Below are 123,506 nucleotides of genomic sequence, written 5' to 3'. Positions count from 1 at the left end.
GGAGACAAAACAAAGCACAAGCCAGGACCACCATTTTTGAGATCATCGCCTACCACTCCACCATTTATCCAACCACTTCCCACCCTACCAGGTTATCTGCCCCAGAGCCTCCAGGCCATGCCATGAGAAGATGCCGAGATTAGTCATTTCCTCTTAATCAGGCTAAAACAGCTCTGTTAAACTGCCGACTGCAGGCAGTTCCCGTTAGAGCAGAGCAGCTGGAAAGGGGCTTAGCCCTTTAATGCCAGCAGCTGTATCTCCACAGTGTGGCTGCTCTGCTGAGGGGCTGGACTCTGTCCAGAAGCATCAAGCGTTTAGCCCCATATTAACCTAGGAGGGGAGAGCAGCCAGCTCCCTGGGAGGGGAGGTGGTTCATTTAAGAGCCTCCACCCCCAAGGCTTTGCTTTCCAATGAGAAAGAAAAATTCCAGCCCCTTCGTCTCCCTGGCTCTACTAAAATCTGGACAAGCTGCATCATCTCGAAGGCAGAAGGAGCTTTCTCTGTGGCAGGAACAATTCCATTTCAAAAACTCATCTAAGGACAGATTCACCTGTTACTTTTCACAACATAAAGACTTTAGGCCATTAACCATACTGGCTCATTCTCCTTTAAGCTGATTTTTCCCCTCTGAAGTCTTAAGTATTCTTTTGATCTCAGGCATGCACACATGTGGACACAACAGACTGATAACCTCTTCTTGGAGAGCACTGGGCCCTCGGGCTGGTGAGGGAGGAAGCTGAACAGCCCTCAGAAAGCCCTGGCACAGAGCAGGCTGCTGAAGAGAGATGGCTCAAAGACTTCTCACTCAAAGCCAGATGGTGAACATGAGTCGGGGTGAGAGCTAATGCCACTCAGGGGAAAAGCCAATAAGCTAATCCGCTGACACGTTTCTAGAAGCAGGCTGATGGCTTTGGTTCAGAGACTTGCCTGTTCTTGGCTCTGAGCTTCAGAGCACACAAGATGCACATGCACTCCCACCAGGAGTAACCTCACAAACCCACACCAGTTCTTCCTCCTCCTTCCACACAGAATGCAGCCCTGGATCACCAAGCACAGGTCTTCCATTCTACCAGACAACAACCCTAACCATAAGACATTCCCAACCCAAATGCTTTCCCAGGGGTCTGGGCCTCCCTGCTCTTCCCGAGTCATCTGTTGAGAGTACATAAGCAGATCCACATACAGAACTGAGTGGGATCATTTATGTACCTAACTAGAGGCCTGGTGGCCGAAATTGTGCACAGGTGGGATCCCTCGGGGTGGCCTGCAGGAATTGGGCCAAAACTGGCAGTCTAACATCACCTGCCGCTCCTGCCTGCTTTTCCCGCTCATCCGAGCCCCACTGGGCCTGCTGCAGGCTCACGCCCAGTCAGTCCTAATCAGGAGAGGCTCACACTGCTGCAGCAGCCGCAGTGGCACTCACCAGCCATGGGCCCTGCATCAGGCGCCTGTCCCAATGGCGATTGAGGTGGGGAGCCAGGATGCGATCGGCCCTCCGGGAGGGCTGTGGGATGCCCTTGCTGGCCGGGATCCGGAGTCATCTCACTGACATTCGCTACGGTTGTCAGGAGCCACCTGGCGGCCACTTTTATATAATTTCTTCTTTGTGGAGTGTCTAGGGAGGGGAAGCGGGCCGCAGTGCCCAAGGCCGACTTCCAGGAGGGCGGCGCTAGCAGTGCCAGTCCGTCGGTGCCTGGCCTATTTTCCAGAGATTGGACCTGCAGGACTACTGAGGGAGGGAGTGGCTGCCGCCGGGCTTGTGGGCCACCGGGACGGGTTGGTCAGCTGAGTGGCACTCCCGCTGTGGGAGCACACACTGACCGCCAGCAGGCAGATCCTGCATTGAGCGTCTGCCCCCTGGTGGTCAGTGCATGTCATAGCGACCGGTCAGTTGGTCACTTAGACTTCTATATAGATAATGTATTAACAAGTCCATGATGTTGAAGAATCTGAAGTAGCAAGCACCACATTTGACCTCCAGAGTGGAGCTGCAATCCCCAGGGTCTAATCCTAGCCAAGCTATAGACTTGTGGGAATTTGAGCCATCACCTCTCTGAATTTGTCAATTAGGATGATATCACCAATCCTCCACCACACGTGGGTGTGAAGATCAAGTAGATGATAAATGAAAGCACTTTGCACACTGTAAACCATCACATTACTTTCCCTAGAGGCTCTGAGGGGAATCAGTTCCAAGTCCATCTTCACTGATAACCAGAGAAGGTATGAACTGGCAAATGCTTGATTAGAAGTCTTAACTCTGCATTTACATGTGTCTGAGCCTAGCACACAGATGGTATCCAACTGTGTGAGATGTGCGAGTAATGCTATATAAAAACATGCATTTAAGTGCAGCAGGCAAGACTTATAGAGAAGGTAGACAAAAGGGAAAATTCCTGCTTCCAACTCTGAGTCCCTAAAAAGTGGCCTCCTTTCCCAGCCCACATGACTGCAGAGGAGACGGCTCCCACACACTACAAGGTTATTCCTGGTGATGTCAAGCTGTCTTCCGCCTGACTTCGTGAATAGAAACCGTCAACAAATACAGACTCAGAACCCGAGTCTAATAAGTCATACAAGGACCTCCTGGACTAGGGCCTTCACTTATTTACAAAATATACCAGCTACAGGGAGATTTTTAAAAATTATTCTTAAGTGGCCATTCTCCAAACCCTGTTTATACTAGAAACATGATGACAAACATGCCCAAACCTGCTTGCTTAAAAAGCTTTTTGCATCAGTGGCTTCAGCTTCAGAGTCATGACCAAGACTATCATCGATGCGCATTGATCAAGAACCCACTGTGTGAGCTGTAGCCACTTGAACACTGAACTCTGCCACCCTCGCTTCTCAGATCTGGACTGCACAATGGCTCTCTCCCTGCTCATGATGAGAGTGAGAAAAGGTGATGCATGATTATGCAAACTGCTTGGTGTACCAGGCACAGCAGTGGGTCTCTCATATGCTTTTCCAATAGGAAATCATATACCATATGCATATGCATATGTACGTGCCTGTCTATCTGAAGCTTGAGGTGGGTAGGGAGGCCCTACTGTAACAAAATAAACACACAGCAAGCCTCGTAGCTGTGTTCCTTGCAATCACTCAGCACTACTTGTCACTTTGTGCTATCCAATAATTTAACCATGACTGTAAGAATTCAAGACCCCTTTCAATGCCACAGGGTCAGTTTATAGCCCCCAAAATGACTATATTTACCACAGTAAATCACCTGAACACCCTATAGCCCTCGAATCAAAACCAGATGCCTTCTTGCCTTCTATTTCTGCAAGCAATGAATTCACCTTCTTAAGGAAGTCATTAAACATCCAGTAAAAATGCCAATTGTTGCTGCTGAACCAAACTGTGTAATGCTTGCCCAGTTAAATAAATAGCAAACTCAGGAGACTTACACGGATTGATAATAGGAGAATAGATTTAAAGATTCTGGTTATTAGCAAGTGGGACAGTCAAGTTCAACTGCATTAAAGAAGGAGCAAGAGAGAGCAGCAGAAAGGGTTGGGAGCAGGAGATAGAGGTGACAGCCACTCCAAAGCACTGACCCCTTTCCACAGATCTCACACAGGAAGTATAATTTAATTAAGAAAGCCCTTGAAAGTGGAAAGTCAAGCTGTTCCACATGAAGTGCTGTTAAAAAAGTTGAAGGTGGGTACATATTTCCCTTTGCTAATAACAGAATTATTTTCATGGCCAAGGTCTCGTGGCCTAGCCCAAAACTGAGCAACTGGCTGCCAGCATCTGACACACAGGACCATTTTCTTTTTCGTTAATGGGCCATCAGTTCCTGCATAGGGAAGCCTTGCCTTACTAACGTTCTACAATCCATTTACTTCCTCTGCATTAGTGACTTAAAATGCACCTTGGGGAGATACTACAGAACAGCAAATATGGAGCCGGGCCAACACTAGGCTTGCAGAGACATAAGAAAAGGGATGGCACCTAGGACAAAGTTTAAAAAAACAAAACCTAACAGGCTTGTGTGTGCAAAGGCAAGGAAGGGGAGAAGGGACCCATCCTCTGTCAATTTGCTGAGGCAGATGGGCCCTGCTGTGAGAGCTGCCACCTCCTGGGAAAAAAGCCAGTAGGTTGCCTCCTCTCTCTGCAGTTACATATTAAGCCTGCAACTGTTTACGTTCAATCTCAGATACATTCTGTTCACCAGCTTCAGAGTTCCGAGTGCAGGTGCCCTCAGTTAATCATCCCAGCTCACTCCAGAGTCACTTCCAGCAGTGAATGATGTTCCTTCCAGGCAGCCAGCCAGCCAGCCAGCCAGCCAGCCAACGTCGTGGTTTTTAAAAATCTGCACCATTCTGGTCCCTAAAGACTTGTTTAAAGTTTGTTTGTTTTTTGTTTAAAGTAGTTTCTTCAAATTAGAGGGTAACAGTCTAAGGGACAAATCCAGGACTTCAATTTGGACAACAAAAGAGACAATGAGAAACAAAGAAACAAACTACTGCTGGTGGTAAAGTTTGTGTGGTAAAGGAACGGAGATGAACAGACTCAAAACACTTAGAGGAAAAAGTAGTATTTTCTTTAAAAAGATGTTAAAGGTTACCTTCTAAAACAAGACAACCAACCTCATGTTCACTTTGAAAAAAACTATTTACTTTTTTCCAAATATTATTTCAAATATGTATTGTACAGACAAGGGTCAATATGGGTCATAAACATTCTATAGAAAAACGCATTTTTATAGACATTGGAAATAAATTTAATAAAAGAAAACTCTCATATTTATCTAGATGTAGCTATGTTACACAGGAAGATTTCAGCATCCAAAGTGCAAAGACAAAATGTGGCTTTTCTTGCCACACAAAATATTGACAATCTCTCCTGTAGCCTACTCTGAATTGTTAGTGGGATGCCAAATAGACAGCATACTGACCTCTACGGCTTCAACAGACAGGTAGGGCTCAAGCATCAGAATGAATTCAATTTATAAACAAACTGGCCTTGACCCCCACCAAAGCCAAAGTCCAGCCAGAGGCCCATTAGAGATAAATACAAAAAGTGTCACTTTTACAAGGTTGTGCCACTTAACACTATTAAACCTAATCAATCCAAATTAAAGCTAAATATACACCCATCACTAGTTCTGTCCTCACCCTATCCCATTTTTATGAAGGCTCCATGTTATAGCTCCAGTTCATCATGGAGAAAGAGGGATGTCCAGTTCTCGGGAGCCATCCTAAATCCTCTGTCCAAACCTGTTTTTACCCTGTCCTCCCACCTCCCACTCTGAGACAAGTCAATTTTACTAAAAAGGTAGGGCTTCTGTGATCGCCTCGTAGAAATAAGTTCTAAGTAACACCACAGAAAGGTCATTCCATGAGCAGCATTTAGCTTTCAGGCAAAGGGACGAGGCCCTCCCCCCCCACAGCCCTTCCCAATCACAATGAATTTCATACTGCCCTCTACCCCTACAAAGAGCTCCCATCTAAAAGCTCCCAACGACAGCACAAGGTGTTGATGTTACATTACTTGGAGAGAAAGAGAGGAAGATATATATAGTTTTAATAAAACCCCCATGCACAATTACACTTGATTAAAAGCCTGGAGAATGCTAAAAGTAGTAACGAGTACAGGAGGCTGCGAGCAGAGAGTACAGGTGCGCCCTTCCTTTGCAGTCAGTAAATGCTGGAAGTAACAGGAGATGTGACTTCACTTGAGCATTGGAGAAGCAAAGAAGTTGCCTTGACGTCCTAGGTTTGTGGCAGACTTGCTTTTGCTCCCAAATCTGAAGAAAAAGAGAATAAACTGGAAAAAGTATTCTATAAAAAAACAGTAAATGAACAACTATAACATGATGATGTAATCAACTAAAAGTAGAAACTCCTCAAAAATACTCTGTAAGCTACTCAGTCATCTGAGATGAGGGGGGAAACTGTAAAGAGGGATCCTTACGGCTCCAGGTTTCCTTTTAAAGATCTAATTCAATCTTTCTTTCAATTAGCTTCAGTATGGTGGGAGAGAGATCTAAGCAGGCAATCCCCATACCTGGGCGTGTTCCTGGTGAGCGTGGAGCGGACTCGCTGCGACAGGGAGCTGGAGGAAGGCGTCTTGAGAAGCTGATGCTCAGGAGTGGTCACAGGCCCCAGAAAACTCACTTCAATCACAGTTAAGCATATTTTTTAAGGAGGGGAAGAAAAAAAGCACCCATGTAGGTGGCCAGTTTTAAGCTGAAATCCCTGTGAAGTACTTAAGAACTAAGGCTAGAGACCTAGCAAAGCCCCAGAGATCATGTCTGTCATCATGTAACACACCAGTGTATCTTTAGAACTATGAATTGCTGACATTCACTTCCTGATGCAGGCCATCCTCAAACTCCAAACTTCACAAATCTAACATTTCACCACTTGATTTTTACCTATATTACAAAAAATAATATGCTACCTTATAATGAAAGAACATGTGAGGTTGCCAGTGTCACTGAGGTTGGAATAAAACCAGCCTCCTACAAACTAGCAAAGCTTTTAAGAAATCAAATTGGTAAAACATATCAAGAAACATAAGGATAAATTATATATAAATTATTATTATATCTATATATTTTTTACTTTCCATATGGGTAAAGAAGAACATAAAAATGGTGGGGAAAATCAGGATAGTAGATCTGTATAAATTCTCCTTCAATGTTAGAATTCTCAAAATGATTTTAATTTTTTTTGGAGAATATGAATTTCAAATAACTCTAGCAAAGGCAGGGAGAGAGCCCATGACCAAATCTGGAGAGGTCTTTTTAAAAGCACAACTTGGGCCTTACCTTTAATATCTGGTGTCTGTGGTGTTGAAAAGGCATTTGAGTTTTCAATGACATGCATGGGGTCAATGTTCTCTTGTTCCACCATCATGAACTGACTCCAGTATTCCAGAGGCAGTGAGAGCAAGCGTTCTACCACCTAAAAGCCACCAAATACATTAGCAAGCTTCCAAATCTCAGGTCACATCTCTCACCAGTCTCTCATGTTATCATATCACACAAGTTCATATATAAATATGATTGCCCACCTTGGGTTGACGCTTGATGTCCTGTAACATTGTCACTGGATCTGGATTGGGCACAGCGTGGGCAACTATTGTAGGGCCAAAGACTTTAGCCAGATTGGCAACATCCATTTTAGTGTTTGGACTCTGAGCCACTCTAAGCAAAAGAACATTAAATTAGAAGACTTGCTCCTCCACTTAAACATAGACCAAAATACAAGTTCTGCAAGAAAACAATTCACCTGCCTGACACACAACCCACATTGTCTTCCCTTGGAAAATTCCCTAACTCCCAGAAACAACTTTCTGCTGTACTTACCTCTGCAAGTGAATCATGAGGAAAGCTAATGTGTCTCTGTTGGCCTGGGGCAGCTCACCAACAGCCTGGTACATGGCAGCTATGCTGTTGTCCTCATCTGTGATTTCTATAAATGAAAAGAAAGTACCAAGAGGCCTCAGACTGCTTTCCCTTGACAGCAGGCGTCCAAGTTATCGACCACAAAGTCTCATCTATACAGTAAGCTCCTGAAACTTCTGATTAGGTTCATGACTAGATCAGACTCTAGGTTCATTAACAAGCAGGATACTGGCCAACAGTTCAATATTAGAAATCAGAACTTTAAAAAAAACCAGCTCTTGCAGTTAGGGAAAGCATGTGCAGGAAGGCAGACATACAACTGCTATGACTACAATTATCAAGAAGGTATTTGTTCATAAAACATGTTTATGGGCCTACTATGTGCCAGGTACTATTGGAGGAGTTAATAAAAAAGCAAATATCTACTAGGTAGTAACACATGTAATAAAATAAGGCAGGCAAGAAGCTAGAAAGTAATGGAAGCTGTTATTTTAGAAAAGCTGGTAAGGAAAGGGGTTTCTGAGGACAAGATATTCAAAAAGAAACCTGAAAGAAATAAAGAAGCAAACCATGCAAATATTATTTCTGCAATCACTGTGAAGGCCAGGAGGGTTGGTATGTTCTAAGAATTGCAAGAACTCCATTGTAACTGGAGAGGAAAGAAAGAAGGGAAGGGAATAAAAGGAAATGATATTGGATACAAAACCAGGAGCCAAATCATGCAGGGTCTTTGGGCCATGCTAAGGACTGGATTTTATCCTGTGAATGAAGGGAAGCCATTGGAAGACACTGAGGACAGAAAGAACATCATGTAATTTAAAAGAACCACTCTAACTACTCTACCATAGAGGGTAGAAGTAGAAACAGGAAAAAACAGGAAGTTCTTACATCACTCCAGAATGAGAGATGTTCAGAGTGGTAGTAGGACCGTAAATTTTCAAATGTAGCCTATATTTTACAAGATCTTTGCAGATAAGATTTGCCAGCCAATGGATTAAATGTGAAATGTGAGGAAAAGGAATTAAAGACGGTTCTAAGTTCAAAAGGCCAACCTAAAACTTGACCAAACAACAACAAAAACCTATTAGAGCCCTACTGTTTAGACAGGAAGAGAACAGGCATGGGCAACATGACAGTTATTTATCCATCAAAGTATGTGACTATCGGCTATGTTTTAGGCACTTTACTAGATGGGGATAAAACTGTAAACAAAAAAAATTCAAACATTCCTGCCCCTTGTGGGACTCACACTCAAGTATTAAGATCTGCTCTTACCTGCTGCTCCCATAAAGGTCTTGTTCAGCCGAAAGGTCAGAAGGGGTTCTTTAAGGTTTCGAAGGAAGTCTTTCAGGAAGCTACAGATAGCATGGATGTCATCCACTTTGCTGAGGAGGGGTACAGTTTTCACTCTGAGAAATTTCTCTTTTAGTTCTTTTACTGTCCGGTCGCAGCCTGAGACCCGATATAGGCCTGTCTATTATCGAGATGACACTCTCAGTTAAGAAGCTCCTAAGTGTTTAACACAAGTAACAAACTCACCCTCTTCCAGGTTCATGCTTACCTCGGTCAGCCCCCTCTGTTCAATCTCATTTACGCAGTGGACAATAATGGAGGGGATCATTGGAGAAGTCTGGGATACATAATCTGCCAGTATTCCCTGAAATGGAACGTTGTAAGTTATCATTTTTACCACTTAGACCAGCAGATCTAGACCAGGGTGCAGAACCATCTCCCAGCTAATACTCAGGCTGGCACATCATGTCTCCTTTAAATTCCTATTCCCAACGCATATATTAGAACAGAGACACTCAATTATGTTTCCTACCTCCACACCAGGACTGATTTATGATCAAAGATACCACACTCTTCATGAACAAGTAATAAAACCACTAGCAACAACTGCGTCCTTGTTTTTCTTCTACACAAGGGCATCAGAAAACAAGCAATAATGAGATTACAGGTAAGGCCTTTAATATAAACTACTTTGTTGTTTTTAAAAAAGAAAACCTTTTAAATTATTCTTAGTAAGGAAAATAAATACAACTCAATTGCTTGAGATATAACCTTACCTTTAAGGGAGAACTCCATGGTACTGTATCAGAATACAGAAAATTTGTTAAAAAAAAATCTTTGCACAGATAAGAATTCTTAAGATTAGGGAAATAACATTTGATCTGCTGGGGGCTGTTAGTAGCTTAGTCATTTTGCTTTGATTCTTGCTAATGTTGCTTGTACAATAAATACTTTCTTAATGGATTGAATAGATTTTTAGAAATAAGCAACCTAATCTTAATAGCCTTGTATGGGGATATCTCTAACATAAGAGAAAAGATATTCACAGATTAACTTATATGTTGTCTAGGATTTGATTCAAAATAATTCACTGGACAGGGCCAAGAGGGAGAGATAGGAATATTGATAAAGCAAGACTGGACATGAATTAGTAATTGTGGAATTTGAGTGATAAAAACCAGGCATTAGTTATACTAATCTCTCTACTTTCGTATGTTTCAAATTTTACAAAATAGGATAGGACAGGGAAGGGAGGGAAGGGAAGAAGAAAGATGAGAAAAGAGAGGGGAGGAAGGAAAGGAGAGAATGGAAACAAGGAAGAGAAGGAGGAAGTGCGAGGAGGGAAAAAAGGGAAGGAGAAAGGGGAAGGGAGGGCGAGAGGGAGCAGGTAAAGGAAGAGGAGTTTTGGTCTAGAAAGGTTATAAAACAGACTAACCCCGTGTTTGGCAAACTGCGGCTCGAGAGCCACATGCGGCTCTTTGGCCCCTTGAGTGTGGCTCTTCCACAAAATACCACGGCCTGCGCAAGTCTATTTTGAAGAAGTGGCGTTAGAAGAAGTTTTAAAATTTGGCTCTCAAAAGAAATTTCAATCGTTGTACTGTTGATATTTGGCTCTGTTGACTAATGAGTTTGCCGACCACTGGACTAACCCATACAGCAGGACTCGACTGCACGTTAACATTTTATAATTCATTACTCGTGGAAAACATACTTGGCATCATTAATTTAGAACAAAACTGACATTCAGCTGTGGAAAAGCTAAGAAGCCCTAACACGATGCTTCCCATAGGCCGTACCTCTCCAATCTTAACAGGTGTTCCTATCAGGGTAGGAATGCAGGGAAGGGGACAGCGGTCCCGACATTCTGGATGAGAGACGACACGACAGTCTCGACACTTCAGAGACAGCTTGCCAAATTTTATCCGCTTTCCACATGGAACACAAGATTCGGGTTTAATAACCTGAGGATGAAATGGGGCAGAAGGAACAGAGTGGTATGAATTGGGAAATTATCAACATCATCAACCACTTTAAGCACTTAGCATGTGCTGAACAGCTTTCTTGTCCTTTTTTACACTTATCTGTTTGTGTAATTCTCACAATAATCCTATAAAGTAGGTTGTGTTTTTATTTAAGGAAACAGATGCAAAAAGAGGCTAAGTAACTTGCATAAAGTCATCCCACTGGAAGGGAACAGTGAGTGTACAACAGTGGAAAGAACTTGTTTACAAAGAGTCAGTAAACCTCCATGTTAACTATTCCACTTACTGTCATGTGGCTCAAACAAGTCAGTTAACTCCTCTGAGCCTGTCAGTTTGCTTGGGTTTTTATGAGGAAATCAAATGGGACAAAGTTAAAATGTGCTACTATTTAATAAGCATAAAACATAAATATATATCACTAAGAAGCACGAAATGCTTCTGAAAAGTTGCTTTCTTCGAATTTTAGTGCTCCTCCCAGAATGGAAAGCTACACACCTTTTGTAATTCAGTAGTGACCCCTGCAGAGTGGGATTGGAAGGAGGAAAAAAAAATTCGACATTTAACTCTATAATGTTATAGCAGCGGTCGCCAACCGGTGGTCTATGAGGTCCGAAAGGTTGGCGACTGCTATATTAAAGTGTTAAAATTTGTTCCTGGTACATATATTTTTTAAAAATATATTTTATTGATTTTTTTACAGAGAGGAAGGGAGAGGGATAGAGAGTTAGAAACATAGATGAGAGAGAAACATCGATCAGCTGCCTCTTGCACACCCCCTACTGGGGATGTGCCCGCAACCAAGGTACATGCCCTTGACCGGAATCGAATCTGGGACCCTTGAGGCCGCAGGCTGATGCTCTATCCACTGAGCCAAACCGGTTAGGGCTTCCTGGTACATATTACTCTCACAATTGAAAAATTATAGGTGCCCCCCAAAAGGAGGAGCAAACAGAGATTTACCGTCTTAGAGACAAAGTCATGAAGACGCATCCCCCCGGTACTCTGTGGAGTGTTGGAACCATCCGTCTCAGTTCTTGGCTCCAGCGGCCTGCTGCTCAAGGTAGAGTCACTATTCCAAGGCTGTAAAGTACCTAGAAAGCAAGCAGCTTTAACCTTAAGTATTTTGTTCCTTCTGAATTTTAACCCCAATTTCAATATAATCTATAATAATAAAAGGGTAATATGATAATTAGACTGGATATCTTCCAGATGTCCTTCCTGATAAAGCTAGGGCCAGAGGGAAGCCAGCCCAGGTCCAGGTGCCTGCGGGCCTGTGGGCGGCTGGAGGAGGGAAGCCAGCCTGGGTCCCGAGTGCCTACCGGCAGCCAGAGGTGGGAAACCCAGGTCCCGGAGGGAAGCAGGTGCCGGCAGCCGGGGGAAGGAAGGCCTACTCTGGCAAGAATTTTCATGCATCGGGCCACTAGTTGATAGATAACCAGTAATCTGTAACCATAATCAGAAGTGAATAGCCTTGTTCAGAGAAACCAAGATGGCAGCATAGGTAAGCACCTAAACTGCTGCCCCGCACAACAATTTCAAAACTACAACTAAAAGATAGAACGGACACCATCCAGAACCACAGGAAAGCTGGCTGAGTGGAAATTCTACAACTAGAAGAAAAGAGGAAATCTCACGGAGAAGGAGCGGCAAAGAGCTGAGATACGGCGACACGCGCGCGCAGAAAGGAAGGGCAGCGGAGTGCCTGGCTGGCTTTCTCTGGCGGGAGGGGGAAAGAAGCCCCCGACTGCACTGAACCCCAGTTCTGACTGCACTGAACCTCAGTTCCGGGCGAAACCCTGTGGACCCAGGCTCATATAGGGGGAGTTTGGACTGTCAGGTAGAGAGAAAGGCACACAGAGACTCGGAGACTCAGGGGAGCCGCGGCGGCAGGGGTCTGGAGGCGCGAGTGTGCACAAAGACTGACTGTGGAGGTTGCCGCAGGCTTTCCCTAGTGGAAGGGAGTGGGAAGCTCCTGATGGCACTGAACCCCAGTTCCGACTGCACTGAACCGCAGTTCCGGGCGAGCCCCTGGGGACCCATGCTCTTACGGGGGAAATCTGGACTGTAAGGCGGAAACTCGGGAACCGCGGAAGGCAGAGGTCTGGAGACTCGCGCGCAAGGGCAGGGTCGACGGGAAGCCAAGACTGTCTGCCCCGCCCTGAGACTCCACCCCTTCCAAGCTGAGCACAGAGGCTTTTGCAATCTGGCAAGGCTAATCCTATAAGGCTGTCTCCAGCACAGAAAATCTCCCAGTGCAGACACAGCTGATCCTCACAGCCAACTGGCCTGCAGGTCAATTCCTCCCAGTGATACCAACAACAATCAAGACTTAACTACAACAAGGCTGTACACACAGTCCACAAAGGGGTGCACCAAGAGTGTCCACCTCAGGTTAACTGGGGAGGCCGACCCACTGGGCCATATAGGAAACCTAGCACACAAAGCTACTCTACCAACTCAGGGAAGCAGTGAAAAATGGGGAGACGAAGAAACAGATCACAAACGAAAGAAATGGAGGAAAACAAACGACTGGATATAGAATTCAAAACCACGGTTATAAGGCTCTTCAAGAATATCCTAGAAAAGGCCGATAAATATAATGAGACCCTCGAAGATATGAAAAAGGACCAACTAGAAATTAAACATACACTGACTGAAATAAAAAATATTATATAGAGACCCAACAGCAGACTAGAGGAACGCAAGAATCAAGTCAAAGATTTGAAATACAAAGAAGCAAAAAACACTCAACCGGAAAAGCAAAAAAAAAGAAAAAAGAATCCAAAAAGTTGAAGATAGTGTAAGAAGCCTCTGGGACAACTTCAAGCGTACCAACATCAGAATTATGGGGGTCCCAGAAGAAGAGAGAGAGCAAGATACTGAAAACCTATTTGAAGAAATAATGACAGAAAACTTCCCCTACCTGGTAAAAGAAATAGACTTACAAGTCCAGGAAGCGCACAGAACCCCAAACAAAAGGAATCCAAAGAGGATCACACCAAGACACATCATAATTAAAATGCCAAGAGCAAAAGACAAAGAGAAAATATTAAAAGCAGCAAGATAAAAACAGTTAATTACCTAAAAGGGAGCACCCATATCACTGTCAGCTGATTTCTCAACAGAAACTATGCAGGCCAGATGGGAGTGGCAAGAAATATTCAAAGTGATGAATAGCAAGAACCTACAACCAAGACTACTCTACCCAGCAAAGCTATTATTCAGAATGGAAGGTCAGATAAAGAGCTTCACAGATAAGAAAAAGCTAAAGGAGTTCATCACCACCAAACCAGTATTATATGAAATGCTGAAAGGTATTCTTTAAGAAGAGGAAGAAGAAAAAAGTAAAGATAAAAATTATGAACAACAAATACATATCTATCAACAAGTGAACCTAAAAATCAAGTGAATTAAAAATCTGAGGAACAGAATAAACTGGTGAATATAATAGAATCAGGGGCATAGAAAGGGAGTGGACTGATAATTCTCAGGGGGAAATACAAAGAAGCAAAGGCTCTTCAAGGGGGTGCAGGAAGAGACTGGACAAAAATCGTACACCCATAGATGAGGACAGTGTGGGGTAGGTAAGGGCAAAGGGTGGGGTGGGAACCGGGTGGAGGGGAGCTATGGGGGGAAAAAGGAGAAACAATTGTAATAATCTGAACAATAAAGATTTATTAAATTTAAAAAAATTAAAAAAAGAAAGAAGTGAATAGCCTTTTATTTCATTGCTGGCTCGTGTGGCTTAACTGGTTGGAGCGACATCCCATACACCAAACGGCTGTGGGTTTGATTCCCAGTCAGGGGACATACCTAGGTTGCAGGTTCAATTCCCCAGTCAGGAGGCAACCAACTGATATTTCTCTCTCACATTGATGTTTCTTTCTCTTCGTCTCTCTCTTTCCCCAACTTCCTCTCTCTCTAAAAAAAATAAAAGAAAGAAAAAAAAAGTGAGCCCTGGCTGGTGTACTCAGTGGTGAGTGTTGGCCCGTGAACTAAAGTACCTGGGTTGCAGGTTCCCCCATCCAGTTGGGGCACTAGCAGGAGGCAACCAATTGATGTGTCTCTCACATCAATGTTTCTCTCTCTCTCCTCTTTCCCCCTTCCTGTCAGTCCCTTTCACACTTTCTAAAATCAATGGAAAAAATATCCTCCAGTGAGGATTAACACACAAAAAAAGAAGTGAATATAATGGCTACTCCTACACACACACACACACAGTATCAAGAATAACAAGTTATGCACTAATGGCATAGGCCAGCTAGCAATCTAAGGTAGAGCTTGATACAATGCTCTGGCCGTCAGCCACAACCCAGCAGACCTGTTTTCCTTCGACTTCTCGTCCAATATGGAACAGTTTCAATAGTGGATGTAGCTTCAATGGGCCCGCCATCACTGGGAACAGTCACTGTAGTTTTTGCAACAATGGATTCATTCCCCTGAAACAAAATTGTAATGAGGGAAGGACGAACATTTAAATCTAATTTCCCCTCCACTACAGGGTTTTGGAATGCTTGAAAAATTCCTGAGTCTTTGTCAGGACTTAAGGCCCAAATCACTATTAAGTCAAAATCTCATACTTTAGGACAGAAATATAGGCCACAGGGGTATACATACAAGCAACTAAGAATCAAGCATAAAACTGACAGCTGTTTAATCAGACTGATTTCATTCATATGGATGATAAGGACCCTATTACATATTCCTCATCAACATCTCTCTCAAAATAACACTTGCAATGTTGACTCAGAATTTTTAATGTTTTGGGCCACTAATCTTTGATGTGTTCAAGACCACAATTGTCTTGGCCTGACTAATCTTACCTGGTCTGCTGTAGAGCCAATGGAACGAGTTTTCTTTATAGGTCCCGGGGGGCCATCAATGAACTGTCGGCTATTGGAGCGCTAGAGAGGGGGCAAACACCATTAACTTTAGTGCCAAGCAGATCTGAAGCACAGAAGATAAACTTATTCCATTAGACAACTTGGATCCAAGTCCTAGGATCCAAGGCTATGGTAAATAACAAACAATGTGCTCTCTCTCACAGCCTATTTCCACATGAAGCTTAAGTTGTACCAACACAAAAATGTCTTCCCTTGAAGAAACAAGCAAGCTTTGGAAAAATTTAGATGACAGCACAGAGAAAGTAGAGCTGTAATCCTATCTAAGGACGTGAAGTCTTTGGAAACATATTAAGCACCCTAAGCAAGCACACGCAGACAATCTCTGCATATCCCATTATACACACATTTCTTCTGAAGCTTTTATTAGAGCACAAAAGTCTTGCATAAAAAGTCCTATGAAAACTCAAAACAAACTTAAGCATATCCTTTTCCATATGATGAATGAAGTGAGAGCAGTCCAGAATAGTAAAATGGGACAGGATTCTATCCTGAGTTACCACCCTCAGCAAGCATTAAAATATGTTTAACAATGGCTAGAGCAACATGTCAGAAATGCAGTATTGTGGTAGAATTTCCAAGGAAACTCTTTTATTGTTACTTTTATTTTTTTAAAAGAAAGAGATAAGGATCAAAAGAAACTGACAAACAAAACATATCCAGTGACATGGAAGCATGCAACAGACTGAGGACTCTCAGAGGGAAAGGGCTGGGGGGAGGGAAGAGATCAACCAAAGAATATATATATATATATATATACATATACACATATATACATATACATATACATATACATATACATATATATATATGCATAACCCACGGACACAGACAATAGTGGGGTGAAGGCCTGCGGAGGGGTCAATGGGAAAAAAAGGGGGAACATCTGTAATACTTTCAACAATAAAGATAAATTAAAAAAAAAAAAAGAAATAACATACCCTCTTTTCTCTCTTCTTCAGTTTGAAAGTCTTTATTACAGAAGAATCCCAATCCTGTTGACAATTACACTGTATTAATTTCTTTCTTTGGTTAGGCCTCCCCTAAACTCTGTGCAAATAAATTTACAGTGAACTTTAAAGTCTTAAGTCAGACTCCCTTAACTTACAATTTGAGAAAATTGGGGGGAGAACTCAAGTATTGTAGCTACAAAGCCATAGTAAGTTAACATGTTTTCTTTCCAAAATTGAAGCTATTATAATAGAATCAGGAATCAATACCACAGAGGCAAGAAAAGGTTAAAGAAACAACTTCTGTTGTGATTATCTCCAGTGCCTGGTTCTTTGTTTCTGATTATGTTTGTAATTGGTTTTAGTACTTAGAGAATGTTAGGCACTATACTGATCGTGTTAGATGTGATTCTTCCTCTTAACGGACTGCTACTGTCTATTCATATGTTCTGTACAATATAGCCACTTAAAAAGTTCTAGTTTAGGTTTTACTTCTCTCAATCACCTGGGCCCTAAACGACATTCGCCACTGAAGAATTATTTGCCTTTTACTGTGGTCTAGCTTCCCTTCGCTTATTTTAACCATATGCATTTTTAGTAGCTACCTGTGACTTCCTTACTCCTGATAATCCCTGAAAACACAAAATCCACAAACAGTTGTATGCAGCAAATTGTAGCTTAGCTACATAAATTTAATCTCTCCAATTCATGGTCAAATAATTTAGCTACTGCTTGTTTGATTTAGCTTCAGTTACAACAGATAACATAGCAGAGGTCTAGCTCCAAAGTCAGCAAATAGTATGTTTTAGTTTTTTATATATCCCAGACCTATTCTATATCATTCCTTATTCCAAAAAGGAGATACTAAATATTTATATCTATAAAATGGCAATTATTTCCCTAGTCAAACACTGAATTTGGACAGAAAAATCATAGCCCATGTGACAAGTAGTTGTCACTTGTTTGGCTATCATCAGAAAACAAATCTCTAATAACCTCCTGACTTATTGTTTGTTAGCTTTCAGTCAGTAAAACAGGTTCCGGTTTCCTGAACATCAAAGACTGAAATACGAGGAGATGACCTTTCATGCAGAAACACCATCAGAAGTTAAGAGAAGGGTGCTGCCCTATAAAAGCAGGGTAACAAAGAGTTTAGACATGCTAACCATTGTTGATCAAAGCATTATATAGTACCTGGAAACTCATCAGTCCTCTGGCTGAAGCTCCAGAGCACTGGTTTTCCTTCTAATTGTGAAGTAAAACTAAGTTTCCCTCTAGAACCAAACTAATTCAGAAATAAGGCACAAATCTGTTCTCCCTAAGAGCAACAAATAAGCCCTGACCAAATAGAGCTTTGCTAAAAAAATTTTTATTGCTAGCTGGGGCTTTAATAAGTCAAGATATAATCAATTAATACATGCAGCTCACAAATCCATTAAACAAATTTAATCTCATGCCAAATCCTGAATTCTATATCCCCACTTCCAGAAACTAAAAATATATATAAGCAAGTCTCTTATAGTTTGTGTGGATTTATATTTTTAATGCTACCTCAGTATCTATAACACATCAATTAATAACAGTAATAAAGGAATTCCAGAAGGACAGCAGAGATATTCCTGAGGGAGCAGAAATATAAATAATTCTCAGAGGTCAAATGTTCATTACCAGCGATTCATCAGTCTTGTCAAAGCTGATATCTGATAAAATGGAACCAGATTCATCAATGGTTGACAGTCTATTGAGTGAAACAATACAAAGTTAGACAAAGAAGATTATGAAAAGTAAAATCCACCAACACCCAGAACAAGTTACCTAGCAGGTCAGATAATGTCAGCAATTTCACAGCAATCCCTTCCCTTTAAAGGTAACTCCAAGCTTAGACCCTAGCTGTGGTGGGTTGCTTTTTATGGTTTCATGAGGAGTGTGTGAATGCAATACAGTTGCTTTTTCAGCAAAAGCCTTATAACTATAGCTGAAAATTACAGTTAGGGGTATGGGTTCTATTCCCTACTGAGTCTGTATCACAGGCTACTAAAAATTTACAAGGCAGAGAGTGAAGTTTAATTTGATCCCAATTGTGGTTGCTTTCTACAAGAGAGTATTACCCAGCATTAGCTTTTTAAGAAATTAAGCCCGTACATCTTCTTAGTTATCAAGATTCCCCATAAAAAAATCAGGCAACAAAATAAATGCCTCTAAGAGTGCTGACCTCTCCCTACATACCGTATTGGGGGTGTTAAATTCAAAGCCTAGTTGAGACTTTTTTAAAGAGAGGTGCAGTGGAACCAAAATTATTGTCTGGTCTTGGCTCACAGAAGACCTTTCTAAACCAGAGGAGCTACAAGAGCTCTCTGGAGAGTAAACACTGAAAGTATTGCTGAACTGCCACTTTCACCTTGAGGTTTCTTAGCAATCTGCAGGATTAGTTATTGGTGTGCAATTTAGCACCAACATCAAAATTTTACCCATGGTGAAACAATATCTTAAGGAAAGATTAAAAAAACAAAAGAAATAGGGAGGCCCCTGTGCCTTTATTTTCACCCACCCTTCCTCCAAAGTCTTTTCTGCTTTATTCAGCACACATTCCAGAACCAGTTTATTTAAGAGTTCAGATAACAAGAACTTCTGACAGCTGTGTTGCTCGTGATCAGATAACAACAGATGCAGTTCCCCCACCTTTTGTTCCCAGCATTGCCAATGGATGGTTGGCCTCTGTTGAGAAAAGCCAGAGCTGATTTTTGCTCCTCACTTAGTTGAATGCTGCCAGATGTATCACACATGAGCATCTCTCGGATCAGCTGAATCTGTCTTTCCTACAGACCAAAGCAGAATAAAACATCCTAACCAACCAGGGGAGAAAGCTTCACCTCAAATTTATGGGATGGGCAGACCAGAAGACATTAAAATACAGCATTATGCAAATGAGTCTTCAGGAAAGCTGTTACACCAATAGCATATTAATTCACATCAAGTCCAGATTGTGTCTCTGATTTCTGACTGGTAAAATAAACTCCATCTAGCAAATTGGGGTTCTCTACAAGACTTTTGGATCAAACTGCTAATCCAAGAGGACAGAGTATTTCAAAATGAGAGTCCCAAAATAAATTTTGCATAGCACAAACACTTTATTGTCATTTTATCAGGACAATTATTGGCTTCTTCCACAGATGAAAACAGCCACCCACCTTTCTAAATGGTGGAGCAAAATGTTATTAAATGAATACAAAGCTATGACACACTAGCTAGAACCAGATAATTTGAGCTCACTGAGGCATCTAACACTGTGCCAGGGTAGATTAGTGCCTCCTAGTAAAGGCTTTCCTTTGTACTATGACCCACCTTGGTACACCAAAATGAAAGTGTTCTATGTTAGCCACACTGCTCAACTTGTTGAATATATCTAGCCCTTCATCTTGAATCAGGAGCAGTGGTGAAGGAAAGACTTAGAGTTGTCTTAAGGCTGAGGCTATTCAGGGTGGCATGAGAGATGGCCAATTGTCTTGTGACAGACCAAGTATGCTAGGATTTCCCTGCCCTTCCCCCTAATTATAATTCTTTAAATTCTCATTTGAAATCTGTATATTAAGTAGTAGTTTCAAGTCAAAAAATGGAAAAAAAATTAAATTTCAACCTATGGAGAACAGGATTCCTAAGCTGCAGTTTCAGTTCCAATCACAGACAAATTGTCAATGGACAGGTTGCTTTTAGTTCTTTAATACGGAATAAGAAGCTGGGTATATCTGGCAAGTGGAAGCATTTTCAGGCCCTGGTTGATAGCTCAGTTGGTCAGAGCATCGTCCTGATATGCCAAGGTTGTGCATTCAATCCCTGGTCAGGGCACATATAAGAATCAACCAATGAATGCATAAGTGGAACATCAAATCGATGCTTCTCCACCTCACCTCCACTTCTCTCTAAAATATCAATTTAAAAAATCACAACATTATCAGATGCTTCCCCCTCCCCCAGTGTCACAGTACTAGCATAGAAAACAATACACACCAGCTTTTCACAGTCGGCCTCAGCTCGCTGTCTCCGTTTGATCTCTACATCCACCTGATTGCGTGCATGCTTCAGCTTAACATCCAGAGCACTACGCTCAGTCTCTGCTTTCATCAAAAGATCCTTGTATTTCCCCAGCTCTTGGTCTGTTCTCTGCCACTTTTTACGGAAATCCTCGAAGTCCTTTGCCAACTGGATGAATTCTAAAAAAATGAGGGAAACTTTAATAATTCAAACACCAAATGTTTGAATTATAAATGCTCTCATAAATGAGTCCTCTGGTTAGTTTTACTCCAAATACATAATTAAGAGCTCAGCTAAACTATGAGCAGCTGAAAACAACCAAGAGCAGATTCTGGATATATGTTCATCACTCTAGATGAGGGCTTTGTGGGGAGCAATTCCTGTTTCAGCAGGCCACTTACTCTGGCTTAGCCAGTAGCATCTGCTATGGAATAAGTAACTCATTAGTCACCTGGCTCCAGATGTAACACCAACACTGAAAGCTCCTGAACAGAAGGCAATCAAAGGGGGATACCTTTGGGGCAGCTGTCACACACCAGGACAGTTACGGCTATAAAACAAAAGCAGCCTCCTTTAGAGTCACTCATGGCTGTGCCAGAGAGATGTTAAACAGCAAATTCAAATGTACCTGTTGTAGTATGCTCCAGTAGATGTAGATTAATATTACAGATGTCTAGGCCTGCAATTCCATTCAGCTATATAATTATACAAATACTAGAGGCCCGGTGCATGAAATTCGTGCACTTGTGGGGGGGCGGCCCTCAGCCCAGCCTGCACCCTCTCCAATCTAGGAGCCCTTGATCCCTGCCAGCAGTCGAACATCCCTCTCATAATCCAGGACTGCTGGCTCCTAACCATTCGCCTGCCTGGCTGCCTGATAGCCCCCTAACCGCTCCCCTGATGGCCGGATTGACACCGAACCGCTCCCCTGCCAGCCTGATTGACACCTAACTGCTCCCCTGCAGGCCCGATCACACCCAACTACCCTCCCCTGCAGGCCTGGTCCCCAACTGCTCTCCCTGCAGGCCTGGTCCCCCCCCCCCAACTTCCCTCCCCTGCAGGCCTGGTCGCCCCCAACTGCCCTCCCCTGCCGGCCATCTTATGACAACGTGGGGGCAGCCATCTTGTGACAACGTGGGGGTGGCCATCTTGTGACGTGAGGGCATGAGGGTCAATTTGCATATTACCTCTTTATTATATAGGATTGATTTGAAAGTAAAGAGCCAATTTGCTGTTTAACACAGCCCTGAAGGGTATATAAACATTCCAGTTAGAAAGATACAGGAAGAGAAGACCTACTAGGTTTGGGTGGGTCACCGATAGCAAAATGTGGATTCTCTTCAAATGTCTGCAAAGACAGCACCACTTCCAAGGCAGCACCTCAAAGCATGAAAACCCTAGTGGCATTCATTCTAATCATCTGCTATCAGCAAAGACTTTTTTCCCACAATGCCTTACTATTTCCAGTTAACCTCAATCTATCTCTAAGCATCACTTTTCACCAATATCAATGGAGGAAGTTTCAAAGGTGTACATCTGTTGGTCAAACTAACCCAGTTTACAGCTGAAACTAGGCCAAATTTACACAAGGAGAGCAGATTTTTTTGGTGCACTTTTCCTATTTGAATTTAACTTAAGAGCATAGAAACAATATAGTCTCCTTTTAAAATAATCTTAATAATTTGACTAAATTTCAAACTTGAAATTAAAATTAAGCTACCAATTCAATCTATAGAAATCAAGTCTTACATATAAGGAAACTATAGTTTTTAGCCAACAAAAGATTTTAGCAAAACAAGGTATTATGACCTAGTTATCTTAGACAATGCAAATAACAAGGACCATATATATATGTGCCTGCAACCAAAATATGAAGTGATCAACCAAAAACCATAAACCATTAGGTGTACCAGTTAATAATAGTGGATTTGTAATAAAAAAACACATGATAATTTCAAGAGAAACATCAAAAGTGCTTTATTCAAAGTAATGTCCATCGCTAGCTACACAGTTCCCCCATCTTTCAGGTAATTTGTGGATACCATCCCAATAGAACTTTTCTTGTTTTGAGGCAAATCATTCATAGACCCAATTTTCCACTTCTTCATATGTTTTGAAGTGCTGCTCAGAAAGTGCATGTGCCATCGATCCGAACAAGTGGTAATCTGAAGGAGCAAGGTCTGGTGAATACAGCGGGTGGGTTAATACTTCCCAAGGTCTTTTAATGTGTCTTTAACTGGTTTTTAAGTGTGTGATGGTGCGTCATCATGAAGCAAAACTACTTTGCCGTGTCTTCTGGCACATTCTGGTCGTTTCATGATCAAAGCGTGGTTCAGCCCTAACTGGTTTGGCTCAGTGGACAGAGCATTGGCCTGCGGACTCAAGGGTCCCAGGTTCGATTCCAGTCAAGGGCATGTACCTTGGTTGCGGGCACATACCCAGTAGGGAGTGTGCAGGAGGCAGCTGATTGATGTTTCTCTCTCATCGATGTTTCTAACTCTCTATCCCTCTCCCTTCCTCTCTGTAAGAAATCAATATATTAAAAAAAAAAAAAAAAAAAAAAGCGTGGCCCTAACCCAGCCTTGGGCAAACTACGGCCCGCGGGCCGGATCCGGCTGTTCTATCCGGTTCTCTTGCTCTCCCCTCCACTCCTTTACTTTGAATTTATATTAGTTCACACAAACACTCCATCCATGCTTTTGTTCCAGACCTCCGGTCCAGTTTAAGAACCCATTGTGGCCCTCGAATCAAAAAGTTTGCCCTCCCCTGCACCCGTTTGGCTCAGTGGATAAAGCGTCGGCCTGCGGACTCAAGGGTCCCAGGTTCGATTCCGGCCAAGGGCATGTACCTTGGTTGCAGGCACATACCCAGTGGGGAGTGTGCAGGGGGCAGCTGATCGATGTTTCTCTCTCATCAATGTTTCTGACTCTCTATCCTCCCTTCCTCTCTGTTAAAAATCAATAAAATATATTAAAAAAAAAAAAAAAGTGTGGTTCAAATTGATTATTTGTTGTCGGTGGCAATCAGTATTAACAGTTTCACCTGGTTTTAGAAGCTCATAATACACCACACCTTCCTGATCCCACCAAACACAGAACATTGTCTTCTTTCGGAAGCAATTTGGCCTTGCAATCGATGTTGATGGTTGACCTGGATCAACCCATGATTTTGTGCATTTGGGATTCTCAAAATAAATCCAATTTTCATCATCAGTCACAATTCGATGCAAAAAAGACTTTCTTTTGTGCCGTTGAAGCAACATTTTACTGATGACTTTTTGGTTTTCCACTTGTCTGTCGTTCAGTTGATGTGGCACCCATTTTCCTTCCTTTAAAATCTTTCTCATTGCTTGTAAACAATCAGAAATTGTTTGCTGAGCAACGTTTAATCTTTCTGCAAGTTGTTTTTGAGTTTGACATGCATATTCATCGAATAATGCTTGTAATTGTTGGTCTTCAAACTTTTTTGGTTGACCTGGACGTCCTTTGTCTTTCACATCAATCACATCACCTTTAAAGCGTTTAAACCAGTGTTCACAAGTATCTTGAGATGGAGCATGTTCACCATAAGCTTCCCAAAGTATACAATAACTTTTTCTTCAAAATAATGACTTAAAACTTCTCACAAATGCTCTTTTTTTGGCATGAAATTTGACATTTTTAAGTGTAAAAATATCTATGATGTTAACACCTTCAGAAAATTTGACATATGAAGTTTTGAAGCTTGCTGTCAATACAACAAAATAGCATACATATCAAATCGCATATATATCAACATTGTTTAACTCCATCTATTGAAAAAATCTGCATTATTAACCGGTACACCTAGTATGTGTGTGTGTGTGTGTGTGTGTGTGTGTGTGTATACATTATTACAATTCAAATAGTTTTAAAAGATATCCTGGTTTGGTTAACAGTTTGGAACATTACTAAGGGCTAATTTTCCTCCTTAATTTAAAAAACAACAACAATATATCCTTTTGCAAATTTAACAATTTCAACACTATAGATTCAAAAGGAAGAAAATTAAAAACGAGCCCAGCCTGTATGGCTCAATGGTTGAGCATTGACCCAGGAACCAAGAAATCACTGATTCCCATGTCAGGGCACATGCCCGAGCTTCGGGCTTGATCCCCAGTAGGAGTGTGTGCAGGAGGCAGCTGATCGATGATGTTCCTCTCTCATCAATGTTTCTATCTCTCTATCCCTCTTCCTTCCTCTCTCTCTCTAAAAATCAATAAAAACATATTTTAAAAAAACAACACACAAAAAAAAACCCCAAAGCTGGTTCTTAGCCATGTTCACTCCAGTAATCATTAAGTAGTACACTTATGATTTGTGCATTTTCCTGATGTAATACTTCAATTTCAAAAAATAAAGAATAAGAAACACACTTTTCAACTACAGTCTAAAAACTTTCTACCTCCACGCTGCAGTCAATTAAATGTTTCTAAATGTAGTTGTACATATACACACAAATATTTAACAAATTGAGAACAAAAAGATTTCCATTTGACCTAATTTTGCTGGTTTGTTTATTCTTTGGGATATTCCCTTTTTTTCTTTCTATAATTCTTTATTGTTGGAAGTATTTACATATGTCCCCTTTTTGGGGATATTCCTTGATAAATCTTATTAAATTTAGGTTTTTAGCCCTGACAAGTTGGCTCTGTTGTTTGGGTGCTGGTTCAATTCTGGTCAGGACACATGCCCGGGTTGCAGGCTTAATCCCAGGTAGGAGGCATGCAGGAGGCAGCCATGTCAGTGTTTCACTCTCAACATAGATGTTTCTCTCTCCCTCTCCCTATCGCTCTCTCTAAAAATCAATAAAAATATTTTAAAAAATAAAAATATGAAGTGATCAACCAAAGAACTTGTATGCATATATGCATAACCTATGGACACAGACAACAGGGTGGTAAAGGCCTGGGGTGGAGGGCGGAGCAAACTAGAAGGGGTCAATAGGAGAAAAACAGGGGACATATGTAATACTAGAGGCCCGGTGCACAAAATTCGTGAAGGGGGGGTGTCCCTCAACCCAGCCTGCACCCTCTCCAATCTGGGACCCCTTGGGGGATGTCTGGCAGTCGGACAACCCTCTCACAATCTGGGACCACTGGCTCCTAACCGCTTGCCTGTATGCCTGCCTGATTGCCCCTAACTGCTTCTGCCTGCCGGCCTGATCGCCCCCTAACAGCTCCCCAGCTGGCTTAATTGATGCCTAACTGCTCCCCTGCCGGCCTGATCGCCCCCAACTGCCCTCCCCTGCCGGCCTGATCACCCACGACTGCCCTCCCCTGCTGGCCTGATCACCCACAACTGCCCTCCCCTGCCGGCCTGAACACCCACAACTGCTCTCTGCTGCCAGTCTGATCGCCCACAACTGCCCTTCCCTGCCGCGACCCGCCTCCTCCACGCGAGGAGGCAGAGACGCCAGGACCGACCTCCTCCGCACCACGCACAGCCACCAGACCCCCAGGCCTCACCATGCGGAGCGGCCACCAGGCCCCGCCTCTGCTGTGCGCGCAGCCATCTTGTGATGACGTCACGCAAGGGCATCGTGCAAGGGCATGACGCCACCTAGGCTTTTATTGTATAGGATTTCCAACAATAAAGATTTAAAAAATAAACATTAATAAAAATAATAAGTAATAAATTAATAAATAAAATTTAGGTCTTAATTCTTGTTCACTGTTAATTGGCATACATTACAGGTCTCACAGCAATGGAACTCCAAATAAAGTATCAATTATTTCAAGGAAAAAGTTCCTATTTTAATAGTACAAATTATTAAATTACTAGTAGTTCAACTTAGTTTGTTAGACCAAAACCATATCATGTGCATACATGACTAAGTGATTAGTTTGGTTTTTTTAAAATACATATTTTACTGATTTTTTACAGAGAGGAAGGGAGAGGGATACAGAGTTAGAAACATCGAGAGAGAAACATCGATCAGCTACCTCCTGCACACCTCCTACTGGGGATGTCCCCACAACCAGGGTACATGCCCTTGACCAAAATCGAACCTGGGACCTTTCAGTCCACAGGCCAACGCTCTATCCACTGAGCCAAACCGGTTAGGCTGATTACTTTTCGGGGTTTTTTTTAATCCTCACCTGAGGACATGCTTAGAGAGAGGAAGTGATTAGGGGGAGGGGAGAGAGAGAGAGGGGGGGGGGAAGAGGGGGAGAGGGGGAGAGGGGGAGAGGGGGAGAGGGGGAGAGGGGGAGAGGGAGAGAGGGAGAGAGGGAGAGAGGGACAGAGGGACAGAGGGACAGAGGGACAGAGGGACAGAGGGACAGAGGGAGAGACATCGATGTGAGAGAAATATCAATCAGCTGCCTTCCCAACTGGGGGATTGAACCCGCAACCCAGGTATGTGCCTGACCAGGAATCAAACCAGCAACCTTTTGGTGCACACTCAACCAACTGAGTCACTCCAGCCATGCCAAGTTACTGCTGTTAAGTACAATTCTGTTATAAACTAAGTTTGTTATACAAGGTCAAAAAGGCCCGTTAGACCACAGACCAGGAAAAATTCTGATGTTGGAGATCAACAAACATGGCCTTTTCCCCCCCTAGTTTGTGAATCACAATTCGACTTCATACCAGCCCGTCATGAAGCACACATTCAAATGATTAAATTCAAACTATCTCCTTAAAAAAAAAACAAGGACATATTAAATTCAGTTAACAAAAAGGAGAAAGGAAAAGAGAAATTTCCTTAAAACAAATTGAGGATAATCTTTGATTCATTAAAAAAAAATTAAGAGTTTGGTTCATAATTCAGCAAACAGATTAAAGCAATTCAGAAATCTTTTCTCAGTTCACCCCTCTTGGGACCTTTGTTATTGGGCCCTTTATCTTATCTACTGTCCTCGAAACCTCTTCTTCTTCTTCTTTTTTAAATATATTCTTATTGATTTCAGAGAGGAAGGGAGAAGGAAAAAGAAACATCAATGATGAGAAAGAATCATTGTTTGGCTGCCTCTGGCACCCCCCTACTGGGGATCGAGCCCGCAACCTGGGCATGTGCCCTTGACTGGAATTAAACCCGGGACCCTTCAGTCCACAGGCTACCATTCTATCCACTGAGCCAAACCGGTGAGGTCCCTTGAAGCTTCTTAAGGGCAATGACCCAGTGTCTCTTTTGCTCTTTTATCAACAGTGCCTAGCACTCTGCCTAACACATAATAGGCATTTTAATATTGATCGAATGAATGAAGAATTGCTGTTCAGATCAAATTTAAATTCCAGGGATCCAAGCCCACCTTACCAATCTAATCAAATTTACCTCCCACCAACGCACAACACCCTCTTTCTAACTAACCCAGTTTGTCCCTGTCCTCAGAACAGACCCATACTCATTTCTGCCTTCCCACTTGTGATCAAGCTATGCACGCCAAATGAAATGCCCTACCTAGAAAAACCAAGATGGCGGCATAGGTAAACACCTAAACTGCTGCCTCACACAACAATTTCAAAACTACAACTAAAAGACAAAACAGACATCATCCAGAACCACAGGAAGGCTGGCTGAGTGGAAATTCTATAACTAGAAGGAAAGAGAAAAGCACACTGAGACTCAGAGGAGCTATAGAAGGCAGAGGTACAGAGACGCGCGCACGCGCGCGCAGAGAGGACTGGCAACTGAGTACGCGGCTGGCTTTCTCAAGCGGGAGGGAGACAAAAGCTCCCGACTGCTCTGAACTCCAGTTCCGGGCGAGACTCTGGGGACCCAGACTCATTCGGAGAGAAATGTCTGGCAGCGGGTGGAACTCGAGGGTGGTTTTCTCTCAGAGGTGCTTGCAGTGATTACCTCGGGACACTGAGACCCAGGGGCCTCTTAGGGCAGGGCTGACGGGAAGCCAATGCTGTCTGCTCCACCCTGAGACTCCACCCCATCCAAGTTGAGCTCAGAGGCTTTTGCAAGTCTTGTCTCATAAGGGTGTCTCCAGCACAGAAATTCTCCCAGGGTAGACACAGCTGATCCTCACAGCCAATTGGCCTGGAGGTCAATTCCTCCCAGTGATACCAACAACAATCAAGGCTTAACTACCACAAGACTGTGCACACAGCCCACAAAGGGGTGCATCAAGAGTGGACACCTCAGGTAACTGGGGAAGCTGAGCCACTGGGCCACTAGCACACAAAGCCACTCTATCAACTCAGGGAAGCAACCAAAATGTGAAGACAAAGAAAAAGGTCACAAATGAAAGAAATGGAGGAAAGCAAACGACTGGATATAGAGTTCAAAACCACGGTTATATAAAGTGTAGAGGGCTACCTGGGAAGGCACATGGGCATTTCTTTAAATTGTTGTCAGCTGAGCCCGAGGCGACTGGCAGAGCCGCGTCTTGGTTACACCCTCCCCAAGAAGGTGGGGGGCGTTATCAGTACTGACTTTTTACCTTTGTCCAGGTGCCGGGGAGCGGGTTTTGATATGTAAATCCAGGCAAGCACCAGGAATACTAGGGCCTACTCAAGAATGCAAATAAGCTCCTTTGATCCTAAGTTTTGGTGATACTTCCTGGTATTTGGGGGTATAAAATAAATGTGCTGCGTGGGCTCCAGGGTCCCTGCCTCTCCATCAGAGAGGATGGTGTCCCACCTGGCTCCCAGCTTTATTTCCATCTTTCTATCTGGTCTCTCTCTTTCTTTTATTTCTTAATCCCCAGCTCCTCCACTCAGGAACCAGACCTGTTCCTTTTCCGTGCTGGACGCGGAAAAGAGAGAACACCTCTACATAAAGTTTTTCAAGAATGTTCTAGAAAAGGCCAATAAATGTAGTGAGAACCTCGAGGAAATGAAAAAGGACCAACTAGAAATTAAGCATACAATGACTGAAATAAAAAATAATATACAGAGATCCAACAGCAGACAAGTGGATCGCAAGAATCAAGTCAAAGATTTGAAATACAAAGAAGCAAAAAACACCCAACCGGAAAAGCAAAAAGAAAGAAGAATCCAAAAATATGAAGATAGTGTCAGGAGCCTCTGGGACAACTTCAAGCGTACCAACATCAGAATTATGGGGGTTCCAGAAGAAGAGAGAGAGCAAGATACTGAAAACCTATTGGAAGAAATAATGACAGAAAACTTCCCCCACCTGGTGAAAGAAATAGACTTACAAGTCCAGGAAGCGCACAGAACCCCAAACAAAAGGAATCCAAAGAGGACCACACCAAGACACATCATAATTAAAATGCCAAGAGCAAAAGACAAAGAGAATATTAAAAGCAGCAAGAGAAAAACAGTTAGTTACCTACAAGGGAGCACCCATATGATTGTCAGCTGATTTCTCAACAGAAACTATGCAGGTCAGATGGGAGTGGCAAGAAATATTCAAAGTGATGAATAGCAAGAACCTACAACCAAGAGTACTCTACCCAGCAAAGCTATCATTTAGAATTGAAGGGCAGATAAAGAGCTTCACAGATAAGAAAAAGCTAAAGGAGTTCATCACCACCAAACCAGTATTATATGAAATGCTGAAAGGTATTCTTTAAGAAGAGGAAGAAGAAGAAAAAGGTAAAGATAAAAATTATGAACAACAAATACATATCTATCAACAAGTGAATCTAAAAATCAAGTGAATAAAAAAATCTGATGAACAGAATAAACTGGTGAATATAATAGAATCAGGGGCATAGAAAGGGAGTAGACTAACAATTCTCGAGGGGAAAGGGGTGTGGGGGGTGCTGGAAGAGACTGGACAATAATCATACACCTATGGATGAGGACAGTGGTGGGGAGGTAAGGGCAGAGGGTGGGGTGGGAACCAGGTGGAGGGGAGCTATGGGGAGGGGGGAAAGGAACAATTTTAATAATCTGAACAATAATTATTTATTAAATAAAAAAAAAGAAATGCCCTACCTACTCTTCTTTATATTCCCATTTTTCTAGTCCCATATGCTCTATGAGTCCTTTCCTAATTTGTTTGCTCCACATTAAATTTTTCTCTACTTCCCACAAGCACAGATTCTGATACTTGTACTGTCTTTGTTTCATGAGAAAGAATCCTGTCTCTGAAACTTAAATACCATAATCTTCTTGAAGACAGGTACCATAACACATACACTTCAGTATCACCTACTGTATAGCATAGCACAAACCTAGCACAGTATTGGAATACAATAGGCACCTAATAAATACTGTTATATTTATTCCTAATTTACACACCAACAACATCAAAAAATTCAGGCAGCCCGGCTGGTGTCGCTCAGTGGTTGAGTATCAACCTATGAACCAGGGGGTCACTGTTCGATTCCCTGTCAGAGCACATGCCTGGGTTGCAGGCTCAAACCCCAGTGTGGGCCATGCTGGAGGCAGCTGATCAATGATTCTCTCTCATCATTGATGTTTCTCTCTCGCCTTCTCCATTCTCTGAAATCAATAAAATATATTAAAAAAAAAAATTCAGGCAGTTCATAATAAAATAAAGATAAAAATCATGGTGACTGGGGAAAACAAAGATAACAAAATACCTAGGCCATTAAAGTCATTTTATTTGAATACTAGTGGCCTGGTGCACAAAATTCGTGCACTGGGGGGGGGGGGCATCCCTCAGCCCGGCCTGCACCCCCTCCAATCTGGGACCCCTTGGGGGATGTCCGACTGCCGGACATACCTCTCACAATCTGGCTCCTAACTGCTCACCTGCCCGCCTGCCCAATTGGCCCTAACCACTCTGCCTGCCGGCCTGCTCGCCCCCAACTGCCCACCCCCGCCAGCCTGATTACCCCCAACTGCCCCCCCACCGCCAGCCTGATTACCCCCAACTAACCCCCACTGATGGCTTGCTCACTCGCAACTGGTCCCGCCTCGAGCCTGCTTGCCAACTGCCCCCCTGCCAGCCTGCTCACCCCCAACGGCCCCTCCACACCAGCCTGATCACCCACAACTGCAGTCCTATCCTGGCCTGATCACCCACAACTGCCCTCCCCTCTTGGCCCCTAATCACCTCTACCTCGGTCCCGCCACCATGGCTTTGTCCAGAAGAATGTCCAGAAGGTCTCCTGGAAGGACTCCCAGTCTAATTAGCATATTACCCTTTTATTAGTATAGATAGAGGCCTGGTGCATGGGTGGGGGCCAGCTGGTTTGCCCTGAAGGGTATCCCGGATCAGGGTGGGGGTTCCCTTGGGGGGCAGGGCGGCCTGGGCGAGGGGCCTGTGGTAGTTTGCAGGCCGGCCATGCCCCCATGGGGTGAGGGTCCCTGCTGGGGGGTGCGTGGCCAGCCTGGGTAAGGGGCTGAGAGCCGTTTTCAGGTTGGCCATGCCCTCCAGGGGGGACCCTCACCCCGATGGTGGCATGGCCAGCCTGGGTGAGGGGTTGAGGGCCGTTTGCAGGCCCCTCCTTCAGCGGCTGGCCAGGGCAACCCAAGCCTCCCGCTTGCTCCGGCCTGCTGAGTGGCCGCTGCCCACAGGCCCCTCCTTCAGCGGCCGGCCCAGGCAGGTGGGAAGCTTAGCTTCCTCCATTGCTGGGGGCGACCCAAGCCTCCCACCCGCTCCAGCTGGCTCTGTGACCACCGCCATCTTTGTCCCGTTAATTTGCATATTCCCTCCTGGTTGGCTGTGGGTGTCGTGGAGTGATGGTCAATTATCATATTTCTCTCTTATTAGTTTAGATTAACCATCACTCTGATCTTTCAATAACCTTGGACCTAGCTTAAAAAAAAAAAGACTATACAAAAGGAGAAAGAAGAATGAAGTTATGATGAAACTCAAGAATAAAGAGTTGGGATACCTGGGCGCGGGAGAAATTCCTAGTGTCAAAGAAAAGGACAGAGACTAGGGTGGTTGCAGAAAAGAGAATCTAGAGTCCAGAAAACACTGATCCACTTTAGTTGCTCAAAAGCCAACATTCCAAGTTAGGGATTTAAGAGGGAGACAAAACATACCTCTATTTTACAACAGAAATCAATGGGAAGGTATAAATTTGCTTATAAAATAAGGGTATCTGTAAAAATAAATACCTTGTATATTTTTGGCATAACTACTTCCAAAGTATTTGCACAACTAGTATCTCATTTTATCCCCAATCTTCACATAACTCCCACAAAGAAGACAGAAATTTAAGTTCTTATTTTACAGACAGACACACAGAAATAACTACTAAAAGTCAGCATAGTTATTGAGACTCCAAACCTCAGATTCCTCTCTCTGCCCCCACATCTACCAGCTGCCTCCTCGTAGAGATCTTAATTCTCACAATTTCTTCTACCCGTTTCCCCTTATTTCCATCTTCACACTATCCCAGTTAGGACTCCCGTTGCCTCTTTCCTGAACAATGGCAACCATGTCTTATCATTCTCCCAGCTTCCACCTCTAATGCAGCCTCCAACTCTGCTGGGTAATCTTCCAAAAGTACAGCTGTGTATATCACTCCCCCTTACTCCTATTCCCCTCAACCCCACACCCTCTTGCCTCCATTCAGGCTATTCCCCTGACCCTAAATGCCCTATTTCATCTCTGTCTGTTGGGATCCTAATCTACATCTAAGGCTCAACTCAAACCCTACTTTTCTCCATTTTGCCCTTTAGTCACCCCTTTCCCTCAACTCAACAGGTGCTAGAGGTTGTGAAAGGTTCTCACTAAATATTTGCTGAATTTTAAGATCTATTCAATACTCCTCCCCACTAGACTCCAAAGTTATCCATCTTCTGAAATGATGTGATCTCAAAAAGAAGCCTAATTAGTATGCCATCATGGTTACTGAGCTGGTACCAGATGATAGGGTCGTGTAACAGCTATTAGAGAGAGAAAATAGAATATTGTTTTGAAAGGCCTGTAAGTGGATAAGAGCTATTAAAAACATCAATCAAATTGACAGAAATACTGAATGGCATAAGCAGATGCCATTACTAAATACAGTAGGTTTTTTTTTTAAGTTTAAGACATAGTTCTTACATTACTTTTTAGCAATGAGGCTGACTTAAGAGCAATACTTACTAAGTTAAGTATTAATAAAAATCTGAAATAGGAGAGGATGGCAACACAAAGAAAAGCTGGTATAGAATATTTCCAGATCACTTAAGCCTGTGCTACCAGCCTCACCTTCCTTTCTCACTAATCTACTTCACAGATGACTGTTTTATTACCACCTCCTTTTTCTCTCTAGCGCTCTACCCAATCTCAATCCTTTATTACTAAACATCAAATACATGAAGTAGGTAAAAGCAGATGAATAATTACTCCAAAAAGATGTTATAACATTTTTCTCCTCTTCAACTGAAAATGTTCTTTAGAACACAGGGAAAGCCCAGGATAAAAAATGTAGATAGCCAAAACCGGTTTGGCTCAGTGGATAGAGCGTCGGCCTGCAGACTGAAGGGTCCCGGGTTCGATTCCGGTCAAGGGCATGTACCTTGGTTGCGGGCACATCCCCAGTGGGAGGTGTGCAGGAGGCAGCTGATCGATGCTTCTCTCTCATCGATGTTTCTAGCTCTCTATCCCTCTCCCTTCCTCTCTGTAAAATATCAATAAAATATATTAAAAAAAAAATGTAGATAACTACTCTCTAAAGAAAAAAGCAACATCCTTGAAAATTCAGATTTTGCCCAGTTCATGGTACAAAAATGAAATTGGCAACTACTTAGTGGAAAAAAAATCTGGATAAACCCATTTAATAACTACAGAAAAAGTGACCATCCTATCTAATAAAAGAGTAACATGCAAATTGACCATCACTCCAACACACAAGATGGCTACCCCCATGTGGTCAAATATGACTGCCCCCATGTGGACACAAGATGGCCACCACAAGATGGCTGGCAGGGGAGGGCAGTTGTGGGCGATCAGGCCTGCAAGGAGGGCAATTGGGAGGGACCAGGCCTGCAAGGGAGGGCAGTTGGGGGCAATCAGTCCTGCAAGGGAGGGCAGTTAGGGGGGGGCCAGGCCTGCAGGGGAGGGCAGTTGGGAGGGACCAGGCCAGCAGGGTAGGGCAGTTGGGGGGGACCAAGCCTGCAGGGGGGGAGAGTTAGGGGCAACCAGGCTGGCATGGGAGGGCAGTTAGGGGTCACCAGGCCGGCAGGGGAGGGTAGTCAGGGGCAATTGGGCCAGCAGGGGAGCAGTTAGGAGTCGATCAGGCTGGCAGGGGAGTGGTTAGGGGTTGATCAGGCTGGCAGGCAGAGCAGTTAGGGGCAATCAGGCAGGGGAGGGCAGTTGGGAGGGCCCAGGCCTGCAAGGGAGGACCGTTGCAGGGGGGAAAGGCGGGGGACCAGGCCTTCAGGGGAGGGCAGTCGGACATCCCTCAAGGGGTCCCAGATTGGAGAGGGTGCAGGCTGGGCTGAGGGACAAGCCCCCCCGCGCGGTACACAAATTTCGTGCACAGGGCCTCTAGTTTAGAATAAGTGTCCATTAAGCTTTAACCATGGATAAGTGACCATCACTTCCTTTTAGGAAACCCAAATAAAAAACAAGTTTCAGATTGGAATGTACTTCAGCTCTGTAGAAAACCCAAGTCTGAAATGTTTTCTCTCTTCACACAGGCCAGCTCAGAATGACTTACGGAGTTCATTTCCTTCACTGAGAATCTCCACCCGGCGTACAAGCTGCTCAAACAGATTCCGCAAATTCAGCATCGTAGTATCCATCTTTCTGCCAAGAAATCAAATATACATTAGGGGTCCTGCCTTCTCCCCCAGACAAAAGATTCAGTCGCAATCCAGTACAGTCATCAGTGACTAACATCTGGTCTCTTCCATTTGTAGCTACCATTATAAGAATCACAAGTCAACAATTTGTGTAATCCTTATTATAAAAACAAAGTTGGAATGTTTAATACTCATTTGAAAGTTAGAAAAGCATTTCAGACCTCTGATTATAATACCCTCTTCCTGCCTACTGCTTTTCCTCCACTCTGCAATCACTACAGAACTGAGAGGAAAGCAATTAGGGACAAGCATGTCCGTGATCACTAGGTGACCAAATACAAAATGTGGTTCTTAGTCAAGCATACTGATTAATAACACTTCTACCACTTTAATCCTTCTGGACACTTAAGACCTTCAAGATAACTTAAAGGTTTATTTTTAATTTCATTTTTAGCTAGTACCCCTGTTGCATCTGCCTTTTAAAACGCAGGAGATGGTCAGCACATTTCCTACCAACAGCACAGATGACGTCACACAAGTGATTAAGTGGGGAAATCGCCAGCTCAGCAGCACAAGAATTATTTCTGTAATGCAGGGCTCTCTGCTAGACTGTGTGCAGGGACTATGTCTAATAAATTTATACTAAGTATAGGCAAAGGCTTATGTTATACCACATTCTGGCATCAAGGAGACAATACACCACCTTCACAGTTAGAAGGGCAAAGGAAAAATCATTTGCTACCGTGTTCTGTATAGTGAATTTCAGGCTTGGTATTTCCCCCAAAGACCTGCTGATATTACATTAAGAATGGTGTCCTTACTAGCAGTTTTGCTCCAAATAGACTTTAACTGGGAACATTTTGAGAAAATAAGCTCTTCATTTAACAGACAAGAAAGAAAGACAACAACTAGATATTACATAAACTATCAAGAAAATTAAAAAAATTAAATTCATATAAAAGCTGAACATCTTAAGAAATACCATTAAAGGATTATTCTTATGTTTCATCTAATTACCCCTTCAACATTCTAGTCCAGGTCCTTATTTCATACTCTAAATAAAATTTGAGGAACTCTTTTATGAAGGGGTAATTTAGTGATTTTATAATGCTTATAAGATTATGCCATATGCTATGAGGGGAAGAAAGAAAAAGAAAACCACAAAGAACAAAAGAATATATAAAGATATTTTCTATTAAATGCTACAGAATTATTCATTTGTACTTTGTATGATGATTGCTCTAATAGCAAAGCTTTCAATTCCAAGCTTGGATGCAATATATACCTGAACTATGGCCGAAAACCAAGATTTTCAAATGGCAATGTATCTGTTCCAAGCTACATGAACACAGCTAGCTGCTAAGCAACCAGACCAACAAATTTATTACAAAGATCTTTCTCTAAACCAGTGGTCGGCAAACTGCGGCTCTGTTGACTAATGAGTTTGCCGACCACTGCTCTAAACTAAGAACAGAACTAAAATAATAGCATTGAAACTGGCAGGAAGATATCTGGAAGTTATGGAGAAGCCCATGGATTTAACAATATGACAAAACAGGCAAATACATTCAAATGCTATGAGAAAGAAGCAAGACTAGGGCATTCAGGACCCTACTCAAATGATTTCCTTTGGCTCCCTGTGAATATGGAAGATACTAATCACTTTTAACATGGGATATTGATTTCTATCATTTCAGCATTCATCTGTATATTCTGAGACTATAAGCTCAGACCTAGGAAAACTGACCAAGAATGCAAAAAAGGAGTATTTCACAATGCAACAAGGTACTAAAAACTAATTGTTAACATTTTTTTTCCCCCAGGAAGTTTTTATGTCTTAAATGGCAATACAATAACCTGATCCTTTGCCCCTTTATAAGAAATCCTCACATTTTCTCAAGTTCCTCTAGTCCATTATTCTTCTTTCCTATGTTTTTTGTGCATACCACTTCCTAGAGCGAGGGTTTAGGGGAGGTACTCTCTTTTTTTTTTTTAAATATATTTTATTGGTATTTTACATAGAGGAAAGGAGAGGGATAGAAAGCTAGAAACATCGATGAGAGAGAAACATCGATCAGCTGCCTCCTGCACACCTCCCACTGGGGATGTGCCTGCAACCAAGGTACATGCCCTTGACAGGAATAGAACCGGGGACCCTTCAGTCCGCAGGCCGACGCTCTATCCACTGAGCCAAACCGGTTTCGGCGGGGAGGTACTCTCTTGAAAACACAACCTGATTCCTGAAAAGTCTAAGAACACAGAGAACCTACCTGGGGACATCTCCTCATCATAGTAACTGTTATCTCATATACTAGTAACTACCTCAATCTACATTGTTCTCCTAATATGATGCCTAGTGCCTAGAAAATAGTTGTATAACTGAACTTCCAGTGCTGTATTGTAAAACAACAGAAGTAACCCTAACTCTGTCAGACCATTAGTCTCCCGATTTAGAATTTTATAGTTTTACAAATAGTTTGATTATGGATTTTTCTCTATTCTTCTCTCTCAACACCAGACATTCCTTTAGTTCAATCCTCCAACCTCTCAAAAAATGTATCAAACTGTTCCACTTTAATCATTCCATCTCTACAGACTACTCACTCATTTATCTCACCAGCCCTACCCTCTCTCCTAATGCCAACTCAGCAGCTCTCAATTTGCTTGGGATGCACCAGATGCTGGACTTGATTCTGAGATATAATCCAATCTTATCCCCTCATATACATAAAGTAAAAAAAAAAAAAAAGTTACATTACAGTAAGCTAAGGTTACTGAAGAAAAAAAATTTATAAATTTACTGTAGCCCAGTGTTTATAAAGTCTATAGTAGTATATAGTAATGTCCTAGGGCGGCCCTCACATTCACTCACTCACTGACTCACCCAGAGCAACTTCCAGTTCTGCAAGCTCCATTCATGGTAAGTGCCCTATATGGGTGTACCACTTTTATCTTTTACAGATTTTTACTCTACCTTTTCTGTTTAGATATACAAATATTTACCATTGTGTTACAATTGCCTACAGTATTCAGTACAGATCATGTGGTATAGGCTTGTCTTTATTATCAATTACCCTATCCACTGACCTACCCTACCCTACTGACTCCCAATTTTGATTCCTTGTTTTTATCATTCTCCCAGTCACTCAGTTCCAAATCTCAGAATCACCTAAAGTTAGTCCCTTTCTTATAAGTATAATCACCAAACCTGTGCATTCTTCTCTCATGTGTATTATAACCATCCCCTCATCACATGCAGGTCATCATCACTCACTTCACCTATCTTTCCCTCACTGCTTTACTTAATTGGGGCTCAGACACATATACCTTGCACTCTAGCATGTATGTACCATCCCAGGTAAACTGTAAATTCGAGAACAGAAACCTTAAATTTGGCACTATTGTACATACAAACACTCAGTATTTAAAAATATTTGACAAAAGTCTGATAATACACACATACACACACACACACACACACACACACATATATATATATATATATATATATATATATATATATATATATACCCAGTCATCACTCTGTTGTCAAAAGAATTTCCATTCTACGTGAACATCAATGTATAATCCAGATTTTTTTTTTTTTTAATGTTAAAAGGAGGCAGGGCAGAGCCCTGGAATAAAGTCTTAGATCTTCTATTTACCAGTAGTATAACTTTAGGTGAGTCACTTAATTTCTGAGACATATCTATAAATAGGAACAATAATACATGTCCTAGTTACCTTACAGAATATTATCAATTAATGCAGTTAAAAGTTTTCTAATGTATAGCCCAGGCAGTGTCGCTCAGTGGTTGAGCATCAACCTATGAACCAGTAGGTCAGGGCACATACCCGGATTACGGGCTGGATCCCCACTGGGAGGTATGCAGGAGGCAGCTGATCAATGATTCTCTCTCATCATTGATGTTTCCATCTCCTCTCCCTCTCCCTTCCTCTCTGAAATTAATAAAAATAAATAAAAGTTGTATAATGCATAAATTGAACCTTATCATAAAAATACATGGTATTATTATAGTAGATATGAAATTTTTGTTTTTGCTTTGGTCTGACAGTTGTTATTTACACTATAGAATAGTGATTACAAAATCATAGCTGGACCCCAGACCAAGAAGAATGGGGGATGGCAAATCTGAACAGTTCTAGGCTCGTTTTTAAACAAGCTGTTCTAAATGAGGCTTATAGTGTCTAAGAGTTAGTTTTTCCTCTAACATAGGTTTATTTAGGCTAATAAAAAAAAGAAACAGCACTAGGAAAATATAATCCTCTTTTCTTTAGACACTAGGGGACCATCATTCATTTTTACTAATGTTCTATAGAAGAGACTCTCAGGAATTAAAAACTTTTATAGAGGACTAAATATATTTTTGCATCAGTTCTAACTGTGATATCGCAGCCAAATGGTAACTCGAAAAGTTAAAAATTACTCATCCTATTCAATGTCCATTGAAAATGGCTTTAATTTTCCTCCTGGGTCACATTTTCACCCTCATGAGTACTTCTTTATTTCTCCCCCTTTATTATTTAGCTCCATAGCTAGAAGATACACTAATAGGAAACAAAAACAATGTCATATTGTAGTACATTGCTTTGCAGCTGTACAACAGCTGTCACTTTTCACTACAGAGGCGGATGCCTTTTGGGAAAGCTGAAATGATCCCTGTGTGGAGCAAGGAAATCAGTTTGTAGAGCACTTTAAGCAAAAAGGTGCTAGAAAATCTCAGCTGTTATTGATGAGAAGCCCCAGAGGTGGAGAAGTCATTGTTACAGATTCCCAATCTGTGAGTATCCCTAAGGGAGCAATTTTGCATCACCGGGAAAGAGTCTCAGCTTGATGTGATTGCTTTGAGTCCCCAATTTAATTTCAATCACCCAGCCAAGAGACAGACATCATCTGTCCTTCAGAATAACAGACTACTACAGATCTTTACTGCAGAGTATCCTGGGGAAAGTCTCTATCCTCTTCTTCCTCCCCCTACAAATAACATTATTAAGAGACCTATACATCATGAGTTTTAGATGCATCAAGGGTGTTAAATATTGTAAGCCAAAGCAATGGAAGATTGCCTGAATTTTTCAGGAAGAGTTTTAATGAAAAACATTCTCACAAACATTACTAAATCTGGAGATCCCCAAGAAATCAACAATATAGGTTCTCTGCTGCCAAGGAAAACCATTCCCCAAGACAGTCTCAATACTATAGAATTCTTTTATATGAAAGCATTTCTTTTCCCCAAATGTCCAGTTTCTGCTTCACCATATCAAAAGCCTCTATACAGCCCGGCCAGCATAGCTCAGTGGTTGAGCGTCAACCTATGAACCAGGAGGTCATGGTTCGATTCCCAGTCAGGGCACATGCCCAGGTAGCAAGCTCGATTCCCAGTAGGGGGCCTGCAGGAGGCAGCCCATCAATGATTCTCATCACTGATATTTCTCTCTCCCTCTTCCTTCCTCTCTGAAATCAATAAAAATATATATATTTTTTAAAAGCCTCTATTCAACTGGCAGGCAGAAGGAATATCTTGAAAACAAATGTTTTTATGAGCAAATCAATTGCACGAAGAGTAAATAGACCATCTTCAGGCCAACATGAATGAAAACCAAAGAAAGGGACGAGTTGAATTATTTTTCAGAAAATTATTACCAGTACAATATATAAGTTCTCCTTTTCTTGTGAATTCCCTTTATGAAGTGCTCCATTCTTCAACATCTAGTATAAGTCTTATCAATTCACCAAAGCATTCCCTAACCCCGTGGTCGGCAAACTGCGGCTCACAAGCCACATGCAGCTCTTTGGCCCCTTGAGTGTGGCTCTTCCACAAAATACCACGGCCTGGGCGAGTCTATTTTGAAGAAGTGGCGTTAGAAGAAGTTTAAGTTTAAAAAATTTGGCTCTCAAAAGAAATTTCAATCGTTGTACTGTTGATATTTGACTCCGTTGACTAATGAGTTTGCCGACCACTGCCCTAACCATTTCAGTCCAAAATGATCTCTTCTTTATCTACAATATTTAGCAAATATAAAACATTGCCTCATATTGTTAATTTTCTATGTTCAAAAAATTTAATTTTTAATAGTGAAACTAAAGCCTTACCACCCTAAGTAACTATATGTACCTCCTTATCTAATCTTTGCCCATTATGCTCAAATTTATTTCATAAAAATTGCAATCACAGATTGTACATAATTTGTTTTGCTTTTTTTTCTACCATGTTTCCATTAAGTTCCAAAAAGTTGATGAACAATTATTTGTTTAGCTGTTCTCTTCTTTGGATGTTTAGGTAATTTCCAGTTTTCAGTTACATCTGCCTGGAACTTCTTGGAGTCACTCCCTTACCTCCTTCAAGTGTTTATTCAAACATCCTTTTCTCAGTGAGGTCTTTCCTAGCCACCCTATTTTATTCCTCACCCAAAGATATGTTTTCTTAATGGATTTTTTAAAAAAATATGTTTTTATTGATTTCAGAGGGAGGAGAAGGAGGAAGGGAGAGAGGGAGATAGAAACATCGATGAGAGAGAATTATTGATGGGCTGCCTCCTGTATGACCCCTATTGGGGATCTGCCCACAATCCTGCCCTGCCCAGGAAATCTGATGGTGAGCTCCTAGTTCATATGTTAACAGTCAACCACTGAGGCACAGCGGCTGGGCTTAATTGATTTTGATTGGTTACCTCCTGTATGCACCCCAACTAGGGATGGAAACCCAGGAACCAAACCCACAACCTTTTGGTGTTTGGGACAACACTCCAACCAATTACACCACACGACCAGGGCTAGCCACCCTATTTTAAACTGCAGGCTTCCTGCCGAAACCGGTTTGGCTCAATGGATAGAGCGTCAGCCTGCGGACTGAAAGGTCCCAGGTTTGATTCCAGTCAAGGGCATGTACCTTGGTTGCGGGCATGTCCCCAGTAGGGGGTGTGCAGGAGGCAGCCGATCGATGTTTCTCTCTCATCGAAGTTTCTAACTCTATCCCTCTCCCTTCCTCTCTGTAAAAAATCAATAAAAATATGTTTAAAAAAATAAAATAAACTGCAGGCTTCCCCTCCAACACGTTTCTGCTTTATTTTGCTCCAAAGCCCTTATCCCCATCTAACAACATACTTATTAACTTATTTATTTGGCTTATTGTCTGTCTCCCCAGTAGTTTAAGTTCCAAGAAAGCAGAGATTTTTGTCTGTTTTGCTCATGGTGGAGCCCCTGGTGTCCAGAATAGTACCTGACACTTGGCAAATGATTAATAAATATTCATTGAAGGAACGACTTGAATATCCATCCCATGGACAGTGTTTTTCTTCAGGTGGCCATATTCCTTGGATTTCCAAGGCTGGGATTACTATAACAGAGTGTAAAAACCTCTTGTGGCTCTTGATAAATATTGCCAAAATATTTTCTAAAAGGGCTGTACTAATTAATATACATTACTTTCAACAGCGTACAAGCCTACTAGATTCACCACAGTTATCTTCTTAAGTTCTATCACCCCCAAATAAACTGCAAGCTCCTTTAAAACCAAATAAGACTACCCTGACCGGTTTGGCTCAGTGGATAGAGCGTCAGCCTGCGGACTGAAGGGTCCCAGGTTCGATTCTGGTCAAGGGCATGTACCTTGGTTGCAGGCACATCCCCAGTAGGGCGTGTGCAGGAGGCAGCTGATCAATGTTTCTCTCTCATCAATGTTCCATCCCTCTCCCTTCCTCTGTAAAAAAATCAATAAAATATATTTTTAAAAATAAAATAAAAACCAAATAAGACTATCTTTTACCTACATTTTTCACTTAATATTGTTGAATGATGAAGCTATAGGAAAGGCGCTTTTTCAGTAAAGATAATGATAATGACATTTCTTATTTAAAAAAAAAAAAAGGCTTATCTTCCCACCCACCACACGTTCCGCCTACGAATGAAATCCTATGAAGAGAAATGTACGTGAAAGTATAAACGTAAGGCCTCGTTGTTACTAAGAATTAGGGTGGGAAGGGCAAGAAGTCATTGCCGATGCCAGCTTACCTAGACAGCCCACAGGGAAAGGCACTCCCTTCAGCCGCCGCGGTCTCTCACACACCAGGGTCTTTCCCTCGGAAAGGATGGGGGTGCTATCCCCAAAACTCCGAAACTCTTATCTAGGTGGCAGCCACACCCTTGAGGTGGCGCTTGCCTTGTTCAAGCCACCACCTTTACAAAAAGACGCCTCGGCTTTCTACAGAACGCGGCGCCAGGAGCGAAGTCTACCCGCCTCCCCAGCCGCCACCCATTCAGGCCGTTCCGGCTCCCGGCCCGGCCGGAGTCCCAGTGGAGGGGCTGTGGATGCCGCCTTCTCACCGGCACCGGCGCGGGCCACGGCTCACCACTTCCGACGCCCTCCCTCCTACCACAAACCCAGCGCCATACCGACCTCTTCTCGCAGACCCCAGAGCCCACTGAGCCGGGTCGCTGGGCCCCACCTGGGTAGCCTTCCGCTTCCCTCTGCGCCTCACCCAACGGCAGAGCAGCACCGTGCCGCCTGCTCTAGTTTGAAATCCCGCACCAACCAATCACAGAGAAATTTATTCCTCCCGCGCTGGTCCTCTACGCTGCAACGCATGCGCAGCAGGGCCGCGGAGGGGCGGGGACAGATTTAAGCATGCGCATTCTCATAGAGAGAAGCCGACGGCAGCCATTTTTACTAAGGTCAACAGTTTTAGTTTTCCCCCTTCTGCATCCCATGCCCCGCCCCCCCCCCCCCCACACACACACACACCCAAGCCCTCTCCTGAAGCCATTTAGGAATTTAGGATACCATGTTGACTAAGGGCAAGTGATATTGAGTACAGATTTTTTTAAATATTTTTTTATTGATTTCAGAGAGGAAGGGAGAAGGAGAGAGCAATAGATCAATGATGAGAAAGAATCATTGATTGGCTGCCCCCACACTGGGGGTTGAGCCCGCAACCCCGGCATGTGCCCTGACTGGGAATCAAACCGTGACCTCCTGGTTCACAGGTGGAAGCTCAACCACTGAGCCATGCCGGTGGGGCTACAAAAAAAAATTTTTTTAATCTTTATTGTTGAAACTATTACTTATGTCCCCTTTTCCCCCATTGACCCCTACCCACCTCTGCCCTACCCCCCACTTGAGTATAAATTCTTGGCCTCACTGTTTACTCCAGGCAGGGACAGGGTTTTTAGAAACTATCAACTTAGTGTTGGGTCTGGCTGTTGAAGAGGTAGAAATCTGGAAGGAGAAAGAACAGTAGTCATTAGCAGCCATATTTATTGATCTATATAATACCTTCATTTATTGATGTATTCATACAGGTTTTAATTTGACACCCATCTATTAAGTGTACCAAATTCATAATGATCACTCTAGTAGCAAGGAATTGGGAAAATAAAGATGATATGATCTCTGCTTTCCAGTAACCACCAATGAAGGAGACAGCTCAGGTAAACAAAAATATATGCAAAGTGAAAGTGCTATAATCCCATTTAATAAATGTTCATTTTGAACTTGGCATTGGGCTAGTATGGGGCTTTCATACTTTCTTTTCTTCCATGATCCACGGTAAGAAATACATTTTACATTACAACCAAGTACCACAGAACTCTGCTTATCCTGTACTCTGAACTTTCTATTCTCTTTTTCTATCCTATTTTAGTTGTCCCTACTTCATTGAATTTATTAGTCAACTAGAGGCCTGGTGCATGAAATTCGTGCACGGGGAGGGGGGTCCCTCAGCCCAGCCTGCACCCTCTCCAATCTGGGACCCCTTGAGGGATGTCCGACTGCCCGTTTAGGGTGGGATCGGGCCTAAAAGGGCAGTCGGACATCCCTATCAAAATCCAGGACTGCTGGCTCCCAACTGCTCGCCTGCCTGCCTTCCTGATTGCCTTTAACCGCTTCTGCCTGCCAGCCTGATTACCCCCTAACCACTCCCCTGCCAGCCTGATTGATGCCTAACTGCTCCCCTGCCAGCCTGTTTGCCCCTAACTGCCCTCCCCTGCAGGCCTGGTCACCCCTAACTGCCCTCCCCTGCAGGCCTGGTCACCCCTAACTGCCCTCCCCTGCAGGCTTGATTGCCCCCAACTGCCCTCCCTTGCAGGCCTGGTCCCTCCCAACTACCCTCCCCTGCTGGCCTGATCGCCCACAACTGCCCTCTCTTGCAGGCCTGGTCCCTCCCAACTGCCCTCCCTTGCTGGCCATCTTGTGGTGGCCATCTTGTGTCCACATGGGGGCAGGATCTTTGACCACATGGGGGCAGCCATCTTGTGTGTTGGAGTGATGGTCAATCTGCATATTACTCTTTTATTAGATAGGATAGAGGCCTGGTGCACAGGTGGGGGCCAGCTGGTTTGCCCTGAAGGGTGTCCCGGATCAGGGTGGGGGTTCCCTTGGGGCATGGGGTGGCCTGGGGCGAGGGGCCTGTGGTGGTTTGCAGGCTGGCCATACCCCCTGGCAACCCAAGCAGAGGCCCTGGTATCTGGGGTTTATTTATCTTCTAGAATTGAAACTTTGTAGCCTGGAGTGGAGCCAAGCCTTCTGCTTGCTCCAAGGTGGCAGCCATTTCTGTTGGAATTTATGTATCTTCTATAATTGAAACTTTGTAGCCTTAAGCAGAGGCCTGGGCCGGCCAGGGCTGGCCAGGGCTGCAGAAGCTTGGCTTCCTCCATCACCGGGGGCAACCCTAGCCTCCTGCTCTTTCCAGCTCTGTGGCTGCCGCCATTTGTTTGGATTTATGTATCTTCTATCATTGAAACTTTGTAGCCTTGAGTGGAGGCCTAGGCCCGCAAGGGCAGGCGGAAAGCTTGGCTTCCTCCATTGCCGGGGAAACCCAAGCCTCCCTCCTGCTCTCTGTGGCCGTAGCCATCTTGGTTGGGTTTATTTGCATATTGGCTCCTGATTGGCTGGTGGGCATGGCTGGTGGGTGTAGCAGAGTGATGGTTAATTTGCATATTGCTCTTTTATTAGATTATTAGATAGGATATGATTGGCTACCCACACTTGGAGAAAATACTGGTTACAGCTTAGAAAGAGCAGTGTGCTTTAATGGAAAGATTACAGATTTTATAACCAGAAAGCTTGATTCCATTCAAACAAATACTGATGGAGTACTTTTGCGTGGCAAGCATGCCACTGAACCATCTACATTATCACTCTGTCCCCCTTCTGTACTTCACTTCCTGCAACTATAAAACATAAATAATAATACCATCCCTATCCCTCAGGTGTTTTCCCAGATAAAACAAGAGACTATATAAAACATAATTAAAGCCTTATCCGATTTGGCTCAGTGGATAAAGCATCGGCCTGCAGACTGAAGGGTCCCAGGTTTAATTCCCATCAAGGGCACATGCCCACGGTTGTGGGCTCGATCCCCAGTAGGGGCATGCAGGAGGCAGCCAATCAGTGATTCCCTCTCATCAATGATGTTTCTATCTTTCTCCCTCTCCTTTCCTCTCTGAAATCAATAAAAATACATTTTAAAAAACATAATTAAAGTTTATACTTTGTAAATTGCAATACAGATTGTTATTGCTATTATTAGGAAAGAGATGAAGAAAAGAAAATATTAACTGTACATATATAATTCCATTTAAACTTCCCAACAACCCTTTCAGGTCAGAAGGACTCAATTGCATTAGCCTGTGTCTCCTTAGGTACCTATAGTAATACAATGAAATAAGCACTAGGACTAAATTGTGTAAAGTGCTTTAGAAGCACAGATGAGGAAGCATTTAATCCTATCTTGGAAGTGGGAATGTTAGAAAAGCCTACAGAGACTTGATATCTGAGCTGGTCTTGATGTGTGAATAGGAATTTACCAGATAGAAAGAGGTGGCAAATTCCTGGCAACAGGGAAGATCATGTGACCTCTCAGGAATAAGTCACGTGTATATTTGATAAATATACAAGCAGTCCTGGCCTGTTTTTCTCAGTGGTTAGAGCATTGGCCAGAGGACCAAAAGGTCTCAGGTTCAATTCCCGGTTAAGGGCACATACCTGGGTTAGAGGTTTGATTTCCAGCCCCAGTCAGGGAAACCAATTGATGTGTGTGTCTCACTCTCACATCAAAGTTTCTCTCCCCCCTACCCGTTCCACTCTCTCTAAAAATCAATGGAGCCCTAGCTGGTTTGGCTCAGTGGATAGAGCGTCGGCCTACAGACTGAAGGGTCCCGGGCTCGATTCTGGTCAAGGGCACATGCCTGGGCTCAATCCCAGGTAGGGGTTGTGCAGGAGGCAGCCAACCAATGATTCTCTCACATCATTGATGTTTCTATCTCTCTCCCCCTCTCCCTCTCTGAAATCAATAAAATATATTTTTAAAAAATCAATGGAAAAAATATCCTTGGGTAAGGATTAACAAATAAATGAAACAAATATACAAGCAAACAATTTATGAAGGTTTAGGGCTATGAAGGGACATTTACCTCAATATGCAGGTGACAAGCAAAATAAGCCAGTCAGAGAAAGCTAAGTATCACATGATCTCACTCATATATGGAATTTAATGAACAAAATAGATCCGGAGACATAAAAGCATGAAGCAGAGGGAAGTTCAGAAGGAATTCAGAGGGAAGTTGTGTGTGGGGGGTGTGAGAGGGCGTGATTAACTGGGGAACTTACATGCATATATGCGTAGCCCATGGACACAGACAATAGAGTGGTGAAGGACTGGGAGGGGCAGATCCAGGGTGGAGGAGATCAATGGAAAAAATAACAACAACAAACAAACAGAGGGGACATCTGTAGTATTTTCAACAATAAAGAAATTAAGAAGAAAAAATATGCAGGTGATGGTTGCTGAGTGGGTGTGATGCCCCTTGGGCAGCTTTGGCCTGAGGAAAAGAAGGAGATAACAAAATATGTTGGGAACAGACTAGGAAGGACTGAACTATATCCTGTAATAGGCACAATGACAAGACAATGGGGCTTGGACCGACTGTGATTGGGTCTGCATTTTACAGAGATCATATGCTCAGGTGGCATGGAGAATGGTCGAAGCCTTGGGCAAACTACGGCCCGAAGGCCGGATCCGGCTGTTCTATCCAGTTCTCTTGCTCTCCCCTCCGCTCCTTTACTTTGAATTTATATTAGTTCACACAAACACTCCATCCATGCTTTTGTTCCGGCCCTCCGGTCCAGTTTAAGAACCCATTGTGGCCCTGAGTCAAAAAGTTTGCCCACCCCTGGTCTAGAGAGTGAAAAACCTAAGGATAGAAAGACTCTAGCATAGATAAGGAATAAACCCAAGTGTTCATCAATAGATTAGTGGATAAAAAAAAAATGTTGTGATACATAGTAGACTGAAGGGTAGTTGCATATGTTGAAAGATGCAGCCTGCAGAATTCATGTTTCTTGCAAGATTGAAGTCATGACAAGTTTAGAAACTGTCACCCAGTTCCATTTCACTGGTATCAAAAAATATTTCAACTCTTGCCGAAACCGGTTTGGCTCAGTGGATAGAGCGTCCGCCTGCAGACTGAAGGGTCCCGGGTTCGATTCCGGTCAAGGGCATGTACCTTGGTTGCGGGCACATCCCCAGTGGGAGGTGTGCAGGAGGCAGCTGATCGATGTTTCTCTCTCATCAATGTTTCTAGCTCTCTATCCCTCTCTCTTCCTCTCTGTAAAATATCAATAAAATATATTAAAAATATATATATATTTCAACTCTTACATTCTCACAGGTACAATGAATTGTATACTGGCCACACATGGAGGCATTGCTTTGCTGGTTTTATCTTCAAGTTAAGGTCTAAATTAACTCCAGCTGTGAAAACAGCATAAATGAATTCTAAACTGCACCTCATCTGTTAATTTCCCATGCCTGGAGAAGCTAATGGCAACTCATGTGATATTCAATTTGTACAATAAATTATAAACATGGTGAAAAAAAGTTGTGGTACATATATACAATGGAATACTACTTAACCATAAAAAAGAATGAAATCTTACCATTTGCAATAGCCTGGATGGACCCTAGAGGGTATTATGCTAATTGAATAGGTCAGTCAGAGAAAGACAAACACCATATGATTTCACTTATATGTAGAATTTAAAGAACAATATAAACTGACAAACAAAATAGAACCAGAGGTATGGATACATGGTACAGACTGACAGTTGTCACAGGGCAGGGTGGAATGGGGGACTGGATGAAAGAAGGTGAAGAAAATAGCCAAAGAACATATATGCATAACCCATGGACACAGACAACAGAGTGGTGAAGGCCAGAGGGAGGGAAGGGGGTCTGGGTTGAGGTGGGCAAAGGGGGGAAAGTGGAGGACATCTGTAATAGTGTCAATAATTAAAATAAAAAGAGGAGAGCCCTGTCAGTATGGCTTGGTTGGTTGGGCATACTCCAGTGTACCAAAAGGCTACCAGTTCAATTCCCAGTCAGGCAGGGCACATGCCCAGGTTGTGGGCTTGATCCCTAATAGGTGGTGTGCAGGAGGCAGCCTATCAATGTTTCGCTCTCACATCAATGTTTCTCTCTCTCTCTCTCTCTCTCTCTCTGTCCCCCTCTTAAAAAAAATCACTAAAAACAAAGGGTTTTTTTTAATCAATTAAAAAAAAGAGGGAGGAATCTAAAGAACCAAAAAAAGCAAACAAACAAACAAAATAGAAACAGACTCATAGATAAAGAGAACTGACTGACAGTTGCCAGAGGGGAGAGAAGTTGGAGGACTGGGTGAAGGAGGTGAAAGGATTAAGAAGTACAAATTGGTAGTTACAAAATGGTCATGGGGATGTAAAGTATCACATAAGGAATATAGTTAATAATATTGTATTAACTATGTATGGTGCCAGGTGAGTACTGGAAATATCAGCAGGGGTCACGTTGTAAAGTACATGATTGTCTAACACTATACTGTACACCTGAAACTGTGGTAGGCAGTTAGACAGACATGAGCAGAACAAGGACGATAGGCCGAGAACAGAAAGTCACCAGAATGGAAAGTCCTGGGTGCCTAGCAACAGGCAAAACTGGGAAAACAAGGACCTCCATCCCAAGGTAACCTTTCCTCCGCTAACATATGACTGGTCATGAGATTTAGAAGCCCCTGACCTTTCATATCGCTGGTCTTGTCATTTGGATCCTCCCCTGACATTTCCTCCTCTGGCATGTCGCTAGCCATGCAGTAGAACCCCTTGGAGGATAAACAGGAGGCCGAAGAGTGTCCTCAAGGGACTCCCATGCTAGTCCTTGCACAACTGCCCCCTTAAGCTCTTACCCCGAGGGAAAGTATCTGGGCCTCAGTTGTGTTTCAGCTCCAGGCCCAGAAAAGCAGCAAAACCAGAAAAGCTGCATCAAGACTGACCTCAGGCTCAGCTGCATTGACTAATGAACCCCCTGCCCTGGCGCCAACCAATCAGTGGAGACCACCATCCTGAAAGGTCACACCTGGAAAGCTGATTATATTCTAATGAGATCCTCCCCTGAAACTGACCCTAAAATTTCCACCCTAGAAAGTCCTTAGGATGAAGACCCAGCAGGCTCTCCCTCTCCAGTGCCTTTTCTATCCCCACGTTCTTTCCCATCCCTCCACCCCCTGCATTACCTTTATCTTTCTCTCTTTCTCCTAAGCTCCAAGGGCCCTTTTATTACCTCTGTAACTTGTTTCCTGAGCCCATTTCTTTTACGGCTCCCTTCTACCTCTGTGGCTTTCTAAATAAACTTTTGCTTGTATCTGAGTCTTGGCTCTGAAATCTTTCTTAGGGAGAACTCAAGTGTGGAGGCTGCTGAACTGAGGTCCGGTCTGATTCCACCTAACACCTGGTGCTATTTTTGCTGCCAACAAAACTTATACAAAATAATGTTGAATGTAAACTGTAATTGAAAATAAAATTAAAAAATATTCTTGCTTTATTAGGCAGAGAGGACGCAAGCTGAATTAGGCCAGTGGCAGTACGGATGGAAAGGAGGAGATAGGTGGGAAAAATATTAATGAAATTAAATGGACTTATTAAATGATTGCACCTGGGGGTGAGGGAGAGAAGGAGGTATAAAATGGCTCAGCTTTCTCCCTCTTCCTTTCACTCCTTATCCAATTACTGAGTGCAACTTCTATGTGTTTCTTGGTTGTGCCCATTTTTTTCCTTCCTAGTGGCACCACCCTTGTCCAATTCAGTAGTCCAAACCACCAATGAAACTGTTTACCCCTCACTTGCATTTATACCTTGCATTTTTTAAAAATGCAATTTTAATCTCAAGTCACTCTTGTTTAAACCCATTCCTCCTCAATAAAGACCAAAATCCTTAACAAGGCTCCCCTAACCTGACCCTGGCTTGCACCTGGAGTTGCACTTCCAGACCCTCTAGCATTTGCAGTTCCCGACCCTCACTGCCTCTTCACTTGGCTAAATCCTACTCACCCTTCTGGGCAGCTTAACTGTTTTCTGCCTTTTCCAGGGAGGTCTCTGAGGACTGGAGCCATGCCTTTGCTATAAGCTCCCCTAGCACAATGTTCTATTCCTTGCATATATGTTGAAACAAAAGTATTTGCTTCGTCTTCCTGGTTCTTCCAGTTACCAATTATATGGCCTTTCACAAGTCATCTGTGCCTCTGCTCACTCGCCTATGCGAGGAAATCATAATCACACCTATTTCACGGAGTTGATGAGAGGAAGAAATGAGATATCCATGCCCTAACCTGTTTGACTCAGTGGATAGAGCGTCACCCTGCGGACTGAAGGGTCCCCGCTTCGATTTCAGTCAAGGCACATGCCCCGGTTGTGGGATCCATCCCCAGTGGGGGGCGTGCAGGAAGCAGCCAAGAGGTGATTCTCTCTCATCACTGATATTTCTCTCTCTCTCTTTCCTTCTCCCTTCCTCTCTGATGTCAATAAAATATTTTTAAAAAGAATTTAGCACAGTTCCTGGCACACAATAAGTGCTCAGGAAATATTCCTGATTTTCCTTACTGAAGTATAAACTCCCAAAGAACAAAAGTGGATGCTTCTCTTAGTTATTGCTATATTCTCTTACTTTGCAGCTCCAATAAATAGCCATTAGAGCAGTGGTTCTCAACCTTCCTAATGCCGCGACCCTTTAATACAGTTCCTCATGTTGTGGTTGACCCCTAACTATGAAATTATTTTCGTTGCTACTTCATAGCTGTAATTTTGCTACTGTTATGAATCGAAATGTAAATATCTGATATGCAGGATGTCTTAGGCGACCCCTGTGAAAGGGTCATTGGACCCCCAAAGGGGTCGCGACCCACAAATTGAGAACAGCTGCATTAGAGTAAGCAGAAGAGAGTTCAGTGGCATGGAGGTAGCATTCCACCCCACCATCCAATGCCTGGGAACCAAACGATGAATAGGGGATTGAGAACACTGTTCCCCCTACACTTCCCTCCATCCAAAGCGCCACCACACCCCTCCCATTCCATTCACCCCCCTTCCCTGCTGTACCAAGCCAGTGAGAAATAAGTACAGAAAAGGGGGAGGGGGAGTTCCTAACACCCCTTCTTCCCAAACTATAGTTCTCTCGGAAAGAGGCATCCTGGGGCTGCACCTGAAATGGGAAAAGCATGAGTTCCGGTGCCAGAAAGCACGGGTTCGATTCCCGGCCTGCTGCTTATTAGAGGCGCGCTCTTGGCCAGGTTATTTAATCTCCCGCGTCTGGAGAGCCCCATACTCTGGTGGTTCCGAGGCGCCGGCGAGGTAATGGCTGTAAAAGGGCTTCTCTCTACTGGAAGGCGCCGTCGGAGGGTGCGATGGTCACCTTACCCACCGCCCTCCCAGCCGGCGCACGCAGGGAGGAGCAGCGGCTGACCCCGCGCGCCCCGGCCGCCGCCTTGGCGCAAGGAGCCACTAATGGATTTATGCTAATGGAAGGACGCAGGAGACCGGGAACGCGGTGCGCCCCGCCCCCGCGCTCCATCTCTCCAGGGACCCGCCGCCTGCGCAGAAGGGGTGACAGACTGCTTCCTCGTTGGTCCGGGAGCAGAGGGGGTGTGGCAGACTCAGTCCCTGGCTGTGCTCCGTCTGGTCACCGCCTAATGTTTGACTTCATCCTCTCTCCACTCCCCCTTGGTTTCTGCTTCCCAGTTCCTTCTCATTTATCTCCATCTCCAGAGATCTCACTCGCTACCTCCATAGGAGAATTATTCTTTCCTCTATCAATTAAACCAAGATGTTTGGAGCACTTCTGCATTCCAGGCAGGGTGCTGAGCTCGAAGGGTGTGGGTGGGGACAAACAGCAGAGTGCGGAGGTGGGGATTGTGTTCTGGGGGTTCAGGGAGAGCGAGCCTATTTCTGCCTGGGAATCTGGAGCGTCTACCTGGAAGAAGAGGCATTTGAGCTAAGCTTTGACAGATGGATAGGGTCCCAGTGGGGAGGAGAGTGGGAAGTGAAGTAGTCAGGAAGTAAAATGGAGAAAATCCAGTGTGGCTGCAGTGCTAAATCCTGCCTGATTGGGGGGGGGGGGGGGGGGGGAAGGGGGGAAGACTGTAAAGAATTTTGAGGCCCTGACTGGTTTGGCTCAGTGGATAGAGCGTTGGCCTGCGGACTGAAGGATCCCGGGTTCGAATCTGGTCAAGGGCATGTACCTTGGTTGCGGGCGCATCCCCAGTGGGAGGTGTGCAGGAGGCAGCTGATCGATGTTTCTCTCTCATCGATGTTTCTGACTCTCTGTTCCTCTCCCTTCCTCTCTGTAAAAAATCAATAAAAATATATTTTTTTAATAAAGAATTTTGAGGCCACAGTGTGAGAAACCTTGAATACCATATAATTCTGGAGACACTAGTGAGCCATTGAAGGTTTCTGAGCAAATGACAGCCCTGTACTTCCTATGTTTCTAAGAGAAGCAGCAATGCATAGTGGTTAAATGCATGGGCTCTGGAGTTATATGGGCCCTAATTCAAGATCTACTTCCATCTCATGACCTTCGTGATGGAACCTTGAATTCTTTGTGCCTGTATTTCCCTACCTATTAAGTGAGGGTGATCATTATAGTGCAAAGGGCTGTTGGGAAGATTAAATGAGGCAATGCCTGGCACATAGTAAGTACTCCATAATAGTAGTTCTTATTATTTTGTGTCTCTCTGCCTTCCTGTCTATTTTTTTCCTTTCTTCTTTAAAATTGATTAGAGAGAAATACCGCTTTGTTGTTTCACTTATTTATACATTCACTGGTTGATTCTTATATGTGCCCTGACTGGAAATTGAACCCCCAAACTTGTCATATCTGGATGATACTCTAACCAACTGAGCTACCGGCCAGGGCCATCTCTTTCTTCTGATGATCCTTTTCTCTCTCTCTCAAAAAAAAAAAAAAAAAAAAAAAAAAAAAAAGCACAAAAACAAACAAACTTCCCAAATCCATGATTCCCCTGCTTCATGCCTAGAAATCACCCTCTTACAATGAATAAAGTATTGAAATAAATCAGACTCGCCCTGACTGGTTTGGCTCAGTGGATAGAGCGTCGGCCTGCGGACTGAGAGGTCCCAGGTTCGATTCCGGTCAAGGGCATGTACCTTGGTTGCGGGCACATCCCCAGTGGGGGGTGTGCAGGAGGCAGCTGATCGATGTTTCTCTTTCATCGATGTTTCTAGCTCTCTATCCCTCTCCCTTCCTCTCTGTAAAAAATCAATAAAATATATTTTAAAAAAAAAAAAGAAAGAAAGAAATCAGACTCTAACAGAATCAAGTCCCTTCAGAAACACACATGTGCCTCTCCCAGGTGCCCACGCTCCGAGGAGCCTTTCTTGAGGGAGAGGGTATAGTTACTGAGGTACTAAGCTCATCTCCACCAGATTCTAGTCTCTTTCAAAACAGGCCACAGCTCATTCACCACACCTCGAACCATCTCTACCAACAAGCCTGGCCTTCAATAGGTCCCCGCTCTATACCAGAGGTTCTCAAATGTTAGTGTGCACTAGAATCCACGAAGGGCTCTTGCTAAAACACGGGTTGGTGGGCCCCGATTTTAGAGTTTCTAATTCAGTAGGTCTTTGGTGTGGCCTGAGAATTTGCATTTCTAACACATTTCTAGGTGATGCTGATGCTACTATCTGGGTGGGTGGTACCACTGCTCCATACTAACTATTGAAAGGCTATATCCAAGAAGGTATTCTCACCATCCCCTGCCCAAGCCCTGCTGGTCAGGTGCATCCAACATCCAAAATATGGATCCAAGGTTTAGGGTGGGCAAACTTTTTGACTCGAGGGCCACAATGGGTTCTTAAACTGGACCGGAGGGCCGGAACAAAAGCCTGGATGAAGTGTTTGTGTGAACTAATATAAATTCAAAGTAAAGGAGCGGAGGGGAGAGCAAGAGAACCCTCCGCTCTTTCGGCTCCACAGGCTGGATAGAACAGCCGAACGGGCCGGATCCGGCCCGCGGGCCGTAGTTTGCCCACGGCTGGTAGACTCATAAAGAGTGAGACTCAGGGACTTTCTAAAAACTTCCCAGGTGATTCTGAGGTGCAAACAGGTTTAGGATCCACTCGCATTCTGTTGCCCCTACCCACCCTTACACACTCCTGTATCCCCTCCTCATTGTGTCCACCTCGGCTAACCCTGCGCCAAGCAAAGGCCACTGCCTGCCTGCCTGCATTTTACTCAGAGGATTCTGGGTTCAAGGTGGCTGGAACTGAGAGGAGGGAGAGGACAGTAGCTGGTTCTTTAAAAAGACTGGAGATTTATGTAATTTGTAACAAGTAACACTTCTACTAGTTGTTAATCCTAAAAGTCAAGCCAAGAGCCAGTTCTCAGAGGAGTCAGACCTGGAGTCAAATCTGGGCCCTCCCCCTCTCTGATCAACTTCTGTAACCTCCAGTGTTAAATGAGAATAATAGAATCTACTTCACAGGGCTGATTTGAGGATTAATAAGGAGATTATGGATGCAAAATCCCCTTCCTCAATCACTTCACAATTTACCCACACATTTTATTAGATTCTCCTAATAGTCCTGTGGGGAAGAAAGGCATTATTCCCACAGGGAGGGGAATATTCAACTGCTAATTTCCTCCCATTTTACAGAGGAGAAAGCTGCGTCTCAGAGAAGTTAAATGACTTGCTTAGAGTCTGTGCAGTCTGGACATAGATGGGAAAGGGCTCGAAGCAGAGCTGGCTGTCCTCTATTCTTCTGCCATTTCCTCCCCTTAGCTCCCTTTTGCAGCTCCTCTAAACTTGTTTTACCTGAATCTGAATGAAAAGAAGACAGAGTGGGGGCTCCCTGCACCTCTCACAGATGGTCCTGCTCTCCTGCCCCTCCAGCCAACACTGCCTGCCACTTCTTCCCTACATAGGACTGATGGCAGGCCTGTGGCAAATATCCCTCTAGAATTCAAATTCTGGTCCTGGTGGTGTGGCTCCGTTGGTTGGGAGTTGCCCGGAGGTTGGATTTCAGGTCGGATGCCTGGGTTGTGGGCTCAATCCCTGATCCGCAGAAGGGTGCGGGAGGCACTAGGACTGTCTCCACATCTGTGATATGAGTAGTTTAAATCTATAGTTCCCAAATTGTAGCAGCCTTGGAGTGATCACAGGAGATTCAGCCCCTGGCTCCATAAAGACTATGTGTAACTGGGATTGCCCGGGCGGGGGGATAAAATACAAAGTAATGTTAATTATGTTATCCAGCTCAGTTATTATGCATTTTTCAATCAACAGCTATCAATTTTTTTTTAATTGAAAAAGGTTAGAAATCTGTGGTCTAAATGTCTTCTGAAGCCTCTTACCATTGCCATCCTACACAGCTACACCAGAGAAAGGGTGTTAGGCCACCAGGGGGCGCTGCATTGTGGAAACTGAGCCCCCCCCCCCCCACCCGCCCCTCCCAGAAGGCTGCTCCTCACAGGGAGAGGGGTGGGGCCAAGGTTCCAGTCCTGGTCTGTTGAGCACAACTGAGACCTGTGACGCATAAGGCTCTGAAAGGGAGATGTGCTAGTATCTCCAGAGCTGCGGCGGTGAGGGACCTAGAGGGGACAGGGACCTATCCCAGGTCACTCCGCACTGTGCATACACCTGTGTGCGTGTGGTAGTGAGTGATAACTCCTGCTGGTTGGGATTGAGCTCTATTCCTGGCCTGCCATGTAGAAAGTTTCTCACACCTCCCCTCTGCTGTCCTCTGGCAAGGCTTGATGGCCACCCCAAGTGAGTGGCTTTGGCATGAACCTCGGGAGTTCAGAGAATGAATGGAGACCTGTGGAAGAGGGGAAGGCTTTCTGAGGGTGGAGTTGATGACAATCAGAAAGGAGCGGGAAGGTCAGTCCAGGCAAGGGGTTCTGTCTAGAAAGGGAATAGTTGTGAGAAGATCTATGCTAAGATGTGGGCCTGCCTTGCCTGGCAGTAGGAGGCAGCAACTGATGGCCAGAGGGGAGGCAGGAGCAGTCACACCCTCTCCACACTCTTACCTCCTCACACACCCACTCTAACCCTGCTGAACCCTGGGCCGAGCTCTGGCCCAGCTCAGCCTCTTCAGTCCTGAGATTTCCCCTGTCAAGAGCCAGAGAACCTCAAGGAGAGAGAAGCGGGCTCCCACACACATACTCCAGAGGCTGAGGTCCTATCACATTCCCTTTCACAAACTGTCAGGATCCCCAAAACTTTCCAGCCCAACCTGAAGGTGCATACAGACAGGCAGGTGCTCACCTCAATGGGACACAGGGATCCTATGACAGACAGACAGACAAACCACACACACACACACACACACACACACACCCTTCCAGCCTCCTCAGACCAGAGAACTGGACAACCCGCTCCCCCGCCTGCTTCACTGTTGCTCTAGATGTGCCACGCCCTTCTCCTCCCTGGCCAAGATCCACTCATCTGCTGTGCCCTTCTCATGGACCCCCGCTGTCCCTGAGCATTGCATTCCTTCCCACAATCAACCTCTGCCTGGGGTTCTGGGCACCAGCCCTGACTCCCAAAAAGAGTGCCTCCCAAACCCTGCTCTTCCCACACCCCCACACCTCTCTGGCCCTTCCATGATGCCTTTCGGAGGTTTGCCAAGCTTGAGGGCTCATCTAATCAGGGAAGACCAGAAGGAGAGTCAGCCAGAGCAGCAGGGGACATCATATCAGCGAGGCTTCTCTAGGCAGCAGAGTGGACAGCAGGACAGGGGGCCAGGCCAGTCACTCTGGAGAGGGCGGGAACACCCCACCTTCCCCCATCTCAACAGGACTATCTCCCAAACTTAAAATTTTGGCTCTAACGCACACACACACACACACACACACACACACACCCCAGGTCTGTCTGCTCTGCAGAAGTCTGTCTCCCTGGGGCCCTGGGCCGGCTTATTCATTGCCCACCAAGCCTTTTCCATCTGCTTTCTCAGTCATGGGTTCCCCCAGAGATCACCAAATGCTCCAGTCTCTGTTAGCCTTCTAGAGACCAGGCCATATCAAATCCGGGATCACCGAAGCTGCCCCAGTTACAGCCCAACGCCTGCGCTTCCCTCCCACCTTGGTGCATCCCTCCCACCTCTGTGAAGCCTTCAAGGCTGAGAGGGAGGTCAGAATGGAGCCCATTTTGGCAAAATGAGAAAAGATTAGAGCAATACATTTGCTGTCAGAGGCAATAAGGCTGCCTGAGCAGGGGAGGAGGAATATTTGATTTCAGGCTCTTGGGGGTCTTGATGGAGGAGCACTAGCAGCCTGCAGCCCCAGGCCTTACGGAGTGGGGAGGGCTGTTCCCAGCCCCAGCCAACCAGGGACCCTGGCATCCCAGCCCTCCCATCTCCTTATCGACCCCATCCTCCACAGTCACTGCAGGGTTCCAGCTCCCTCCTCCCTCCCCTGCCATCATTTCATTTCTCCCTTTCCACAGCCAAACTTGTTTCCCAGAAGCAGTTTTTCTCCCAGTGCAGGGTGATGGAGCAGAAAGAACACTGCTCTAGGGGCTGGAGATGAGGCCTGGGTTGTAACCCCCCTACTGCGTCCAAGCCTCCAAACCCAGGGACTTCATGCAAGTCACTGAGCCGCTCTGAGCCTTAGGGCAGTGTGGGCTGGGGAGAAACACAGCATTTAGCATCCTGAGACCTGGGGTCAGCTCAGCCACTCACCACTTCAGTGGTCTTGGGCAACATCACTTAACTTCTCTGCGTTCCCATTTATTTATCTATAACATGGGGTGAAGCAATATCGAGGCCTGTGTCCTAGGGTATTGGTGACTATCACAAAGCTACGGACATGAACGCTGTAAACAATTGTCAGGATGGCATTGTCTTGTTGTCATGTGGGATTCGTGGCAGGTTCCCTGGCTGGAGGATGAGCCTAAGGTTCATCTAGAAGCTTCAGCGGGTCCCTCCTGGCCCTGGGAGCCTGGCTCTGGGCTCTGCCCTCCTCGATGGTGGGGGACTCTGGGAAAGGCAGATGAGGTGATTTCTTGGTCACACGGGCCTGAACTGAGGAGTCAGCTCTCCTGGACCAATCCTGATCAATAGGGTCTCCTTCCTAATTCCTCCAACCTAATCTCCATATGTGAATGGGGCCCCAGGAGTCAGGCAGTGTGGCTGGTCTGTCTGCCTGGATGAACTTCTGCCCAGCCTCCAGGTGAATGACAGGTGCTGGGTGGAAGAAGGTTCAGGGGGGCTAGAAGATAGAATTAACATTTGTTTCCAAGCTGCCGTGTGCCTGAAAACACATGCAATGTTTCTCATATGATATCTGGTCTATACAACAGTCTGAGAGGGAGGTATGATAGACAGGGAAGTTGGATAATTTACCTGTTGTTAGCAGTTGGAAAGAATTGTGACTCAGGTTGGCTGGATCCCAACACTCCACACTGCCTCCCACTGGAACAGAAGGTAAAGCCTTCAGTCCTAGACCTGGCTTCCAACAGCTGAGCTGGAAAACTGGGCAGATCTTTAGGAGGATGGTGCTACTTAACCAACTCAGCACAGAGGATGCCTGGAAAGTGGAGAGCCCTGAGCAAAAGCATTAACCCTCCATGTGTTTTTTTTCTGGTTCCAACCTAATTTCCCACCACTCCCCTCCATGGTCCTCCCCTCTGGCCAGACCTCCTCACTTCAGTGTTTACCTGACACATCAAGCTGTTTCATATCTTCCCCACCCCCTCTGCCTATCCAGATCTCACGATCCTTTGAGGCCTAGATTGGGGCCCCGCTCCCATGAAGTCTTCCTTACTACACAAGTGGCAATAGCATAGACTTCCTGGACTGCTTTTCACTTTTATGAACCTGTCCTGATTCCCCAAGAGGGTTCCCAACTGATCCTCTGAGGGCACAGCTGTGTTTCCTACCTGTTGGTAATCTTGCATGGAGACTGGTACAGATTGGGTGTTAGAAAGACTTTTGCAGCTGGGGGTGATGATTGTGGTGCTGGTGCTCATGAGAGCATTTATATTTGAGTTTAAAGTAGAGGTGGGGATGGTGGTGACAGTGATGTCTGTGATAGCAGTTACGGTGGGAGTTTGAGAGCATGGTGGTGTTGGTTGTGATGGTGGTAATGACAGTGATGGTGGCTGTAGTAATTACCTATTGCTGCATAACAAATTACCCCCAACACTTAATGGCTCAAAACAACACGCATTTATCATCTCATGTTTCTGTGGGCCAGGGATCTAGGCATGGCTTAGCTGGCTGCCTCTGGCTCAATGTCTCTTACATGGTTGCAACCAAGGTGTCAGCTGGGGGTGCAAACTCACCTGTAATCTCCACAGGAGGAGGATCTGCTTCCAAGCTCACATACACAGTTGTTGGCAGGATTCAGTCCTCCTGGGCCTTGGACCTTGCTAGGTACTGTTCCTTGCCATGTGGGCCTCTCCATAGGGTGACTGATGGGGTGGCAGCTGGCTTTCCTCAGTGCAGCTGAGAGACTGTCCAAGATGGAAGCCACAGTCTTTTTGTAGCCTCATCCTGAATAATATCCCATCATCTCCACTGAACTATATTCACTAGAGCAGGGGCGGGCAAACTTTTTGACTCGAGGGCCACAATGGGTTCTTAAACTGGACCGGAGGGCCGGAACAAAAGCATGGATGGAGTGTTTGTGTGAACTAATATAAATTCAAAGTAAAGGAGCGAGGGGAGAGCAAGAGAACCGGATAGAACAGCCGGATCTGGCCCGCGGGCCGTAGTTTGCCCAAGGCTGCACTAGAGCCATTAAGTACAGCCCATACTTGAAGGGATAGGATTTCACCAGGGCATGAATATCAGGAGTCAGGGGTCACTGGGAGTCACCTTAAAGGCTGCCTACCCCAAGGGTGATGGTGGTGGTGATGATAAAGGTGGAAAGTTGGAGAGTGCGATTGGATCCGATGTGGTAGGGTATCTGAGAATGAAAATAATGGTGTCCATATTAGATTTGAAAAGTGATTCTTCCAAACTAGGTCTGAGCAGAGCAATCCAGCTGACTAGGTTCAGATATACACAAGACCACCCTCCTCCACCACACTCCAGCCCCCCCATTTCAGGTCCAGGTCCATATCCATTCCCCTGGAGTCCTCCCTCCCCATTACTTTCTTTGCCAATCACCCCCACCCTAGGCTGATACTCTCCTTTAGGCAATCAATGAGCTAAGTAATCGCCAAATGGAGAGCAATTACCACCAGCAATCAAAGGGAGGAGGGAGAAGAGAGTGGTCAGAGGCCCAGGGGAGTTAGAGAGGTGCCGCCAGTTTGGAGGCTGGGCTCTGCTTCTTTCAAGTTGGATAAAGACACTCACCCTATCCTATGCTGAGTCCTCATGTCCTTGGTCTCCAGCTACCCATCCCCAGAGGACACCCCCACTTTATGTTCCCTCTGGCAATTATTCAGTTCACATGGGCTTTAGGCCAGAGCTTCTTTGAGCCCAAGGGATCCCATTCTCTAGTGTCCCCCTACCTCCATCTCCTGCCCCTAATCTCTTCCCTTTTTAAAAATAAATTTTTTAATTAATCCTCACCCGAGGGGTATTTTTCCATTGATTTTTAGAAAGAGTAGAGGGGGGTGGGGAGAGACAGAGAGAGAGAGAAAAACATAGATGTGAGAGAAAGACATCCATTGGTTGCCTCCCACACACGCTCCAACCAAGCTGATTTGCAACTGAGGTATGTGCCCCTGACCGGAATCAAACCCGGGGCCCTTCAGTCCACAGGTCGATAGTCTATCCACTGAGCCAAACTGGCTAGGGCTCTTCCCACTTCTGATGACCTGTTCTTTCTTTAAATCTCCCAACTAACATCCCTGTTCTTTTAAACACAGATAGGATTCATCTTTTCTGATGTCTCATACTTTCAATGACCATCACCAAGCCCCCCAACCCTACCCCAATGCCAGGGCTTTTAGGTCTGGCAAGCCAAAATAAAGCCCACTTATCTGGAAAAGACTCTTTAGGCAGCCAGGTGAGATTGGATGTCATGGTCCAAGTCCTCTGGCAGTAGGATCACCAGGTTGAGTGACAGGGGAAAAATGTATTAGATTGGGTATCAGGACACCAGGATTCTAATCCCAGCTTTGTCACTCACTCGTCATGCCAGTTCTGCTCTCTAGCCTCATCTGTTCAGTGGTGGTAGTTGAAGGTGAAGGGTGGATTAGAGGACCTGTAGAGACCCTGCCAGTTCTAAACTTCTCTGATTCTGTTTCCATGAGAAGAGTGGAGGTTGAGTGGAAGGTGATAGCTATGGTAGAAGGCTGAGGACCACATGGCTAGTGAATAGTTTCTCTTTGCAAAGGATAGCCAAACCCGGTCACAGTGGGAATCCTCTGTTCTGTCACTTGTAGGAATCTAGAACCACCCAACCTTCCTTACCTGCACCTGCCCAGGCCCTCCACCCCCAGGTACATGACCTTAGAATCACCAGTGTCCCCCCTGGCCTTCATCAGCACACCAGGCAATTATCATCTGCCACTTCTATCTAAGATATCACACACCTCCTTTATTTCCTGTCTCCCTTGCAACACACCCATACTGTCCATACCCTAATTTGGATCTTTACCTCCTCTCTCTTGGATCTCTGTAAAACTCACCTAACTGTCCTCATGCCTCCCACCCCTCTGGTCTACATGGCACCTCTCTCCTGGTTCTTATTGTCGACCAACCTTTCTCAGTTCCCTTTGTCTTTCAGCCTCCTTTCCTGCCTTCTCTCTTTTGGGTGAACTCCCTGGATTTTGTCCTTGGCCGTCTCATCATCGTAACATAACAAAAGCAAAACAATCAGGGGAGAACCAAGATGGCGGCATAGGTAAACACCTATACTTGCTTCCTCTCACAACCACATCAAAATTACAACTAAAAGGCAGAACAACTACCACCCAGAACCACGGGAAAACTGGCTGAGTGGAAGTTCCACAACTAGAGAGGTGAAGAAAGCGCAGTGAGACTGGTAAGAGGCGCGGAGGTGCGGAAAGTGCTGACACCTCTATGTGCTGCTCTTTTAATCGGGAGGGAAATATAAGCTCCCACTTGCTCTGAACTCCAGTTCCAGGCGAGACTCTGGGGGACCCAGACACATACGGGGAGAAACTGGACTGTCTGGCATCAGGACAGGAACACGAGGGCAGCTTCCTCTCAGAGGTGCTCGCAGCGATCATTGTTCCTGCACAGGGGGTGCAGGACGCAGAGACCCAGGGACCTCTCCGGTTCAGGGCTGACTAGCAGCCATTGCTGTTTGCTCCGCCCTAGTGATTCCCTGAGACCCCGCCTCACCCAATTTACAACCCCACCCAAGCTGTGCCCATCAGCTTTTGCATATGAATGGCCTGTCATTTCTCCGCCTAAAACCTCTCAAACTGCAGCTGGGTCAGAGAGCCCCAGAGCTTCCAAAAGAAGGCCCAGGGCCCGGCAGCAACAGCCGGCCTTACTTCACAGCTGGGCCTCGTCTGGGCACTTCCAAACCCCATACAAAGAGGAGGAATCTGCAGATGTCTCTGTAGCTCCTGCTGGGCAGCCCCAGACAGTGGCTGACCTTGCACCTCCTTGGAGATCCAAGAGCCAGTGTACCCAGTGGTCAGAGTGAGACCATACCGGATTACAACTCTTCACATCCATAAGAGACACACTCAAGGGGCAGACTCAGTGAGCACCAAAGCCCCACTGAAGCAAGTCCTGCCCCATAAGGGTGTCTTCTTTTTTTTTTAAATATATTTTATTGATATTTCACAGAGAGGAAGGGAGAGGGATAGAGAGCTAGAAACATCGATGAGAGAGAAACATCGATCAGCTGCCTCCTGCACACCTCCCACTGGGGATGTGCCCACAACCAAGGTACATGCCCTTGACCGGAATCGAACCCAGGACCCTTCAGTCCGCAGGCCGACGCTCTATCCACTGAGCCAAACCGGTTTCGGCAAGGGTGTCTTCTGCACAATAGATCTTCCAGTGTAGACACAGCTGGTCATCACAGCCAATTGGCCTGGAGGTCAATTCCTCCCAGTGATACCAACAGCAATCAAGGGTTAACTACAACAAGACTGTGCAAACAGCCCACAAAGGCTGCACCAAGAGCGTCCACCTCAGGTGACAGGGGAGGCTAAGCTACTGGGCGCTATAGGACACCTACCACACAAGGCCACTCTATCAACTCAAGGAGACTTAGCAGCTACCCAGTACATAGAAACAAACACAGGGAAGCAGCCAAAATGCGGAGACAAAGAAACAAGTCACAAATGACAGAAATGGATGAAAGCAAAATACTGGATATAGAGTTCAAAACCACGGTTACAAGGTTACTCAAGAATCTTCTAGAAACCTCCAAGAGATTTAGTGAGACCCTCAAGGATATGAAAAAGGACCAATCAGAAATTGAGCATACTCTGACTGGAATAAAAAATAATATACAGAGATTCAACAGCAGACTAGAGGATCCCAAGAATCAAGTCAAAGATTTGAAATACAAAGAAGCAAAAAACACCCAACCTGAAAAGCAAAAAGAAAAAAGAATCCAAAAATATCAAGATAGTGTAAGGAGCCTCTGGGACAACTTCAAGCGTACCAACATCAGAATTATGGGGGTGCCAGAAGAAGAGAGAGAGCAAGATACTGAAAACCTATTTGAAGAAATAATGACAGAAAACTTCCCCCACCTGGTGAAAGAAATAGATTTACAAGTCCAGGAAGTGCAGAGAATCCCAAACAAGAGGAATCCAAAGAGGACCACACCAAGACACATCATAATTAAAATGCCAAAGGCAAAAGACAAAGAGAGAATCTTAAAAGCAGCAACAGAAAAACAGTTACCTACCAGGGAGTACCCATATGACTGTCAGCTGATTTCTCAACAGAAACTATGCAGGCCAGAAGGGAGTGGCAAGAAATATACAAAGTGATGAATAGCAAGAACCTGCAACCAAGATTACTCTACCCAACAAAGCTATCATTTAGAATTGAAAGTCAGATAAAGAGCTTCACAGACAAGAAAAAGCTAAAGGAGTTCATCACCACCAAACCAGTATTATATGAAATGCTGAAGGGTATTCTCTAATAAGAGGAAGAAGAAGAAAAAGGTAAAGATAAAAACATTATGAACAACAAAGTGACAACAAATACATATCTATCAACAAGTGAACCTAAAAATCAAATGAATAAAAAACCTGATGAACAGAATAGACTGGCGAATGTAATAGAATCAGGGGCATGGAAAGGGAGCAGACTGACAATTCTTGGGGGGGAAGGGGTTGTGGGGTGTGCGGGAAGAGATTGGACAAAGAGCTTACACCTATGGATGAGGTCAGTGGGCTGGGGGCGGGGAGAAGCCTGGAGTGGGGTGAGAACCAGGTGGAGGGGAAAAAAAGAGGAACATCTGTAATACAATAAAGATTAAAAAAAAAAAAAAGAATGCAAAACAACCAGGATTTAATGGTGCTTATATGGTATAAAAAACCTTCACATGTATTTTCATTTGATTTTATAAAGTAAACTATTCTCTCCATTTAATAGAAGTCAATTTTGCCTTCATGGAGTCTCAGAAAACTGTCCTTTCCTTTTTTATTTCCATTGCCACTGCCCTAATTCAGCTCTTAATGCTTCATCTTAGACACGTGCTTCAGCGCCTCAGCTGACAATAGTGTAGGTCTTAGCAGCCGATGAGAAGGAAGGGATGGACGTAGTTCCAGTTAACCAATTGACCAAGGGCTTTAGATTTAACTGAACCAGACCAGGCCCCACTCAGAACACAGGGAGCTGCACTGTAAAGATAAGGTACTCAGAACTAGAATCATTTGGGGGAAAAGATTAGGGTCACACGCAAAAATTCAGAATCTGTGATTGGTCCAAGTGTAAAGAGGAGAGTTCCTGATGAATAGGTGAAGGGCTGCAAAATGAAGTCAGGAGACTCTCCCTGGAAGCTCCACCCTGCCAGGACCCTTGCGCCCTGTCACCCCAGCCTGCAGCCTCCGCCTGCTGGGGCAGATACACTCAACTCTTGAGTTTAAGTCAGAAAAAATACTATCCCAGGAAGAACAGAGAGTAAGAATAAAAATAATAGTATTGGAAATATGGATCAAAGACATTTAAATTCATGATGCTGCTTTTATAATGGGCATTTTTTGGGGCAGCCATTGTAATATTGTTTGTTTTGTCTGCTTTTTAGGATGTTTAAAGCTTTTAAGAAAATCTGATTTCTGAGGTTTAATCGATTCCATTTGAAATCAATGTTTAAATATTTGGGGAAATATAATTTGCTAAATTCATAAGTTTTTGATTTATTAGTTGTATAAGTAGTATGAGACTTTTTAGGGAAATGTTAATAATTAAATAAAGATTGATAAATTGGGCATCTAAGTAGAAAAAAATGAGTATTCCTTTCTCTCCATGCCCCAAAGTACACGAGACATTAAAGAATTTATTATCCTAAACTTCCCCTCTGTGATTTCTGCTGTCTTTAATGAATCCCCCTTCTATTTCCAATACCTCTGTGACCCCATTTCCCATCTGTAAAATGGGATGATATTATCACCTTCTAGGAGTGTGGTTGTGAGGATTTAATGAGATAATTCCTTCCATAGCACTTACAGCAATACCCAGCACCCAAATGCTTGATAATGCTGGCTATCGTTATCTTCCCCCAATATTTTGATCGTGCCACCTCCTGCACAAAGTCCTTCAGTCGCTTCCCAATAATCCAAGACAAATGCACCCTCAACCACACAACGTCAGGCACCTTTACGTCCTCACCTCTGCCTGCCGCCCAGCCCTGACCCTCACTATTCCCCCTTCATCCGCCAGACAGACAGAATTACTATCTCCTTGTTTCACACTGCTCTCACATCATCATTTCTTCTGTACTATTCCTCCTCTTGAAATGCCTTGGCCATTACAAGCCAATTCAAACTCCTACCTATCCTTCAAAACCCATCTCAAATGCTACATCCTCCACGATACTTTCCTGGTCACCACCAGCTCTCTCCTTCCCGGGAGAACTTAATTAGTAGCTCTTCCCTGGCAAGCATGACGCTCTGTCATGCATCAGTCAATTACCTAACTGTCTGGTTACCCCAATTGGGCCACAAGCTCTTTGAAGGCAAGACTCACTTCTAATTGATCTTGAGGAACACACGGCTGCCCTGCCCTCGCCCTGCTGCGTAACAGGTGCTCCGCTAACAGGTGGAGGTTCCTCCAGCTCTAGGTAGTTGTCATCGAAGCAGAAGCATCAGGGACCTGCAGGCTCCCCAGGCCAGTGTCCCCACCCTCGCTGGCCCAGGAAACCAAGGGAGCCAGCAGTGTGCGTGTGCCAGGGCCCACGGAGCAGATGGAAAGATGGCAGCGCCAGATTCCGGGAGCATGTGGAGCTGTCTGCTCAGCTCATCAGCATCCCCCCCACCCCACCCCAGACATCCAGCCCACAGTCAGGCCACATTTTTTTAGGCTCTTCTGTGCCAGGCCCTGTGTGAGATGTGGCAGACACCAAGGCTGGTGCCACTTCCCTACGAGGTGAGCCCCTGTGCGCGGAGCTCCTGTGTTCACCCCACGCGGCCCCAGCTGCTGACAAGCCGAGCAGACGACTGTGCGCCCGGGCTGAGAGGGCCGCCTTCTACCCTGTTTCCAAACAACTCCCCTTTCTGCGCCAGCGCCGCTGCTTCTCCCGTCTGTTTGCCCCTCGCCGCCTCCGCCCTCTGTTGAGGCTGCCGCGATGATGAAATTTGGCTGGCAACACCCCCTCCTCCCCTTTCTGCAGGCCCGGAGAGGATTAAGCCGCTGGAGTCTGAAATCGGAAAGATCCCAGCTTCTGCTCCCCAGCACCTCCTCACGCCCCCTCCCCTCCCGCCCATGCAAAACCAGAAAATTAATCTCCCCTTCTGCCTGTGATATGGCGGGCTGCATTACAAGCTGGGCGCCGAGATAAAGCGGGCAGCCGCGGGACAGCAGCCCAGCGCAGGGGCCTCGGGTGGGGCCGGCCTGGGAGATAAGGGCCTCCCAGCCCCATGAATTATTCACCGGCCCTGCCTCCTCCCGCTCAGAGGCCGCTGCGATTGCGCCTTCCAGAGGTGCCAGGGTACACGGGAGGAGGGTCCATAGGGGAAGGCTGTAGAGGGGTTCATGGAGGGAGGGATGGGAAAGGGAAGGACTGTGCTTAGCTGGGGGACAGCTCAGAGGCACAAGCGCCCTGCAGGACCAACTGATATAGAGGAAAGACAGTGTCTCCGAGCCTAGGGAACTCCAGGCCCAACCATGCCCGCAGGGGTGCTTCTCATTTAGGCAACTCACTAAACACTGTTGAGCAGCTCCCTGTCCTCAGCGTGCCCAGGATCCAATGCACCGAGTGTGGGAGGAGCACAGTCTGGGGGAGGAGGGGTGTCCTGGTCCACAGCCCTTCCCCTCTCCTCTCCTCCAGAGGCCAAGATCGCTGCTGCCCACTCTGGGGGAGCACCCCGTGTGGGCAGGGTGTGCGAGGCGAGGGCAGAGGACGGACCTACTCCCAGGGCGGCCAGAGCCCACAAAACAGAGAGACCAGGGCAGCTGGTCCAGGAGGGACAGGAGGCCCGTGCTAGGTAAGGGATTCACGAGGGAAGTTTCTGGGAAAGGAAAAGCCCCAGGCACTCTGTGGGCCTTTAGTTTCTCCTTTGTTCACTCTTCTCAAAGACCCAGGGTTTTAAAGCAGGGAGGAACCTTAACTCTCTTCCCTATCTCTATTTCTACATCTCTCTGTACCCTCTCTCCCCATCCTCCCCGCCCCCCACTTCTTCTTCCCTCCCAGACATCTGCCCTTTTAATCTCTGCCTTGGCCCCGATTTCTCCACCTCGCTCTTGCTCTGTGCCTTTCTGACTCTCAGTCTCCCTGTGTTTTTCTCCTTAAGCATGTGACATGATGACACAAATTGGGATGTGTGATGGAAGAAAGGTGGACATGTGCTGGTCCCCAGATAGGAAGAGAGGAAAAAGAAGGCGCCAGCATCTCCTGGATGTGCGGATGAACCGCCAGACCCTGAGAGGAGCAGTAGTGGTACGGGGTGGGACCCCCTGAGATGCACTGGCAGAGGAGACACCAGAGAGCCAGGAGTGGGAGGTGCTGGGAGTGGGTGAGCAGAGGTGGGGAGCCAGTCTGGCAGGCAACCTGGATCCTGCTGCTTCCTGTAGCAAATAGTGAATGAACCCCATACTCATGAACCAGCAAACAAGGCACATTTTCTGAGACCTCCTGGAGAAGGATGGGTGATTGGGGGGAGGGGAGGGAAAAAGAGTGGGGAGTGTAGAGGGGCCAGAATGAGAAGAGAACATGGGGAGGAGGAATGGGTTAACCCCTGAAGGATGGAGAAGGCAGTGACTTGGGTGGAAAGCGGGGGGGGGGGGGGGGGGGGGAGCAGGAAGCTTAATGAGGAAGGAGAGAGATTAGAGAGAGAAATGGGGAAGAAGAGGCGGCCAGCACAAGGTTGGGGGAAAGGACAAGTGTAGCAAAGAAATTAGGAAAGAGTGTAAGAGGAGCATTTGGACCAGAAAAGAAACAGGGAGAGAAGATGAGGGTCACAGTTTCAACACGGAGCCTGGAGGGATGGGAAGGGGGGAGTGGATGGGTCCCATCAGCCTCAGGTCCGCAGCCCTTCCCACCCTCCTGCTAATTAACTCCTTAATTGTCTCTGCATTTGCTGAGCTAGCAGATGAAGTGGATGCAGACAGATGGGGGCGCCTGTGATTTCACGCATGGGGGAACAGAGAAGAGCTGCCTGGGAGTCCCAGGGGGCCTCGCCCCCCTCTTTGCCCTCCTCCCTCCTCCCTGTCTCTGGGAGGCTGCAGGGTGCTTCTGAACCTAGAGCAGATGGGACCATCTGCAAGGGAAGTGTCCATGGGGAATTTGCCCCCATCAGCCTTTCTGAGATGAAAACAATACTTGCCACTATTGATGGAACACCTACTGTTTATTAGGCATACATGTTTCATCACTGTGGGATTAGCCAGATTTTATGGTTTGTGGAGAAAGTGAGGCTCAGACAGGTTAAGTAACTTGCCCAGGATCACACAGCGATGGTGTGACAGAGATGGAATTTGAATCCAGGTCAGCAGGATGCCAAAGCCCTGAGTGGGTCCTGGCCTCATGCCCATGGAGGGAGGAATATCTCCAGGCCTGTTTCTCTCAGCCCCAGGAGAGAAAGGGTACTGAGGTGTAGGAACTGCAGGGGCCAGAGAGGAGGGACGTGTGGACAAGAGACTGAGGGGAGGCTGAAGGAGCTGGAATCTGTCGCAGTCTGAACAGGAGGTAAGTTACCCAGAGAAGCAGAAAGGAGCACTGGGACACTAATCACAGTCCTTGGGTCTCTCAAGTGTTGTCTTTCTGAAGCCAATTTCCCCTTTCTTCATCTCTGCTCCACAAACCCCAGTCAGGCTGGCTTGCCCCTCTGCCACTCTGCGCTGGCAGCCCCCTCCCATTCCTCATTTTTACTCTTGGCCTTTGCACTAGAGTCAGTTGTCAACATGTTCATCTCTCCTTTGACACTAGGAAATTTTGAAGGCAGGGACGATGCCACTCCTTACCATGTCCCCAGGGCCAATCCTGGGGCTTGACACAGGAAATGCCTCAGTGGAGGGTTGCTGAAATGTATAGGGCAGGGATGGGGAATGTGTTCAGGGATTCGCCTCACCTCAAATGAAGAGGAAACAACAGCATGAGGGACTTGGGTTTTCCATAAGAAAGAACTTTGAGCCCTACCCAGGTAGCTCAGTTGGTTAGATAGTCATCCCAATATACCAAGCCTCCGGGTTTGATCTGATCAGGGTACATACAAGAATCAACCAATGAATGCATAAACAAATCTCTCTCTCTCTCTCTCTCTCTCTCTCTCTCTCTCTCTCTCTCTCTCTCTTTCTCTCTCTCTCTCAAATTAAAAAGAAGAAGGAACTTTGAAGGCTGGAGAATTATGCTGAAGCCTTGATTCAGACCCATAGATTCTGAAGATCAAGGTTTCTCCAGACTGGCTGCTGTATATTAAAGGTCTTGAACTGTTGAGAAATCTGGGCCCCACCCCCAGATTCTGATTTAATTGGTCTCCAGTGGGGCCACAGCATCAGCATTTTTAAAAAGCTCCCCAGTTGAGCCAAAACCGGTTTGGCTCAGTGGATAGAGCGTCGGCCTGCAGACTGAAGGGTCCCGGGTTCGGTTCCGGTCAAGGGCATGTGCCTTGGTTGCGGGCACATCCCCAGTAGGGAGTGTGCAGGAGGCAGCTGATTGATGTTTCTCTCTCATCAATGTTTCTAGCTCTCTATCCCTCTCCCTTCCTCTCTGTAAAATATCAATAAAATATTTAAAAAAAAAAAAAAAAAGCTCCCCAGTTGATTCAAATGTGCAGCCTGGGTTGAACCTTGTCAGATTCTGCCCTGATTTAGCTGCACTGGTGGTTTACCACTGGACCCAAACATCAAGGCTAAAATTACTTTTTGAGGATTTACTAAGTACAAGCTAACGTGCCAAGCACTTTCTATGCATTATCTCATGTAATCCTCAGTAACTCCTGTGAAATAAATATTATTCCCATCTTACAGACGAGGAAACTGAGTCAGAGAGGTCCTGCCGGGGCTAATGAATGGCAGGACCAGGTCTGGAAACTGAAATTCTCTGAGTCACATCTTTTATCTTCCCCCAGACTCCTCCTGAGGCTGCTCATTGGCCTCAATCAGTCCTTGCCTGCCTCCACCTCACCTCATCACCTTCCTTCCACCCACGCTGCTCCCTCAGTAACATCCCAGGTGACTGAAGCAATCTGCAGCCATTTCAAGAAGCTCTGTATGTCAGTCACTCAGCCTGCGAGGGTGGGGAACTAAGGGAATTGCAGATGCTTCAAGATGGTCCTCTCATCCCTCTGAGGACACTAAGAATTCAGGAATCGGACTGTCCAATTCTTCCTTGGCTCCGTTTGGGGCACTCCCAAGCGAATTTCCACTCCCAGAAGCCTCACTGGGTTGATTCTAAGTATCTGTGAGAGTGCTGCCACCCAGTGGTTGCCCAGGAACATGGCAGCCCTCTGAGGCCGCCTGGTGCTGCTGGACAGCTCCCCAACTCAAGAACAGAACCCAAAACCCTCTCTTCCTTTTGGCAGCGCCAAATCCAGGCCCCTAGTAAACGAATCCCATTCTTCCTCCTCCACAGTCCTAAGCCCACAGTTCCTCTAGGGATCTCCAGCTCTCCCCCTGACTTTCCATGTGTCCCCTGCCCCCAGCCCCTCACAACTTCTCATCCACTGTGCCAGCCCTTTCTCCATCCTTAAAGCCCTGAGAACACACCTCTCAACCTCCCTTCTCCCAGAGCTGTGCCAGCCTACAAGTGGAGTGAAGGAGCTGCTAGAGATAGAATTCTGGTCCCCCACACACCTCTCTTCATCATCTGACACCATCAGAACTCAACAGTCTCTGTGCTAAGAGCCCCTAATGAGCATCAGCAAATTAACAACTTCCCTTTGATTGCTCCTTCTCTGTTAATTGGATAGGAGCCCCCTCCCCCCAAGACCTCTCAGTGAGGAAGAGGGAGGGAGAGAAGGAAAGATGTGAGAGCTACAGGAGCAGCCCGAGGCCTGGGCTCAGTGCCCCAGAATTCTGCCCTGTCCCCTGAGTACAGCTCCCCCTTCCATCCCTTCCTTGCCCTGTCCACCCCCACCCACCTAACCCTCCACCCTCCCCAACCCCCCTCTATTCTGTTTCCTTGTTTCTTGACTTCTGTCCAAATTCCCTTGATCTCTGGCTATTCTCCTTCCTTCTCTCTGCTCCTTCTTTAGAGGTGGCATTGAGGGTTTGCAAACATGCTCCCCAAAGCTATAAGGATGGGTCTTGGGTGGCCAAAGCTGTGTGTTTGTTTATATACGTGTATGTTGTGTACATGTCACATGTACATGGGGAGCAGGGATAGGCACAGATGAATATGTGTAAGCTCCTGAGTGCCTGCCCTGTGGGTCAGGCCTGGGATGTGTGGGTGTGAGTGGTGTGGTGTGACTCTGGTCTGTATGTGTGCCTGTGTCTCCACACGGGCAAGTGCTTGAATCAGTCAAGTGTGACTCGGTGTGTGTGTGTGTGTGTGTGTGTGTGTGTGCACGCGCGTGTGTGCCACCAGAGGAGGCAGCAGCAAGAGGCAGGAGCATCGATCCGAAGGAGACGGAGCAGGGAGGGGGACGCTGGGGGCAGACACTCTCCCTCCCGGGCGCGCGCGCGCGCGCACACATACACACATACACACACACACACACCACACAGTCACACACAAACCGTAGGGCCTCGCAGGAAGGGACCCGGCTCCTGTCCCGGAGCCGCCGAGAGTGGCCGGGAAGAGGGGGCGAGTCAGCCGGGAGCCCTGGGTCTCGGTCCCAGGTCCGGGGGCCTGGCGTGCACACCAGCCCGGAGACACCCTCGCAGACACTCGTAGGCGCGCACGCGCACCCTCTCCCCTCCCCCTCGCCTCTCCTCCCGCCGCCTCCCGGCCGGACGATGGATCCCTGCAGATCCCAGGGCTGAGAGCACAGCGCACCGCGCACCGCGCCGAGTCCGGGCGGACAGAGCCAAGGCGAGCGAGCGAGCGAGTGCGCGCGGGCGGGCGGACCGAGCCGAGCCGGGCCGGGCCGAGCGGGCCGCTCCCTGCAGGGCTCTGCGCGGCGTGCCGCGGCGGCCGCCGGCTCCCGCTCCGGGCCATGCGCCCCTCCGCGGATCGGCGCTGAGCCCGCGTCCGGCCCCATACCTCAGGATTGCCGGGTTCCCGAAGCCCCTCAAGGTGGGTCTCTGATCCCCCTGCCTTTGGCTTACGAAGCCAGGACTTTGCTCCCTTCTCGCTTTCCCCAGCTCCTGGGGCGGCTTGGTGGATGGGGAGGGGGGCGGGGGCCGAATAGGGGAATCGGGCTGCATCAAGAAGCTGGACTGGAGGAGTGGGGGTGTTGGGTCCGGGGCGGGGACAGCTCGCTGTCTTAGGGAACCCCCCATGTATCCACCGCGGGTGGCCCTCTCCCCCCTCCCCAAACATACACATATACAGCCTGCGGGTTATGAGAACTAGAGACATCTGCAGGTGAGCACTCAGCCTGGGCCCCTCCCCACCTCCCTGGGGGGTTTCTGGCCCAGGTTTAGCTCAGGAAGGAGGGGAGAGCCCAGCCCTGGGGACACCCTTGACCAGGAGCTCCTGACCCCGGGTTCAGCCCATCTGAGGGAGTCTTCATCTCCAGGATGGGGTGGACATTCCTGTCCCAGAGTGACCCCACATCTAGAGGGAACTCCTGTGTCTGCTTGTGGGAATATTGGGACTTCCCTCTCGCCCTCGGATAACTATGTCTGCTGTCTCCCTTGCCTGGGAAGCTTCTCTGGGAGAACATTCTCCTGGCCTGAGCTGACCCCCAGCCCCTGCATTTGGAGGAACCCTGTGCTGGGACTATGTCCCTGGGCCAGCCACCTCTGGGCTAGCCCACCAGGGAGTCTACTGCCCCAGAGGCAGTGATCCCTGGAGATGGGAACTTCAGATACACACATTTGGAGGGACCCTATATGTACTTTCACCCTCGGACAATGCCAGACTCCCTTCCTCCCCTTCCCTCAGGATCCCCTTGGCCAGGATGGAACTGAAGGCTGAGGAGGAAGAGGTGGGTGGAGTCCAGCCGGTGAGCATCCAGGCCTTCGCAAGCAGCTCCACGCTGCACGGCCTGGCCCACATCTTCTCCTACGAGCGGCTGTCACTAAAGCGGGCACTCTGGGCCCTGTGCTTCCTGGGCTCACTGGCTGTGCTGCTGTGTGTGTGCACGGAGCGTGTGCAGTACTACTTCAACTACCACCACGTCACCAAGCTTGACGAGGTGGCTGCCTCCCAGCTCACCTTTCCTGCCATCACGCTGTGCAACCTCAATGAGTTCCGTTTTAGCCAAGTCTCCAAGAATGACCTGTACCATGCTGGGGAGCTACTGGCCCTGCTCAACAACAGGTGGGTGGCTCTCACCCATCCCCCAGCCGGGTTCCTAGAGTTGCATGCATCCCAGCTCCCAAGCACCCATTCCCTAACTCCATAAAACCCAGACAACCTCCCCCTCCAATCCCCATCAAACCTACCACTCACTGCAAAGGAATTGGGATACTGCTGAGCACTCAATTAAGGGCATCCAATCTTTGATCCCAGCATAGTCCAGACCAGCCCTGCCCCTACCCAGCCTGAGCTGTAAGACATCACCACCCTCTTTGGAGTGACCTTTCCCCACCTTCCTGCCACTATGTCTTGATCTTCTCACTTAGGGGATGGGGACAGATCATCTTTGACAGGTAGAGACTATAAAAGCCATAGCTCCAGCTTTGATCTCTCTGTCACCCCACCCTTACCGCTGTGCTGAGATGCCCAGCCCCCAGGCAGCCACTACAGATCCTTCTGCCTTCTCAGACCCTATGGGGCAGGTCCTCTGGACACGCCCTGCTCTATTCTATGCCTGTGCCCAGACCCACCCTCAGGGCTGGGTGCTGCCCTCCCCCCATTCCCTGGAGGTTGGGTTGACACTGGAGGCCAAACAGAGGCAGGAACCGAAAATCATGCTGATCCATGCGCGGATCACCCCCGGGCTCCAGGTATGAGATACCGGACACACAGATGGCAGATGAAAAGCAGCTGGAGATACTGCAGGACAAGGCCAACTTCCGCAGCTTCAAGCCCAAGCCCTTCAACATGCGCGAGTTCTACGACCGTGCGGGGCACGACATTCGAGACATGCTGCTCTCCTGCCAGTTCCGGGGGGAGGTGTGCAGCGCAGAAGACTTCAAGGTGGTGAGTGAGTCCCCTGGGCGGAGTGTGCGGAGTGAGTCAGCTGGGCCCCAGAGGAGGAGGAGACGAGGAGCAGGCAGTCCTCTCATCCTGCTTGCTCCACTGGGAGAGGAAGCTGTGTGTCCCTGGGGCTCGCAGGGATGTTCAGATGGGGGTGCATTTGTTCTGTGTGAGTGCTGGAGCCTCAGCCTTGTGTCCATGCTATGGCAACAAAGAGAACCCATAGCGCGCAGCACGCACAGGCACACACACAGCCTGGCATGGCCTTGACCCCATCAAGCTTACCTTCTGCGCCAAAGGTGTCAGAGCTGGGGGGTAGGGGCCGAGGACCATCCCCTGGGAGCCGGAAAGAAATGCAGACTTTACCACCCCACCTCTTGATTCAGAATCTGCATTTTAACAAGATCCCTAGGTGACTTGAATTCAAGTTTGAGCACTGTGAAACATGAAAAGTAAGGAAAGCTTTCTGTTAAATAGCCAGATAGGTAATTCTCTCCATGCCACTCCACACACACACACACACACCACGTACACGTACACTGTCCAATTGGGTTACCCCCTTGCCACCAAGAGCCACAGAGCCATACGGTCTGAGGAAGGAGAGATGATTTGGGCTACACGGTCATGGCTGAACAGCAAGCTCCCTTTGCTTCTTAAAATGGAGATGACCCATAGGTGTGCTGCCTTAAAGCCAGCACCCCAGAGAGGGTTAGGGGCACTCTCTGTCCTGGGTGATCCTAAGCAAGTCATACAGGTTCCTGAGGGCATAGAATCAGAAAGAGGCTGGGAAGGGACCAGAGGACCTGGAGCCGTGTTTGAAAAATAACACTGAATGAGAGGACGATGCTGGTAATTCTTCAGACTGCTTTCTAGACTCCTGCCATCCCCTAGATAAATAGCCATATTACCTCTATTTTATGAATGCACAAACTGAGAGGGAGAATGAGCTGCCCCAAGCTCACATAGCTGGTTAGTTACAGATTCAGGATTAGAACGCGTCTCCTTAAGTCCCAGTGCAGTGTGCTCTTTTGTTAACACTGCTGACCCTGGAGTCAGCATATCTACTTCCAATTCTGGCCGCTGCCCTTTGAAAACGCAACCTCCCCTAGGAGCCCCTTGCGCTCCAGGCCTGTCCCCAATTCTCCACTCTCAGAACCTCCCCTTTCTCCCTGCCCATTTTCTTCCCTACTTGCTCGCTTCCTCCTGGCATTATGGGAGCATGAACTGCATTTGTTTGTGTAGAAAGGTTGAGCTTGTGGAAAGGTCATGCTTGTTTTTTCTTGCTGAGGTTACACAAGACTTCACAATTTTTTTTTAATGGAATTAAGTTTTTTAAAAAATATATGTTTTTATTTATTTTAGAGAGAAAGGGAGAGAGAGAGAGAGAACATCGATCGATCAATCGATAGGCTGCCTCCTGCACGCCCCCTACCAGGGATAGGGCAATTGGCCCCGCAACTCAGGCATGTGTCCTAACCCAGAATCCAATCGGAGTCCTCTTGGTGCATGGGTCAATGCTCAGCTACTGAGCCACAACCACCAAGTAGACTTCCCAATCGTTTAAAGCCCTGCTCTACGGACTGGTTTTATGAGCCTTTGTCAGTCCTACCAGACAGAAGTTACATGATCATACAACTTGCTGAGCCAAGCTGATGGGGAGCTTAATGTGATGCAAGAACCACTTTCTTCCCTCTTTTCCTTCCTCAAAACAGGAGAGTCCTGGATTCCCCAGAGCCCTTGACCTAAGGGTTCCCAGGCTCACCAACTATGCTCCCAAGAGAACAGAACTGTTGGTGAAGGTGAAAGTGAAAGCCATGGCCTTCCTCCCAACACACAAGCAGAAGGGACCACCAAGAAAGAGAAAAACCATCCCTCTGTGGATGGTTTGTAGTGTTGGAGGAGGGAGGGAATTGCTTGGCTCAACCTGGGAAGGTGCTAAGGTATAAAATGAGGGTACAGTTAGTCCATAGAGAGTGTTCCATTGCTCCACTCGTCTCTCATGTCCAGAGAGATTCCAAGTGGTGATGCTAAGACATGTTTGGTTTATGGAAATGAAATTACTGGAATGTGATCATTCTATTTTGTCTGAGGGGACAATTCTGGGTTGTCAGATGGAGATATGATTGGTTCAGAAAATTCTGGAGTAATCTGAGTTCTTCCTTTTGCTGGGAAGAGAGACACAGGCCAGGAGCTTGCAGGCACGTCTTGGTCTGGCTTGTCAGGCAAGACCAGGTTTTTGCTGTTTCTGAGCCCTTATCAAAGAAGACCTGACCCTTAATCTGGCTGAACCCAAACCTCTCAGCCCCTTCTTCTACCCTCTCTGGTTGACCCCACTGCCGGATCCTTTCCATGTCAGGAACTCAACCACTTCTGCCCATTGGGATGCTCCTAATGGATGGGACCCATGTTGTGAGTCCATGTCTGACATCTCCCTGGTGGAGAAGGGTCTGGCACTCCTCCAGCTCCCTGGTTCTAAGGGATGCAGACACTCCTTGCCTGATGCTCTGCTCTACTCTCTCACTCTATTTGTCTCTCTCTCTTTCTCTTTGTTAATCCTCATTAGAGAAAGTGGAAGGGAAGGAGGGAGGGGAGAAAGAGAAAAATCGATGTGAGAGAGAGACATAGATTGGTTGCCTCCCACACATGCTCCTACTGGTGCCAGGAATCAAACCTGCAACCCAGGTATGCGCCTTTGACAGGGAATCGAACCCTTGACTCCTCTGTGGGTGTGCAGGCTGACGTTCTAACCACTGAACAACACCAGCCAGGATTCTACCTTCTCTCTTCTCTCCTGGTCTCATAGTGAACAGCTGCCTTTTCATCCTTGCCAGTCCCTGCTAGACCAAAAGGGGTGTATCTACCCACTAGGCAGATGTGACACTGACAGAAAACATCTGTATCGGTTAGAGCTTAGGGGAGACATCTTGGGACCCCTACCACCTCAAGAGCAGAGGTTCTTAACTGGGGGGTCCAAGCCCTGGCTCACAGTGTCTGCAAAATATAGTGTGCATGGACACCAGGTGAACTCCTTTGCAGGTTTCAAAGGGCAACCCTCATCCAACCTATGAGAGGTTGTATGTGAGGGTGTGTGTGTGTGAGGGTGTGTGAGGGTGTGTGTGACTGTGTGTGAGTGCGTGTGAGGGTCTGTGGGGGTCTGTGAGGGTGTGTGTGAGACTGTGTGAGGGTCTGTGTTACTGTGTGTGAGTGTGTGTGAGGGTCTGTGAGGGTGTGTGTGTGAGAGACTGTGTGAGGGTCTGTGTGACTGTGTGTGAGTGTGTGTGAGGGTGTGTGTGTGAGAATGTGTGTGAGGGTATGTGAAGGTGTGTGAGAGTGTTTGTGAGGGTGTGTGAGGGTCTGTGTGACTGTGTGTGAGTGTGTGTGAGGGTCTGTGAGGATGTGTGTGTGAGAGTGTATAGGAGGGTTAGTGAGGGTGTGTGTGAGATTGTGTGAGGGTCTGTGAGGGTGTGTGTGAATGTATGTGAGGGTCTGTGATGGTGTGTGTATGAGAGTGTGTGTGAGGGTCTGTGAGGGTGTGTGTGAGTGTGTATGAGGGTCTGTGAAGGTGTGTGTGAGAGAGTGTGTGTGATGGTCTGTGAGGGTGTGTGTGAGTGTGTGTGAGGGTCTGTGAGGGTGTGTGAGTGTGTGTGAGGGTCTGTGAGGGTCTGTGAGTGTGTGTGAGGGTCTGTGAGTGTGTGTGTGAGGGTGTGTGTGAGTATGTGTGAGGGTTTGTGAGTGTGTGTGTGAGGGTCTGTGAGGGTGTGTGTGAGGGTCTGTGGGGGTCTGTGAGGGTGTGTGCGAGTGTGTTGAGGGTCTGTGAGGGTCTGTGAGGGTGTGTGTGAGTGCGTGTGAGGGTCTGTGGGGGTCTGTGAGGGTGTGTGTGAGACTGTGTGAGGGTCTGTGTTACTGTGTGTGAGTGTGTGTGAGGGTCTGTGAGGGTGTGTGTGTGAGAGACTGTGTGAGGGTCTGTGTGACTGTGTGTGAGTGTGTGTGAGGGTGTGTGTGTGAGAATGTGTGTGAGGGTATGTGAAGGTGTGTGAGAGTGTTTGTGAGGGTGTATGAGGGTCTGTGTGACTGTGTGTGAGTGTGTGTGAGGGTCTGTTAGGATGTGTGTGTGAGAGTGTATAGGAGGGTTAGTGAGGGTGTGTGTGAGATTGTGTGAGGGTCTGTGATGGTGTGTGTATGAGAGTGTGTGTGAGGGTCTGTGAGGGTGTGTGTGAGAGTGTATGAGGGTCTGTGAAGGTGTGTGTGAGAGAGTGTGTGTGATGGTCTGTGAGGGTGTGTGTGAGTGTGTGTGAGGGCCTGTGAAGGTCTGTGAGGGTGTATGAGGGTGTGTGAGTGTGTGTGTGTGTCTGTGTGTGTCTGTGGGGGTCTGTGAGGGTGTGTGTGAGTGTGTGTGAGGGTCTGTGAGGGTGTGTGAGTGTGTGTGAGGGTGTGTGAGGGTCTGTGAGTGTGTGTGAGGGTCTGTGAGTGTGTGTGTGAGGGTGTGTGTGAGTATGTGTGAGGGTCTGTGAGTGTGTGTGTGAGGGTCTGTGAAGGTGTGTGTGAGGGTCTGTGGGGGTCTGTGAGGGTGTGTGTGAGGGTCTGTGAGGGTCTGTGAGGGTGTGTGTGAGGGTCTGTGGGGGTCTGTGAGGGTGTGTGTGAGGGTCTGTGGGGGTCTGTGAAGGTGTGTGTGAGGGTCTGTGGGGGTCTGTGAGGGTGTGTGCGAGTGTGTTGAGTGTCTGTGAGTGTGTGTGAGGGTCTGTGAGGGTGTGTGTGAGTGTGTGTGAGGGTCTGTGAGGGTCTGTGAGGATGTGTGTGAGGGTCTGTGGGGGTCTGTGAGGGTGTGTGTGAGGGTGTGTGAGGATGTGTGTGAGGGTCTGTGGGGGTCTGTGAGGGTGTGTGTTGAGGGTCTGTGAGAGTGTGTGTGAGTGTGTGTGAGGGTCTGCGAGGATCTGTGAGGATGTGTGTGAGGGTCTGTGGGGGTCTGTGAGGGTGTGTGTGAGGGTCTGTGAGGGTGTGTGTGAGTGTGTGTGAGGGTCTGTGAGGATCTGTGAGGGTGTGTGTGAGGGTCTGTGAGGGTGTGTGTGGGGGTCTGTGAGGGTGTGTGTGAGGGTCTGTGAGGGTGTGTGTGAGGGTCTGTGAGGGTGTGTGTGAGGGTCTGTGAGGGTCTGCGAGGATCTGTGAGGATGTGTGTGAGGGTCTGTGGGGGTCTGTGAGGGTGTGTGTGAGGGTCTGTGAGGGTGTGTGTGAGTGTGTGTGAGGGTCTGTGAGGATCTGTGAGGGTGTGTGTGAGGGTCTGTGAGGGTGTGTGTGAGGGTCTGTGGGGGTCTGTGAGGGTGTGTGTGAGGGTCTGTGAGGGTGTGTGTGAGTGTGTGTGAGGGTCTATGAGGATCTGTGAGGATGTGTGTGAGGGTCTGTGGGGGTCTGTGAGGGTGTGTGTGAGGGTCTGTGGGGGTCTGTGAGGGTGTGTGTGAGGGTCTGTGGGGGTCTGTGAGGGTGTGTGTGAGGGTCTGTGGGGGTCTGTGAGGGTGTGTGTGAGGGTCTGTGGGGGTCTGTGAGGGTGTGTGTGAGGGTCTGTGAGGGTGTGTGTGAGGGTCTGTGAGGATCTGTGAGGGTCTGTGAGGGTGTGTGTGAGTGTGTGTGAGGGTCTGTGAGGGTCTGTGAGGATGTGTGTGAGGGTCTGTGGGGGTCTGTGAGGGTGTGTGTGAGGGTCTGTGAGGGTGTGTGTGAGGGTCTGTGAGTGTGTGTGTGAGAGTGTGTGTGAGTATGTGTGAGGGTCTGTGAGTGTGTGTGTGAGGGTCTGTGAGGGTGTGTGTGAGGGTCTGTGGGGGTCTGTGAGGGTGTGTGTGAGGGTCTGTGAGGGTCTGTGAGGGTGTGTGTGAGGGTCTGTGGGGGTCTGTGAGGGTGTGTGTGAGGGTCTGTGGGGGTCTGTGAGGGTGTGTGTGAGTGTGTTGAGGGTCTGTGAGGGTCTGTGAGGGTGTGTGTGAGTGTGTGTGAGGGTCTGTGAGGATCTGTGAGGATGTGTGTGAGGGTCTGTGAGGGTGTGTGTGAGGGTCTGTGAGGGTGTGTGTGAGGGTCTGTGAGGGTGTGTGTGAGGGTCTGTGAGGGTGTGTGTGAGTGTGTGTGAGGGTCTGTGAGGATCTGTGAGGATGTGTGTGAGGGTCTGTGAGGGTCTGTGAGGGTGTGTGTGAGGGTCTGTGAGGGTGTGTGTGAGGGTCTGTGAGGGTGTGTGTGAGTGTGTGTGAGGGTCTGTGAGGATCTGTGAGGATGTGTGTGAGGGTCTGTGGGGGTCTGTGAGGGTGTGTGTGAGGGTCTGTGAGGGTGTGTGTGAGGGTCTGTGAGGATCTGTGAGGGTGTATCTGCTCTGGAGGACGGTTTGGGGGCTATGGGAATGGCATACTCTCAAACATCCTAGCTCAACCTCAGGGGACAGACTGGTGGTCACAGTGTTTGACAGGTCCAGCCCCAGCTGGGCTGAGTCCGCTTGGGAGAGTGGGGTGATAATGGGAAACCTGGGCTAAATCCGGGAGGAACAGGTTGGAAACTCTTTGAGACTGAAGAGGCAGAGGGCAATGGGGAGATGTCCCCACAGCAGCTGGGCTGGGTAGGCCTCAGGAGCTCTCTTCTGAGCAACCAAAAGAGCAACCAGAGGCCCACCCACAAGACTCTCTCTGCCCTGGCCACCTCCTCCCTTCATGGTGGGGTGCTTGGTTGCCAGCGCAACAAGGGCTCCACTCTCCCACCCCACCTCGATGCCATCCAGGCCAAGGCAGGGCAGGGGTTCCATGGAGGGGGTCTGGGGGCGCAGCTGTCTGGCAGTGCCTGGGTTGGGCTGGGGGAGTGAGCACAGTCGCAGCTGGTGCCAGCCTCCAGCTGCACCTTATCTGTCCCTGGCATTGGGAGCGGCAATGTGGCTGGAATGCTGAACAGCACCAAGGGGAGGGGGCTGGCAGATGGTTGCCCAGTCTGCCCTATGCCACCCCCTCCGCCAGCTGAGACCCAGAGCCTCTGCCTGGGGGAGAGAGAAACGGAATTCATTTCTGAACCCTGGAACAGAAGGAAAGGGAGGGCAGAGACTGGAAATCCTAGGGGTGGGTGTGTAGTGGGGATAGTATGCTCCCTCAGGAGGGGATGGAATTGGGGCACAAAGGATTGGGGGACAGGAATCCATGAGGGGCCCCTGTGGGGCCCCCAGGACTCTGGAGGAGGCAGGAATCCCCCAGAGGAGAGGTGGAGAGAAGAGGATGCACACAGAAATCCCCCTGGGGTTCTGGAGGAGGACAGGAATCTCCTGGAGCACCTATGGGGGTGAGATGCTGGTAGAAGAGGTGGGTGGAGGTTGGTGATTTGGGGACCCAGAGGGGAGGGAGAAGTCCTCTCACAGCAAGCAGAGCTGGATCACAGGGTCCAGGGGGAGCCAGGACTAGCAGGGAGCTACCTTATCCCCAGGGTTGGCTCTGCCCCTTCACTGACACCCCTCACACCCCAGCCCTTAGCAGCTCAGATCAGGAGTCCCTGGGAGGGCCCACCCTTACTACCTGGGTCTGCTCCCTCCAGCTAGGTAGGGAGTGGGGGGGCTGCTGAGGGGGAAGGCTGCCCAGACTGCCACACACACAGAGAAAGGGGGGGTCATGGGCAACTCCACCTAGAGGCCTGGTGGTCTTTATGGGTGAAAGGGGCTCCGACAGGGGAGCATGCACGGATTGCAGAGGGATGGGAGAGCCTGGAATGGAGAGGTTAACTTCGGAGGAGAGGCACTCCGGACCTAGGGGTTCTTGGAACTTCCTCCAGCCTTATCCTTCCCTTATCCTCCCCTTCTCTCCTTCCCTCCCTGAGTTGAGAAGAGACAAGTACAGCCAGTTGCAAGAATCCAGGGGACCCTAGATTGAAGGGTCTCTCTCTCTCTCTCTCTCTCTCTCTCTCTCTCTCTCTCTCTCTCTCTCTCTCTCTCTCTCTTTCTCTCTCTCTCCTACACTTACACATCCCCTTGGCTAACTTAGTTTCCTCTCTCACCTCTACCCTCCCCTAGCATTTCTGACTCCACCCCTCTCTCAGATTATTGTCAGCTAAGAGGCTGCTCTAAGTTAATTGATCTCCGGGCTGTTGGCTAAAGTAATAGGGAATTGATGTGAGTTACTGAGTGCCTCTGGGGGCAGAGCAGGAAGGGGCGGGAAGCAGCACCTCCAAGGACCTTTCTCCTGCCCCAGCCTTTGGGCAACTGCAAGGTATGGCCCTGTTACCCCTGGTGCGTGTGTCCGGGAAGCAGAGGGGAAGCCCTCAGCGAGGGCGATGGTTCTGTTGTGGGTGGGAGTTGCTTCTGAGCATGATTAAACTTTGTGGAAGACAGTTCTAATTCTGGGGGGTGGTGAGGGAGGCTGACTATTAGGCAGGAGGTGTGTCAGTCTCCACTTGATTTATTCTTGTGACAGAGCCCCTTCTGAGTGCCAGGCTCAAGCTGGGTGGTGAACAGGTAGAGCCTGTCCCTGCCCTCAGGGAGCTTAGAGTGAAGGGCAGTGCCCAGGCAGCTCAGAGCTGAGAGGGTGGGCAGCACTAACAGAAGCCTTGGGAGAAAGGAGTAACGCGCCAGGGATGAAAGGCTCCTCAACATCGAGGTGGAGTCCTTCCAACCTTCCCAGCCCAGCTCAGCTATTCAGAAACTCCAGGTTAGTAGAACGTGTGGCTTCTCCCCACGCCAGCCCAGCTGATGGCCAGCCCAGTCCTCCCTAGCAAGGGTTATTGCCCTCCTTTGCCGGGCCCCTTAGGCACAAGCCTTCCCTCGCTGTATGTCCGAGGTGGCTGCTCCAGGAGCCTCTGCCCTCTGACTGAGGACCTTCCAGTCAGGACCTTTGCGTGGGAATTCTGGGAGGCAAACTGGGAAGCAGACTGCAAGAATGAGAAGTGGTACCTAGTTCGGGTGGAGAGTGAGGCTGGGTATTGGCATTCCTGGGTTATGCTTTGGGAATAGTTTCATATGCTCCATTTCGGAGCTTCTAGGGCCAATTTCCTGTAGATTGTTAAATTATTCTTTGCCAAGGGGCAGCCCCTCCTTCAGCCGCTGGGACTCTGGCTAAAACCATGCCGGCCCATGTGTAGAACGGATGTGCAGTACCGACTGTCTTGGACACGTGGGACAGACATCTTCCTCATGGAAAATTTTTAAATGAGTATGAAACTACTGTGTATTCACCTTGAGGGCAAGTTCCCTTAACAAACTGTAAGACAGAGACTCTGCTACCCCAGGCAGTCCCAAGGCAGAGGGAGGGCAACTTGTGATTTTTCTGAACTCCCGAGTTCTTGGAAAGAAAATCCTATCCAGCCCCTCTCATCTGCATCTTCTCAATGCCTCTGACAGTCCTGGGGGCCTGGGAGGTTGGGCTGTATAGGTGTGTGTGTGTGTGTGTCCAATTGGTGTGTCACATCATCGTGCCAGCCTGGGAACGTCCCCAGGGGAGAGACTGCTGCAGTGGCTTTGACCATGGACAGCAGCCAACTCAGGCTCCCTGCATGTGTGCCCCATGTGTGCAAGCACACATGTGCACCTCAGTGTGCATGCCTGAGTGGGAGACTGTGGATGTAGATTAGGGTGTGAAGTGGATGTGTGTGGATGTGCTTGGAGGCATGCAGCTCACTTTGTGTGGCTGTGGGAGGGAGCTTGTGTGTGGAAAACCTCTGGTTGCATGCAGAGCACATACCAGCAAAATTAATCATCTCTTTCCATCTCACTTTGCAATTAACAGATTCCCTTTACTTTAGCTCATGCGACCCTCATAAGTCTGGGAGGCAGGAACATTTTAATACCTTCCTTTGAAAGATGAGGAAACTGAGGCTCAGAGGTATTCGATGCTTGCTCCAGGTCATGCAGCCAGTAGATGACAGAGTAGGACCTTGACTTCAGATCTTCTAAGTCCAGGTTCTTTGTGTGTGACTCTAGGAGCCAGAGTGTGGTGTGTGGTGAAGAGTGCTCTAGGCACCCCTGCTGTGCACCCTCTGGGAAGAAGCTGTGGGTGCAGCAGGAAGGGAAAGGATTCCGGGCCTCAAGTTGAGCACACCAAGTCTTTTGATTCCTCTGCCTTTTCCCTGCTCCCTTTGACCAAGTCCAGCCTTAGACGAGCCCACCGCAGCTTTCCTCAGGGCAGCTCCAGGACAGCTGGGCTCTACCAGAGGAAGTCACACAACAGACCAGCTTGGAAGCTCATTGTGTTCATGACCAACATCCTTAAATGGGCTGCAGTGCTGCCTGGCAACCCCACTGTGTTTTCCTGGTCAACTTGCTCTCCCCAATGATTACTGCAAACTTCTAGACTCTTCTCAAATAGCCACCTTCCTGCCCCCTCTCACCTTCAGCAGATGACCTTGGCTCCCGCTTCACCGAGATGATAGAAGCCTCTGACAAGGTCTCCTGCTTTCTCTGGGAACCAACCCCCGAGGGGAACATCCATCTTATCTAGGCTGAAATCTCCACCAATTCTTTCCTTCTGTTCGCCTTCTCCCTAAAGGTACTGCTTCTCCTCCTCTCCAGTCAGGCTCTCCCTCTCCTGTGGAACCTTCACATTGATACTGAAACATGCTTACGATTCTCCCATCTTGAATTATATTGCTATGACACTAACATTTACTGAGCACTTACTGTGCATCAGGCTGTAAGGTTAAGATAAAAACCAAAATACAGATGTCTGCACTCCACAGCCCCTGCTAACTCCCACATACACTATGTCTCTGCTTCCTTTCACAGGCAAAATTCTTAAAAGTGATGTATGTATTCCACTGTCTTCATTTTTTCATCTCTAATCCACTCCAGGCTGCATCTCTCCTGCCCCAGCACTTCACCAAAATGGTTCTCACCATGTTGCCAAATCCTACAAACATTTTTTTATCCTTGATCTCTCAATAACATTCAAAAAGGTTGACCATCACCTCTTTTTTGTCAACTATTCTCTTTCCTGACAACCATACTCTCTCAGGCTTCCTCCTTTGTCTAGCCACTCCTTCTGTCTCTTTGCCAGTTCATTCTCCCGTTTGACCATTAAATGTTGGCACTACTCAAGTCTCAGTCCCAAGCCTTCCTCTTCTTTAAAATCATGAGGTGGTATGATTTAATGGTAGAACGATGAATTTTTCATTAGTATTTTTTTATGTTGCTGTATCTTACAATGTAATATTTTATATATTCCATTGGTGTGTATTTACATTGGTTTAAAGGTGTAAGACATTTCCAGCACCCCAGGAAGTTCCTCCAGACCCTTCCCTAGTCAATGCTGCTGCATAAAAATTAACCTTTATTCTGACTGCTGTCAGTATAGAGACTTGTCCCCTGGTCTTGAACTTATACAGTGTATTCCCTCTTATGTCTGTTTTTTTTCCTTATAATTGTGTCTGTGACATTCAGTGTCATTGTTGTGTGTTGCAGTAGTTCTTTTTCAGTGCTGTGTAGTATCTCATTATACAAATATACCACATTTTATTTTTTAAAATAAGATTTTTAAAATTGATTTCAGAGACAGAAAGTGAGAGGGAGAGAGAGAGAAACATCAATGATGAGAGAAAGTCATTGACTGGCTGCCTCCTGCACACCCCTACTGGGGGTTGAGCTCGCAACCTGGGCATGTGCCCTGACCTGGAATCAAATTATGATTTCCTAGTTCATAGGTTGATGCTCAACCACTGAGCAACACCAGCCAGACATTCCTTCTTATTCTTTAGATTGCAAGTCAAACGTCACTTCTTCAGAGAGACCTTTCTTGATTACCTGTCTGCGTCAGATTCCTTATCATTCACCCTCATAAAATCAGTTTTTCATAACTTATCATAGCTTTTAATTCATATTCATTTTTGTGATTTAAAAAAACTGATGTCGGTCTCCCCCATTAGACCGTAAGCTCATTGACGGCAGGATCCCGGTCCTTTATGTGTTCTCCCTGTGTCCTCAGCACACAGACCCTCAGGAAATATTTGATGAGTAAATGAAAGGACAGAGAAGAAAGGGATTTGGAGAAGAAGAACTTAATTCTAGTCTCAAGCCCTCTACTTGCTCTCCATGAGTCTTTTTTTTAAAAAAATATATTTTATTGATTTTTCACAGAGAGGAAGGGAGAGGGACAGAGAGTCAGAAACATCGATGAGAGAGAAACATCAATCAGCTGCCTCCTGCACACCCCCCACTGGGGACGTGCCCGCAACCAAGGTACATGCCCCTGACCAGAATCGAACCCGGGACCCTTCAGTCTGCAGGCCGACGCTCCATCCACTGAGCCAAACCAGTCAGGGCTCTCCATGAGTCTTGAAGAGGTCGCTATGCCTCAGTTTCCTCATTTGTCAAATGGGGGTGAAATTACTCAACCTGCTTATTTCACTGGATTGTGTAAGGATCCCGTGAGCTATCATTTGAAAAGCATGAAACATTCCACAGATGTGAGGGATGATTGGAGTTCAGAGAGAAATGTAGAGAAAGGCAGAACCCACTGAGGGAGCACTCACAGCTTAAGAGAGACTGTCGTGGGAGTGGCGTGGGGAAGGGCACCTCCGTGGACAGAGCATTCAGAATTTAGTGCTGTTCTGCATGTGTGTCTGCTTGGCCACCTCCCTGGGGCCCTCTGTGTATGTTTGGGGGTCTGTGTGTGCTGCTTGCCTCACCTCCCATTATTGTGAGAAATTTGGATTTGTCTACTGGAACGAGCTGAGATAGGAGAGGATGTTAGAAGGTGGACGAGGAAGAGCAGTTAGGGTGTGTGTTACGTTTGTTGTCCGCAAGACGGCTGTGTGTCTATACGTAGAGGTGTGTGGGTGTGCGCAGTGGGTCTTTGTAGTGGTGTGGGGAAGCAGTGTCCAGCCATGCCAGATTGGCGGTCCTCTGAAGCTGCTCTGTGTGCACGCCCTTCTTCCACACTGGAAGCTTCCCCTGCCTTAGTTTCCTCCTTTTGGAAGTCCAATCTACTTCCCCTGCCAGGACATCTGAAGGCAGGAACACTGCCCTCTAGTGGGTGTGGAACATATGGCCAGCCAAGCCTCAACCTAGGCTGCCCCTCCTCCAGCCCAAGGCTGGAACCCACCTCTCAAACCCAGCCTGAGGACATGCAAAGTCCGACAGCTGAGGTCTGGTGGGCAGGATGAAAATGCACACAGGGCAGGAAACAGAGAAGGAGCCCATGGCTGCACACAGAAGCATGAGGACAACAGCTGGAGGTGGGGTCTCTCTTCATCTATCTCTGGTTGCCCAGCGTGTTCCTGGTCTTTCTTGGTTCCTGTTTCTCCACTTGGTCCTTGGGTCCTGCTCTTTCATCCTCAGCCCCTGTGAACATGCTGTTCGCTATCATGCCTGAAGGGCCTTGAGCAAAACGGACCTTTTAGTCTGTTCCCTGGGTGGGCACTGACTATGCCCTGTGGAGTCAGGGAAGGCTTCTTGGAGGAGGTAATGTATGAGTAGGGTCTTGAAATATGAGTAGTTCTTCAGATGGAGTCCAGAGAAGGCATGGAACTATGGATAAGCCTGGTGAGTCTGCAGAATGGGAGAAGGGCATGGTGGCTGGATGATGCACTGGGTGAAGGGGAGGTGAGGATGGAAGGTAAATTGCAAAGGCCTATGGGGTTGAATTGACTTTCACCAAGAGGCACTAAGGAATGAGAGGAGGTCTTTAAGCAGGAGAATGGTCACAATTACATAGCATGGACTGAAAATGGGGAAACACTGCAGGGATGGAGGTGGGGGGAAGACCCATTGAAAGGCTGTTGTTTGGGCAAAAGAGGAGGAGGCCAGTCTGAGGGCAATGGCAGAAGGATGGAGAGGGGCCAGATCTCAAAGGCTGCTCTTCTCTGGGGCCTCTGTGTCCCTGGCAGCAAAGCTGAGGCTAAAGGTCCCACATCAGTCAGTTCTGCTAGAACTTGGCACCCTGCCTTCCATCCCAACACACTCCAGGGTCTCTGCATGCAAATGGAGAAGGAAGATGTGTAGGAGCAGGGAGGGAGGGGACAGGAGGGGGAAGGGAACGAGGCCTGGGGCTGTGGGTCGGTTAAGGAGTGGTAAGGCCCAAGTAGACTTGTCCGACCCCCACTGCTCCTCCTCTGGCCCTGCAGAGGAAGGGTTAATATGTGTCACCTCCCTCCCTCCCCTCCTCAGGTCACCTTCTAGGCCCTGGAGACTTGGCTGGTGGCTCAAGTTCCTCAACCAGTGGCCCTGAGTAATCAGAGCCCACAGAGGGGCCGGGGGCCTGGGGGAAGGGAATGAGAAATTGGGGACAACAGGGGCCTCAGAGACTGAGGGGCTGGGGGCATCTGTGAGGCTGAGGGTTTTGGGGGTTACCTAGGTTGGTTCCCAACACTCCCCACCTGATCCAGGACCCAGTCTTGGCTCTGATCTCAGTTTCTTCCACCCACCAGAAGAGAATTCCTAGAACTCCTCTCCTGGACTGTTGGGCGGTGGGCGGGGTGGGGAAGGGGGAGGGGTGATCTATTAAGAAGCTTTTCAGCTGCAGGAGATGGGGTCCCTCCCCCTAGTTCTGGGAACTGGCCATAAATGAGTCTGTGGTCAGTGAGAGACCTGTGCTAATGGAACCTGGGCTGCCCCCCAAGCCACAGAGGGAATGGAAGAGGGGAAAGTGACCTAAGTACAGCTCAGCATCAGGGTGGGGAGGGTGCTGACCTGAAGCAGAGATGGGTGAGGGGACTGAGCAGAGGAGAAATGGGGTCAGGGACTGGCTGGAGGGAAATTGGAAGTCAAGGGAGTGTGATTGCAGGAGAATTGGGGGTTCAGGAAATAACTGAAAGTAAATTGGGGTCAGGACAGTGATTGAAAGGAAACGGAGAATCAAAAGGAATAAGTAGAAGAGAACTGGGGTAGAATGGTATATTGGGAGAATTGGGGAGTCAATGAAATAATTGGGGGGATTGTGAGTCAGGGGGAATTAGAGGTCTGAGAGACTGCAAGAGAGTGTGGGGGCTCAGATATGCCAGAGGCCTGGCTGGACCGGGGGCGGGGGGATGAGGGAGAGGACCCTGAATTGGGATGGGAAGGCTGAGGGGATGCTGAGGAACAGATTGGAGGATGAGAGGGAGCTTGAAAGTGTGTGTGTGTGTGTGTGTGTGTGTGTGTGTGTGTGTGTGTGTGTGTGATGGGGAGGAGCAGGGACTTTTGCTGGCTTGGCAGAGAGAGCAAGGCAAGGGACTATCTAGGTCCCATCTCACCTGGAGAGGTGGATACCAGGAGCCCCTAGGATTTTCCAGATTTCCATTCTGTCTTCAACCCTCTCCTTCCTGCTGGAGCCGGTGATAAAAAAAAGGGGGGCTCCAGGCCCCCTCCTCTCCATCAGCCTCCCTTTCACTCTGCCTTCAATTATTCATCAGCCCAGACACCCGCCCTCCCTGGCTGGGCAGGCCGATCCTCTCTCCATGCCCCGCCCCAGTTCAGCCACACTGCCACACAGGCCCTGATGAGGAAGGACACGGCTGGGGCCAGCCCTTGGCGGAGACCTGGCAGGAGGGCTGGTGGCTGGCCCTGCCAGACCCTGCCTGGGATCACATCTCCTTCACCTTTCTCCTGCCAATCCCCTGGTGCCAGGAAGCCCCTGGTGAAGATGCCAATCCAGATCTTCTGCTCTGTGTCATTCTCCTCTGGAAAGGAGGCCCCTGGACCCTTGGGAGATGTTCAGGGGCAGCAGCAGCAGCAGCAGCAGCAGCGAGACAGCTCAGAATCAGAAGAAGAGGAAGAAGAGAAGGAAAAGGAGGCACCCAGGAAGGAGGCCAGAGAGGGGGATTTGCCCGAGGACTTGGTGGCCTTTGCCAGCAGCTGCACCCTCCATGGTGCCAACCACATATTTGTGGAAGGGGGTCCAGGGCCGAGGCAGGCCCTGTGGGCAGTGGCCTTTGTCCTGGCACTGGGGGCCTTCCTGTGCCAGGTAGGAGACCGAGTTGCCTATTACCTCAGCTACCCTCACGTGACTCTGCTGAACGAGGTGGCCACCTCGGAGCTGGCCTTCCCGGCGGTCACCCTCTGCAACACCAATGCCGTGCGGCTGTCCCAGCTCAGCTACCCTGACTTGCTCTACCTGGCCCCTATGCTGGGGATGGATGAAAGTGACGACCCTGGGGTGCCCCTTGCCCCCCCAGGGCCCGAGGCCTTCTCTGGGGAGCCTTTTAACCTGCACCGCTTCTACAATCGCTCCTGCCACCAGCTGGAGGACATGCTGCTCTATTGTTCCTACTGTGGGGGGCCCTGCGGCCCTCACAACTTCTCAGTGGTGAGTGGAGACCCATGCCTGGCGTGGCACCCGAGAGTGTCTGCCTTGGCTCACCCTAACCCACTGGGGCTAGGGCTGGCGGGTCCTGCTCCTCCCCCACCTCACCTGGACCACCCACCCTCTGTGACGTGTCTCAGAGTGGCCTGGCCAGGGCTCACCCAGGAGCCCCTGGGTCTGGAGCTGGGTTTCTAATCTCAGTACCGCTCTTCCTGTTAAAATACTAAAGAATATCGTGCTAGTTGGTAATTAGTTGCTGCCCAGCAGGTGGGTGCCTGGGCCAGGCAGTAACAACTTTGACTATCATCCCTGGACTGGAGCTGGGGCAGGTGCCACTGATTTCTGGAGGTGGAAGAGTGTGGAAGGGAGGCGGAGCAGCCCTCATCTCCACCCACCACACCCTCATCCGCAGCTCCTGTGGCAGGGACTTCACCGCATCCTCCCTTGGCCTTACTGTGTTCCTCCTACAGTGTGTGCGTGCGTGCGTGTGTGTGTGTGTGTGTGTGTGTGTGTGTGTGTGCGCGCACACACACATGTTATTCTGAGGGAGGATAACAGGCCTCCTTTAAATCCCCCCCACCCCACCCCCAGCTCCAAGTGGCCAGGGACCCTCTTCTCCGGGAAGCCCTCATTGGGAGAATCAACCTCCTTGCCATTCTGGAGTCTAAGGCCTTTCCTGCGGAGGAAACCCATCTTTTCCCCAATTCAGCTTCCAGTTCTGTCTGACCAGGTGCCAGATGCCACGCCCTCCCTCCCACACCCCTCCCCCTCGGTCCCCAACCTCCTTCCTAGTGCAGGAGCAGGTGGGTGTCATCATATCGGTGCATCGCAGAGTGACTGCAGACAGATTGGTCCACTGGGCCTCAGACAGGCCAGGACATCTAGCAACAGGGGACGAGGAAGGGATCAACTTGGCTTCCTTCTTCTGAACCGGGGGTAGAACAGACACTTCTCACGCAGAACCACAAGATGGCAGCAGCAGCCCACCAGCCAGCAGCACAGCTCTCTGAGCCAGGGCCAGGCTGGACCAGCGCGCCAAGCCCCTGGGAGCTCCTCACATCCCAGGTGGAGGGCTGTGTGTCCAGCCTGGAACCTGAATGCCACGGGACCCAGTAGGAGCTGTCGAGTTCTCTTTCCACCTCATCTTGGGACCTCGCTCCCCAAATGGGGGACAGCATGTTTTCTTTTCTGGAGGGGGAGAAAGAGGTTGTTCTAGGAAGGCGGGAGGGGGCAAGGACTCTACTCCGAGTAGCCCCTCTCCCCCTGCCGCTTCAGTCTGGCCAGACACTCTGTCTCTCTCGTTCTCTGGGCTGTGCCTGTACTCACCTATGACTCGCGCCAGCAGCCGTAAAACACACTCACTCCATTTGTGGGAACCTGGGGCCATTCAGGGAAGCTGTGGAGAAAGGGCCATAGAGAATTGGCTCACTCCTCTCTGGCGGATAAGGGCTGCTCTTGGGGGTGGAGTGGAGAGGCTGTCCCCGGGCGGGGGCGGGGGGGGGGCGGGGAGGGAGATGTGTCCAGAGGCCCTGACAGTCCTGCACGAGCATTGCCAAATGTGCCAGGCCCTGGCTGCTCAGCGCCTGGTGCCGAGAGAAGAGCTGCTGGTGTTGGGTGAGCCCGGTCCTTGGCATGGCAACTGGGTTTACTTTCAGGTTCTGGTGATAATGGGACAATGATGAACACGAGGGGCTAATGGCCTGAGGACACTAAAAAGCTTCACTTGGTTTGGAGGAGGGTCTTGGGGAGAGGGACCCTCAGATGGCTGGGATGGAATCCAAGGGTAAGGCAGTGGTGGGATCCCGATGTCGGAGGTGTCTGTGTCAGGGTTCCCGCAGGAATAAGATGGCCACTCAGATAGCTCAACTGAAAAGAATTTAATGAGGCCTGTTCACAGAGCGTTGGGCAGAGTTAAGGAAACCAACAAGGGGCCTGAGGCCCCCGGCAGTAGTGGGCCATTGTCCCACGCAGGCTGAAGGGGCACAGGCGGCAACCGGCTGGGCAGGGGGTCCTCCGGGCAGGATTGTCACCGAGGGTCAGCCACTGCCAGAACTCTCAGCGACATGAGGCGTGGGAAGGAGAGGTGCCCCATCTCTCCCTCCTTCTGCCCCCTGATCCCTTACCGATGCCACCCAGTGGCCAAACCCAACCGGAAACCTATCCAGGTAGCAAAGGAGCCCCCACAGGGCTCAGCTTTCCGGTGCACACAGCAGGGCAAAGGAGGGCAGAGAACGGGTGGGAACAAAGGCGAATGGCGAATGGGCTGCACAGGAGGAATCAGTCCTGAAGGGCACTGCAATTCCAGCAGCGGGGGCAGTCGGGGACAGCCCTGGGTGGGCAGGGGGTGCAGGCAGGGCTCTCAGGCTCTTCGCCCGCCCCTGCCAGGTCTTCACACGGTATGGAAAGTGCTACACGTTCAACTCTGGCCGAGATGGGCGTCCACCGCTGAAGACCATGAAGGGTGGGACAGGCAATGGACTGGAGATCATGCTAGACATCCAGCAGGACGAGTACCTGCCTGTATGGGGGGAGACTGGTATGTCATCCCTCAGGGGCCCCTCCCCACGGTTCCAGGCCTCAGCCTCTGCCAGGGGACTCCTGGGTTCTACTGTGGGACCTGAGGCAGGCCCTGGGCTCTCCTCCCTTCCTCCCAGCATCTCCCCATTTCCTTCTCCGATGCCACCTGACTGACTGCCACACTCACATTTCTCCAGCTCCCCCTTCCTGGCTCAGTTGCTCTCCAAGGTAACCAGCCATCCCTCTCCATCAGTGGCTGCCACTCGCTCTATAAATAACTCCCTCTCTTGGGCTGCTTCTTGTCTGTCTGGTCTCAGGGGCCTTGGGGCAGAGAGAGATGGGGGAGAAGGGAGAAAAGGAGGGGGAGAAATGGAGAGCATCTGAGAAAGAATTGGAAACACCAATGTGCATAGCCGAAGCCAGGTAAGAAAAAAGTGTACAGGATGCAGGAGTCATCAGGGCAGCCTGGGGCTGGTGAACCCAGAAGGAAGCTAGGGATGGGCTGGAGTCCCATAAACGATCCCTCCGGTCCCAGTGTGTGCTGTGCTTATTCCCCAGAGAGGCAGGATGTCCCAGCTCTGGAGGAGATTAGGGAATCAGAAGCCTTCTCAACACCCTCTCCCCTCATTCCCTTAGACGAGACGTCCTTCGAAGCTGGCATCAAAGTGCAGATCCACAGTCAGGATGAACCTCCCTTCATCGACCAGCTGGGCTTTGGTGTGGCCCCAGGGTTCCAGACCTTTGTGGCCTGCCAGGAGCAGAGGGTGAGAGGCCACAGGAGGATGGTCCTGGGGCGGGGGGTGTTCAGGATGGAGCGGTGGGCCGTCACTGACAGGAGGGGCAGATGAGCGAGAGCCTGGGTAGCGATCTGACTAGTGAGAAGCACGAATGAGCTGATAAACTGGGATGTTCTCTAAACTCTAAGACGCTCAGAGGCTGTGGAGGGAGAGGGGCAGGATGCCTGAGTTCTGCATCCTGTTAGAGAATCCATCAAGGTGACTGGGGGAGAAGTCTCCACACCCCCCAGCTCCCCGGCTCTCCCAGCAGCTCATCTACCTGCCCCCGCCCTGGGGCACCTGCAAAGCTGTTACCATGGACTCGGATTTCTTCGACTCCTACAGCATTACCGCCTGCCGCATCGACTGTGAGACCCGCTACCTGGTGGAGAACTGTAACTGCCGCATGGTGCACATGCCAGGTCAGGCCCCAAAGCTCCAAACACAGTCCTGGGGCCCCTCAGCCTATCCTGCCCCTCACCAGCTCCCCATGCATATCAACCTCCTACCACCATGGAAGGAAGACCAGCTGGCTTCTCCCTCCCCCAGTTCCAGCCCTCATTCTCATAGATGAGACGTCCACCCCATACCCATATGTCTCGGTACCGTATTTCCTGCCTGTTCCCATAGAGATGGGTGGGAAGGGTCCAGGAGGAGTGGACTGTGGGGAGGGTCACCTCCAGGACAGACTGGGGGGTAGCTAGTCCCACCCTCTCCTCTTCCAGCTTCTAGACCTTTGTTACAACCCCTATCATGGAGCCCTTTAAGATTCATCCTACACCACTGTCTTTTCTCCTCTGTAGGGGACGCCCCATATTGCACTCCAGAGCAGTACAAGGAGTGTGCGGATCCTGCTCTGGGTGAGCGACCCTGCCCTGGGGCGGTCTGGGGGAGGGAAGGAGGGGCAGCCAGCCATATGCACCAGGGTTTCAGACCAAGCTCCCAGAAACTTCAAATAACTCCTGGATCAAGCATCACCGGAAAGCTCCTGTGTCTGACTTTAGCAAGGCTGGGAATTGCATCTCTAAAGGCCCTCGTGAAAAATGGACCAGGGTCATCTGGGAGGGGCCCTCACTCTCTCTCCTCAGCAGCTCAGCTGGTTGACTCCCAAGGTCTCTGAGGGAATGAGATATAGGACTAGGAAATACCCCTGGGAGGCTGGTGAGGGAGGGCACAGGGCCGAGGTGAAGAAAGAGAAGGGGGCTCAGGGTTCCTTTGGGCAAGGCCAGGATGTGCATGTGGGAAGGTGCTGGCAGAAAGGCACCACTCAACTGGTGCCTCTCACCTGGCTGGGCACAGACTTCCTGGTGGAGAAGGACCAGGAGTACTGTGTGTGTGAAATGCCCTGCAATCTGACCCGCTATGCCAAGGAGCTGTCCATGGTCAAGATCCCCAGCAAAGCATCAGCCAAATACCTGGCCAAGAAGTTCAACAAGTCTGAGCAGTACATAGGGTAAGGGCTATGGCTCTGCAGGGTGGGGGCTCTTGGGCTAGGACTGTGAGGGGTGTCAGCAGGCTTTGGTGGGGGCCAGCAGACAGGAGGAAGTTGAATCTGGGGTGAGGAAAGATCAAGTCGGAACAAGCAGGGAAAGTGCCTCTTTCTCCTTCCTCCTCACCTCATCCTGTTTTCATTCTCCTTGCTGTATCTGGGATCACCTCGCACTTGCTAGTGTATGGAGCATCTTTTTGTATATGCCATCCCATTTAATCCTCACAACAACCCTAAAAGGCAGGTATCCCCATCAGCATCTCATTTGATGGATATGGAGACTGAGACTTGGAGGATAACTTATGAAAGTTACCTAGCTAGTAAGGGACAGAGATGTGACTTGAACCTAGGTCTCCTTCCCCAACCCCTTTGCAGGGAGAACATCCTGGTGCTGGACATTTTCTTTGAAGTTCTCAACTATGAGACCATTGAACAGAAGAAGGCCTATGAGATTGCAGGGCTCCTGGGTGAGCTGCTGATGGCACCTGTCCCCTTCCCATGTCATGGGCATGGTGTGACACCCTCCCACCCAAAGCAGGCTGCTCACCTCTGTCCCATGAGCTCTTCCTCCTCAACCATCCCCGGGGCCTTTCCCCAAATGTTGTTGTCTTGGTATGTGGTGGAGGGAGGGGACTGAGCCTTCTCTTAGGGCAAATAGGAAGAGATAGGCCTGGTCATGAATGGGGAACTATTTCATACACCCTTGAACATTTGCCTAGAGAATAAGGGTGTTGGGGTATTTTATAAACAATTTTTTTTCCTGAATAACACCTATTTGTTTTAAGAAAAGTAGAAAAAAAAAAAAACACAGAAAAGCATGGAGGAGAAAATAAAACCCCCCATCAGAATCACTCTGTGCTCCTTCTATGCAAAGACTATCTATCCTTCCACAATTTTGACTTGCCTGCCCCTGTCCCAGTGGGCTCTGCCGCTCCCATGGTGTCTTGACCCTACTGACCTCCCTGTACCCCCCTGCAGGTGACATTGGGGGCCAGATGGGGCTGTTCATTGGCGCCAGCATCCTCACGGTGCTGGAGCTCTTTGACTACGCCTATGAGGTAAGCGAGGGGGGGGGGCGTGCCAGACAGGGGCCATGGGAGGAGTGGGGTTCCAGGCCACCCACACACCCACTCACCACCCCACATGTCCCAGGTCATTAAGCACAAGTTGTGCAGACGAGGGAAGTGCCAGAAGGAGGCCAAAAGGAGCAGCGCAGACAAGGGTGTGGCCCTCAGCCTGGATGACGTCAAAAGACACGTGAGGGAGCCAGAGATGGGTGCCCCCCACCCTGCCCCTTCCCCATCACCCCTGGACCACCCCTTGCTACCTTTTCTCCTTTGCCTCCCCATGCCCTAGTACCATCTGTCAATAACCAGTCCCTGTCTTGTGCCATTCCTCCAGAACCCATGTGAGAGCCTGCGGGGCCATCCTGCTGGGATGACGTATGCTGCCAACATCCTACCTCACCATCCGGCCCGAGGCACTTTTGAGGACTTTACCTGCTGAGCCCTGCAGGCCACTGTACCAAAGGCCTAGATGAGGAGGGCTAGAAGAGCAAGGGGGCCCTCAAGTGCCCTCCCCACATCTGCCCTGGGGACACCCTCCCCCTCCCAAGGCAGCCCCCCACTCCTGGGGAGTCCTTTCCTCTTGTCTGTGGTGAGGAAGGAGTCTTGACCATAGAGTACTCTCCCTGTCTCTACCCTATTCTTTTTATTTTTAACAAAACTAATCTAAAAAAGAAACTAAAAAGAGAGAACTGGGCAAGTGACCTCAGGCTGCCCCTCTCTGCTCCATGCTGCCTCCCCCAGCTCCCAGCCTGAATTCTGTCTGTCTGGCTGTCTGTCATCTGAGTGTCCACTTACATTCTGCTGCCACCAGTCACCAAAGCCCCCTCCTGGGCGGGGATGGGGGGGGGCGTGGAGGGGATCATTCGGATCTGGAATTTGGCCCTAAACCAGAGAATGTACCTTGAAGGGAGGGATAGTGGTGGTGGGGGGCTTCCCCAGCCTTAAGAGACCCTCATAGCCCAGTGACCACCTCCCAACCCCAAGTCTCCAGGCAGGAACTAAGTCCCGCCCCCTACCCCCACACATACACCATGTGAAGTCACTAGGGAGGTGGGGGTAGGGATCCCCTGAAGAAGTGGAGATGGGGACAAGATGTGGCCCTGGTGCTGTAGGCCACATCCTGATACCTTACAAGTTCACCCCCACCCCAGAGCTGCTAGACAGAAATCCCAAGAGGCAGCCTCCTCTACTATCCCATAAAAGATCCAGCTGGTTGGCTTCCAGCTCAGGGAGAGGGGCACTGGTCCCGCTCCCAGGGGCCCCTGCAGAGGGCCACATCCATAAATTTTCTTATGGAATTCTCCCAAGTCCTCTTTCCCAACTTCATTTGCTTCTCTCAACAACCTCATCTGCATTTTCTATTTCTATATGATACAGACTCTATATTGCTATATCTCTGTATATACTTTCCCCTAACTCTGTCTGTCTCTGCCCCATCCCCTCTTGTCTCTAAGAACCATCCTCCCACCCCAAGTACCCCTTCCCATGTTTCTGCTCCCTCCCTGGTCTCTGAATGCCTTCACCTGTATAAAGAGTTGGACTCTCTCCCCTGGTGTCTGTACTGTGTACACACATCCCTCTGAGAAGCACAAGGAGACGACACGCGCATTGTAACCTTCGCACTGTCTCGGTGGCGACATAAAGGAAGCTGTGAATCACAAGCTCTGCCTCTTTCTGGCCTCACCCTCTCCCCCTAACCCGGGCATTCTCTGTCCTCCCTGTAGCCTTAACGTTCCCTCCCCTGCTCCTCCCACCCCGGCGTCCTCTGTAAGGCTGCCTGTGGCCTCCCACGGGAAGGAACTGATACAGAGACAGCCCCCACCCAAGGGAGGGAGATCTGCTCTGCACACCAAGCCAAGGGCTCAAAGAGAGAGCGAGCTATGGATCAGTGACTCCTTTGATGGAGCAGTGGGGTGCTGACAGGCAGAGCTGAGGTCTTCCCTCAGTGGCCTTTCCCTCCTTCTAGGGCCCAGTCCCCTTTCCTCATCTGATACCCAAACCCATCACTTATATTTTCTGGTGAGGTATGGTTTGGTAGTGGGAGGAAAGAGAGGGGAAGTTGAGCGCTATTCCTACCTTAAAGAGAAATTGAGTGAGATGGAGGGCCTGCTGTGCCCCTTCCACTAGGCGGTCCTCCCAGGCCAGGGCCCTGCCCCTTCCCAGGCCTTCTCTGCCCAGCCTTCTCTTGGTCTCCAACCCCAGAACAGGACCTGTGGCAGGTCACCTGTGCATTGACCTGGAGCTGGAGGGTGAGGCTATAAGATCTTTGGGAACTTTAGTTCCTAGTAATTCCTTAGAGAGCAGTTCTCTCCAGAGGGAAATAGGAGCAAGGCCTGGGGGTGTGCACGGGATGGAGAACAGCAGGCAGGGCTATGGGTGACGCATGCCTCTGGTCTAATAAACTGGGTTTCAACCACTCCTTTTCAGTGTCTTCTTCTCTTATCTGAATAGCATTTAAGCCTTCCCATTAAGTGCCTAGAGCTAAGCTTGGTTTAGGGCCAAACAATCAGGGGAGGAATAAGGAGGCTTGAGCAGGGAGACCCTGATCCTCCTGGGATGAAACTGGCTGGCCATCACACCAGGAATGGTTTGAACCACTGGACAGGAAAAGAGGGCGGGGTCTAAGGCAACAGAGATCCCAAAGAGACGTCCTTGCACAAAAGGATGCTTTGGAGAGGAGGCAGGGTCAAATTTTAAAATAAACTTAAAATTTGGAAGCAGGTTAGGTTAAAAGTCAGGGAATTAGTTGGGTTGAAGTTCTAATGAGGTTGTTACTGAGGCACTTTTTCTGTGGAATGAGCCGCAGGTAATGTATAAGCTAGAAGATGTGGATTCTGGGCTTTGGCTTTGCTGCTAACCTAATGACCTTTGCCAAGTCAATTACTCTGAGTTCAGCTTTCCCGTCTGTAAAATAGAATAAACAGTGCGTTCTCCTCTTCAGTCCCTCGGACTTCTACAGCAGTAAGAGAAGGGAACGAACAACCCAAGCGCTTTGGAAAGTTGAACACACTGCGCCAAGAAGAAGCCGTTCCACCACCACGGTCCTCATCAGAGCGCTGGGCTGGGGCCGGGGTCCTCCTTTCCAGGGCCTGTCTTCCTCCCGTCGCCTGGGGGCGCCCGCTCCCAGGGCCTCTCTATCCCAGAGCCCTTCTCTATGGTTTCCCCTCCCGCACCGCGAAGGCGGGAGGGCGTGGCCAACACCTTTTCCGCTAGTTGCCCCCTCTAGCCCACAGTCTCGCTGCCCTGAGCCTCCCGTGCCGGCCGGCCGGCCGGGCGGACAGGCGAGCGCGCGGGGGGCGCGCGGGGGGCGGGGGGAGTTCCGGTTCCGGTTCTTTGTGCAGCTGCAGCAGCGGCTCCGGGGAAGATGGCGGCCCGGGCGGGTTTCCAGTCTGTGGCTCCGAGCGGCGGTGCCGGAGCCTCAGGAGGGGCGGGCGCGGCGGCTGCCCTGGGCCCGGGCGGGACTCCGGGGCCTCCCGTGCGAATGGGCCCGGCGCCGGGTCAGGGGCTGTACCGCTCCCCGATGCCCGGGGCGGCCTATCCGGTGAGTGGGGCTGGAGGAGGGGCGCGCGGGCCGGGGCGGAGCCGAGCGGGGGCCTGGGAGTGACAGCGGTGGGGCGAGAAGGAGGAGGGGCTCCCTGGGAGGATTTGGACCCTGAGTGAGGGTGGGGAGGCAGTTAGCATCTCTACCTGCTCTTGGGGGCATGGTTTCCGTGGGGTGGGGTCAGGATGTGGATCCAGAGTGGGTGAAGTGGGCCGGTGTGGGCAGCTGAGACCTGAAGGGCATGAGAGCGTGGGCAGCTCCATGCCAGAGGGACCAGCCTCCAAGGAGGGAGTAGCTGACAGCACTGTCTGAACTAGAGATGTCCAGTGTGACAGATACAAAGTAGACTAGGGAGGATTTGAGTATAATCTGATTCTTACTTTGGAGCGATATTTTCTTACGAATCACGCCTGGAGCAGAGGAAGCTCCAGTGATTTGCATTTCAAAGAGGCAGAGGGATCTCCATTGTACTCCACCTCCAGCCCTCCCCCCACTGGCCTTGTTTCATTCAAAGAACTCAAGAATCCCCCACGTTTCCTTTCTTCGTGGGCTAAGTAGGGGAAGCTATGACATCTCTGGGTCCTCTCCCCTCTGTAGAGACCAGGTATGCTGCCAGGCAGCCGCATGACACCTCAGGGACCTTCCATGGGACCCCCTGGCTACGGGGGGAACCCTTCAGTCCGACCTGGCCTGGCTCAGTCAGGGATGGACCAGTCCCGCAAGAGACCTGCTCCTCAGCAGATCCAGCAGGTCCAGCAGCAGGCGGTCCAAAATCGAAACCACAAGTAAGATGACCATGGGGGGCAGGGAGGGATGGAGGGAGGGAACCTATGAGAACTCAGGTGGTGGGAGTATCTGAACCAAGAAATGGTGGTGCTGTGTCAGCAGATGGTGCTTATTCTTGAGAATGCCTCATGTTGGGTGGGGGGTTGAGGGAATGTCTTTGACTTGAGAAAATCTTTGCAGTCCCTTCACTTTACTATAAATGCGGGTGCTGACACCCTGTCTTCATGTTCTGGTTAGTTCCATTCCAACCTGATAACAGTATTTCTTTTGAACAGTGCAAAGAAAAAGAAGATGGCTGACAAAATTCTACCTCAAAGGGTGAGTCCAGGCTGTAGGTCTTCTTGAGGGTCTGGTGAGTTTGAGAATAGAGATGATCAGCTCTATATCCACATGATATTTTTCTGTTTCTAAGATTCGTGAACTGGTACCAGAATCCCAGGCCTATATGGATCTCTTGGCTTTTGAAAGGAAACTGGACCAGACTATCATGAGGAAGCGGCTAGATATACAGGAGGCCTTGAAACGTCCCATCAAGGTAACACAGGAGTGCACTAGGCAGAGAACCAAAGGAGAGGATTCGGGAACCTGCAACAGGCTTAGGATGAGAAATCAAAGGCGCAGCACAGCTCTCCTTGGCATTTAAGCTACATCTTTCCCATCTACTTATGAACTAGACTTAGAGTAGGAACATAAAAACAAAACAGCAAAAGGGGAGGGATTTTTGATATCTCTTGCACCAGAAATATACTATCCCTTGTCCATGTTTTTGCTACAACTACTCTGCCACCTTAGGAACTGGCACCTTGCATCTCATTATATACTGGCATCTCAGTATATACATTTGCACTCAGACCAATGGCCTGTACTCCTAGATGGAATCTCTGTCCACCCACCCTAGTGACTGGATAGACACTAAGCCAGTCTGTTAGTAATAATGGGGTTTGGGGAGACCCTGTCTTCAACATCAAACCACTGAAGCCCCACCATCAATCCTGTTTCTACCTTCCTCAGCAAAAACGGAAGCTGCGAATTTTCATTTCTAACACTTTCAATCCGGCTAAGTCAGATGCCGAGGATGGGGAAGGGACGGTGGCTTCCTGGGAGCTTCGGGTAGAAGGACGGCTCCTGGAGGATGTGAGTTCAAGGTCCACCACGGGTCTACATCTCGGGTGGGAGCTGCTGGGAACAAGCAGTGTTGTCTGGTTGGCAGGAAGCCTGACTGGTGCTCACAGCTCCTGTTGGGAACAGCGGGGGATGGGTCACTGTGTTCCCTGCGCTAAAGACAATGGTTCTTTGTGTTGGCTCCCACAGCTTGGCCCTCACTGTGGTGTCATATCGAGAACCTTATTGTCCTGGGATTAGATTTGTTATTTACCTTCCTCCTGACGCTACTGGTCATTGAATTTAGCAGTATGTGCAGAGTATTCTGGTGTGCGTGTGTGTGTGTGTGTGTGTGTGTGTGTGTGTGTGTGTCCGTCCAAGTGAGCCTGCACTTAGAATTTGAGGCCATATTTTCCTCTGAGTTCTTGAGGCCCTTGATTCCCATTGTGGCATCTCTATCTTCCCAATGTTCTTTGGAGACATCTCACAGTTCACAGTGGAACAGATTTATTTGACAGGCCCGTGATTGCTTCATGGGGAGCATCAGCTGACAGGTGATAGACCCCAAACTTCCTACCCCAGAAGCTCCTTGGGGAAGCTCACATTTCCCTTATACTCTCTGGCTCTCTATTTTTAGCTGTTCACAGGCAAGCTAATGTGAATGCATTTTTGCAGGAGAACCAGGGTTCAGTGTCAGAGCCTCCTTCTCTTTATAGATCCAGCCCATGTGCTGGTGCTGTCATTCTATCCAAATAAAGCTGTTTTTGTTCTGGCTGTTCATTGCCTGTGATTCATTTCCCCTCTATAGTCAGACTTTTCTCTGTTTAGACTCGCTTTATGTGTAATGGTTTGGCTTAACTTGACAAAGTTAAGTCAGTGACCCTATACATAATATAGGCTGCTTCTTCAGGGTTCTGTTGCTACTGTGACTTGTTTAATACTCACAGACACCTACCTTTCTATTTCCTAAGAGATATTCAAAAGACATTTTAAAAAAATATATTTTTATTGATTTCAGAGAGGGAGGGAGATGGAGAGAGAGAAACATCAATGATGAGAAAGAATCGTTGATCAGCTGCCTCCCACACCCCCCCGAATAGGGACCAAGCCCACAACCCAGGCATGTGCCTTGACCAGGAATTGAACCGTGACCTCCTGGTTCATAGTTCGACACTCAACCACGGAGCCATGCCAGTGGGCTCAAAAGACATTTTCTTGAGTTTTCCCATTGCTGTTTGGGTCCCTTTTTTTTTTATGGGACTTTGTCTCAAGGAATTTTTTCTGGGCTTCTCTAACATGACCTTTTGTTTCTCTCCTCTAGTCAGCCTTGTCCAAATATGATGCCACCAAACAAAAGAGGAAGTTCTCTTCTTTTTTTAAATCCTTGGTGATCGAACTGGACAAAGACCTGTATGGGCCAGACAACCATCTGGTAGAAGTGAGTAGTTCTGCCCTCCAGACTTTGATTCTATGACTGAAGGATGATGGACTTGGGAGTCAAATTTTAATGTCTAGGGAGAGGAGGAGGTACAAATAAAAAATAAAGACTTACCCCAGGGGTACAGTACCACCATTGTAGTTTGCACATTGACCTCCAGGTGGCACTAGCTGTTTGGACCCAATAGTTCTTGCAGTCTGACTTGTCTCACCTTTTTAATGTTACTGCAGTATCTTGGTTGCTCCCTCCACTTTCAAGGGAAATTCTAATGGAGGCCTCTTTTACATGCCAGGCTTTTACATGCCAGGCTTTTACATGCCACACGTATCTTGTTTATTGATAAGGTTGAGACATAGTTAACCATACACCGTTCATACTTTTTCATGGTAGCAGATTCTGTAATTAGGCGGGCTAACTGTTAGGGTTCTAGTCTTTGCCAAGGTTACTGTTATAGATCTGAGACTTCCTTTTGATCCCTGCTCTGTTTAGATTCACATTCCAAAATTAAGAATTTGTTATAATACCTGATTATGCAATGTTCTGAAAGCCATGTTAGCAACAGTGTTCTTTGGGATACAGTCAAAACCAGAATGAGGCAGTCCAGCATTCCAAGTGAACTTAACCTGCTCCTTTTTTTGCCAATGTAGTTGCAGCCCCTTAACCTCAACCATTAAGAGACATGGGAAGGTCTTTAGCATCTAATAAGGAAAGTAAGTCGTAGGATCCATAGAAATTTGTAAATATGCTTAACTAAAGCATGGTGGGGACTAGGAATGTGGACTGTAGTTAGACACACCATAGCTCAAATCGCAGCTCCACTCTTTACTGGCTATTTGACCTTAGACAAACTTCATTCTTATAAGCAGTAGTTTTCTCGTCTGCAAAATAGGCTGAACTGTGCTTGTCTGGTATGGCTGTTGTGGGAATTAATAATATAATCCAAGTAAATGTCTTAGAATACTCACACATAGTATGTATTCAGTAAATGATAGTTGTGTTATTTTACTATGCACATGTGTACTACCCATTGTGTAGATAAAATCATCACTGGAAATTTAGGCTAATTTAAACGTGACCCTGAGCAGTAAGAATTAAAAGGTTAATCTACTTAAACAATAATCCCAAAGCCATAAGCAATTAAAAAACAAATAAACTCTCATGCTATTGCTCTTTTCCAGTAGCCTCAGTAATCAAAGTTGAATTCAGTCATTACAGAAGCTCTTCCCTCCCACCCCAGCTCTTCCTCTGGGAGAGCACCCCCTGACATCTTCCTCTCTGTAGTGGCACAGGACCGCCACTACCCAGGAGACGGATGGCTTCCAGGTGAAGCGGCCAGGAGATGTGAATGTCCGGTGTACTGTCCTACTGATGCTGGATTACCAGGTATGCTATGGTGACGTGAGGGGTCTGGCTTTCATAGCCACATCCCATTAGCAGTCTGACATTTTTGTTTGTTTTTATTTGGTTGGTTGGTTGGTTAATTCTCACCTGAGAATATTTTCTTTTTTTTTTCTTTTTTTTTAATATATTTTATTGATATTTTACAGAGAGGAAGGGAGAGGGATAGAGAGCTAGAAACATCGATGAGAGAGAAACATCGATCAGCTGCCTCCTGCACACCTCCCACTGGGGATGTGCCTGCAACCAAGGTACATGCCCTTGACCGGAATCGAACCCGGGGACCCTTCAGTCCGCAGGCCGACGCTCTATCCACTGAGCCAAACCGGTTTCGGCATGAGAATATTTTCCAATTGATTTTTAGAGAGAGTGGAAGGGATAGAGAGAAACATCCATCGATTGGTTGCCTCCCACATGAGCCCCAAATAGGGCCAGGGATTGAGCCTGCAACTAAGGTACGTGCCCTTGACCAGAATCGAACCCAGGATCCTTCAGTCTGCTGGCTGATGCTTTATCCACTGAGCCAAACCAACTAGGGCAGCAGTCTGACATTTTAAAGTTTTAGTTGTGGATAATTACACCAGATTTTAAGTTCCCTAGATATAGGAATAGGGTCTTAGTCATTTCTGAATTTCTCCTAGTGTTTGTCCCAGAGAAAACACTACTATACTACTTGTTGAATGACTCGAATGTATGGTCATGCTAAGCACCCCAAAATGCATATAGACCCAGCTCACTTACTTCATCTCTATATTCTTTGGTTTTCTGCAGCCACCCCAGTTTAAATTAGACCCTCGCCTGGCTAGGCTCCTGGGCATCCACACCCAGACCCGTCCAGTGATCATTCAAGCACTGTGGCAATATATAAAGACACATAAGCTCCAGGACCCTCATGAGCGGGAGTTTGTCATCTGTGACAAGTACCTCCAGCAGGTAAGAAAAGGACCCATTCTTTTGCTAGAGTCCTTTGAAGCCCTATTTGTACCCAAAATGCCAACTTCTTACCCTTTCCCCTTTTCCACAGATCTTTGAGTCTCAACGTATGAAATTTTCAGAGATCCCCCAAAGGCTCCACGCCTTGCTTATGCCACCAGAACCCATCATCATTAATCATGTCATCAGGTAAGCATGTGTATGGGAGGTAGTGGTGTACTGGTGCTGGCTTGTACCAGCTTGCACAAGCTAACTGTCAAATTTTCAGGAATTTTGCAAGCGGGTTGTTAAACATAGCTGTTATTTAAAATTAAATTATATAAACTTAGGATTAAATGTATTATGTTAAAATGAGGGTAATATTACTCAAAAGTTCATCATTTCCTAATTATTTTATTAGTATCTATGTTTTCAAGGTTACTTATGTCTGTTGTGTCCGTATGGTGGAAGTACTACATAATGCTGTACCGCTCTTCCCAACTCCTGGATCAGTGATGTAATATTGGCAGCTTGAAATCAACCATGTTGGGAATATTTAAACCACAGAAATTGGCAAATGCTACCAATCAGGGCTTTCCCCCTCTCCTTTGGAGAATAAGTTTTTAGACATTTACCAGTTCATCGCTGATAGGTTACCATCTTTTCTCTGGATGGTAGGGCATTCCAGTCTGACACTCCACCTCCATTACCTCCATCTACTTTTTTGTTCAGAAGATGGATGAGCAAGGCATTTAGGCACATATAACATGATGGAAGGTACTTGCTCCTCAAAGCAGCATGTCTCTGTGGTTGGATATAGTCTCTGCCTTCTTAGCCTTACTCTGTATTGATTCCAATGAAGGCCTTCCTTTCTTTAGACTGTGAACCATCACTCAGCCAGTAGTAACTCCTGTTACTACTGTACTTTGGGTTAGTAGAAGTTGGTCTGTTCTGTATTCCTGTAACTAAAGTTAGAGCACTTATTTTGTGTTGTGTGTGTTTTATTTGAATTTATTTTCAGGGTCAATTTTAGTTTAACAGGCAGAAAGATAATACAAGATACTACAATAGTGGTTTTCTTTGGGGAGGGAGAAACTTATTTTCACTGGATCTCTTTTGTTCCACTTAAATTTTTACCATTGACTTTTTAAACAAACCAATTTTATTGAGATTTATATGTATATAATAAATTGTACCTGTTCAAAGTATAGTTTGATGACTTTGGGGAAATGTGTTATACCCTGTAGCTACTACCACAAGAAAGATACAGAACATTTCTGTAACACCCAAAAGGAATTTTGCAATCAACTTCTTTCCCTTCCTCCTTGAGCCATCTTTTTGACCCTGTGTAATTAGGTCTTAGGGGACAAGCCCTTTACCAGGCCCCTTTGATTTCCTCCCCAGTGTTGACCCAAATGATCAGAAAAAGACGGCTTGTTATGACATTGATGTGGAAGTGGATGATACCTTGAAGACCCAGATGAATTCTTTTCTTCTGTCTACTGCCAGCCAGCAGGAGATTGCTACTCTAGACAACAAGGTACGTGCTTCTACCTGGGTAGTTTGGGTGCTGCCAGCCCTCTATCACAGCTTCTAGGCTGCCTTTTGATTCTTGGTATTCAAAAATGTATTGACACCCAGTATGTGTCAGGCACTGTGGTTGGTGCTGGTTAGAGCTAGACATACATGAGTTCTGATTCTGGCTATACCTTTTAATAGCTTTGAGCCTCAGTTTCTGATATGTGAAATAAGGACTATTTATAAGCTTGCTGTAAGGATTAAATGAGACAACTCATGTAGAGGCATGACATTGTGCCTGGCACTTAAAAACAAATGATAATTGCTGCTACTGTTGTTATTATCTTATTATTATATTTAACCTTATTAGATATAGTTCCTACAAGTAAAGCCAAAAAGAGGAAAACAGGGAGGCTTTCCTGGAAGAGTTGATGCCACAACAAAACCTTGAACAACAGAGTGGAAATTAACAGTGGGGGAGAAAAGAGAGTGGTGCTTAGGGTGTAGGAGGCAGAGGACATTCCAGAAAGGGAGCAGGGTGTGTAAAGGTCCAAAGATGAGCCTAGCATTTTCAAGAAGTATGTAATTTGTGTGTTAGATACAGCTCCAGGTGCCTGTGATGGGACATTTGGGAAAGGAAACTGGATAGGAAAATAGAGCATAATCACGAATAAGCTTTGGTGCAGGAAACACCTGTTAATACTGAAGACTGGAGGGGCTGATGCTGTTTGCATTTCGAGGGATCACCGTCAGGAAGGTGGAGAGCAGATTTTAAGAGGCAGGTTTGGAGGCAGGAAGCCTGGTTAGGAGGCTGGTGCGGTAATTCATGTGAGATATATGGAGGGTCTGAACTTAGGGTACAGACAGTGAGGATGGAAATAAGTAGGCAGACTTGAAATGTGTCAAAGTGGAGTTGAAGGGATTTGGACTCTTTAGATGGGGATGGTGGATGAGATGTGAGGGAGGAGGCGACATTAGGATGACTCCCAGGGTTCTAGTTTGGGTGGGTAGTAGTATTCACTCAGACTGGCAACAGGAGGAGAAGCAAGTGTTGGAGGAAAGGTAGTGAATTTTGTTTTACAGAGTTTAAGGTGAAATCCAAGTTATTGGATTGGTTGGAGTTTAGGAAATGGACTCTAGTTTGCAGACTGGGACTCATTACCCTGTCAGTGGTAATGGAAGACATGCGAGTAGATGAAATTGCCAGGAAGAGTATGGAGAATGAGAAGAGAAGGCAGAGAAAAAAAATCCATGGACCCTAACTTTTGAGACAGCCCTCTGTACTATTTCTCTACCCAAGAGTGTTTTTAGACCTGTGCTGTGGGTTAAGTATTTACCATGTAGCTTCCCCCAGAATGGGCACCGGAGACTAAAAGGAAAACTTCTCTCACATCAGGTAAATAGAGCCACAGTGCAAGTTATCTCCTGAGAGAAAGGTGAGGGCCAGAGCAGTGGGAGCTCTGGGCAGTGTCATTTCTAGGCAGCTCTGTACTAGGTTGGGAGTGGCAAAAGGAGATGTCCACACTGTCTTCCATTTAACTTTGCATTTCCCCATTTTGAAAATGTTATGAGCTTCCTTCTTCCTTTCAGATCCATGAGACAATAGAAACTATCAATCAGCTGAAGACTCAGCGGGAGTTCATGCTGAGCTTTGCCAGAGACCCTCAGGGTTTCATTAATGATTGGCTTCAGTCCCAGTGCCGGGACCTCAAGGTAAAAATACCTAGGAAAGTGGCAAAGGGACTCAGTTCAGTGAGGCACATGTTTGCATGATTTCTGTGACATCTGGTAGAAGAGCCAGAAGGGTTAGTGAGGGACCAGATTATCTTTAGCACATTCTATGGTCTGTCTTACAATTAAGTAGGGAAATGGAAGTAGAATCATCAAGTGTTTACCTTGCATGTATTTGTTGTTATTGTACACCATATCATAGGGGATACAGGTGGGAAAAGATTTCTGCTTTAAAGCAGCATGCATTCGGTTTGGGGAAATTAGGCTGTGATTTGAAAAGTAATAAGCCATATCAGACATTATTGGATCTCACAAATATCAGTAAGATAATAAAAAGGAGAAGGGAGATTGATAAGACTCAAATAGCTGGCCCAGGCTTCATGAAGCATTTGTTATTTCCCAGCGAGGGGGGCACCAGAGGCTGAGGCAAGAAGGTAGGAACAAGCACAGAATGTGTGAAATGTTCCCTTAGTCCTCGCCATCCTGTGGTGACTATGACTACTCTTTTAGAGGCTGAGCAAGGGACCAAGAGTTCCAGAAGGGATCCCTGAACCAGGCAGTGACTTGATGATTGCAGGGGTGGCGGTGGGCGTTACATTAGTAGTTTGCTAGGACTGCTGTAATAAACTGCCACAAATTGGGTGTGAACAATAGAAATTTATTGTTTCACATTTCTGAAATCAAAATGGTGTCCGCAGGGGTTGGTTCCTTCGAGAGCTGTGCAAGAGGGTCTGTTCCAGGCCCCTGTCCTAACTGTGGTAGCTTCAGGCATTACTTGGTGTGCAGATGGTATTCTCCAATTGTCTTCACTTCTTCCTTCTGTGCATCTCTATCTCTGTGTCCAAATTTCTCCTTCTTATAAGGATACCAGTTATATTGGATTAGGCCTACCCTATGATCTCACCTTAACTTGATATCTGCAGAGACCCTATTTCTAAATAAAGTCAGATTCACAGGTACTGGTGGGTTAGGATTTTGACATCTTTTGGGGGAATACAATTCAATCTGTATAGGCATAAAGAAAGGAAACAAACCTATTCTCTCTCTCTCCCTGCCTTCTCCCTCAGACCATGACCGATGTGGTGGGCAACCCAGAGGAAGAGCGCCGAGCTGAGTTCTACTTCCAGCCTTGGGCTCAGGAAGCCGTGTGCCGATACTTCTACTCCAAGGTAGGTGCCTGGGCACAGGGGAAAGTGACAAAAGGCAAAGGGTCTGTTCCCCGGTGGGGTCAGTGGTATTAGTTGCCTACTCCTGGTTTGTCTCATCTTCCACTCCTTCCACTGTTTTCTCCTTAGGTGCAGCAGAGACGGCAAGAATTAGAGCAAGCCCTGGGAATCCGAAATACATAGGGCCTCTCCCACAGCCCTGATTTGGCTGCGCCGATTCTTTATTTGGGCCCCGTTCTGCCTGCCTCATAGCACCTGCCTTGGTCTTGCTTGGGACCTTCCAGGGGATGCTGTTGGTTGAAGGACAACACCAGAATGAAGAGGGTCTCACATTTCTGTCTTACAAGATACCTGTGACCCTCTTCTCCCACCCTCTCCCTCCCCACCCCCAACTTCCCTTTGCCCCACAAAGTTCCCGGGTGCCTCTACCCTCCCCTGGTCTACATAGGACCTCTAGATAGTATTAGAGAGAGAACCTGTAGTGGTAATCAGTGCATTGAATGGATTAGGCCCAAGGCCAGGTGGTCTTCAAGGGGACCAGCTACACTGCCCTTCAGAGACTGAGGAGTTGGGAGCCTCATTCCCATCTCCAAGACTCAGGCCTAGGGGCACTCTATAAGCTAGTTGATCTTGGCTCTCCTGATAACAGAATCCAATGTCCTTCCTTCCCTCCACAGGTTTGGAGCAAACTCTCCCTTCACTTGTTGCCCTCTAGTACTAAAGGAACCCTGGCTCTCAAGCTCCACTGAGGCCCAGGTCAGTCTGCAGTCTCTGGATTGGCCTGCTGTCTCAGTGCTTCTCTTACTCCCTCGTAGGGGGTCCACATCAGTATTGGAGTTTGTTCTTTAACGATTGCTCCTTCCCAGCATACTCCTTGTAGCTGCTCTTTTAGGACTCCCTCCTATGCGTCCTAACCCAGGGTATTTGGGTGGGGGAATCTTGCCTTTCCCTGTCAGAACCCCAGGAATCTAACCTGGGCACTGTCATTACTAGTGGAGGCTGTTCCTTCCTGCTGTTGCTTGGAGGTGTGCTTTCATTTACTCCATTCTGCCTCCCCCATCCCTTCATGGAGAAACAGGCCTAAAGTCAAACGGGTAAAAGCCCTGGGCCACCCCTGTCTTCCTGCCCCTTGTCTGCCCAGTTGACGCCTGCTGGTGACTTCTGGGACACTGAGGAGTGAAAGCGCCTAGGGCTGCAGAAGAGCTCTGAGTTGGGTTTGTGACTCCTTCCTCCCTGCCTCACAGGATGGTGACTCCCCAGCCCCTGCCCTCAAAGCTTCAGGCCCCTCAGGTAGCAGCAGGACCTTGTGATCTTGGCCCCTTGGGACTGAGATGGTTTTGCATCTTTCCATGAGAGCCTCAGATTCTTCTTCCAGGTGTATCACCCCGAGTTAGTGTATCCCAGGCTCGCAGACTCAACACAGCAGGGTGGGAGACAGCTGGGCACAGAGGGGGAATTCTGTTCGCATGGGCTCAACCCACAGAACTGACAAAGCCCCTGCTTCCCACCTCTCCTCAGGCTCCTGCGAGCACCTCCCCCAGCCCGGTATCCCTGCCTGTTCCACGTTGGGGACAGAATTTTCTTCCTGTCTCTTTCCTGCTATTATCCCACCCCTCCCTTGAAAGCTCCCCAGTGACACTGGACAACCTCTGTTCTTGGGGCTGGAACCATGAGAAGGAAGCTCGGCACTCCTACACAGTGTCCCTGTAAAAGATAACTTTTTATTAACTGAATTATGTTTTTTTCATGGACCAAAATTTTTTTTGTACTGTCCCCTTATCGATGTCACCCAGTTTTAATAAAAGAATCTTCTGAAGGATGGTTCCCCTTACCTCCTGAGGGAGAGCTCTTCCCTGAGCTTTTCTCTCCAGTGCTTTTAGCCATGCTTACGGTGTTTGTGCATTTTATTTGGCAGCTATTTATGGAGGACCTGTTAGGTGTTGGGGATATGGTAGAAAAAAAGGTTTCTACCTTGTGGACCTCAGGTCCTCACCTGAGAACTCACTCTGTCAGCCCCAGGGGTCCAAGCAGGCCAGAGGCTGGTGGGATCACTGGGTTTCATCGCTGTCTCCAGGTCCAGTTGGGAAAGTACTAACAAGACAGTAGTACTGACATTTCCCTTGTCCTTTTGAGTTCCCAGGGCTTGAGTGTGTTCGTTCACATGCACTGTCCTTGGGTGCCTGTGATCCCTTAGGCTTAATGAACCTGAGTGTCCTCCAAGGGAGTTCCACTTATCAGGGCTCCTGTCTAGATTGGGGCCAGGGCTAAAACCGTTCTGTTCTCTGTGCCTGTCGTTCTTTACGGTCCCATTTGCACAGCCCTGAATAAGATTTCAGTTCCTAAGACCAGCATGGAAAGGCTTGCTGTGTTGTCATCTTCACACTAGAGACAACCAGCCCCTCAATGGCAGAACTTGGAAGATTTTGCTCAGGATTGATATTCCCATTAGCAGTTTCTAGCATAATGTATCTGCTTCCCAGCTGGTGGCTCATTACTTTCCTCCTTTGTGCCATTGTCTTGCTTGGTTCTACCCAAGAAGGGGGTTTAGAATATAGGATGCGTGCAAGCACATTCCAAAGTTGGATGGGAACACTCGAGTATTCCCTGTCTTCAGTCAAACCCACCAAGGAGAAAACCACCTCCTAATCTGGAACTTGGGGGGTTATCAGACTTCAGTAGGGAAAACAGAAAGGAGCGTGGGTGATAACTTGGAGTGGAAAAAATTTATGTCAAGGACATTGAAATAGCATCTGTTTTTACCCAGGCTAATTACATGTGTAATGAATAACTGATGAACCTTTACTAATTTCAAGCAAATCTACAGTTTGCTCTTGGGAAGAGCCTAGTGATACAGATAACTTCCTATGACAAGCTGTTCTGGATCTCTGCACACTCTTTATTCCTATATAAATGAACAAATTCTTTGTCTCCACACTAAGAATTACTACAGGAGCATAATGAGATGGAAGAATTTAGGGAAAAACAATGGGGTTATTTTATGCATAAATATCCATTCTTTGGGGTTCCCATCATGTGTTAAGGACAGAAGCATTCTTTCTCTTCCATCACCCATAATCGGTTCTCCCAGCTGGCAGCCTGGCACTGGTGCCTTGTCTCAGAGCCAGTGCATACCGGAGTGATTTGTGCGAGGCTGGCTCTGTAGAGGTACAACTTTGTTCCTACGGGAAACAACTACTGATTTTGCGTATGTTCTCCCCGATGGGAACTCTGGCCATGGAAGGAGAATATGGGGGGCTTTTTCTTGGCAGCCCATAGAACATTGCTCTTTTTTTAAAAAAAAAAAATTTATTTTTGGAGAGGAGGGGGTAGGGAGATAGAAACATGGATGAGAGAGAAAAATTGATCTGCATGCCCTTTTTGGGGATCGAGCCTACAACCTGGGCATGTGCCCTGACCGGGAATTGAACCGTGACCTGGTGCATGGGTTGATGCTCAGTTGAGACACAGTGGCCGGGCTGGAAACCATTGCTTTTGACCTCGTGCTTGCTTACCCTTACCCAGTGGTTGCACAGATTCCCCTCTAGCCCAGTGTTTATCACTGTTGCCGGCCAACAGTGGCCCCGGGGATTGGAAACACCCACTTAGGAGTCTGCCAGCCCAGGAGGTCAGCACGTGAGCACACAATGGTCTCTGCCCTCTAGGTCAAGGTGCACAGGCAGCTGGAGTGTTAGGGCCCTTTACCTCACTCTTTAGATCAGCCTAGAAACCAGAGCTCCCCTTCTTAGTCAAATGGATGGTTGTGGGCGATATAGAGCCCTGAACTGCTGAAAGAGCTGCTTCCATTCCGCCTGCCCCCCCTCCCCTGCCCCAATCACACCCCACTTACTCAATCACAGCATCTGAGACCAACAAGCTCTCACAAAGGTCACAGCTACTCCCGATCCAGCCTCCTTTCCCCTTTTCTAGCTTCTGCAAACTAGCCACTAACCTGAGGCAGCCCGAGTGTGGTAGTTTAAAACCCCAAGAAAGAACTGAAGGGTGCTGAAAGCCTCTTAAGGAGAGAGAGCACGCTGGCACCTTCTTTTCTCTCCTGTCTTCAAGCCCAGAGTCGCAAAAGGAAACTTGTGGGCATCAGAGCCTCTCACTTTGACCTTTCCCATCCTCCCTTCCTGGAAGACATTCATGTGGGGAGACTTTTAGGTGAGGAGGCCCACTGGTGAGTGCCTGAGATGACTATTGTGGGTAACCAAGATGACCTTGTCTGTCAGGGCTCCTGGGGTCTCATTCTTGGACTGGGTTTCCCCAAAGCACGCCTTTATCTTTTTTGTGGTCTTAGCTTTAAAAGTGGGCCCACCCCCCACTTACAGCCCTGCAGCCAGTGTGGGGCCAGTGACATGTGGTCCCTGTCACTGCTAGAGGACAAAACTGTAGAGCACTTTTTGGAGTCCTGGCAGGAGGATATACTAGGCATATACCCTGGAAAAGAAAACATTCCTGTATCTGCTACTAGGGCTGCATATAATACATTTTAATGCTGCAAGACAGGAGGGAGTGATGGGGGCCAGTCACTTGCTCCTTATCTGGGCTATTTCTTGGCAGACTTCAAAATGAGATCGTTCCAGGGGGGTATGGGGGATTGAGCTGGGGCCAAAGGAAGACTGCCAACACCATCAGCTGGCAAACCTGAGGAAAAGTGGAGCTTGGTTTGTGCCCCATTCCAGTTCCCCACCTGTCTCTACTCCTTTCTCCCATTTCCCTGGCTCTGCCAGACTGTCTCCCTAGGCGCCTGCCTCCCCTGGAGGGCGGGGCTTGGCTGCACCCACGTGTGGCAGAGTTATATGCTCCTAGCGGAGAGAAGAGCTGGGAGTGTGGAACCAGCTGGCTCAGGCAGAAAAGCGGCACCATGGCTGGCAAGAAAGTCTGCATTTTAGGCTCCGGCAACTGGTAAGTGGCTCTGTCAAGAGGTATGGGGAGGAAGGGGGATCCCCCAAGTACACAGAGGCCTAGGTGGGCAGGAGGCAGACAGTGGGTAGAAAATACCCTCTGATTCCTCTTCCATCCCTGCTGTTATCTTCTGTGCCTCCCCCATTCTACCCCCCCCCACCCCCGCCGCTGAGGACAGATGGTGTCCAAACCTCTCCTGGTCCCTGCCTGGCCCTGGCCCTGCACCTGTTCGTCACAGGAATGGAGCCTCCAGTGCTCTCTGTTTGAAAGCTGCTTGGGTTTGGGGGTGGAGGTGACAAGGAAGGTAAATAATCTGGTGGGCTGCTGTGATATACTGAGGTGGAACACTGCCCCCTCCCCTGCCACGACTCCTCCATCACACCCCCACTTTCTGTGCTCCCTCTCCTACCAGGGGTTCAGCCATCGCCAAGATTGTGGGTGGCAATGCAGCCAAGCTGGCACATTTTGACCCACGGGTGACCATGTGGGTGTTTGAGGAAGACGTCGGGGGCAGAAAGCTGACAGAGATCATCAACACACAGCATGAAAATGTCAAATACCTGCCAGGGCACAAGCTTCCGTCCAACGTGGTGAGCCCCAACACCCTACAAGGAAGGGAGAGGGGAGGTTTGCTTGCCTCCTGCTGAAGGGGGACATTTCTGGTACTACCTGGACTTGGGAAGTGTCTCAGGAAGGCTGTTCCAGGCACCGGGCACTCCTATGCACAGCCCCCAAACTGCTTTCCTGGGCAAGTTCTGGAACAGGAGAACCTGAATGCCCCCTGGCCCCCATTTATGGACTCCCAGGCCTTTAAGAGAAGACCAGGAAGTTGGTTTCTGTGGCAACCAAAGACAGGATCTCTGGCTCCCAGTCCTGGGGTTCAGGTAGTGCCTGCCTCAGGCTCTAATCCAGTTACTTATTCACTGGGTTATTAGCAGACTTGGACGATGCTCCTTGGACTTAAGGTCTTTGGTCAAATCCACGTGGCTCACTCCCCAGAGAAGAGAGCAGAATTGGCGCTTTCCCTTCCCCGTTAGGGACCCTAAGGAGCAGGGTGATGAAATTACTTGGCCTCTTCCTCCTGCCAAGCTCAGGCCTCCTTTGGCCTCTAACTGTCCCACAGCCAAAGGCTAGGAGGTTGCTGGGAGGAGGTTTCCAAGAGTCAAGAGCCCAGGAAAACTGGAGCAGAGAGGGAATGGTGGCTATGGGAGAAGGAATAGTGTCGTATTCCTCCAAGTTTAGCCCTTCCAGATTCAACCCCCAAACTGGTCTTTTTCCCCCACAAGCCTCACTCTTTGGCTTTTAGATCTTCTGAATGAATGGGGTTTCATAGGGGCTAGGAGAAGTCTATCAGGCCCATGAACACTGGTCACCCCACAGGTGGCTGTCCCAGATGTGGTCCAGGCTGCAGTGGATGCTGACATCCTGGTCTTTGTGGTGCCCCATCAGTTCATCAGCAAGATCTGTGATCAGCTCAAGGGCCACCTGAAGGCAAACACCATCGGGATATCTCTTATTAAGGTGCCAGGGACACCATGTGGATGGGGGTGCAGCTAACTTGTGGGGCTCGGGGTCGGTAAAGTGGGGAGAAGAGAATATGGCAAAAGTAGGCTAAGAGTTTTCTGGAAAGAGGAAAGGAGTGGTTTTGGGGAGGCTTGAGAAACAGTGAGATGCTGGGGGCCACTGGGAAGGGGAGGTTGGTTGAGGAGTAGACAAGAGATAGGTTTGGAGGCAGATGACCTGGGAGTTTAGGAGGTGTCCAAAGAATACCTGGGGGTATGAGAAGCAGGCTGGTTTGAGGAATGTGAAAGAGAAGTTGGTTTGGAGCAGTGACTGGGATGGAAGTTGGTTTGGGGAACTTGGAAGTGAGTTGTATAGGAATGTGGAGGAGATACATTACCTTGGAGAGGTAGGCTGATTTGAGGGTATGTGGAGGAGAGTTTTCAGATGGATTTTCATATGCCATCCACCCTCCTTACAACAAGCTTTGGCTGGGTTGGGATGGCAGCAGAACATTTGGGGGTAGGGGGACACTGATGAACAGCGGATTTGGAAAGGGTAGGATTTCTAGGTGGGAAGCCCTCAGTGGGCATAAATAGCGCCTGGCCTGAGCTCCATCCTGTGCCCAGGGTATAGACGAGGGCCCCAACGGGCTGAAGCTCATCTCTGAAGTGATTGGGGAGCGACTTGGCATCCCTGTGAATGTGTTGATGGGGGCCAACATTGCCAACGAGGTGGCTGATGAGAAGTTTTGTGAGACAACCATTGGTGAGCACCCCACCACAACCCACGTACATAAAGCAGCTCCACACTCGCCCTCTCCCAAACCCACTTAGCCATCTTCTCCCCATAAGGCAGACAAAGGAAGAAGACCCAAGCATCAGAGGTGAGGGAAGGTTGGGACACCCCCAGGGAAAGGGTTTCGGGTCCTGCTTAGGGCAGGTGTGCAAAGAAGAGTCAAGAGTCCGCTGTTAAAGCCTTGCCCCTCTCCATTTTAGGCTGCAAGGACCAGGCCCAGGGACTGCTTCTGAAAGAGCTAATGCAGACACCCAATTTCCGCATCACGGTGGTGCAAGAGGTGGACACAGTAGAGATATGTGGGGCCTTAAAGGTGAGAGGGATGTAGAAGCAGCTAGGGGGTGGGGAGAAGATCCTGAAAGAGGGCCTGGCTTGGCTATACCTGGTTACTGGTACTCCAGGCTCTCACTCATAGGCAGTTGCTCCCATTCCCCACCAAATCCTATATACATAGGAAGAACTGCAGAAGCAAAGCCAAAATCATTTAGGCCTGCTGATTATTCATCATCGGACACTGGACCCCCTTCCTCCTTTCTCCCTATAGCCTCTTGTGGGACATCCCTATCACTGGCTCCAGGGGGTGGTCCAAGAAGAAGAGGAGATGCTCTGGGGGAGCACTCAGGCTAATGGGAGATGCCCAGAACACCCAGACAGATGGCTAGAACTCTGGACCCTAGACAGAGCTGTGGATATCAGGGATAGTCATGGATGGGGGAGCCAGCCAGATGGAAGATTGATTTTCAGTAAATTCCTCAAGGATGGAGTATGGAGCAGAGTTGGGGAGCCAGGAAGCATAAGCCCAGGCTAGAAAAGAATACAGCAAGTGGGAAAACCATGAGGTAGAAATAGTCACGGAGCCACCCACTATACTTCACTTATTCAGTGGGCATATCATGGCTGATGGAAGCAGCATGAGGCAGGTGGTGAGGGCTCCAAGAGGGGCCTGAAGAAGGGGATCCTTTCTCATCTGTGACTTCCATTTTCCAAAGAATGTAGTGGCCGTGGGGGCTGGCTTCTGCGATGGGCTGGGCTTTGGCGACAACACCAAGGCAGCGGTGATCCGACTGGGTCTCATGGAGATGATCGCCTTCGCCAAGCTCTTCTGCAGGGGCCCTGTGTCCTCTGCCACCTTCTTGGAGAGCTGTGGTGTCGCTGACCTCATCACTACCTGCTACGGAGGGCGGAACCGCAAGGTGGCCGAGGCCTTTGCCCGCACAGGAAAGGTGGGCACCGGGGAGAATGGAGAACAGAGGGTGGGCCTTAGAGGTGTCGAGGTAGAGGAATCTGGGTTGAGGTGTCTCTTGAGCACAAACATGAAGCTTGTTGTAAACAATGCTAGCCTTTCTTTCCTCTATGACCTTCCACCTCTCATCAGAGCCCCCGACTCTCAACCTCACACTAATCCTCCTCTCATTTCCATCCACCTGTCCTGTTTTCTTCACAGTCCATTGAGCAGCTGGAGAAAGAGATGCTGAATGGGCAGAAGCTACAGGGGCCCCAGACAGCCCGGGAGCTACACAGCATCCTCCGACAAAAGGGCATGGTAGATAAGTAAGTGTCTGCCACAGCCCCACTGGGAACCACAGCCAGAAGTGCTCTCCCCATTCTTCATCTTCTTGAACCCTCCTCAATCTGTAGTAAAGTGGGCAGAGAGGGAAATGTTATCTTATGTTAACAGACACAGAGACCAGAGCTTGGAAAGAGTCTGGATGTCTACTGTCCCCCAACTAGGAGTTCATGGTCTTTGAACTCCTTCCAGTCTCTAGTGATCTTTATACTACATTGCTTCAACCCCTCTGCATAGCCTCCCTCGATTCTTTCCTCATTCTCTGCTATGGGGGTTGGAACTCTGGGGCAGCAGGAATAAGCTCACCTGATTGTCCTGTTTTTTTGTCTATCATCCCGAGTCTAAGCTGCTCACCTAAAGCCAACCTTCTGTCCCTGACCTCTGTCCTGGGTGCTGAGGTGTGAGGACAGTCTTTATGTCAAGGTGTTGCTTTATGTGAAGCACGAAGACAAGAGGGGCTGATGGGCTGATCAGAGCAGAGCTCTGCTAGCCGAGAAAGAATCCTGGAATCAGAGAGAATGAAACAGGCTCAAAAGATCAGCTCATGGCTGGTCAGAGTAAAGCCTCCTGGTAAAGCAAACAGCCTGGGCAAGAGGATGAGAAGAAGGAAACTGGCATTTATGAAGCACTTCATAGATACAGAATCCCTTCAGCGCTGTGTCACATTGGCCCCATTTTACAGTTGATGATACCGAGGCTCACAGAGGTTAAGTAGTTTGTCCACTTGGATCAAAACAATTTTAGGGAATCATGTTGGCCAGTTCAATATGATAGGGAGCAAGGCAATTAACAACCTGACCCTAAAACCCAGAGCTAGAAAGTTAAAATTCTCAGCAACTGGAAATTGAGAACCAGAGACTACCTGAACTCAAAGGTGGGAGAGTAGGAGAGTAGAGGGTTAGAAGGGGATGTGGAGTGGGGGTTAGAGGATGTACAAGGAGGCTAAGCTGGGTCTCTCCCTCCCCATTCCAGGTTCCCTCTGTTCATGGCTGTGTACAGAATATGCTACGAGAGCCAGCCAGTGGGTGAATTCATCCGCTGCTTGCAGAATCATCCAGTACATCTGTGAGCAGGGCCGTGGCCCAGGCCAGGCAGTTTCTTTACCCTAGTGGAGACAGGCAGAAGTTTGTGTACCTGGCCACCGAGATATTTGGGATCCTCCACAGAGCAGCCTCTTCTCAGCTTTTCACCCGACAGGAAGTTGTAGGGCCCAGCGACCTGTCTGGAGACCCTGAACCACCAAGCAGCCTGCAGCCTCTTGCCATATCTCAGCAGAAATGGAGAGGCCTTGGTCCTCTCCAGATGTGGCGCTCACTTTCTCCCTGTCCTCTGGGGAGGCCCAGTGCTGCCTACTTTGGGTGTGTATGGTGGAGGGAGAAGGAAGTAAGGCAATAGGTGCCCACTGCTGCTTCACACAGAACAGGAATCCTGTCCCCAAGCCCAGTTAAGTAGCTAAAGAACTATCTCAGCCACAAGAGGGATGAGGCAAGGGCTGTCAGGGAGGGATCTGGGCTCCTTTGCTCTGTCTGACCTCTGCCAGGCCCTGCACAGCATCAATGGATCTCAGTGTTTGTTAACAAAATACAAAGATCTCAACCCGCTTCTAGTTTCTCCTAGCAACATCTGCGTCCTCAGAAACCTCTGGTCGTTCCCTTTTCCCTCCCCCAGGCTGCCCTGGCACCAGAGTTGCTACCATGCTGGCATCTCGGGCCCTGGGGCTTGTCATTCTCCCCATGGACTTCCTGGTTCCTAGTTTTTTTGCCAGCTCCTCCCCACAGTGCGTGACCTTTCCAAGTCTTCCCTCCCCCTCCCCACCAGCACCCTCTTTGAGGAGCAAGAACTTAATCTGTTGACAGAGCTACACCTTTTCATAGCAGGCTCAGATCCCTCTGCTCCCTGTGACCTTTGTATTTGCCCCGCCTCCCTTCTCAGGAGCTCTAGTGACAGGAGGTTTCAGCTGGATCCTCCTGCTACCTTCCCAGGACATCCTTGGCTCCACCCCTTTCCTTCTCCCAAAACCTGAACCTATTTCTTAGCCGCCTCCAGAGCAGCTAACGAGCTGCTCTAGAGGGCAGGTGGCCAGAGAGTGGCCCAAAAGCTGATCAGGGGTAGGGAAGGGTGACCATGTCCCATGTTGGTGGATCCTGACATTCCAAGGCCAGCCCTCTGTCATCTGATATATATGCCTTCTCACAAGAGCTAGGAAACTGGAGGAGGAAAAGAATGAAAAGCACCCTACCCTAAAGCAGCGATTTTCAACCTTTTTCATCTCATGGCACACATAAACTAATGACTAAAGTTCTGTGGCACACGAAAAAAATGTATTTTTGCCAATCTGAAAAAAAAAACACGTATAGTTTTGAATCATTCACACTAGACGGCTATTGTTGTGTTGGCTGTTGTCATTTTTTTATTTGACAACTTAAGGGAAAAGAGGTCAGTGGCCCTGACTGAATAGTCAGGTATTGCATGTTTTAAAAAATCCTTGCAGCACACCAGTGTGCCTGCGGTGGCACACCGGCTGTCCTAGGGTAAGGAAAGAACAGGAAGGGGAGGAGGGAGAGGAGTGTGCTTTGCACTGGCCTTGCTCCAGGATGGGGAGGGAATGTCCCGGGTCAGCAGCCTAGGCTCCTGGCTATAAATAGCCCCTGAGGGCCTAAGGTGCTCCTAGAATCCAGCAAAGGGTCTCAGCTTCCTGTGTGGCAGCATCTGGCATATAACTAGCTCTGGCCAGCTCTATGTTAACGTTCTCTTACTCCCGGCCTAACCAGGGAGGCAGGCTCCTCTCAGTACCTAGCTGCTGAGAATTCACTTTCTTTCCAGTGAAAAATGTCACCCCAGATCTGGCTGGCCCAGTTAGGGGCACTGGCTGAATACAGGAGGTCAAAGTG

At 48.0% G+C, this 123,506-nt stretch overlaps 4 protein-coding genes across 9 annotated transcripts; 3 read left to right on the top strand and 1 right to left on the bottom strand.

Annotated features, from left to right (window-relative positions):
• Positions 1–4,606: 4,606 nt before the first annotated feature.
• Positions 4,607–74,155, bottom strand: RACGAP1 (Rac GTPase activating protein 1; the record flags this gene model as incomplete). 3 transcript variants are annotated; one of them, XM_080659179.1, is made up of 20 exons in its annotated part: positions 4,607–5,758; positions 6,019–6,127; positions 6,785–6,920; positions 7,030–7,162; positions 7,325–7,430; positions 8,639–8,837; positions 8,925–9,020; positions 10,453–10,617; positions 11,599–11,729; positions 14,960–15,077; positions 15,462–15,542; positions 16,481–16,534; positions 18,158–18,227; positions 19,169–19,305; positions 20,495–20,697; positions 35,031–35,119; positions 59,802–59,870; positions 60,743–60,913; positions 61,294–61,368; positions 73,692–74,155. In XM_080659179.1, 20 exons carry the CDS (start codon positions 74,153–74,155, stop codon positions 5,683–5,685), a joined length of 2,682 nt encoding a protein of 893 aa, XP_080515305.1. In that variant the 3' UTR covers positions 4,607–5,682. The 3 variants fall into 3 exon arrangements, with proteins under 3 accessions (XP_080515305.1, XP_080515307.1, XP_080515306.1); XM_080659181.1 differs by lacking the exons at positions 59,802–59,870; positions 60,743–60,913; positions 61,294–61,368; positions 73,692–74,155 and adding an exon at positions 43,533–43,659; XM_080659180.1 differs by lacking the exons at positions 59,802–59,870; positions 60,743–60,913; positions 61,294–61,368; positions 73,692–74,155 and adding an exon at positions 43,148–43,162.
• Positions 73,655–100,667, top strand: ASIC1 (acid sensing ion channel subunit 1; the record flags this gene model as incomplete). 4 transcript variants are annotated; one of them, XM_080659185.1, is made up of 12 exons in its annotated part: positions 73,655–74,190; positions 75,004–75,381; positions 76,011–76,206; positions 94,791–94,941; positions 95,559–95,686; positions 95,970–96,120; positions 96,502–96,558; positions 96,998–97,151; positions 97,563–97,654; positions 98,166–98,245; positions 98,340–98,444; positions 98,589–100,667. In XM_080659185.1, 11 exons carry the CDS (start codon positions 75,020–75,022, stop codon positions 98,691–98,693), a joined length of 1,581 nt encoding a protein of 526 aa, XP_080515311.1. In that variant the 3' UTR covers positions 98,694–100,667. The 4 variants fall into 4 exon arrangements, with proteins under 4 accessions (XP_080515311.1, XP_080515310.1, XP_080515309.1 ...); XM_080659184.1 differs by having other exon boundaries at positions 74,053–74,190; positions 95,967–96,120; XM_080659183.1 differs by lacking the exons at positions 73,655–74,190; positions 75,004–75,381; positions 76,011–76,206 and adding an exon at positions 91,746–92,408.
• An 850-nt stretch (positions 100,668–101,517) lies between these two features.
• Positions 101,518–113,730, top strand: SMARCD1 (SWI/SNF related BAF chromatin remodeling complex subunit D1). Its single transcript, XM_080662655.1, has 13 exons — positions 101,518–101,795; positions 102,393–102,580; positions 102,857–102,899; positions 102,994–103,116; positions 103,593–103,715; positions 105,004–105,120; positions 106,402–106,503; positions 107,290–107,451; positions 107,543–107,640; positions 108,835–108,970; positions 110,539–110,661; positions 111,747–111,848; positions 111,975–113,730. The coding sequence occupies exons 1-13, from the start codon at positions 101,619–101,621 to the stop codon at positions 112,026–112,028; spliced, it is 1,548 nt and encodes a 515-aa protein (XP_080518781.1). The 5' UTR covers positions 101,518–101,618; the 3' UTR covers positions 112,029–113,730.
• Positions 113,731–116,581: 2,851 nt separating this feature from the next.
• GPD1 (glycerol-3-phosphate dehydrogenase 1) lies at positions 116,582–122,982 on the top strand. Its single transcript, XM_080662656.1, has 8 exons — positions 116,582–116,750; positions 117,163–117,340; positions 118,131–118,271; positions 118,880–119,018; positions 119,249–119,361; positions 120,038–120,271; positions 120,493–120,599; positions 121,588–122,982. Exons 1-8 carry the CDS (start codon positions 116,710–116,712, stop codon positions 121,682–121,684), a joined length of 1,050 nt encoding a protein of 349 aa, XP_080518782.1. The 5' UTR covers positions 116,582–116,709; the 3' UTR covers positions 121,685–122,982.
• The last annotated feature ends 524 nt before the right edge of the window (positions 122,983–123,506 follow it).

The sequence above is a fragment of the Plecotus auritus genome (assembly GCF_963455305.1).
Source record: "Plecotus auritus genome assembly, chromosome: 3".
NCBI lineage: Eukaryota > Metazoa > Chordata > Mammalia > Chiroptera > Vespertilionidae > Plecotus > Plecotus auritus.
The sequence above is the reverse complement of the archived record's forward strand: the minus strand, read 5'-3'. Positions and strand labels throughout refer to the sequence as shown.

Coding starts and splice junctions, on each gene's coding strand:
- SMARCD1 (XM_080662655.1), top strand. CDS start 101,619: ATGGCGGCCCGGGCGGGTTTCCAGTCTGTGGCTCCGAGCGGCGGTGCC. Junction 101,796..102,392: donor TGCCCGGGGCGGCCTATCCG/GTGAGTGGGGCT, acceptor TCCCCTCTGTAG/AGACCAGGTATGCTGCCAGG. Junction 102,581..102,856: donor GTCCAAAATCGAAACCACAA/GTAAGATGACCA, acceptor TCTTTTGAACAG/TGCAAAGAAAAAGAAGATGG.
- GPD1 (XM_080662656.1), top strand. CDS start 116,710: ATGGCTGGCAAGAAAGTCTGCATTTTAGGCTCCGGCAACTG. Junction 116,751..117,162: donor ATTTTAGGCTCCGGCAACTG/GTAAGTGGCTCT, acceptor CTCTCCTACCAG/GGGTTCAGCCATCGCCAAGA. Junction 117,341..118,130: donor ACAAGCTTCCGTCCAACGTG/GTGAGCCCCAAC, acceptor GTCACCCCACAG/GTGGCTGTCCCAGATGTGGT.